Source organism: Leopardus geoffroyi, chromosome B2 (assembly GCF_018350155.1).
Source record: "Leopardus geoffroyi isolate Oge1 chromosome B2, O.geoffroyi_Oge1_pat1.0, whole genome shotgun sequence".
NCBI classification, from domain to species: domain Eukaryota; kingdom Metazoa; phylum Chordata; class Mammalia; order Carnivora; family Felidae; genus Leopardus; species Leopardus geoffroyi.
In genome coordinates, this window is record NC_059332.1 from 52,400,154 (window position 1) to 52,544,332 (window position 144,179).

General features: G+C 37.9%; 1 protein-coding gene, 1 non-coding gene and 1 pseudogene across 3 annotated transcripts; 1 reads left to right on the forward strand and 2 right to left on the reverse strand.

Moving 5' to 3' along the window:
- Nucleotides 1-18,631: 18,631 nt before the first annotated feature.
- On the forward strand, nucleotides 18,632-109,591 carry FAM83B (family with sequence similarity 83 member B). Of its 2 annotated transcripts, none has more exons than XM_045498574.1 (5): nucleotides 18,632-18,717; nucleotides 38,177-38,698; nucleotides 94,867-95,031; nucleotides 95,811-95,935; nucleotides 103,085-109,591. In XM_045498574.1, the coding sequence occupies exons 2-5, from the start codon at nucleotides 38,243-38,245 to the stop codon at nucleotides 105,384-105,386; spliced, it is 3,048 nt and encodes a 1,015-aa protein (XP_045354530.1). In that variant the 5' UTR covers nucleotides 18,632-18,717; nucleotides 38,177-38,242; the 3' UTR covers nucleotides 105,387-109,591. The 2 variants fall into 2 exon arrangements, with proteins under 2 accessions (XP_045354530.1, XP_045354529.1); XM_045498573.1 differs by lacking the exon at nucleotides 18,632-18,717 and adding an exon at nucleotides 18,842-18,902.
- On the reverse strand, nucleotides 92,078-92,192 carry LOC123610069. The gene has a single exon (XR_006718094.1). It is a non-coding gene; the product is annotated as a small nucleolar RNA SNORA51 (small nucleolar RNA).
- A 765-nt stretch (nucleotides 109,592-110,356) lies between the features above and the next one.
- LOC123609740 lies at nucleotides 110,357-110,895 on the reverse strand (annotated as a pseudogene).
- Between the last annotated feature and the right edge of the window lie 33,284 nt (nucleotides 110,896-144,179).

Below are 144,179 nucleotides of genomic sequence, written 5' to 3' on the forward strand. Positions count from 1 at the left end.
TAAGAAATGACCAGAATTAAGAGACAGTGGAATAATAATAAGTGGGGAGATTCATAATATATTTTAAAGAACAATCCAACAATATTTGTTAGTGGATTGAATACAGATTATATTGTAAAAGGAGGAATCAAACATGCATCCATATTTTTATCTGAAATAAAAAGAAATGGAGTTACTATTTACTGACTTCAGGAAGATTACAAGTAGGGCAGAATTTTGTTTTATTTTGCTTTGTTTTTGAAGTCTTAAAATAACCAAGACTTTATTTTGAATATGTTGGTTTTAGATGCTATTATACTCCCAAATTGAAATATGGTGGGGGCATCTGATAAATAATTCCACAGTTCAAGGGAGAAGACTGGGCTGGAGACAAAATTATGGACTCATCAGAGATCACTAGGGAATAAGTATAGATAAAGAAGTGATCAAAGGATGAGCTGAGAAGCATCAGTGTATATGAATCCAAAATATGAGGATGAATCTGCAGAGAAAAATCAGAAGGTACAGCCAAGGAGGTGCCTTAGAGGCCACAAGGCATGGGGTAGGGGATTATGTTCCAAGGAGACTAGAGTGACCAACTATGACAAATGCTGCTGATTGAGCCAGTTAAATGTAAATCAAGAACTGACCATTGGCACTGGCAGCATGTATGAAATGAACATGGATGATTTTGTCAAGAGCTGTTTTTGTTAAGTGGGGTGGGTGGATGGGGGGTCGGGGTGGAGGTCCTCATTGGAATGGATTTCAGAAAGAATAAGATAGGCATTAGAGACTCCTGGTACAGACAACTCTTTTTAGCACCTTTGTTATAAAGGGGAACGGAGAAATGAGGAAGTCACTTTTTAATTTTTTTCATTTTATTTCATATGGTAAATACTATAATGTGTTTATATGTTCAAAAAAATATTTAATAGAGAACATCAGTAGAAATAATGAAGCAGGAGAGAGGAAGCATGTCCTGCCTTTGAGTGGGTGCCAGGGGTTGGAATCCAGTGCCCATGTGGAGGAATTGGCCTTTAGCAGGAGTAAAAATAACTCATGCAAAGGTTAGAGCAGGATTTTATTTTTAAGTTTTTAATATTTGGTTGCTGGAATGTTGGGACACTTTCTTCATGTTTCTTCAGTTCTCTCAGTAAAATAAGAGAAAATGTCATTAGTCAAGATTGGAAAGATATTTGAGGTTCAGGGACAGAGGAGAAAATGGGAACTAGAAAGTACAGTGTGGAGTGAATTATACAAGGGAAGTAGGGGGGTTGCTCTAGGTGTTTCTGGAAGTTAATAATCATAAATATAAACAGGGACCAGTCAGCATGGTGGTGAGCTTTTCTCCAGCTGTAGTCTCTCCATGGGTGTAGGTGTAGAATAGGCGGAGGGTTGTATTCACTCAGGACTGGGCTCTTGACCAGGATAATACCATGGAGGGAAGGAGGGCAAGGGAATTGGGAGTATCCATAAGGAACCACTGTAATGATGGACTGTGGAATCTAAGGCAGGGAGGGGAAAAGTGAGGGATGAAGAGGCAAAGAAGAAGGGAAGGTGTTGGGGCTGATGAAATGAAGGTCTACTAGAGTTAGAGTCTTAGATATCAGAGGTGTAGTGGGAACAAACAGAAAAATGAAGGTGGTGCTTAGAGAGTGTGATGTCTGGCATTGATATTATGGAAGGGGCATCATTGAGGATAATGGCAAAGTGCAAGGTGTGACCAGGAGAGTGGTTACTTGAGATAAATTGAAGGCTAAAATTGTTGAAGAGATTAAAAACCTGGTCACCGACATACACTAGAAAGTTGATCTATGCGGATATTCATTCACCAAAGAATTCGAGAGCAAACCAGGTACCAGAATCTTTGAAGAATTAGAAAGGATAACTAAGTAATCCAGATGGCAGCAATAAAGCAAGGTGATAGGTAGCCAAACAACTCATGTACTTCTCAAACAACTCATGTACTTCTCAAACTGAACAGCCTGAGGTATGTGAATACACTGGAACTCTGAGATAATCTTGTATTTGATATAATATTGATTCATTTTAACTGTTTTTATCAGGTGCTCACAATGTACTAGGCACCATAGAAGGAAAGGCAAATAAGGGTGGCACAGTTTCTGATACTAAGGAAATCATTCTAACAAGGGAGATAAACATGAAAATAAGTGGTGATGCAGTGAAAACGCATTCCAGCAATCTGTGGAACATTAACAAGAAATTGTGATCATAGTGAATTGTTAAAATGAAAGCTTTCTGGACCATATAAAAGTCATCCCTGGGTGCAGTTCAAATTTGCATCTACCTTTCATGGATTTTCTCAAAAATATCTAGTGAGTACTACGTAAAAGTGTACAAAGTGTGGTGGAAGATACAATGATATATTAGATTCAAACCCTGTCGTTATTTTGGGTTATTTTACGATGAGTCATGTCATTGGTAAGATTTCCTATGGTTAACCTTTTTTTCCAGATAATTTTATTTAGGCAGTCACGTGAGCTCCGTTCAGCAAGGGCAAAACTGTTCTTTCATGTTACATCAAATTGTCTGAGTCATGTAAGCGTTTATTTAAAATTTAAAGCCAGAACTTCAGCTAAGAAAAATATCAGGGGAAAACAAAACTGGATACTGCAGACAGAATGCACTAAGTGCTATCTCTCTGAGCATATTCACAAGATTTTTACTGAAAACTTAAAACAGTGGGTTATCATTTTTTGTTTTGTTTGGGGGGACTTTTTTGGGATCTGGTAATAGAGTCTGTCAAATGACTCATAATGCCACCTGATGGCTGATATTTACCTCTTAATAACTATCATACTATGCTAGTGAATAACCAATTCCAACAAAAGAACTTGTTCTCTTCCTGGGATTTATTCCTTACCTTTTCTGTTGGAAGTTTATATCACAGTTTATTTAAAGGAATTCGATAGTTATTGATTCTTTAATTTGTGATAATAACTTACTTGAAGACTTTCTCAATGAGACATGTAACACTATACGTTAACATTCATTTCATCACATTTAAATTGGGGATAATAACGTCTATCTCACGACGTTATAGTGAGGATTAAATGATCAATGTGAAGCTATGAAAAATGCTCAGCAAATTTTAGCTAATGTGGCTATTATCATTACCATCAAATTATTATTATAACACAGTCATTTTATTTTGAAACATCTGGCTACAAGTGAACAGAACCCAACTACTAGTAGGGCAAGAACACAATGAAGCTTAATTGAATGTGAAGAAATCAAAGAACGACATAAGGGTTGGAATGGCATTGAGCCTCAGAAGACAATAGGATTAGGCCCAGGAGAGCCATCAAATTTCTCTTTCCATCTCTTTTGTTTAGCCCTGCACATCTGCATCAATATTTCATCTCTGCATAGTGGCTCTCTCTGCTTTTCTCTGAAAAGGCAGTTTATATGTTACGACAACAGGTTAACTCACAGGCACTGCCACAGCCCCTGTGTTTACCTCGAGGTAAACTCAATGTTGTAGTTCAGGTCACATGCCGGGACTAACTACCTAACTCTCAAAAACGTTTCTAAATAGAAGAGAAAATGTGATGACTCCAACTGGATTCAGGAATCTCCTCCTGACCTTGTTAGGATCAAAGAGTTGATATAATTTAAAAATGACTGTCTTCTTACCCTCATGATGTTTAGGGCAGCTTCTGGACAATGGAGAATTATTGGTAGCACTGCAAAAAAGACCTACTATGTCCTGCTCTTGATTTCTTAGCACACATATGTCTTTCTTTCCATATATCCAAATATATTCTATCCATGCTTCACCTGTTTGATGCATAACAACGCACACTCAACTGCTCCATCACTGGAGGAAACCTGAAACAAAATCTGTCATTTCACCCAGAGGCATGCCACAGGGCACGTATCAGGACTTTTTAGGAGAGAAACAACTCAAATTAATTTAAAGTGGAAACTTATTAAATCATTTAACTGGGAAGTCCAAAGGTATTTCTAGATTTAGGCTCATTTAGATTGCAAAGTTCAAACAATTTTCCAATATGTGTATCTCTACATCCACTGCTTCCCTCTGTATATTGCCTTCATATTCTTTACTTCAGAAGGACTTTATCCATGTGTCCAGGGGTGACAGATCACTATTAGATTCATGGTTTATTATCCCAGTTTTCTCTCCACTATCAAATATACATTACAGAGAAGGACTCTTCTGATTGATCTTGATTTGATCATAGGCCCACTCAGAATCAGTTGTTATATTTAAGAAAAATGGTGTTCTGTCTATGTGCAGGCCTGCATCATCTGTTTACTTCTGAGGCTGGGCATATTTGTTTTTTTTTTAATTTTTTTTTTCAACGTTTATTTATTTTTGGGACAGAGAGAGACAGAGCATGAACGGGGGAGGGGCAGAGAGAGAGGGAGACACAGAATCGGAAACAGGCTCCAGGCTATCAGTCCAGAGCCTGACGCGGGGCTCGAACTCACGGACCGCGAGATCGTGACCTGGCTGAAGTCGGATGCTTAACCGACTGCGCCACCCAGGCGCCCCGAGGCTGGGCATATTTGGGAGCAGTAGGGACGTGCTCTATGATTGACAGCCCCACTGGAACCTCATGATTGGGAAGAACAGATCCACAAAGGTAGAATTGCTGGCAAAATACTTCCCAACTCATTTCTAAATTCCAACCATGGTTTCCCAGCATCAGCATTAAGACCAATTATTAAATGTTTTCACCTAACTTGCTATATTACTTACAAATGTCACCAAATATATACGCAGTCCCTCTCCAAAGGACAACAAATCAATATCACCTTTAGATGGCACAGCCACAGATGGGTACTCCTCCTGGAACAGGTCCAGATGTGGGTCTCTATGATGTACTTAACCACAATGAGGGGGGATGGGATAAGCCTCTTATTTGTGATAAAGGGGAGAAGAAAAAATAGATAGCTGTTACTGAACCTCAGCATAAATCATATTCTGTAGGAAGTGATAGTAAGGAACTTCTCTTTGGCTGTGGAGTAAATTCTAGGTCTGGAGTAAATTCTGATCTGCCTCCCTTTGCTCTCACTGCTAGGAAGATTACAAGGGTCCATTTTTCACAGTGGACATGTCTAAAAGGAATATATAAAGGGCTCCCTCCATAGCACTGTAATTGCTTAATCTACCCATTTTCTTTAGATATGGTCACAATGACTTGAGTGTTGAATTAATGGGTGAGCAATAATAGATCCCTGTTTTCCTGGCTTGAGGGTTCTCTGAAAATTAAATTTTCTAAAATTCCCACTCTTCTACTTGTTAATTTATTTCTGAAATTTCCACAGAATGATTAGCAGTAGAAATCCTGGATCAAGAACACTGAGTCCACTGATTTTCTCCCCATAATTGTTCTAATGCTCTGCTTATCTCTCAAAGTCACTGCTACAGGGCTTCCACTTAGCCCTCAGCTGATGGTAGTAAGGATAAGCCCACCTCTGCCCTGTCCTGCTACATCCCAGAAGATAATGCGTTCATTATTTGCCTCCTGGAGAGAGTATTAACTCTGTCAGTCTGGGTACAAATATTAGGAGATGTTTGGAAGATGAAGTCTATAACTTAAACTATTCCTTGATACCAATATTATTTTCTTATCTCTCTGCTTTCACTTGTTCTCACTTTATGGGGGGGCAAATAATTTGTTCTGTTTTACGATTAACAAGGCACTGGTTCTCTTTCAGCCATCTCAGATTCCTATGTTGTGCTTTATCAACAACTCTAAATGCTGTTCTCCTTCTGCTTGCAGATTTCTGGCTTGGGAATCCAACCTTGTCCCATTCTTGCAAGATCTCACTGGAGGCTGCTAAATTTGCTACTATTCTCGTATATTTGCTAGGGCTCCAAAGGTTCCACCTAAGGAAGGCAGGGGGTCTGAATTCTAGGATACATCAGAGAGTTATCAAATATTTCTGCCTTTCAGTCCAGAGAGAGAGATCATTGCTGCTCACAATGACATCTGGACTCAATTTCCTATTTTAGGGTCCTGTTACCTGCAGAATTCTTTTTCAAGATACTGTGGGGAATCAGCTTAGGAATCCCCTGGGCTTACACCAATGGGTTAACAAGGCATAAAGAAATACAAAGCCATTGAATGCTCACACCTGAATTTGGGTAAACCAGATTGGGACCCCAAGAATAGGGAGGTGCAAAGGCATCCCAGAATATAGAGGGAGGGTCAAAGACCCAAAATAGGAATGGGCACAAAGTATCCCAATACAAAGGTATATGAGGTAAACAAAATTAGGCATGCAGGGAAAAAATGGCCCCCAATTTAGTACTATATCAGAAAAGCTGCTTTCACAGGAGGAAAGGGCCAAGTTAGGTAAACAGGTGAATTGGACTATGGACCACTGCACTGCAGGCAAAGCAGCCTAGAGCAGAGATGGTTAACAAGAGAAAAAGTGCCTTATTAACCCTGAGGTTATTCCCCCTATCTGTCTCATCCCCTAGGCTAGCTAAGATAAATGGACCCAGCACCTCCTGTCTGCCATTAACAACCATCTGCCCATTTGTCCAGCACCAGGATTTTGTTTTATATTGACCCAAACCCCAAATACTGTATTCCTTCAAAACCCCCCTTTTCCCTCACATCCCCAAGTTAATGTTCCCAGTTTCTTTGTCTCTTTGTACACACCTATCATATTTGTAAACCTTCTGATCTTAATAAATATGGGGCAAGGACCCTTATTTGGGGCTCTTGTCTTTTCCCAGACATTAGCAATCTTTCACTTTAATCCTGCATCCCCCCCTCTTGCTAGACAAGAGAGAACATTAGACTTAGAATCTACGACAGACACCGCTTTATATATGAGGATTCTTTGAGGTGCAAGTGTCGAAACACAACTTGGATAAAATATAGCACAGAATGGGTTTGATGCTTTTATACTTGGTTGTATCTAGAACTCAATCATCATATAAAATTCCTCCCTCCCTCACCCTCCTGTTTATGGTTTATTTTTCTTCATAAATTGGTTTAATTTCCTCCTCCATCATTCCTTCATGCAGTTAAGAAAGGAGTCCAGTACTCCCGGCTCCTTCACCTTAGAAGGAGCTTAGTTTGACAATCTCAGCAGAAAGACAGCTTCTAATTCTCTAGTTGCATTGCGATATTTTGTTATAGTTTTAAGCTTTACAACATAATCCTCTATGTCACTTAGGGATGCATACGTATGTGAAGAAAGAAAGTGTCAGGATAGACGTGAGAATGAGAAACAACAAATCGGAGAGCATGATTATCTCTGTGAGACCACGGGAGAATGGGCTATGGTGGGGTACCTAGGAACTTTAGCTGTATTGGTTTACATGGATCTTTGTTGTTTTATTCCTTATACATTTTAGTATGCCCAAGATATTTTATAATTTAAAAAAGAAAAAAAATGATGTTAATGTTGGAAGTTCGATTCCAGAGACAATCTGATTGGCCCTATTTAGGTGATTTAAGCAGCGTGTCCCCCAATTTTTTCTTTTCCAATAAAACGTGGAAGACTAGGTCATACGCTGACATCATGGATGTGGGTGGAATGAAGAGGTGCTGTGATTCCCAACCCATTAGCTACAAAAGGAACAGGGGAAATATGGTTTTCCAAAAAAGGGGGTTATTGGTTGGATAAAAAACGATTGAGGGGCTTTTTAATGGGTTAATTTTCCCCAAATGAAATTCATTCCTTCTTTAGTTCATTTGAAGCCTATCCCGGTATGGATTCTCATCACATTATATCTCATGACCTAAAAGTATAACATTAACCATGGTCAACATACCTGATAAACAATGATGGGGGAAAAAAAAAAAAACAACAACAAGATGAGTCTTTAATGAAGTAAATCTTAATCTTTTCCTTGTGCAGTACACTTCCGGGCCACCCCGGAGAGGAGCATGAGGAAGGCTCCTCCGTGTGTGGGCGTGTGTGTATGCACACACACATTGGCATGCAAACACCCCTTACTTCCTGGTGGTGCTTGGATTTGGGTCTGAGAGTGACCCAAGTGGATAACACTCCCCATGCTATTTGTTATCATGGCTCACTGTTCCTCAGAGTTTCACACTGCCCTGAAACCTCCTGGACTGTCATTTGGCTTCATTTTGGGGAATTCAGTTTGTTTAAAAAACGTTTCCACAAGACACTACCTGTAAGGACGCTCTCCAAAGCCTATTTTACCATCAAAGTTCTCTGCCTGTAATCATGGGCTGTCACCATTTCTCAACCATCCCCATTTCTCTCTGATGTTGGGCCTAAGCCACAGATCATGATGGGTAACAGTGGGATCCTTCCTTACCAGGACCCCATCCTGGTCCTTTCTCATGACAATGTAGTGATGGAATGAGCTTTACACTGAAATGCAGAGATCATTACTATCAGACACAAATGTTTGAAGGCTGCTTTAAAGACGTAAGAGTGGGAGAGGGTGATCAGGTTTGATATACATGCTCTCAGTATTTGGATTCTCTAATTTAAAAAAAAAATTAATGTTTATTTATTTTTAAGAGAGAGACAGAGAGCAAGCTGCAGAGGGGCAGAGAGAGAGGGAAACACAGAATCTGAAGCAGGCTTCAGGCTCCAAGCTGTCAGCACAGAGAGCAACACGGGGTTCGAACCCACGAACCGTGAGATCATGACCTGAGCCGAAGTCGGATGCTTAACTGACAGAGCCACCCAGTCGCCTCTTTTTTTTTTTTTTTAATGTTTATTTTTATTTTTGAGAGACAGAGGGAGACAGAGCATGAGCAGGGGAGGGGCAGAGGGAGAGGGAGACAGAGCATGAGCAGGGGAGGGGCAGAGAGAGAGGGAGACACAGAATCAGAATCAGGCTCCAGGCTCTGAGCTGTCAGCACAGAGCCCGACGTGGGGCTCGAACTCACCAAGTGTGAGATCATGACCTGAGCTGAAGTCAGATGCTTAACTGACACAGCCACCCAGGCCCCTGGATTCTGTAGTTTTTTTAATCCGTGCCTCAGTTTTATCCATAGTACCTGGTAAATCTACCAACTGCAGTTCATGTGATTCATGATTTTTTGATGTTGTTTAAACCTCAAGTATTTTAAATAAGTGACCCAGGTTTTCCTTACATGCTTGCAGCTGAATGAAGGACTGAAGCATATCCTGGACTAAACCTAAAAATTTCAAGGTGCAAACAACACACTCCCACCCATGCCCTTATTTGCTACTATTTCCATGAATGTTCATCATTGGTAGGTGCTCAAAGTCTCAAGAGCCAGCAGATCATAGCTCAATCAAATACTTTATTGTGGTATGGTATGGACTATCAATTTCTTCCTCTGGCATGAGAAACCCCTCCCTGAACCTGACCCTTTACTGACTTAGCCAGTATTCTCTGAAGGTCTATTATTCGCGCCTTTCACCTGATACCAAAGTGAGTCATTAGTTAGAATTTCCTAGATCACAGGCAACAGAAACCAGCTTGTATTTACAAACATAGGAATAGAAAATACATTATGAAACTGGACACATGTCCCATGGTCCCAGGGCAGGATTGCATTCAAGCCCACAACAGAATCTCAATTTAGGAAATGGAAAACAATTAGGACAATTAGTGTCGTCTTTTGTTCCTACTTTGCACTGTCTCTTTGTGTCCCCATCCTCTTTGCAAATCAGGTTTGTTTTTCTGTCTATATGACTAAATACAGTTACTCCACAGACTGATTTGATAGCTCCAGACACACACTGAAGTTGTCTCAAAATTCCAAGAGAAAATCTGATTGGCTTAATTTAAGACAAATGCCTTCCTTCCCTTATTTCATAGGTTGTGCAAAGTGAAAAATTAATTTCTGGGGGGTCATTTTGAAATATCAGATGACCACTTTAGAATATAATCATCCTAAATGAAGCATCAGAATGCAATTCTGAGACATAGATACTAAGACTGTGTTTCTGTTTTAATTCATCATAGAGCTTGCCTTGGCTTTGATGTTTGCAATAGATGCAAAATGTGGTAATGATATCCATAGTAATATCGGATTTTTGTATGGTAATTGCAGGTTTTCTAAGCTACCCAACATCAATTTAAGATCAGTCAGCATTATCATAATTATACCAGATCTAGGGATATGGAAACACAAGAATTTAAGTTGCCATGCTAAGGACTCATGAGTCACCCAGGATTTGAATGAAAATCACGTGGCTCTAAAACATGGGCTCAGTAAATTTAGGTAATGGTATTATAAATCAATCATTGTTCCATCTGAATTTTTATTATCTTCTTACCATTTTTTTATGCCAGATGCTCAGTATCCCAGTAATTGCTTTTTATAAGAGATTTTTAAAAAGTAAAAAACTGTATTCCTTGTATAGTAGCGAATACCATGTAATCTGTTTATGGAAATAGTATTCTATATATTTTTGTAACTTTTTTCCCTTTGGTTAAACATTCTCTCTTAATTCTTTTTTTCCAACTAACAACCATAATGATGGTGGATTTTATTTTGCCTATGTTTGTAAGCAGAATTGGAGCCTTAGGGAACATCTGCTTAAAGTGAAGTTTAGTGTATTTAAATTAAATTCCAGTTTAATCTCCACTAGGGAAATATACTTTTGTCATAAGGGGAGAGTGGGGAAGGCAGAAAAGGGCACTGTTCGAAAGTGTTTCTGCTTGTGTTTATGTATGAATAACTTCTCTCTAGTGGTTATAAAAATGATTAAGAGATAAATTTTGATATTGAAAGTTTGATATTGAAGAATGTAGAAGTCACATTTTTGAAGCTCACAGTCTCTTCCATTTATCCTTTTCACCCTTATATCAATTCTCAATTCTCAGAAGGAAAGAGGAAATGTCAGCTACAGGAGTTGTTAAGAGACAAAAAGGGAGAGCATGCCAGCATTACTTGTAACAATGAAAGACAGGGCATACTCAGGTATAACACTTAATGAATTCATTTACTTCATTCATTCTCTCCTTCATTCTTCATGGATGTATTGAGTTCCTACTATGCACTAGGGGTACAACGATGATGGGAACAGATGGATGCTCCTCTGGGAATTAGTGGGAGTTCTCTGGGAAGAAGAGAAGTCAGGCTTTGCATAAATAAGCCTACAATTATAATTTTGATAGTTTTTTTAAAAAAAAAATTTGATGTTTATTTTTAAAGAAAAGAGAGACAGAGCGTGAGTGGGGGAGGGGCAGAGAGAGGGGGAGACACAGAATCCTAATGGGCTCCAGGCTCTGTGCTATCAGCTCAGAGCCTGATGTGGGGCTTGAACTCACAGACTGCGAGATCATGACCTGAGCTGAAGTCAGTTGCTTAACCGACTGAGCTACCCAGGTGTCCCAATTTTGATAGTTTTTTTTTGTTTGTTTTTTTTTTAATTTTTTTTTCAACGTTTTTATTTATTTTTGGGACAGAGAGAGACAGAGCATGAACGGGTGAGGGGCAGAGAGAGAGGGAGACACAGAATCGGAAACAGGCTCCAGGCTTCAAGCCATCAGCCCAGAGCCCGACGCGGGGCTCGAACTCACGGACCGCGAGATCGTGACCTGGCTGAAGTCGGACGCTTAACCGACTGCGCCACCCAGGCGCCCCCCAATTTTGATAGTTTTTTAAAAAATGTTCTAGTGTTTGTTTATTTTTGAGAGAGGGAGACAGAGTGTGAATGGGGAGGGGCAGAAAGAAAGGGAGACACAGAATCCAAAGCAGGCTCCAGGCTCTGAACTATCAGCACAGAGACTAACACAGGACTGGAACCCACAAGCCGCAAAATCATGACCGAAGTTGAAGTCAGACGCTTAACTGACTGATTTCCCCAAGCGCCCCTAAGTTTGATAGTTTTTAGGAAGAAAAGGCACATGAAATTTTATAAACCTAGAACTCATCTGGCATGAAAAGCCAGGAAGGCATTCCTTGGATGAAAGCATCATTTAACTCTGAAGGAGGAGCTCATAGATTTTTTCTTTTTAATATATAAGAATATTTAGTTCAACATTGTAAAAAATAGAAAAATATCATCAACATAAAATTCTAATAAATGGGGGGGGGGGAATGCCGCATATAGAATAGATATCCTCACAAAAGGATAATTTAAACCCACTAAAAAAACTAATTGGAGTATTACCTTTTGACACAGGGATTTCCATGAAGTGATATTGAGTAAGAAAAATAATATTTTTTAAAACAAACAAATACAGGAATAGTTTTACAGAATAAGTTCCTCAAAGAAAAAGAAGGGGAGCAGGGTTAAGATAGTTTTTCAGGCAAAAGAAAGGTCATTTGCAAATGCCCTGAGGAAGAGAATCTATTGAAAGAAATCAACTGAAAGGGTTGATAGGGCTAGATCTCAGAAAATAGCAAGTGTATGGGGCACCGGGGGTTCAGCTGGTTAAGTGTCCAAGTCTTCCTTGGCTCTGGTCATGATCTCACGGTTCACGAGTTCGAGCCCCACTACTCTGCTTTGACAGTGCAGACCCTGCTTGGGGTTCTCCTGGCTCTCTCCCTCTCTCTGCCCCTCTGCCACTTGCACTGTCTCTCTTTCTCTCTCTCTCTCTCTTTCAAAATAAATAAACTTAAAAAAGGAAAGGAAAGGAAAGGAAAGGAAAGGAAAGGAAAGGAAAGAAAAAAAGAAAAGAAAAAAAGAAAAGAAAAGAAAAGAAAAGAAAAGAAAAGAAAAGAAAAGAAAAGAAAATGGTGGGTAGAGGGGGGGTGGGGGAGGAGGGGAGGAGATGCCCTGTGGAAGCAGAGTAGCAGGCCAGACCATGCATGAATATCCATGTGAAGGACTTAGTTGTTATCATTCAGTAAATGTTTTATATTTTTGAACTATTCATTCTTTTATCACTTAGCAGTTCTATGCCATCACTATGCTGGCCCTGTCAAGTACCAGGTATATATTAGAATCTAGGATACCATGCACGGTACAGAGAAATTCCCGGTAAATCCTAGTTTTCTACTTGGCTTACCCCTCCTTTCTGTCCTGCTTCTCCCATAAAAGGGCATATAATCTGTTTCTGTGGTTCTCACCACTCAGACCCAATGCCCCTCTATGATTCTGAACAAATTAGGTTAACAAGGTAATGTCCCCTTATTATAGTGAAACAGAATGAAATTTCTTGATAAAATAACCTATGTACATATTTTTAAAAAGTGATGTCATGCCTAATTATTATAAGTATAAGCAATTTACAAAACATGCTCTTTGTTTTAGTATATAAATATCCACACACAACTAAGACAGAAAACATGAAGTTGTCAGAGGCTTGAGGTACAGTCTCCTACATCAGGAGACAGATGAGTTTTATTGGTAACTCTGATGCAGTTCCATTAGCACTGTGATTTAAAAAAAGGAAAGAGAAAATGTCTAAATTAAAAAATATAGTGTAATTGGATTCCTAGGATTCAATATATGTTCAAACTGTGCAAAAAAAAAAAAAAAAAAAAAAAAAAAAGTCTTGTATTTGTATGCAAAAAAGAGAAGTCCTAGTCTTAGCTAGTCTTAGGTAATTATTAATGGCATTTTCACCCTCATTATGTCCAGCAGGACAGCTGTTATTTGTACAAGACATGGGGTAATTTTCCATTGTGAAGGACATATTATAGGACATATATTATTCCAGACCTCATCCACCAAGTTCCTGTAGAGCCCTGAATCACTATAGCGTTTTCCAAATGTCCCCTATGGGTTGGTATCTCTTCTACCAAGAACTACTGATCTGTTTGGAAGACAAGACAAGACAGAGGGAAGATTAAATTATACCAGAAGATAACAGCCCAGAAAACAAGACAAAACAAAAAGCAAACAAAGAAAACAAACAAACAAACAAAAAAAACAAAGACAATAGTAGGGATGTTAAAAGGTCACATATCTTTGGTAGCAAAGTAGAAAAGGGATTAAAGCTTAAGCATTTTAAGGAGCCCACACCAGCAAAGCTAAGGTTAGAAACGATGGAATAGAGGTGAGTCTTGAGTGATGGCTATCCTACAAAGAGGCAGAAAGGAGCAAGGGGGCATCACAGGCTGGAGACCCACTGAGCAGGGGTGGACAAAGGCATGAAGTGCAAGTAAACCTGCTATATCTGGGAGACATCAGTGATACAGAGTTGCAGACATCTGCAAATTAGACCTTCCGGAAAAGGCAGATGGAATTGGTGGTTCACTGATTCTCCCTCTCCTGTCTCTCTCTCTCTCATTCTCTTTTTCTTTTAATTACAAAAGTACAATTTATATTGCAGTCCTCAGTTGACCTCTGTGAAATCTAGTGCGGGTAAATATTGCCTCTAAGGACACCTAGAATGATCACTGCTGATGTATTTCTACATAATTTATACAACATAGGATAACAATGGATGCCTGTGATTGTGTTAGTAATTTTGGTGATAATGACTGTTACACATTGCCATGATCAAATAAATACCTCTGAATATGGCATTCCTATTCATCCATAACAATGACAAATAGCTCATGACTTTTTAGGAGAAGTAGTTTAAAACATATTTAAATTGGACAATATTCCTATGTTTTAGCAAATACTGACCAAAAAAAAAAAAAAAAGACTAATAATGAATATTTAAAACGTTGAATAATTACAATAATCAGTTCTTTATATCAAATGTCTTCTATTAGCATTACTTCATATTCTGTCCCTCCACTTAATTGCATGACTATGCATTTTACCAGTAATACTGGCAGTATTTTAAAAACCCCTGTGTGTGTGTTATGGAAAATGCAAACAACCTTATATGTCTTTTCATATATTTGATCTGCTGAAAAGAGAAAGAAAAGAAGGAATGTCTTCATGCGAGGATAGGATCTAATGAGTTTACCTATTAGAGAGGACCATGGTTTTCTCCTGTTTTGTCATTTTATTTCTCTATCGCATTCCCTGAAATAATTTGTTACAATGATCTAACATTTTAGATACTTACAGATTAAAAAAAAAAACAAAACAAAAAAAAACAAAAACAAAAAACAACTACATAGTACTACATAATAATTTTGAAGAGTGGAGAAAGTACAAAGTATAAAAATGTATTTTTCCGGGCACCTGGGTGGCTCAGTTGGTTCAGCATCTGACTTCAGCTCAGGTTGTGATCTCCCAGTTTATCAGTTCAAGCCCCACATCAGGCATTAATCTTTTTATCCTCTGCCTAGTGCCTGGCACAATGACTTTCCTACAGAAAACGCTCTATGGGTTGAACTAGTAAAACTTACATAATACCTTATGTAACAATTTACCTGTGGCAGATATATGAAATGATTATAAAGTCAATAGTTTTCACAGCAGTCTTAACATGAAATGTCTTAAGACTATGAAACTAATGTGATGATTCAGCCAGTAGTAGGTTTTGCCAACACTATTAGTAATTTTACTTCCTAACTTCCCTCAAAGTACATGGGGGAAATGTTGTGTTTCTTCTTAAATGTCTATTTATTTTTGAAAGAGAGAGAGAGCATGAGCAGGGGAGGGGCATAGAGACAGGGAGAAAGACATCTCAAACAGGCTCTGGGCTGCCAGCGCAGAGCCTGACGGGGGAGGAGCTTGAACTCACTAACCATGAGATCATGACCTGAGCCTGAGTCTGACACTCAGCCGACTGAGCCATCCAGGCGCCCAGGAAAAATGTTTTTGATAAACACATCTAGTTTATTACTCTGTGTGTGTTTTTTTGGAAGAGAGAGAGAGAGAGGCAGAGAGACAGAGAGAGACAGATAGAGGGAGAGAATCCCAAGCAAGCCTGCACTGTCTGTGCGGGGCTCAAACTCACACACGGTCATGGGGCTCACACGGGGCTTGCAAGGGCTTCAAACTCACAAACCGTGAGATCACGATCTGGGCCAAAATTGAGAGTCTCATGACTAACCTACTGAGCCACCCAGTTTCCCCTAGTTAGTTATTGTTATAGGTGACATTCTTTCTGTTAGGGGTGGCTTTATCTGCCTTGAAGCCTTGTCTTAAACTGCATTAAAATATGTATATTTTAAAAGTCTTGAAGGGGGGCGCCTGGGTGTCTCAGTTGGTTAAGCGTCCGACTTCAGCTCAGGTCTTGATCTCACAGTTTGTGAGTTCGAGCCCCAAGTCGGGGTCTGTGCTGACAGCTCAGAGCCTGAAGCCTGCTTCGGATTCTGTGTCTCCCTCTCTCTTTCTGCCCCCTCCCCACTCACTCTCTCTCTCTCTCTCTCTCAAAAAGAAATAAACATTAAAAAAAAATTAAAAAGAATAAAAGTCTTGAAGGGACACAAGCTTAGTCTATTGATACTCGCTTTTGTCATTATTCAGTTCAAATTCCAACAGTTCTGTGAAGCCATCAGCAATCCTTAATGATGTAAGCAGTTTATCATTTCTTCCTCTTACCTGTTAAATAAAGACCTACATGCTTTCCACTTCTAGTTCCTCACACTGGCTTGTGCTATTAGCTCCCTTTCCCTGAGCTTGTGTCCCCTCTTCACCTGGCTTAGGCTCCTTAAGGGTCAGGTCAATTTTACATCTTCCATCCCTCTAAGGGCAGAAAGCCTTTAGCATAGTACCTTTAATAGATTCTCCCTCTCCACTTACACTTTCCTCTCTTTCATTAGCTATTTAATAATTAACACTTTAGTAGATATCCTTTTTTGAGATTTCACTTGATTTATGTATGAATGAATATCTTAACAAAATTAGATTTCCTATGGGCCCATTGTAACTTATGTGGTCTAAATAGTCTTGCTATTTTTAAGTAAGTGTATATTTATGAATGCAGTCCCAAATGCTCATAAGAAACATTCAGAATTATTTTTGCACATTGAGAAAGCAAACCAGTAAGTGAAACACCACACAGATAACATGAAGTGAGTGAGTCGGATGATTGTGTATCAGAAATGAAGACCAGGATTGCAAAAATATTGGGGTGCTTGGGTGGCTGAGTCAGTTAAGCATCTGACTTCAGCTCAGGTCATGATCTTGCAGTTTGTGAGTTGGGGCCCAGAGTCGGGCTCTGTGCTGACAGCTCACAGCCTGGAGCCTGCTTCAGATTCTGTGTCTCCCTCTCTCTTCTCCTTCCCTGCTTGCACTCTCTCTCTCTCTCTCTCTCTCTCAAAAATAAGTAGACATTATAAAAATTAAAAAAAATATATTAAAAAGTTAGACATGTAAATTACAGGAACAGAAGACAAAAGTCACATATATAAAAACCAAGATAATTCTCTAGATACTGTGGAAAAAAACAAACTATAAATCACAGAAGCCTATTTTTGTTCTGTCTTGGAACTTGCTTTTACTTTCTGACTTAGTCCTTTGCTCGCTGCTGCTTCAGCATCTAGATTATGTAAATCTCATCCTCCAGTCTAAGTGTACTTACTCATCAATCAAGACCTAACTCAAATCCGAATAGTTTCGCATTTTCCCCAAGTGTTTTATTCAGGGCAAAATATCCATAAAAGTCATTTTTAAGGTCAATTCCATTTTATGATAATTTACATATCATGCCAAAAGCTGAAAATGTGCTTATTATGACCCTAAGTTTCATTTTTCCCGTACTAGGCTGCATTTTTAACGTTTGCTGCAAGTGGCTATACTTTGAAGACTATATGGTTATACAATCATCAGAAACATTCCTAACAGATTTACGGAGCTGTAGACAAATTTTTAAAATAAATTTTATTTAAATTATTAATAATTGCTGTAATTATTTTGTATTGAAACCAAATTATAATGCCTCTATTCCCCTAACCTTGCTCCTAGAGTGACCTGCTTTTCACGCAGGTATTCCTATTTTTTTTTTTTTTAATTTTTTTTTTCAATGTTTATTTATTTTTGGGACAGAGAGAGACAGAGCATGAACGGGGTAGGGGCAGAGAGAGAGGGAGACACAGAATCGGAAGCAGGCTCCAGGCTCTGAGCCATCAGGCCAGAGCCTGACGCGGGGCTCGAACTCCCGGACCGCGAGATCGTGACCTGGCTGAAGTCGGACGCTTAACCGACTGCGCCACCCAGGTATTCCTATTTTAAAGAATACCTTTTCATCTCAAGTCAGCAACCACAACAGTCCAGAGTGGATGCCCAATCTTTGATGATGTTTAAAACTGCTCTTTCACACAAAAAGGTACCTGCACAAGTACGGTTTCTACCGCCTTTCCACCTCCTGGTCTTTTCCAAGCCTGGAAACACTCAGGCGGTTGGGTAGGGGCCCGCATTGCTGGGCTGATTGGAATTATCTACTGCAGGTCCCGTCCGCCCGGCTCTCCCGAGGGCGGTGCAACCCTCCCCTCCCCCCCAACCCTGCGGCCCCTTCAACCTCCCCCCCCCACCCCCCGCATTCCAGAGCCTAGGACGCGAGGGGTGGGGGGGTTGAGAGCTCAACCCGCTCTCCCGAGGCCCACCCTTCCCAGGTAAGCGCGGGGGGTCCTCTGGGGTCTCCAGGTGTCGGGACTCGCCATCTCCCGAGAGCCCGGAGGGCGGAGGGGAAGGAAGACTTTATACTTGGCGGGTGGAGGCTTGGGTTTCTGAGTTCAGACAGGTTCCGAGGCGCTTTCTGGCAGCGCGGGGTTTGGCGTGACACGACTCGGGACTTGTTGCAACTGGTCAGCCCGCCCGCCCGCGCTCACTTAGCTGTGCACCCAGGCCGGGGAGGCGCGGTCGGGGCCGGATCCCGCTTCCCTCCGCCGACCTGACGCGCGGCAGGTAACTCCCCTCCCCTCCCCTCCCCTCCCCTCCCTCCCTCCGCCTCGCAGCTTCCTGGGAGGCAAACGTTCCGCGGCGGGCACGGCTGCGCGCGGCTCGGGGGCGCTCCTGGCCGTAAGTGGGGCTCCGGGCTGCCCTCCGCGGCCCGGGAGGGCGGGGGCGGCGGGGTCCCGAGGCTGCACCCACCGCGGGCCCGCCCGGCAGGGGGAGGGGAGGGGAGGGGAGCTCCCCTGGGGAGCCCGCGCGGATCGGCATTTCGGTCTCCTCTGTTGGGTGTACTTTTTCTCATTCGCGTGTAGGTGAGAGTGCGTCGGGAAGTTTGAAAAGTTGTCTCCGGCGGGGTGTGGGCTCGGGTTTCCCCGGGGACAGGCGCCGCCCACCGTGGACGCGGGGTCTGTTTCCCCCGCTGCTGTCCGAGCTGGCGGCGGACCCCGGGGGGGGAAATAGGTGGCGAGGGTCTGGGAAGCGCCTCGTGGGAGGAAGTAAAGGGGGGAACGTGGTCGGGCCGGGGGCAGGGGTGCGGTGGGATGCGTAGGCTGGAGAAGGGCCAGAGTGTTCTTTGGACCTCCCCTGGGGTTTGCAACTGGAAGGGAAGGTTACTCTTGACCGAATCTCGTTTCTTGTTTGTATCCAATCCGCCTCTTCCCCCGAATTAGTCCAGACCTGTGCTTCCCAACCTCGAGTCGGCCGGCCTGAGTGTGGGTCTGGGTCCTTGGTTCGCTGTCTAGGTGATTCTGGTACATACCGGATTTGAGAACCACTGCTCTAGAGGGAGAGGAGTTTGTTTCTGGAAAGGTACTTGGAAAGGTAGTCTTCTCTGTGACACGTTGGGGGAATTATCACCTATATAATAAGGTGTGTGAGGAGGGAAAGTGCCTGTGTGTTCAAGCTTCTGCGTTCGTGTGTAAAGAGACAGTGGTGCTTTGTAGGGAGGAGGGTGTGGGGACACAGGATACCATGCTGATCATGCATGGAGTGATGAGGTTCTTGGTTCTAGGGTCTCGACCCAGAAGTGGAGATGAGAGCTCAGGAGGCCAGAACACTGAGAAAAAGCCATGCTGGCGACAGGAAGTCAAGGCTGTAGACCAAGATGGCCAGCAACTCATTTCCAGATTCCCACACATTTTGCCAGGTCACTGGCAGACACCTCCCCTCTTTCCCTTTCTCATCCCCAACCAATGCAAGAGCCCCAGGGAAATCCATGACTGAGGCTGAATCAGTCCCGACAAGAGATAGGACAAGGCTACCGCGATGAAAGGGAGGGCCTTAGAAGAGAAAGTTACTTAAAAAAATTTTTTTTTTTAATTTCGTTTTTCAAAATAATTAAATAAGAATGCTGTGAAACAGGACGGAGTCAGGGTTGGGGGTCGGTCTTTGTTATGTTTGTTTTTTTTCCCTGTCTTCCTGCAATTCCCAGAGTGGTGACAGTCCCCACACCTTCCAGTTTCAAATTCCACCCCCTGGCTTTTGGGTTTAGGGCACACGTGGTGGACACGCCTATTAAGGCTGCTGGCTGCACCCTGCACAGCTTGCCTGAGGGGCTGGGTGGATCCTGTCTTTAAAGCTGGCACATTCTAGACCACAGATGCTCAGAATTTATTGTGGGAAGCTGTACCTATTGAATAGTTGCTGAAAGGGATTGCATAGGAGACAAACCACACCTCTGGTGCTGACTCAGTGATGTGTTTTGTGATTACTCTTCGGAGATTATTACTGTAACTATAACTGACTAAACTCTTTTGGGATGGGTTAATTAATTTTATTATTCCTTCTGTTGTATCTCCTCTTGCTACCATATCCCCTGTTTATACATTGAGTGTTTTCTTGACCTTGACTTCCCCTGCACCTACTTTGTTTCTTATTCCATTCCATTATACAATAATAAGTTTCCAAGATGTAACATTGTAGCTTAAGTCTTGAGAATCTGGTGGCGAAAGTATGATCCCAGCAAAGCAGTCCTCTTCTCCATAATCAGGTTGGAGAAGAGCTTTTGAAAAGGCCCCACTTAATCTTAATTTAACTAATTATTTGTCAAATTACAAGTTGTCCTTGTTTAGCTAGTTAGGTAAGTTTGCATATCTGTCCCGCTGTAACTTGTAAAATATGAGTGCTACAAGGATGTTTCACAATTCAGAGTCTGTTCCACACAATGTTACTGCTAATTTTGCAATGCACTTTTGTTTATTTAATTATTTCTAATCTGGAAGTGGCATGTATTTTAGAATTTTGTTGGTGAGTTTATCATTTGAGAGTCAGAATACATTCTCCCCACCACCCCCCAAATAGCATTCTAACTATGGATTTCAAGATATTGTGGGTTAAATTTTATGCAAGTAGCACCTAAGCTCCATCACAAATTAAATCCACTGACATTTCTCTGAGAAAACATGCTGGAGCCTTCAGATGGAGCTTCCTTATTACTGAGGTAGGCCAGTGGGCATTAGCATTGTTTTGTGGTGTCTGTCTCAGCTCACAAGGGGCATGGGTGGAGGTGGAGTGGGAGAAAGTCGGCTCCAGGTTTGGGAAGAAGGGTTTATCAAGGAGTCAGGAGGCTAATGTATATAGGAGGTAGGGGTAAGGTGATCAGGGAGGCAAAAGAAGTTTTCAGCAGCTATGATGCCATGAGGAAGATGAGACTGGATTGGAGAGATGATCCAAATATAAGGGTTATTTACCCATTGGGCACATCTATGTTGGGAAGTGTTTGAATCATGTGATCATGTCTGATATGAGGAACCTTTTCCTCTGGGGACATCTAATTACTACCCAGTTTGTAATTTCGTTTTATTTTCATACTGTCCTTAAGAGTGAGGCTAGATGTCCCCTAAAGGCACATGACTTTTATCTTTTGAGCTGTGTATGAAGTAATTTGTAGACAGCACCCATCTCTGGGAAAGGTAAGTTAGGGACAGTCAGCCTGTTGAGAACTGGCATAGGGTCAGGTGTAATCTCCATGTTCCTGGCAGTGGCCTATTCTAAAGAGTTTACACAAAAGTTATGCAGTCCTGATACCTAAAGGTTACGACTCTGTGCTCTCATACTCTATCCGTTCATTAAACATGCATGTATTGACCATTTTGTGCCTAGCAGTGAGTTCCACTCTGGGTAGGAAGGTAACAGGATACTGTTCCTGGATCTCAGGAAGCTGACATTTAAGGGACTTAATAACAATTATAGTCCATTCACTTAGTGTTTCATTCCTATTCTCTGAAAGTTCCAGCAGGCACTGTGTATGTTCATCAATCCTCTGTGAAACTGAACACTAGCAGACCACTTCGTCATGATTTTGGACAAAGTGCCTAAATTCTCTTGGTGTCTCAGGTTTTCCACTAGCCTGTCCCATCCTGCTCTGAAATTCTCTGTGCTTCTTATTGAGGGTACCATAAAATAATGTTACCTAACATCTCCCCATTGTATCACTGGGAAGCTCATTGTTTTCACTTCTTTTGTCAGATTATCATTTCAAAGGGTTTTAGTTCTCTATCATCAAGTTGCTTCTCTGATTGTATAAGCATTACACATTTGGGGAAGAAGAGGCAGTTTTCAAAGCCCTGAAAAGTGGCCTCTTCCACCTCAATGGCGGTAGTAGAGTCGCTCAGCGGCATGTTCCGCTGTCCTTTATTTCCTGCACAAACAAGCGAAGGCTTCCCTTCTTCACAGGACTTGGCTCTGACTACTTAGCCTCCTTTGGCTCATTCAGCAGCTGTTTACAGATGTTTTAAAAGGATCATCTTTTTTGATAAATGTAACTTCTGAATTGTTAGAGAAGGGTGAAATAAAGCTAAGCTGTTCTTAGATTAAGGAGCTGTTGACCGTGTTCCCCACCCGATTCCTGGCTTCAGGTGCATTTCTTCCATTCCTTTCTCATCTCTTGTTGTCCCTCCAATCTTCTGTCTGCTCTTATGGTTTCTGGCCTCTTTCTTCCTTCTTTGTGCTTCTCTTCCTTTACTTTCTTTTCCTCTGTCTTCTCTTCCCTTCTTTCCTCGTCCCTTCTCATCCTTTGGCTCCTCTTCTTTCTCTGCGCCACATTTCATCTTTTCTTTTTCCATCTCCCCCATTTCTTACTTCTGTTTATTTGTCTAATTCTCCATCTGTTCATCCATTTATTTATTTCTTTATTTCTTGCTGTCTTTATTTCTTGCTGTCACCTTTCAATAGCAGCACAGTTTTTTATTTAGGTACATTTTTTTTTTTTTTAATGTTTATTTTTGAGAGACAGAAAACAGAGCATGAGCAGGGGAGGGGCAGAGAGAGAGGGAGACTCTCTCCCCTCTGAGCTGTAAGCACAGAGCCCAACACGGGGCTGGAACTCACAAACCACGAGATCATGACCTGAGCTGAAGTCACATATTCAGCTGACTGAACCACCCATGCGCCCCAATTTTGGTACATTGTTTATTTCTAAAAGTCTGTAAAATTCAAATAGTATTTAAGTCAAATAACATATTATGGAGGTAATTCTATTCTCTAATAGTTAAAGTATATTCTAAATAAAATTGCCAGTTCTATTTTAAAAATTTGATACCCTTTTCAACAGTCATTTCTGGCACTTTATACATTAAAAAATATTATTTTCCTTCACAATGGAACATGTGTACAATGATCATCTGATTAAAACTAAATATTGGCCTTATTTGCTATGTTCAATAATTTCCATCTTTGCCTTTGTTATACTCAATTTATTAGATAAGCATTTTACGAAAATCGAGACTTTCATTTTTCTGTTTTCCAAAAACTAAAAAAAAAAAACTAAAGTTGCAATAAAGTATTCAAGTATGAGTACAAATAAGACAGTAAAAAAGGATAATGATGTTATTGAAACTGGATATTGGGGGCGCCTGGGTGGCGCAGTCGGTTAAGCGTCCGACTTCAGCCAGGTCACGATCTCGCGGTCCGGGAGTTCGAGCCCCGCGTCAGGCTCTGGGTTGATGGCTCAGAGCCTGGAGCCTGTTTCCGATTCTGTGTCTCCCTCTCTCTCCGACCCTCCCCTCTTCATGCTCTGTCTCTCTCTGTCCCAAAAATAAATAAACATTGAAAAAAAAAAAAAAAAAAAAGAAACTGGATATTGATATGCCCATAGCCTCATTGTGCAATAAGTTGAAATATTTGTTAATTGATGGATTGAAAAGTGGATTTATCACAAGAAAGTTACTTTGAGAGTTATTGTCTAGTGTAGAATGGTTCAAAGATCAAAAGTACTAAGTAGAGGGCTACAATACATATAAATGAACTTTTAAAAAAATCTCAGTAGGAAAATAATACTAACGAAAATTAAAATTACAGCATATGTCTACAACTGGTGTCTACTAACGTCAGGCAAAAAACATCAGTCCATATACAATGAAAGTAACATAAAATGTGCTTTAATGCAAACGTTTATTTGTGCAATACTAAGCCAATTCTTGTATACTCATACCTGAAGGTATTCTCTGATAAGTCATTCATATCTTGTGTATACTCAAAGCCTTGATTCAATACCCTGTTATTAAGATAGGGTCTTCACAGTATGTTAAATTCTGTGTTCTGTTTGTAGACTAGATTTACTTCCATTTATCAGGTTAAATCTTACATGCAGAGGAGTTAAAACATGAAATATTAAAAGAAAAGACCATAAAATCTCTCTAAGGTTTGGATCTAAAATATGGGTCCACAAAAGTTTGGACAGGAGTCCATGAACATCCTAAGTAGATGTGTGCATGTATCACAAATAGAAGTGATTGATAAAAACATTAATTATTGGAGTGAAAGAAACTATTATTTTTGGTTTTAAGATCCTTGGGGCGCCTGGGTGGCGCAGTCGGTTAAGCGTCCGACTTCAGCCAGGTCATGATCTCGCGGTCCGTGAGTTCGAGCCCCGCGTCGGGCTCTGGGCTGATGGCTCGGAGCCTGGACCCTGTTTCCGATTCTGTGTCTCCCTCTCTCTCTGCCCCTCCCCCGTTCATGCTCTGTCTCTCTCTGTCCCAAAAATAAATAAACGTTGAAAAAAAAAAATTAAAAAAAAAAAAAAAGATCCTAACATAGTGGTACCATTATTTGGAGTCTCTTCTCCCTTCTCCCTCACAGTTGCACTGACCTGGGCCTGAAGGACAAGTGGGAATAAAACCGAAGAGCTCCCAGGTGCAGTTTCTGGTCCAGGTCTAGAGCTTTATAAACACCCACCTTCACTCAGTCGTTCTAGTCATCCAGGGTAGAAACACTGTCAGAGGAATCAAGCACAGTTGTCAGGAGAGATTGCAGGGAACGCTGTTCACAAGTAATCCACAGGACCTAGAAATCCATCTATACAAATCGAGCAGCATTTCACACACTTAAAAAAAAAAAAAATAATTATTTATTTATACTTTTTTTGCTTAACTTCCATGTGTGTGAGTGAGAGAAGCCAATGAAGAAGACAGTAAAAGGTCTGAACTAGAGTGGGCTAGTTTTCCAATCTGATTTTTTGGGGGAATTTCTGAGGGAAAATAAAAAAGAAGTACTTCATTTCAACTGTGATATAGCTGTCTAAGCAGGCTTAATTAAAAGGGAATCCTGAAGGAAAAGACTAATAAAGGATTGTTAGACGTTGGGATTGCTTTGCATGTTTTATATATCTATAGGGCTCTTTATACAAATTAAAATCTTTCCAAGCTAGATATATTATGACATTTATTGGCGGGGGGGCATTTTAACTAAATAAACTTGTGTCTACTTGAGCAGTTTCCACAATATTATTTCTGTTTTTAAACCTCTACTTTTTAACAGTCCAAGATTTTTGTTTTTGCTGCTAAATACTTAGAACCCTGACTTTTGATAGCCATTCCCAACATATATAAGGAAAATACATTTTCTTAAGACATTTTGTTTGTGAACTTTCACTTTAGCATAGATGAAGCACACTGTTTTTGTTACACGTAGTTGGAAAGCCACTTCCATAGGAGCACTTTCATTGGAGCACATGTTTCTGATGATTTCCTACAGCACCTGCCCCTCTGTAATGTCAGCGTGCACCAAGATTGGCTTTCTTGTTGTCTCAAGTAGACTCAAAAGGTGGGACAAGAGTGCGTATGACACACATTGAGTATCTCACTCCTTGGGGCCCTTGTAACCTGCATTGTGTGCATGCTCACCTAAATGTATCAAGTCTTTGTTACATATTCTATAGAGGTTCAGAACTGAGGTCAAAAGATCCAAACCCATTTCCTATGGTAATAGGATTTGTGGATAGGTGTAAAGTGGGGAGGGTTATTGAGGCAAACGATGGAGGGAATAGATAGATCCCTGGTAATTTCACCTTTGTGATTGATTACAAGTGAGGGAAGAATGGATCATAGATCCCAGCATACTTAGAATGTAAGACAGTAGGCCTTATCTATGACAGTAGTGATACTCCAAATGAGGAATACCCAATATGACTCAGGCACAGATAAATTAGAATAAACAGCTTGGTGGCCTTCCAGGAACTTCCATTTTGGTGAGGGGGATATGGGCAATGGCAAGTAAACAAACACCTTGATTGTTTTACATGATGGTAAGTGCTAAAAGTTAAATAAAACCAGGTAATAGAATTAAGCATAGCTGAGAGGTAGGTCTTGAAAAAAAAATTTTTTTTTAAGTTTATTTATTTTGAGAGAGAGACAGCGCACAGGCACTCACACAGGCACAGGGCAGAGAGACAGAGAGAGAGACAGAATTCCAAGCAGGCTCCATGTACACCATCAGTGTGGAGCCCAGCATGGGGCTTGAACTCAGGAAGTATGAGATCCTCACAAGAGCTGAAATCAAGAGTTGAATGCTCAACCAACTGAGCCACCCAGGAGCCCTGGTTAGATCCTTTTTTTTTTTTTTAATTAAATTTTTTAATGTTCATTTTTGAGGGAGAGGGAGAGAGATGGAGCATGAGAGGGGTAGGGGCAGAGAGGGAGGGAGACACAGAACCTGAAGCAGGCTCTAGGTTCGAGCTGTCAGCACAGAGCCCATCGCTGGGCTCTCAGAAACTGAGATCATGACCTGAGCTGAAGTCAGACACTTAACTGACTGAGCCGCCTAGCACCCCTCCCCTGCCCACCCCGGGTAGGTCCTTTTTAAAATGGGAAGTCTGGAATGCCTCTCTAAGGAGGTACCACATGAGTAAGACAGGAATGAAAAGAAAGAGAATTCTAGGCTGTTGGAATGACTAGTGCAAAGATCCTGAAATGGGAATTAACTTGGCATGTTTAATGTAAAAAAGTGTGCCTATTAAATAGCAGGGAAGGTGTCCAGAAACGAGTGGCGTATATGAGTCTGGAGCCTAGAAGAGCAGTCCCATCTGGAGATTTTCGAGAGTCATCGAAAATTGATATAGAATATTTCCTGCTGTAAGACTGGATGACATTATCCTGGGGAGAATATCGACAGAGAACAGTGAAGGTACAGATAAGTAAAGTTCTGAAGTCTAAGCCCAGATAGTAGGAACACATTTGAAAGATACTCTTGCTGACATTTGAAAAATACTCTTCGCCTCCTGCCCTAGAACCCAACATTGAGGCTATCTCAGCAATGATTTTCTGATACCTTTGGCAGTGACAGTAGTCGGTATTAAAAACCATTACCCCTGGTACTATATAGCATTGTCAAGGGAGAAACAAACAAAACAAAAGAAAACAAAAACAACAGACACTTACCTGTTGCAAGTTTTGCCTACCTTTAGAGTAGAGAGATGGATAGGCTTCTTGAAATGAGAATCTGGGTTTTCATCTGGATGATGTGTTGGATAAACTTAAGCATCACAGTGTTCTGTTTTACCATGTTGGAAAATACGGTCTTTTAAACTTCTCAGCACTGCTCTGGAATGTATAATTGCATCTTAATGATATACCAAACATCTATAATCATAACCTGTTTAAACACCCAGTGAATCCTTTCTTTCTGCTGAAATAAGTTCATATAATAACAGAACTGATAACAAAAACAGAGGAGAAATGAGTCCCACTTCATAGCTAATTTCTATCATGTTGAAAAACAAGACTTAGAACTTTATTTCATGAAGATTAATTTAAATACATAGAAACTATTTTCATAATGACTTTAACATAATTAAACATCTCAAAATACAGTTTTTAGGGAGAATTCCCAATTGACACTTGATACCATTTCTATCCTTCTGACAAAGTGCTCATTTGAAATTAGTATTTATGTTTATTTTTAATAGAGATCTATGGATTTATCTATTTACTTTTACAGTGCTCATTAGGTTTCTAATTATTCTTTTAAAAGCCCATTTCAACAGGTAATATTTTGTATTATCAAAAAATTAACCTCCATTTAATTGAAACAAATATGTGCTTCAGTGTTAAAAAGTTCTGCATGGATATTATCATTTTTTTTTCTTTTTTACTCTCAAGTTAGTTAACATATAAATGTAGTTTTGGCTTCAGTAGAATCCAGTGATACATTTCTTACATATGATGCCCAGTGTTCAACCCAACCAGTGCCCTCCTTAATGCCTGTCACCCATTTAACCCACTCCCTGCCACTTACTGCCATCAACCTTCAGTTTGCTGTCTGTATTTAAGAGTCTTTTATGGTTTGCCTCCCTCTGTGTTTTTATCTCATTTTTTCTTCCCTTCCCCTATGTTTGTTAGTTTCTCAAATTCCACGTGTGAGTGAACTCATATCTGTCTTTCTCTGACTTATTTCACTTAGCATAATGCTCTCCATTTCTGTCCACATTGTTGCAGATGGCAAGATTTCATTCTTCTTCATCACCGAGTAGTATTACATTGTGTGTATGTACGTATACATACATACACGTGTATACGTACATATACACACACCACATCATTATCCATTCATCAGCTGATGGACATTTAGGCTTTTTCCATACTTTGGCTATTGTTGATAGTGCTGCTATAAACATTGGGGTGCCTGTGTCCCATTCAAATCAGCATTTTTGTATCCCTTGGATAAATTCCTAGTAGTGCAGTTGCTGGGTCATAGGGTAGTTCTATTTTTAATTTTTTGAGGAACCTCTACACTGTTTTCTCACAGTGGCCGAGCCAGTTTGCATTCCCACCAACAGTGCAATAAGGTTCCCCTTTCTCATAAAACAAATAATCCAGTGAAGAGATGGGCAGAAGACATGAATAGACACTTTTCCAAAGAAGACATTCAGATGGCAAACAGACACATGAAAAGATGCTCAACATCGCTCATTATCAGGGAAATACAAATCAAAACTATAGTGAGATACCACCTCACACCTGTCAGAATGGCTAAAATTAACAACTCAGGAAACAACAGATGTTGGCGAGGATGTGGCTATGATCATTGAAAAGAATTTATACTTCAGGATTTTTTTGACGTATCCTGTTTAATCAACTTCTGTAATGCTGAGTTATTAAAGCAGTATATCATTAGCTTGCTATGTGACACTTATGTAGTGAGCATTGATAATTGTGCTCACCACACATAATCTCAGCCATCACAGAGCTTACAGTCTAGTGAAGAGGACAGAATAATGCATTTAAATAATGCATGGAAAGTGATAATATGTGCAGAAATTACTATGGGAGCTCCTTGCCGTAGCTCTGTACCTAGCTGCCAGGAGCTGGGGACAACAGGGCACATCAGTGAGCTACTTACTCAGACCTCATTAAGTGTATGAGTTATTTTTATTTAAGTTTTTTCCTTTCTGATCCCTGAACCCATATGGCTTTAGTTTCTCATATTCTGTACTTGTTCATGTGTTGTGCTGTAAGACTTACTAAACTGTTTTATATGCAGGGTTTTGAATTACATATGACAGTCAACTTAGAAAGTGAATGGAAACAGAGGAGGGTATTCTAAAGTAAAAAATAACTATTGGAGTAATTCCCTTAAAAAATTCCTTTTTTTTCCTGTAGCAAAACTATAGATTGATAGATAGATAAACATTTGATAGGAACAGAAAAGTATAAAGAAGGTTTAAAAAATCCCCCATAAAACCACCAAGGCAGCCATTATCATTTGTATGTATGTGTTTTTATTTTTGCTTTTAGATGAATTTTCTTTAATTATAATTCTGTTCTTATATGGTTTGATAGCCTGCTTATCATCCATATAGCATCATAATATAAGCATTTTTGCTTGCTATCGAAACTGCTATGGCAGCTTTTGACTTTCTTGGCTTTTTGTTTGTTTGACATTTGAAAATGGATATGTAGAATATTCTTCATTTAACTTCGAAAAAATGAAGCTGAACTGTGAAGGCTGACTTAGGAGAAACTGAGGACAGCAGGCAGTTCCTTGTCACACTAGAGTAAGAAACTAACTTACTTTCTTTCTTTCTTTCTTTCTTTCTTTCTTTCTTTCTTTCTTTCTCTCTCTCTCTCTCCCTCTCTCTCTCACTCTTTCTTTCTTTCTTTCTTTCTTTCTTTCTTTCTTTCTTTCTTTCTTTCTTTCTCCCCCCCCCCTCACCCTCTCTTTCTTTCTTTCTTTCTTTCTTTCTTTCTTTCTTTCTTTCTTTCTTCTATTTAGAGAGAAAGTGGAGAGAGAGAGGGAGAGCATGAGTGGGGGAGGGGCAGGGAGAGAGACTCCCAAGCAGGTCTGTGCTATCAGCATAGAGACAGATGCAGGACTCCAACTCAATAATCAGCTGATGCCCAACAAACTGAGCCACCCAGGCACCTCAAGAAACACTTTCTTAACCACCTCCCTCTTCCAAACAACATTAGCAAATTTGCGGGTATATCAGATCTTTTCAGCAGGCAAAATAAGTTATCATCTTAGAATTTTGAAGCCAAAGGTGCCTGGAGCACAACTTGTTAAACATGATAGGACTCTTTAAAAAAAAAAAAAAAATGTCCTCTGCTTGATTACATGCAGAAAGAGGATACTCACTAAGAAAGTAAGAGAAATATAGATCCTTATTATTAAGTACAATTCTTTCCTATATTGCTGTGACCAGGGTGTGGGGGTGCAAGAACACCTGTCTCAGGGTTCGCAAACAGACCAAATTCGGCCACTTGCCACTGACAATGTCCAGAGCAGAGGCCAACACTGGGAAGATAGAGGATTAGCCCGAAGACAGTGGACTGGAATCTTGAAGACTATCTCCAAAGGGCTAAAATTACTTCCTGGTTTATATAAAGCAAATGTGGGACAAAGGTTAGTGGATACTTGCTGGGAGGCATGAAAGTTCAGGCCCCTCCTTGTCTTGGGGTCAGTCACGCGGGTCTTGCTGGCTCGGAGTAGGCCTTACTGTTTGAGAGCATAGTTTCATTTCCCCATCACAGGATGCTTTGCCTGCGGGGTCTTTTGCCTGAGTTAACAGATAAGCTGGAAAGAAGAATTTAGTCAATTAGAAAATGCACACTGAGGTCAAAATGGAAGTATTTGAAGTTGTGTTTCCTTACTATGTAACAATTTATTTTGGCGGATTTTAAGGCTGATACAGAATTGAGGGCCTCTATCTCATTAAACCCGACAGGAACCTTTTGCCTTCAGTACTGTTATTTTAACCATTTTTCTGATAAGGGACATGAGGCTTAGAGCCCTGAAGTCACATGACCAGAGTCTTAAACCTATTTGTGGCAGAGCCAGAGACAAAACTTGGGCCATCTCACCCACTCTGAGTCACTGAGCCAACCAGTGATTTGTCACTCAGTCCTACTTTCCCACTTGACACAATTAAAGACTACTCTTCTGTGTCTCTTTCAGTGTTCTCTGTAGATTAAACACTAATTTTTCAGCTGTTCTTCAAGATGTAATCTGTCTTAAAGTCTGCTCAATCCTGTAGTTGTATGGTACATTTTTCTTGTTTTTAAAGAGAGAACCCTAAGCAGGCTCCATGCCCGGTGTTGAACCTGATGTGGGGCTCGATCTCTAGACCATGAGATCATGACCTGAGTTGAAATCAAGAGTTGGACACTTAACTGAGCTACCCAGGTGCCCCATCTGATTAATTTTTATTTTGTTCAATTTTTAAAAAATTTTTAATGTTTATTTTGAGAGAGAGTGAGAGAGAGCGAGTGGGGGAAAGACAGAGAGATGGAAAATTCCAAGTAGGTTCTGCACTGTCAGTGCAGGACCTGACGCAGGACTGGGGCCTTTAACCCATGAACCATGAAATTATGGCCTGAGCTGAAATCAAGAGGTAGATGCTTGACCAACTGAGCCACCCAGGTGCCCCCTGTATGATTAATTTTTAATGTAAACTATTACTTTTACATTTGTTGTAGTGGATTTAATCTTGTTCATGTTGACTTATTTTACCACTTTAAGGTCATTTTGAATATTAATTGTGGCATCTGATGTTTATGCTATTTATTTCTGCAAAGTGTAGCAATGCTTTTCTATTTATTCATCTGAATGATTGATACATTCATTGATCAGGATCAGGACAAGATGAAACACTTTACAGCACAAGATGCCACCTTATTAGGATTACCTTATCCTGTTCATTGGACCTTCTGGAGTACTAGTAGCATAATATAATGCAATTTAGGAGTAGTTTAGGTGTTGGTAAAACAGTAATTTGCTTTAATTCCACTTGCATTTTAAGCCATGCTTAGAGTATTCCTCTGCAGTTTGACTATCTAGTATATGATCTCTGAGAAAAGGTTTGTTTGTTTGTTTTTTTTCCTCCTGTGGATTTCTCTGCAGGAATCACTCAGTGATTCTAAGTATCAGTGAATGATGATGTTTTAATGTCATTAACATATTTGGGGGCCTTTATATTCTTATATCTGGACTAGAGTTTAAACTGGGGATTGAAAATATATTGAATAATGGGTATTTTTTTTTTTTTTTTAGTCTTTATTTATTTTTGAGAGACAGAGACAGAGAGACAGAGCACAAGTGAGGGAGGAACAGAGAGAAAGGGAAACACAGAATCCAAAGCAGGCTCCAGGCTCCAAGCTGTCAGCACAGAACCCCACACGGGGCTCCAACTCATGAACTGCAAGATCATGACCTGAGCTGAAATTGGACGCTTAACCGACTGAGCCACTCAGGCACCCCTTGAATAATGGGTGTTTTTTGAGTTAATCTGATAAAGCAATATTGTCAGACCATCACCCAATGAAAAGAAATGAATAAATGTTTAGATATTGAGCAGATTGAATTTTTATTTGGGATTTATAAAATGGATTAGCGATATTTAGTTTCCTTTTCATAAGTCTGATAACATAGGTGATTCTGTTTGTGATCTACACCTGGAGATATTTGCATCCAGACCCCTGTGACTGAGTGTGCTATATGTTTGTGTAGTCCTTGGCCTCCTGAAAAGCATACCCTGTGGAAGACTGTAATCTATACTAATGGACCATTTTGTTGTATGATTATAAAGCCAGCTGAGAAATTTTTAATAAGTTAAGATGCCACAATTTGATATCAAATTGCACTTGGCAGCTTGAATATTATAGTAAATTTTTAATTTAATAGTACCTTCTTTAATGTTTTAATTGTCATCTTAAATTTCTGGTAATCAAATTCAAAATCAAAGACAATCTTGACAGGTAAAAATTCAAAGGAAAAAGAGATCTATAGTTTTCAACTATTGTGGACCATGGATTATGATTTTATAAAGCAGAGGTGTTCTGAAATACTCTTTAATGAAGCATTTTGTCATATTCTCTAGGTAGGTATTTTGACATGTAAAGTCAGTTATCCCCTCCCCAAAAAAAGGTTGATCGAGCTTTTTTGTCAATATTTGAAAGACTATCAAATGTTCTTTAATAAATTTGTTCAACCTTAAAGTGTGTCAGAGACCTAGTTTTATATTATCACATAAGCTAGAAAAAAAGTGCTTGAAATCATTTCTGGATGGTAAATTATTTTTTTAAAATTTCTTAAGTATCTCTATTTAAAATTTTAAAGTTTTAAAAATAAAGATGATTTTTATATGCATTTGTATTAGCTTCTTGGTGCCACTATAACAAAATATCACAAATTTTGGCTTAAAACAATGGAATTTATTTTCTCATCGTTCTGGAGGCTAACAGTTCCAAATCAAGGTGTTACTAGGACAGTGTTCTCTCTAAGGTTCTAGGGAAGAATCTGTTCCATGCCTTACTCTCAGCTCTAGTGTTGCCAGTAATCCTCAGCGTTTCAGTCTCTGCTTCTGTAGTCACTTGGAATTCTCCCTGATTATTTGTTTGTGTCACTCTCCTTATAAGGGCACCAGTCATATTGGGTTAGGCCCCACCCTAATTAAATATGATCTCAACTTGATTACATTTGCAAAGAAGACCCTATTTCCAAATTAGATCACATTCCACTGGGACCAGGGGCTTCGACTTCAACATACTTTGTTGGGGGACATATTTAACCCATAAAAGCATTCAGTAGTTGAATAGAAACAGCCTAAGACAGAAGTTGGAAAATGGACCTCAGAGACGACAGCAGCTGTGATCCTTTTTGTAGTTTTTTAAGTTTGTTTATTTTGAGAGAGGGAGAGAGAGCACAGGAGCAAGAGAGGGGCAGAGAGAGAGGGAGAGGAAGAGGGAGAGGGAGAGAAAGAGAATCTCAAGCAGGCTATGCACTCTCAGTGCGTAGCCCAACAGGAGGCATGCATCCACAAACCATGAGATCAAAAGCTGAGCCGAAATCAAGAGTTGGGACACTTAACCAACTGAGCCCCTCAGGCACTCCCCTTTTTGTATGGGTTTCAAAGTCTTGACTTTGGGTCACCTGCTTGCACATTGCTAATCATAACCTTGGACTATTTGTGATCTAAGGAAGTTATAATTTCTCCTTGGAGCATTTTTCCATTGACCTGTTATTTCACAAGTCTTTCCCAATGAATCTTCTCAGATCAGAAACCATAAACAAGTATGCCATTTACATATTTAATTATGTAGTTTATAGTGAAACTACTGAAATGTTTTCCAGAGTAGCCCATGAATTGAAGTCTAGTGTTCACTATCTTGTTTTATGTCCTTTGTATTTACAGATTTAGCATTTGGAATTTATACTTTCCATGAATGATACCAAAGATTCAGTATCAAATGAATTTGTAATGCTTTTGAGGCATGGTTTTGAATCCCATATTTTATAAGCTTGTTTTTTTTTGGAATGAGTCACTTAACTAGCACATGAGCCTACTGATCCGTTTAGCTTTTATATCATGGTGAAATTTTATTTTTCTCTACTCATTAACTCTATTACATATGCTTATATAGTTTCTAGGAGTTTTAATGGTTATTAATAAAATAATACACCTTTGCATGTTTAAAGACATACCCAATTAATTTTGTCCTCAAATTAAACTCTTAAAATGTTCAGTGATTAAACTCCTGAGAGTGCCGTATTAAGTCTATAACTAAATACAAGTGCTATTTTATTGCAGTACCCATTTATGCAAGTGCCATTACCTTACTATCTTCCCTTAAAATTTGTTTATAAATAGTTCCTCACAATTATCTCTTGTATACAGCTTTTGTGATAATTGTGTATCTCTAGACAGTGGTTAGAAAGCATAGCTTCTCTAGCAGGACAACATCAAGCATATTTTTATTTTATTTTAAAAAAAAATTTCATGTTTATTTATTTTGAGAGAGAAAGAGAAAGTGTGCCCATGTGCAAGCAGGAAAGGGGCAGAAAGAGAGAGAGGGAGAGAGAATCCTAAGCAGTCTCCACGTTGTCAGCACAGAGCCAGACATGAGGCTCAATCTCACAAACTGTGAGGTTATGACCTGAGCTGAAATTTAAGAGTCAGATGCTTAACTGACTGAGCCACCCAGGTGCCCCAAGCATATTTATTTTTTTATCTTAATTCCTTTACATAATAACTCAATTTCAGTGCTCAGAGCTGTTGCATTTTTTCTATGATGTCTTTTTCTGCATTGTATCTGGCATTCCTATTTAATTAGTCCCACGTTTTCCTTTTTTTTTTTTTTAATCTTCATTTGTTTTTTTTTCCCCTCATAATTAACTTTTCATCTGTGTCTTTATGGTTTTATTTTGCTTTCATGGTCCTTTTGATCTCTATGATTTCTCAGTTTACCCATAGCTGAAGAATGAATTTTTTATAGTTGTAGAGTATATATTTACGTAGGTAAAGCTCAGAAATCAATACAGTGTTTTCAAGCATTGTTATTCATTTTAACTTCCAAGTAGATAATTATAGTGTTTACCATCACATTACAGGAATTCAAAAGTTAAAAACTTTAGGAAATAAGTGCTAAGGAAATTTAAAATTGTTACAAACCAGTAGTTAACTACTATCTTAAACAATTACAAATAATAGATGTAATTTTCATGTGATCACTGGATGCCTGTCCCTTCATGGACTGGAATTGTCAAATGAAAACCACAACTCACTAAACCTTAGGGAAATACACTTTAATCAAATGGATTGATTCTATGAAGAAAATAAAAGCCTATTTTTTTTTTTTTTTTTTGTTAAAAATGAGTCTAGTATCATGTACAGAAAGGAACCTTAATGAACATCAGAAAGGTCATAAATTTGTAGTGTGATAACCAGGCACATTAAGCGAGCAGCTTGATGAAGATTTCTCAACCTTGGCACCATTGACATTTTGGGCCACATAATCTTTTAATGCAGGTGGCCGTCCTGTGTATCCAAGAAGTATGTTTAACATTATCCCTGGCCTCTATGTACCACATGCCAGTAGCGTAAACATGTTCTTTTTTTTTTTTTTTTTTTTTTTTTTTCTTGTATCAGATTTAACCTTTAGGTTTTCTATCCTTTTAGGCTTTGTTGGTAAAAATTTTGAGCCTAGGGGACAGGATTGTCTCCACTAAAAGAGCCAAGTGGACCCTATAATCTTCTTTCTTCTTTAGTTCTGCCTTTGTGTTGATTATTTTCTGATCCCTCCACCCTTTAAGCAAAACTTGTGGCACTATTTTCCATTCCTTCACAACTGTCTCTCTGACTAGTGACTTGTTATATCTTTTGAGCTAAGGAGTTGTTAAATGGTTATGGCTTTATGGGTTATCCTCCCAAATCAGATTTGAGTTTCGGTAGTCCTGAGTCTGAAAAGGCTGGGTTAAGTGGAGAATTTTAAATTAAGACAGGGCCCTTAACAAAGATGTTTTTGGTCAAATTAGCCCTTTAGTGCTTGTAGCACATCATAGAACTTTATTTTGTTTGAATCTGCACAATGGAGAGCATAGCTTCAAAAGATTAGAAAGGCCCTTATGTGAGATAAAGTCTAGTTAGGTATCTTATGCAGTGAATGAATGACAGTTTGTGAGCATTGAGAGGGCTGGGGTATGAGCTTGGTTAGGCAGATTTGGATTCCTAAGAGAAATCCCTGAATTATCTTTGATATCTTAAATTTCTTTATCACCTAAATGCTGTCAAAGCATCTAATCTCAGGAGTTCTTACTTTGAATCAGCTCAGAAATATTGTCACTTCTTCACTGGGTGTTTGAACACTGAAAGACCTAGCTAGTTGTCTCTCAAGTCCCTAATACTGCCAGACTAATTGTTTTAAACACTGGTTTTATTGAATCACAGGAATCTGTGTCCCTCCACCTGGCTGCATCGTGTCTATTCAAATTTATCTCCTACTTCTAGTGAAAGGAGCATACTTTCCAGCAGACCAACCTTTTTTTTTTTTTTTTTTTTTAGCTAGCTCATGAATATACCAAGCTCATGCCTGTTCTGTGCTTTTGTTACGTTTTTCACTCATGTGTGGGATTAAAATGCTCCTTGCCGCCTGATCATATTCTTACTCATCACCCCAGGTTCACCTGAAGCCTGCGTCCTGCACAAGGCTATCCATAGCTTGTTTATTCCACATTGATATCTACTTGCTTTTATGTGAAAGCATTGACTACAAGCAGTATTCATTTTGGTCCTTAGCAATATATGGCTTTGTTCAAAGTGATAATAGATTTGTGTGTATGTTTCATTTTGCCTCTTCAGCTGATTCATACATTTCTGAAAGGCAAGTGTTTCATGCTTTTTATATTTTTAGTATGGGATTGTATGCATAACAAGTACTTAGTAAAAGCTTCTGTTAATGGATGGACAGATACTGATTGTATTCTATTAAAAAAAATTGTAAAACCAAAAGCAAGAAAATTTATAGAAACAAACGACCATATGTAGTCCCAGATTAAAGTTAAGAAGGGTGATCTTTCTGGATGTCATTGAAAAGAAGGTGTATTTCCTTAGGTAAGAAATTGAAAGTAAAGGTACCTTGGAAAAGAGTAATCAACTAGTGGCCTATAAAAGGAAATCTGGGGACGCCTGGGTGGCTCAGTTGGTTAAGCGTCCAACTTCAGATCAGGTCATGATCTTGCAGTTCATGGGTTCAAGCCCTGCGTTGGGCTCTATGCTGACAGCTCAGAGCCTGGAACCTGCTTCTGATTCTGTGTCTTCCACTCTTCTCTGCTTCTCCCCCACTCACACTCTGTCTCTCTCACTCTCAAAAATGAATAAATGTTAATAAATAAATAAATAAATAAATAAATGGAAATCTGTTTAGCTCATTTGTAATACATCTGTGAATTATGGTGCAATTAATGCCACTTTGGTCGTGACATGTATGTCCTATTGAGCTACTGGTAGTGGAAATGAGTAAATGTAAAAATAATGATTGATGTGGGTCATAAAACATTTCGTTACAGAATTCTAACTGATCTTCATTTCTTTCTTTTTAAGCACCCACATACCTCTCGTCACTGCACAAATGGACATTTGAAAGTGTTTGAAAGTGCTGGTTGTCAAATGCTCGCGAGCATGGAAACCTCGTCAATGTTGTCCTCACTGAATGATGAGTGTAAATCAGACAATTACATTGAGCCTCACTACAAGGAATGGTATCGAGTAGCCATTGATGCACTGATCGAACATGGGTTAGAAGCATACCAAGAATTTCTTGCCAAGGAACGAGTATCAGACTTTCTAGCTGAAGAAGAAATTAATTATATTTTGAAAAATGTCCAGAAAGTTGCACAAAGTACAGCATATGGTACTGATAACTCCTATGATGATACCTCATCTTCAGGGACTTACTGGCCCATTGAGTCTGACGTGGAAGCTCCAAATCTTGACTTAGGCTGGCCGTATGTGATGCCCGGACTCTTAGGCAGTACCCATATAGACCTCCTCTTTCATCCACCAAGAGCACACTTACTTACAATTAAGGAAACTATTCGGAAGATGATAAAAGAAGCAAGAAAGGTAATCTTTTCCGTTTCTAAATGAAATTGTTTTGCAGTGAAACTTTTTTAAATTGAAGTATAGTTGACATACAATGTTACATTGTTTCAGGTGTGCAACATAGTGATTCACCAAGTCTATACCTTATGTGGTGATCACCACTAGTGCAGTTACCATCTGTCACCATACAACACTATTAAAATACCATTGACTGTTTTCCTATGTTGTACCTTTCATCCCTGTGACTTACTCATTCCACTCTAAATGAAAAATATGAAACGTGGAAAAGCATCAAAGTAGTATAACAAATATGTATGTTAAAGGAATCTCTATACGTCTGGACCATGCCTGTTATTCTCAGGAAATATACCTGTGAATACAAGTACATGGGAGGTTTGTACTTCCCATATCTTGTGTATATTTAACAGAGTGGTGTTGGGATCCTGTTTTAGGTGCAGATTTCCTTCTCTTCCTACTATACATCCACGTTCTTCTGCCCGCGTGGACTGGGAATGGGATGGGACACATTGAGTTCAAGGCACTTCGATTTTCCTTAATGTGTTTTTCGTAAATCAGTTGAAATTTGTTTTGTACTCAAAAGGACTGAGCCCAATTCTTGCTGTAGATATAGTTTATACTCTTAAATAAACCATAGATGTACTTATTTATTACCTCACTTTTGTGGAAACAGTATGAAGTCAGGCATGATAATGTAAAATTCTGAAGTTAGATCCTGAGGTGCTTAGCATTTTAGGGCCTCTGTGCTCTTTATTAAATATTTATATTGGCTTATAAATCTTAGAAATTCTATTTTAGAGCTTGAATTAAACTGTAGACATTCTCTTTTAATCAATCAAATAAAAGTTATTGAGTATTTTCTAGGTACTCAGTACAATCAGAGACAATTTTGAGATTATAACAAAATTTCCTAAGCTGTTCATTTAACTCAGCCTAGAGTTTTGAAATGAATGGATAAAGAATTAATATTTTTTGCTATAAAGTGTCTATTTCTTATTTACTGATACCATGTAACATAGAAATGTGACCTAAAAGGAACCCGAGGATCCACACATACATGGCATGGCTTTATTTCATGTCAACAAGACCCAGAAATGCTTCAAAAGCTTGCTTTTATGAAGTACAGAAATAGAAGACCCTTGAAATCCACAATGACATTGTAGTTTGCAAGACAGGCAACTAAAAGCCTCGCAATCATGTCAGGGAGACATGATGTTCTGAGGCTAATGTCAAATGTAGGCTTTGCAAAAGTAAGGGGATTTTTTCACCCCCAAACCTTTTGAATTCAAACAATCTTTTAGCCATGAACTTAGCAGTATTACATTAAAGAAAGTACTAATCTATCCCATTTGCTGAAAATTAGCTACAAAATCAGGTATGTGGTAGGGGTCCAAATTTATTGAATGAATTGGACTGTGAGTTCAATTTACTATGGGTGAGTATTTTTAAAACTGTACTATCCTATGCTCTGTGGACGCATTATACAGTCGTGTTTTGTAAAACAGCAGAAGGAAAGTCAAGAATATAGATGAATCCTTATAAAGGTAAAATAACAAATATCTTGTACTATACCATTTGCTAATTTCTGTTTAGGGAGACAGTGTATTTTTGAACTATAATAATAATTGAAAATTGATACATCAGTGAAGATTAATATTATTACGGTAAACTTAGTAGTTATGAATTCATCAGCCTACACCACAGCTGGTTTCCTTTGGAGCATTGCATTTCTGTGATGCAAAATGAGTCAGGAGATACCGTGAGTTTTTTGCTTAGCATTCATTGGAAACTGAACGTAGTCATGACTGTTGTATTTTTCTTTCTAATGTGACAGCTATTTATTTAGTGAGCCTCTAAAAGTAATATCCTCTGCTTGCTCATTGTCTGCTGGGAATTCCCACTTGCAATGGCAAGATGAGGATCTTGAAGTCCATACTGTAAAACAGTGATCTAATGTTCTGCTTCTCTTCCACAAAGTCAAAATGTCATGATATAAGAAAGAATTGTGCCTGTATTTGATTTTGTGCATACATATCCAAGCTAAATTCAAAGAGAATTATTTAAACCTTGTAAATTGAGTATAGAGCAATTGAATATAAATCATACCAGATAAGTTAGAGTTTTGTTTTGTGTTATTTTTTTTTCCAAAAGCATTGGAGAACATTTTAATTTCAACTCAGATGCATTAAATATCGAGGTCAAGTGGTCTATGTATGTATGTAATGTATATTTCTCCAGTCTTTTGGAAATATCTTCATGTGCCACAATGTCTATTTAAGGATTTTTGAAGTACTCCAGAAAAGAGTTATTGACCCCATTTTTACAAAACGTTACACTGTTTAGCCCATACCAGACAAGGTCTTGTGAAAAAATTGTTAAATAAGAACAAATATTATTTTAAAGTGAAAGCTTATCAGAACACATTGCTTTGTAGATTAATTGTGGTTTTTATGGCTTTTATGGCTATCATTTACTCAGCAGATATAAGTTAGTTTCTTATAATTTCAGAATGAATGGGAGCTCTTTAGATTTCAGGATCAACTTCCTGTTTTCAAACTGTTTTCAGAAGATATATTCTCTTTATTCGATAACTCTCAGTGAATTGTCATGGCATTATGAAGAGGATGTTTTTTTTTTTTTTTTTTCTTTCATTAAATGTTTGAGTAATGTATATTTTGATGAATAGAACAAATTTTCTTGCCTTCACATTTCTCAGGCAAATTCTTTAGGTAATCAACATTATACAACTGTTGAGATATGAGGCCAAACAAGTAGGGTTAGGAACCAGCAAAGCAGAACTGACGAAGTGATCTCAGAGAAGAATTTCAGTCCATTTTCATTGTTCTGTTTGCAGTTGACATAAGGTATTATGAAAATAAAGGTCATATTATGGGACAATCTTAAAATAATGGAAAGAATCCAAAAGCATTTTTCTTAGAGGTCCAAGCATTAGAAGTCTGACCACCAAATTAACTTTCTAGTCCCTTGAGAATGGAAATAAAAATGATACCATATCATATCCATTTTTACTGGAAGTATCTTGTTTTTAAACTTCACTAATTTATGTGTTCTTGTTTCTATCTAAAGTAACACAGACTCTGAATCATTCTACTTTGATAAGCAGAATATACTCTTTATACTATTTTAAAAATCCATAGATTTGTTTTTATTCATTTTATTTTTGCCAGTTGTCACTTAGAAGTTGTAAAGAGGTTTTTTTGTTTTGTTTTCTTGTTTTTTTTTTTTTTTTTTTTCCTTTTGTTTGTTTTTTTCTTTGTATGTCTGCTTATTTTCTTATTAGAGAATCTTCCTCTGGGAAAATCTAGTTATAGGTAACTTCTTACTTGTGCCCTAAGGGGGCCATATTTTCATTTACTGGCTCTTTTCTCTAACTCCTTCTTAGTTTTCCCTGTGCGCTTGCCATAATTACATTTGGGTCGACTTTATAAAGTCTGATAGCATCTAGCAAGACTTTTCCCAGGTAATTACTTGTCTCTCAAGAGGTGTTCCCAAGATGATATATGTATGTATTCCTAATTACTGTGAACACCTCTTATGAAAGCATCCTCTCTAATTACTTTAAAAAGCTATCTTTCATTAAAGTCATTTTTATTCTAGCCAACCCAGTGGTGGATATTCATAAAGTTATAATTCCTGATATGTGAATGCTTAACCAGAATGCTGTTTGCATCTGTTTTCTTATTCTAGGCTAGCTTCTTCTGTGACGTGTGAATCTTACTTTTGTGAAATAGGGACTCAGGAAGACACGTAAGCAAGAGTCTAGTGAGAATTAGGGCAGAGTAGTACCTGAGGTGTTCTGTACTGCCTCTCTTAAGTCTTGGTTCCTTCCTGACTCACTGTTGTTGGGTGTGGCTGTTATGGCCTGGGGAGCTATTAGTAATGCCTAGAAACTTTAACCACCTATTGGCCCATGGCCACAAATGGAAACGTGAACAGAGGATGGGGCTTTTCCTGGGATTTGCTTGGCATTATAAAAGCAGTACTAGACTAGAGGCTCTTTTATCAGGGGTCTACCACTAACTAGTTAGAGATGGAACAAGTCATTGCACCTCCTCAGGTAACTTCATTTATTTAGTGAAAGACATGAAGCGAAGCCTTTTAGTGTTTTGTCGTTGTTTATTTAAATTCAAGTTAGTTAGCATACAGTGTAGTACTGGTTTCAGGAATAGAATTGCGTGATTCATCACTTACATATAACATCCAGTGCTCATCCCAACAAGTGCCCTTGTTAATGCCCATCACCCATTTAGCCCATCCCCGTACCTCCCCTCCTACAACCCTCCCTCTGTTCTCTGTATTCAACAGTCTCTTATGGTTTGCCACCCCTCTGTTTTTATCTTATTTTACTTTTCTTTAACTTCCCCTATGTTCATATGTTTTGTTTCTTAAATTCCACATATGAGTGAAATCACATATTTGTCTTTTTCTGACTTATTTCACTTAGCATAAAACACTAGTTCCATCCACAATTTTGCAAATGGCAAGATTTCATTCTAATATTCTTGTCCACATCTCTGATAGCGCTTACCAATTCAAGATTATTTCAATATGTTATACTCCTTGCTGAATTAGTTCATTATATGAATAATTTTAATTGTGTCATAGTGTGTCACTTCCATCTGTATGACTTTGTGATCATATCCTGCCCAGCTGAGTGATATGGATCTATTTATCAATGCCTTTACTAGGCTAGGATCATCACTGTCCTAATGTTCCCAATTTTTTTTTAAGACTTTCCTCTTTGCCTTTCTTATTACAACTCTTACTGTGAATACTTTCATGCTTTGAATTTGAGTCAAAACTATTTCCAGGAAATGTATTTTGCTTAGATTTAATGACATGTTTCGATCCTGTGACATTAATTTGAATACCTCTTCTCTAAATAAAATGCATTACATGTTTATATATGAATGATATATAATATATAATATAATATAACAATATAACATTGTATGTGTATATATATGTGTATGTATGTGTGGGAGAGAGAGATATCTTGTTAAAATTGCACAGACCTTGCTATACTAACCATTGCTATCTCTGAATGTGAATACTCTTTAAGGAGCTATACAGGAAGAAAACAAACTCCCCATTCTTCTCATTTCATTCACTCACTCCCTTCTCTTACTATTAGTAATAGCTCTGATGATATTAAGTATACAATTTTTAAGACGGTTACTTATTTTTTTTTAAGTTTTTTTTTTTTTGTTTTTTTGTTTTTTTAATTTTTGAGAGAGAGAGACAGAGCACAAGCAGGGGAGGGGCAGAGAGAGGGAGACACAGAATCTGAAGCAGGCTCCAGGCTCCACACTGTTAGCACAGAGCCTGATGCAGGGCTGGAACTCATGAGCCATGAGGTCATGGCCTGGGCCCAAGTCAGACGCTTAATCTACTGAGTGACCCAGGTGCTCCTTAACACAGTTACTTAAGGGAGAGGAGAGAGGAAAGAAGACACTATATAGGGACTCTGACCTTATTGTAAGATCAAGTTTCGGGCTTCCTCAGTTGACTTGAAAACTTTTATAGACATAAAGCTGCAGCTTCTCTCTCTCATTCTCTCTCTCTCTCTCTCTCTCTCTGTTTCATTCCCCCTCTTACTCTCTTTAAATTACCCAAATTCAAATAATTCTTTTTTTTTAATTAAATTAAACTAAGTTGATTTTAATAAATTTATTGTCAAGTTGGCTAACATACAGTGTATACAGTGTGCTCTTGGTTTTGAGGGTAGATTCCCATGTCTCATTGCTTACATACAACATGCAGTGGCTCATCCCAACAGGTGCCCTCCTCAATGCCCATCACCCATTTTCCCCCCGCCCCACCCCATCAACCCTCAGTTTGTTCTGTGTATTTAAGAGTCTTTTATGGTTTGCCTCCTTCCCTCTCTATAATTTTTTTTTCCCCTTCCTTCCCCCATGGTCTTCTGTTAAGTTTCTCAAGTTCCACATATGAGTGAAAACATATGATGTCTTTCTCTGATTGACTTATTTCACTTAGCATAATACTCTCCAGTTCCATCCATGTTGCTAAAAATGGCAGGATTTCATTCTTTCACATTGCCAAGTAGTATTCCATTGTATATATAAGCCACATCTTCTTTATCCACTCATCAGATGGACATTTAGACTCTTTCCATAATTTGGCTGTTGTTGAAAGTGCTGCTGTAAACAGTGGGGGTACATGTGCCCCTATATATCAGCACTCCTGTATCCTTCAGATAAATTCGTAGTAGTGCTATTTCTGGGTCATAGGGTAGTTCTATTTTTAATTTTTTGAGAAGTCTCCACACTGTTTTCCAGAGCGGCTGCACTAGTTTGCATTCCCACCAACAGTGCAAGAGGGTCCCCGTTTCTCCACATCCTCGCCAGCATCTGTTGTTTCCTGAGTTGTTAATTTTAGCCCTTCTGACGGGGGTGAGGTGGTGTCTCAGTATGGTTTTGATTTGTATTTCCCTGATGATGAGTGATGTTGAGCAATTTTTCTTGTGTTGGTTGGCCATCTTGATATCTTCTTTGGAAAAGTGTCTATTCATGTCTTCTGCCCATTTCTTCACTGGATTATTTGATTTTGGGTGTTGGGTTTGGTCAGTTCTTTATAGATTTTGGGTACTAACCCTTTATCTGATGTCATTTGCAAATATCTTCTCCCATTCCATCAGTTGCCTTTTAGTTTTATTGATTGTTTCCTTTAAATAATGCTCTTCTTTAAGAGGTTCATGGAATGGTATGAAGACCGAATCTTGGAGTCAGTTAGGGCTGGTTTGAATCTCAACTCAAACAGCTGTTTGTATTAGGTATTATACTATAACCTCTCTAAATTTTATTTTTCCCATCTGTGAAAGGGAGATGCTTATATTACCTAGGATCCTTGTGAGGATGGAATGAAGTAGTTGACATGTCTAACATGACACATACCACGCATGTAATACAGTATGTGTGCTGTTGATTCCTCCTCGTTTTTCCATCACCTCCTCCTCCTCTTACTACATTATTCCAGGCCTTTATGTAAAAAAAAATATATTTTATATACATATATATAATATATAATATATATAATATATATATTTTATATATTATATATATTATATATTATGATATATTTATATATGTAATATATATGTAATATATATTTTATGTATAATATATATTATAATATATTTTATATATGTAATATATATTTTATATATTATATAATATATTTACATATATTTTATTTATATTTATTTATTTTCTTTATATATTTATATATTATATATTATGCATATCATATATGTATAATATTTTTATAATTTTTAAATATACATATATAATATATTTTATATATTTATATATTTTACATATATATTTTACATATATTATACGTATATAGTATATTTTATATATATATATTATACGTATAATATATATAATCAGTTTGTATTTTTGTATCATTGTGATTTGGCATTTGTTCTTTAAAAGTGAGAGCAACATTTGACCAAGTTTGATATCCAATGAGATAGTGTGTTACTAGGAATGCCAGCTAGGATTATTAACTCTTCATGAAAAGGTTATTCCTAAAAAGACTTAAACCCATCTCTGAGGTATTAAAATGATTATAATGATTATAATGATTATAATGATTATGCATACCACATCAGCTGTAGAGCAATACAACATTTTCCCAATGTTTGCTTAATATTGATTAAGAGGTAATATTGACTCGGGGCGCCTGGGTGGCGCAGTCGGTTAAGCGTCCGACTTCAGCCAGGTCACGATCTCGCGGTCTGTGAGTTCGAGCCCCGCGTCAGGCTCTGGACTGATGGCTCAGAGCCTGGAGCCTGTTTCCGATTCTGTGTCTCCCTCTCTCTTCTCTGCCCCTCCCCCGTTCATGCTCTGTCTCTCTCTGTCCCAAAAATAAATAAACGTTGAAAAAAAAAAAAAATTTAAAAAAGAGGTAATATTGACTCAATGTAAATATATTTGAAAATAAGACGTATACGAAGCCAGCTTCAGAATGTGCAAAGAAGGTATCCTATTTTATAGAAAGTTGTTGAAGAAAAAATTCTAAATTATCCTTTCTCACCTAAAATCTGAAACCTTGAAAAGAGATAGCACTCTGGTGAAAACCTAAGGAGGGGGGGTGAGAGGGGGGACATATTACTATAGATCAAGGGGAAAAAAATCATTCCATTTTCGTCTAGAATTTTAAAGTGATAATTTTATTAGATTTTTTTTTTTTTTTTTTTAAGAGAGAGAGTGGGAGCGAGGGGGGAGGGGAAGAGAGAGAATCTTCAGCAGGCTCTACTCCCAACACCTAGCTGGGTGCAGGGCTCCATGCAAGGCTCAATCTCACGACCATTAGATTATGACCTGGCTGAAATTGAGTCAGATGCTTAGCTGACTGAGCCATTCAGGTACCCCAATTTTATTAGATTTTTAAAGAAAGGCATTATACAAGGGTTTCATATTTATGAACAAGAACAAGATTTTGTAACTTTTAAAGTTTATATTTATTATAGAACTGTCATTTGATGTCAAAGTTGGTTTAAGTAACTGAGTTCATGAGATAGTATCACTTGCTGAATATTTCTGATATAATTCAAAATTGATAAGGAATATTATTTAAGGCTTACCATAATTAGTCTTTTTAGATGTTTTATCAGACACTGTGTTATCAGGTGAAATCTAAAGATCACCATGATTTTTTAACAGATTTTCATTTGAAAATTGGCAACTTAAGAAAGAACTTAGCTTTTAATAAGAATAATTAGAAAAACTTAACAGGGGGTAATAAATTTATCAGAAACTCTGTCTTGATATATTAACATATTATCTCCATTAATATTTGGAAGGGAACAATATAAAATTTGACTTATTTCAAAGTGCATTTGACTTCTCCGATTAGGGGAAAAAAATAAGTTTATATTTTAGAGAGAGAGTGAGAGTGAGGGTGAGCATGAGCAGGGGGAGAGCAGAGAGAGAGAGGGAGATAGAGAATCCCAAGCAGGCTCTGCACTGTCACCATAGAGCCCAATGAAGGGCCTGAACTCAGGAACCCTGAGATCGTGACCTGAGCTGAAACCAAGAGTCCGATGCTTAACCAACTGAGCCACCCAGGTGCCCCATGGGGAAATATTTTTAAGACTGTTTTCTCTACTCAATTATTGCCCTTTGGTGCTCTGTTTTTGTTTGTTTGTTTGGGGTTTTTTTTGTTTGTTTGCTGGTTGTTTTCCCCTTCAAAGTAATCCATGAGAAAGTTCCTGTACGGATTGCATGTGGTATGTACAATCTGTATTGAACTTTGAAGTACAATTATTAACATTTGGTTCTGTGTATTCTGGGATCTCTGAAGTAGATGCTTATTTTTTATGATCATTTCTGTTTAGTCATTTTCCTTCCTATCACAGGATTAAAATAAAAACCAAATACTTATGTAGTTACTGAAACGTGTAATATTTTCCTGACAACACACTTTTAGTAGTTTGTTGGAGTGGCTAAGCTAATGGTCACCATAACACATTATGTCCCTAAGATACCAGTTTTCCTAATGTTTAAATAACACCTAAATTCCAAAAGGATAGAATTGTAGAATCTTACAAACTCAGATCCCTTTAGAACCAAGCTAGAAATGTAATGAGTGAAGTGTTGCTCATGGCTAAATGAGATAAACCTGGGACCTGAAGTGCACATTGAGGCATCTTATCAAAAGTTAACTTTCATAAGAATAAGAGGATATAACTGTCCTTTACTTATCTGTCCTTCTAATGAAATGTAAAATGTAATGGGGGTTTCCTGCAGGAGCCTTTGAGATGGGGAGGGCTGTAACACCAGATTAACATTTTGTACGTAAAGGATTCTGCCTGCTTTTTTATAGTTGCCACAGATTCATCATATAGTGTATACCTTTATATTAATTATTCTTTTTTTAAATTAGTTACTCTTCAAATTATCTCAAAAGAAATTGTTGGCTTTTATCATCAGGACCGAAACAAGGATCTGATTTTGAGTAATGGATTTATGTTATGTAATCTAGTAACAGTAATAGCTATTATTTATTGAGCACTTACGTGTCAGGCACTGTGTTAAGCACTTTACATGCATTACTTTAAATTGATCTTCACAACCACCCTGTGAATTATGTACTTTTTATCGTCTATATTTTACCGATGGATAATCTGCTTTTTTGTGAGAGGTATCACTCTAGAGAGTGGTAATGATCCAAAGTGATCATAATTGGAAAGTAGTGGTGACAGGCCATTTCTAAATGGAGGTATCAGAAGATATGATTGAGAGGGTCTAGGATTAAGACCAATTGGTGGAGATGTGGAAGCACTGGTTTCTAAATGAACCACATACAAAAGCCTTTCTGGGATTGCTATTAGAAGTCAAAATAACGTACCTGCCATTGACAGAAGGTTATGATAGCTTGATGAGATGTAGCACCTAGAATGCAGACTCCATCAGGAGGCACGAAAAAGAAACGGGTTCTCTTGAGTTCAAATGCAGGGGAAATCTGAAGAAGTGAGAGAAGGGCAGTATGATAATGAAGTTGTCCTTTGGCCCCTTCAGGCTTCAACTATAAGGGGTCAGTCTTTGGCCAACCTTATAGGTAAAAAATATGGCAGGATGTTCATTCATTCAAGCAAACATTTAATGCCTACTGCATGTCAGGTACTGTTCTAAATTCTATGGGTACATACATACGAGTGTAAAGTACATAAGAAATCCTGCCTTTGAATGGAGCTTACATACAAATGAGGTAGATAATAAGCATAAGAAATGAGGAGTGCTATGAAGAAAAAGAAAACAAAACACAAATATGGTTGGGTAAGAAGGATTTAGATTGGTGGTGGCTGTTATTCTGCATTTTAAATAGGGTGTTCAGAGTAGGCCTCATCAAAAAGTGACTTTTGAGGAAAGAGGAAACGATCCATCCATGTATTTAGGGCAGAGCAGGCTAGATACAGGGTAAGCTATAGGCCAGGAACATGGCTTCCTATTTGTTAGAGGATGCCAGTAAAGATGCCAACTGCTGGACCCAAGAAAACAAAGGGGAGATGAGTAGGTGAGTAGGTGAGTTTAGAGAAGTAACATGGAGGTACTCATGAGACATTATGAGGATCTTGGTTTATGCTTTATGTAAAATGGGGAACCACTGGAGAATTTTGAGCAAAAGAGACACAGTCGTTTTCAAAAATGCTCTATTTTAAAGAATACATCTGATTGCATTAGTGAAAGTTGACTATAGGGCTTAAGAATAAGTATATCAGAGGCTTTTAAAATAATTCAACTGTGAGATGATACCTTAGTTGGTCAGATGGCAGCCGTGATGGTTAGATTTTTGGATATATTTTAAAGACAGGGGTGTGAAGTAAGTTAAAGAATACAAAACTACTCCAGAGTTTTTGGCCTGAGCAATTAGAATGATGGCATTGTCATTTGAAGTTGGTGTAACTCATCAGAGAGTTGAAATCAGGAAGCACAGAGACCAAGTTACAGAGGCCTCAAAGTTACTGTTTTCACCACTTTCCCAGGATGGTTGACAAGTAACCTCACCACCAAGACCTACAGACATCTCTGAGTGGAGATTCGCGTTCACATTTGAATCTAAACACAGAGAGACTGGACTTGGAGATCAGTCCTGATCCAGAGGGCACAGTTGAGGGATGGAAAGTAACTTAGATAAGATTAGGATACAAAGAAGTAGATAAATAAGGAGCAAGAGATAAACCTGGCTGGCTCCTGACCCTGACCTGGGAAAGCAGGAGCTTATATAACCTGCTGAGAAGTGGAACCTCCCAAAGGCAATGGTTTAGCCACTCTCTTATACTGGGTCAGGTGAGCGAAAGGGAGAGTTGCTGGGAAGATGTCCCTTGGGAAGTCACTTTTTTCATTGGTTGTTTAGGTGAATAAATTTGGCATTTTCAGACAGTAGGGAGTGTGGGGCCAGTAGAGTAGGTTTGAAAAAAGGAAGTCGGGGGTTGGTGGGAGAGGTCCATTGACCTCAAATTGTGGAGATCTTTCAAACCAGTTCAGTGGATTTGCTGGTAGGAAGTCATGAAATGTTTTTGAGTCAGTCAGTGATGCCAGGAAACCTGGTTTCGGACATCATAACATTTAGTTGGTTAGTTAAAACAAAGGGGAAAATATAAAACAGCTTATAATATATGCTGGGATAATGCTCACCAACAGGCTAACAATAACTTGAGGCAGACTAAAATTCAACATAAAACAAGATGTCTTTCTGAAGTGAAAATATATGTACTGTTCTCTTCTAGAATAGAAAAATAGAACTACTTAATTCTGTATCTATAGGAAGGTGATTTTGAAGTGTCTTTTTAAAAAAAATTTTTTTAATGTTTTATTTATTTTTGAGACTGAGAGAGGCAGAGCATGAGCAGGGGAGGGGCAGAGAAAGAGGGAGGCACAAAATCCGAAGCAGGCTTCAGGCTCTGAGCTGTCAGCACAGAGCCTGATGCGGGGCTCGAACTCATGAATCGCGAGATCATGGCCTGAGCCGAAGTCGGACGCTTAGCCGACTGAGCCACCCAGGTGCCCCAAAGTGTCTTAAAGCTACTATTTAAATGTCTTAATTACAGATTTTAAGTCAAAATGTATTTTTGACAAAAACGTTACCTGAGGGTGCCTGGGGGCTCAGACAGTTAAGTGTCAGACTTCAGCTCAGCTCATGATCTTGTGGTTTGTAGTTTGAGCCCCAAGTTCTATGCTGCCAGATTGAAGCCTGGAGCCTGTTTTGGATTCTGTGTGTCTCCCTCCCTCTCTGCCCCTCCCCCGCTCACACTCTGTCTCTCTCTCAGAAATAAAACGTTAATTTTTTTTTTAATTCAAAAAGTTTACTGTATATGCATAATTTAAATCTGTACGTACCTATTGAATCCCTGCTATATGTAAGACACTGTTATGTCATATAAATGGAAAAGGAAACACTTCAAGTGGTTTATAGTGTTGATATTTGGAAGCTGTGCTAACAGATTCATAGAGATATATTGATAAAATGCTGTAGGTGTATGAACATTATGTGAGTGACCTATGTATTATAAAGGATCTGGATTTTTTCCCCCACCTTTTTACTTTTAGGTATTAGCAGATTATGGAGGCATTTCCTAAAGTTTCAAAGCAGAAAAATTTTGAAATAAATAAAATACCTTCAAAATATTCATTGGCAAACACAGCTTACTAGATCAACAAATGTATTTAAAAATGGTATATTTTTTCTTATTATCAGAGTACAGGTATTCCTTATAGAAAACATAGAAGAATACAGGAAATAGTTAAGGAAATAAAATTTAGAAATTTTCTTCTCTGTAAGGTAAATAGATGGATAGAGAAATCCATGGGCACACAGGTGTGTGTGTGTGTGTGTGTGTGTGTGCGCGCGCGTGCACATGTGTGTGCATTTTAATGCTTATATAGATCTCTGAAATAGAATGTTTATAGGTAACATACTTGAAATCATGCTTGAAATTATGTATAAAAATTTGCCTCCTATTTTTTTCACTTAGGATTTTTCCCCTAATAAAATAATTGATTCCTGTACTGATAAGCAATGGCTTAAGAAAACAGCAACAGTGGGAGTTGCCTGCCCTGGATGCAGGTAATAAGGAAGTTCATTATCTCCAGGGAATTTAAAAACAGGATTCACTGAAAGACAGTCTGCTTTTTATTACATGCTGGCAATTGTAAACAATGCCAGTGGTAACATACTGCTCCTCATCAGAGCAGACCTTGCTGCAGGGAGACCAGATCCCCGCTACCCCCACCCACCCTCACCCCTTCTACCACTCCTTGATACACCAGTCCTGACATGATGAGAGTCTCATGGTAATATTCCTTTAGGAAAGAACAAAGCTTCATAACTGTTTCTGTCTAATCATTAGACACTCAATAATTAGTGGATTCGTGAAGCTTTAAAAGCAGAAAACATCAGTAACTATACATTTTCTTTCACAAACCCAAACTTTCCTTTGGTCTGTATTAATTTCTTACTAATAGTCACCTTTCAATTTACCCCTTAAGAATTCAAACAACTATTTTAAACAAGTGAATAAATGTGAAAAGCAAATGTGATATTTAGCCATTTGGTTAAATATCAATCCAGGAAGGGCTACCGGAAAATCCATAATCATGGGGGAAAAAAAAGCATTGTCTGTGTCGTAGTAGTCATATTGAAGCCTGCTGAAATTCTGGAACAGTTGTTGAAAAAAAAAATAAAAAGAGAACTGGGGTTTGTGGCTATGTACTCTTTTTGACAAATGGGCAGTTGGAAATTAAGAAAGTCTTAAAGTCCACAGTCACCCAACTGATGGGTAACTATTTGGGTAGATGGTATTCAGCTTCTAGATTTCCATTACCAGACTTTTATTTTGTTGCTTCTCTGCTGGGGAGGAGAACTAAATTTCTTCACCACATTAATGACATCTAATGTTTATTGAGTAGTATATGCCAGGCAGTGTTCTAGGCTCTTTGTATGTATTAACATATTTCCAACAGCTCCTTTCAGGGGTGAGGAACAAAGAGGTTAAATAATTTACACTAGGATTTAGAAGTAGGAAATGGCAATGCTGATATTTGAGCCCAGGCAGGGGGCCCAGGCAGGGCTCAAATTACCTCTAATAGACTCATCAGTATTACCTCTAGAAGACTATTTCATGTTGCTATCATGCAAACCAACTGAATATGCAACCACCCTTGTGCAGGTACTGTTACAGTTGATTCCTGATGATCTACCAGATAGAGTCCAACTCAATAAGCATGGCATAATGAGACTCTTTATATATGAAAGAGGCTCTTCATGAATCCTTTGTGCTTTATCTCCTTCCTCCTTCCATTAGTCACGTTAAACTCTGGTGTTATTAAAAAAAATATTTATTTTTATTTATTTTTTTACATTTTATTTATTTTTGATAGACAGAGCACTAGTGGGGGAAGGGCAGAGAGAGACAACAGAGACACAGAATCTGAAGCAGGCACCAGGCTCCAAGCTGTCAGCACAGAGCCCGATGCGGGGCTCGAACTCACAAACCGCGAGATCATGACCTGAGCCGAAGTCCGATGCTCAACCGACTGAGCCACCCGGGCGCCCCTAAAAAAATTTTTTTTAATGTTTATTTATTTTGAGAGAGAGAGTGAGTGAGCAGGGAAGGGGCAGAGAAAGAGGGAGACATTATCCCAAGCAGTCTCTGCACCATCAAGCCCGATGAGGGGCTCGAACCCATGAACTATGAGATCATGACCTGGGCTGAAATCAAGAGTTGGGCACTTAACTGACTGAACCACCCAGGTGCCACAAACTCTGGTGTTATTGAATTGCCATTTTCTGGTCGTTCCATGGTAGCTTATTCCTTCTTAATTTTGTAATGATTATTCCCCTATTTGGAGCCCCCTTTTCTGTAGTTTTTTTTTTTTTTTCTCTTTGCCTCCTATTCAATTTTTAAAAATCCATGTTAAATTTTACTTATTTGAACCCTGATCATTTCTCTTGCCAGACTTTGATTAGTCACCTCCTATGATAGTGTCACCTTTGTAATTGTCCTTTGATTTTAGATGAGATATAGTCTCCATTCTGTCATAGGGCTTGGGATGCTCATTCTTTTCTTTCTCCCTTTTTTAAACTAGTTTTCTTTTTAAGATTAGATTCATTTTTTAATTGAAATTTAATTAGCATACAGTGTTATATTTCGAGTGTATAGCATATTGGTTCAGTAGTTCTATGTTGCACAATACTCAGCATAAGTGTAGTCACCATCTGTCACAATACAGCATTACTTTTTTTTAATTGATTTGTAATATTTTTTTTTTCTTTTTTGGATGTGAATTCTTGTTAGATACATGTATTGCAAATATCTTCTGTGGTTTACTTTTTTACCCTGGTAATGGTATTTTTTTGATAAACGAAAGTTCTTAATTTTAATGTAGCCTAATTTGTTAATCTTTTAAGATTAGCTATTTTGGTGTTTCTTGGGGGAAATATTTGCCTACCCTAAGATTTGTTGGCTGTTAGAAGTTTTATCTTTTATATTTGGGTGTACAGATCCTTCTAGCGTTGATTTATGTGTATGATATGAGGTTGGAGTCCAAGTTAATGTTTGTATGAAGATCTAGTTGACCCTGCAACTTTAATTGACAAATCATCCCTTCCATGTTTTACTGCAATGCCATTATTGCTATAAATCAAGTAACCACTTATACACTGGTATATTTCTGGGCTCTGCTCTGTTGATCTGTTTTCTCTCCTTGTGCCAAGACCACAGTATTTTAGTTATTACCATACCTTTATAGCAAACACCTCTGTGTAGCAGTGTAAGTCCTCTGGTTTTGTTTTTCTTTATTATTGCCCTTGCTATTCTAAATCCTCTGTTCTTCTGTAGGAATTTAAAAACCATCTTGTCAATTAAAAAAAATCTAAGATTTGCATTGACATTACATAGAACAGTTTGAACAGATTTGGGCTTTACAATATTGAATCTTCCTATCCATGAACGAGGTATGTTCTTCCATTTTTTTATTTATTAGTTTCTCTCAGTGAGATTCTGTAGTTTTCTGTATATAACTCCCATGCATCATTTGTTTGTTTGTTTTTTGTGGGTTATTTAGTATTTTTCATCCTATTGGAAATGATACCTTAAATTTTTTTTGTTCTGGGGCACGTGGGTGACTCTGTTGGTTGAGTGTCTGACTCTTGTTTTTAGCTTAGGTCATGATCCCAGGGTTGTGGGATCGAGACCCGCATCAGGTTCCACACTCAACATGGATTCTCTCTCTCTCTCTCTCTCCCTCCCTCTGCACCTTTCCCTCATTCATGCACTCATGCTCTGTTTCTCTCTAAAAATAATTGCTTTTGTTTTAATTTTTTATCTTCTTTGCTAATATATAGAAATACATTTTTTTTTTTGTATTTTGACTTGAGTCCATTTATTTGATAAATTCACATAGTCATCTAGTAGATTGGAAATTTTGTAGATATGACATCATATCTGTAAATAATGTTAGTTTTATTTTCTCATATAATTTTCATAGTTTTTGATTATCTTATTTTATTGCTATGTCTTCCATTACAATGTTAAATATAACATGAAATATGAATAGTACTTACTGTGGATTTTTTTTTAAGTTTTATTTGAGGGAGGGAGGGAGAGAGAGAGAGGAGGGGCAGAAAGAGAGAGAGAGGGAGAGAGAGAATCTCAAGCATGCTCTGTACTGTCAGTGCAGAGCCCGTTGAGGGGCTTGATCTCATGAACCATGAGATCATGACGTGAGCTGAAATCAAGAGTCTGGATGATTAACCAACTGAGGCACCCTAGGTGCCTCTTAACAGACTCATTTCAATTATAAAGTCAACTGACCTTTAATGTTATTTATTTAAAGATAATGTATTTTTTTTCTGTGTCTGATTTTAAGATTTTCTTTTCCTCTCATTTTCAGTAGCTTTCATATGATGTAACTATATGAGTACTTATTTTTCAATTTTTTTCCCTCTTGGACATAGTAAAGATTCTTTTTTTTTTTTAATGCTTTTATTTATTTTTGAGAGAGAGAGAGAGAGAGTACAAGCAGGGGAGGCACAGAGAGAGAAGGGACAGAGGATCTGAAGCGGGGTCTATGCAGAGACCCTATGGCAGAGAGCCCGATGCAGGGCTTGAACTCACAAACCATGAGATCATGACCTGAGCCAAAGTCAGACACTTAATTGACTGAGCCACCCAGGTGCCCCTGGACATATTAAAGCTTCTTAAGTCTTTATCTTAAAATATTCCTGCTCTTTTGGAAATATCTCAGCTAGCATCTCTTCAAATATTGCTACTGTCTTACTCTATTTCTCCTCTTCTCTTAGGAATTCTAATTAGAAGTATAATATACATCTTTGTTTCTTTATTTAAAACATCCCATATAAATTTCATATTCATTTTTGTAATTTCTATAATTTTCTCTGCTTCATTCTGGATAATTTCTGTATAGCTAGCTTTAAGTCACTAATCCTACATTTAAGTATAATTTACTCTTAAACTTGTCTGTTGAGTTCTTAATTTTGGAATTGGTATTTTTCAGTCATATGATTCTTGAATGCCTAAATAAGTTTTTTTAAGGTATGTTTATGATAATACTAATATCTGGATCACCTGCAGGTCTACTTCTACGTTTATTTTTCTCTTGGTGTTTGGTCATTTGGTTCTGTCCTCTCACATGCTTGGGAATTTTTGATTGAATGCTGGATATTTAGTATAAAAAATTGTAGAGATCATCTCCTTTAGAGAGGATTTAGTTTTCTTTGGATTGATAGCTAGAGCAAGGTTAGATTCCCTTCTTCCAGCTAGGGCTTGAAATATGATGAGGCTGAGATCTAGTCTTGTAGAATAGTGATCTATCTTCAGTTTTCACTTACCGCTAGGATAATACTTCTGGGAGCCTCTTGCCTAGAAGAATCCAAACTGCAATGTGATGTTCATAAAGTTTTTTAAGACTTCTCCCCCTCTTATCAGTTTCCCTTTGGTTTCTCATCCTTTTATTCAGTGAAAAATTTAAGATGTGGCAAATGTCTTAAGGGCAGTACCGTAAGGAATTTTGAGTTCAGTTTATTGTGATTCCCTTTGCTCCGTGATTAGAGGTTTGTCAAGTCCTTTTTACCTTTGTGGTACTGGACTCCAGTTTTGTTTGTTTGTGTGTTTTCTCTGTCCCCATGAGATTGCTGAAAGGTCTTCACCATAAATTACTGTCTGGCATCAGTGGCTTGCTCTGAATTGGCAAATGTGAAAAAGTGTTAGATGAAAAACTGGAAGAAGAAATTTGTCTTACCTTGTTATTTCTCTTCCATCTATGATCTTGGCCCCACAAATCCTGGCTCCCTTATTATTTTTTCCCAGAGCTTATTATATCCAGTAGGAGAGTTGGTCCCATAAAACTACCATTGTCTTGTATTAGAGAAGTCCCTTTTATTATATTTTGAATGCATTAGTATGGTTAAGTATCACAAAATCTGTATGTGAATATAAGAAAAAAATACACATAAAAAATATTAAAGGAGCTTAAAATAAAAACAAATGATAAGCTATCACTATTTGAATGTTTAGAAAAATATTTAAAATTTATATCTAGTACTAAACTACAGGTATTACTCATTCAGTTAAAGGCTAGTTTTATTTTACTCTTATTTTGAGGATTTCCAACATTTTTATAAAAGGAAACCATCCTGTATCTTATTTTTCCTTCTCATGCCTTACTTTTTCAACATTTTGCTGTGCAGAAGTCATGAAACTCATTATTTTAAGCATCTTCCCAATGAAATTCTGTCTGTATAACCTACAAATGATAAATTATTTTGTTTAAAATATTACTCAAAAACAGGGTGCCTGAGTGGCTCAGTCAGTTAAGTGTTCGACTTCGGCTCAGGTCATGATCTTGTGGTTTGTGAGTTTGAGCTCCACATCCGGCTCTGTGCTGACGGCTCAGAGCCTAGAGCCTGCTTTGGATTCTGTCTCCCTCTCTCTCTGCCCCTGCCCCACTCCCACACTCACTCTGTCTCTCAAAAAATGAATAAACGTTAGAAAAAATAAAAAATAAAATAAAATACTATTGAAAAATAATATACATGTGAGAATGTGTGCACATATATGCTATCTATATAAGAATAGACATTCATGTGTACTTATGAAGGTATATGTACAGACTTCCAGTTTCCCATGTTTCAAATATTAGAGACCTGCAAGTCCTTGAAACACACTTACAAATGTTTAACTGTTGGGGAAGTTTCATAGGGTTTAAGTTCTCCTAGGTTTAAAGTCTTAAAAAAAAAAACTCCATGTATCATAAATGTCATATACATATATAATTTAGTAATAAAGTTTATATATGTATAACTTTATATATGTTTATATATAACTTTATATATGTTTATATATAACTTTATATATATATCATATAAGTTTATATAAGTGTTTGTATATATATATGTATATATATATATACACACACACATATATACATGTTTTATATATATATAAAACTTCTTTATTTTATATATATATATGTATATAATATAATATATTATATATATTATGTTCTTCCCAGTTGTATTCTAGGAAACATGAGTTTGGGAAAGTGCGATATTAATTTTTTTTCAAGTGTATGTTTATTTCCTCTTTTTTTTTCAAAAACATTTGCCACATTCAAACAGTAAATGTATTCATTGAGCCAAGTATACTAACCTTTTCTCTTTGGAAGTTATATTCCCAATAGTTTATTTCAGTTAACAATCCAATTTAAAAAAACATGCGGCTCATTACTAAAATAAAAGATTGCCCTGTCAGCTGCCATTTCATGTTTTTGTACAAGTAGACCCATTCTGATTGAATCAGTGTAGCTTTTAGGATTTATTTACATAGTTTCACAGTAGCAAAATCCCTAGAGTTCAAATTCACAGATTTCCCAGAACTTAGTTTCACATAAATGTGTACATACACACTGTTTTATTTTTAAAGGTAAGATCAAAGAAATTGAGAGGCCAAACAATTATTTAAAAATAATATTTCAGGAAATGTGCCCCAAAGAATGCACTCATGTGTTAACTCACGTGAAATTCTCCCAACATCAGAAGTAAAAAAAGGTCCATTTTTCTCCTGGTTACTACTGAAGAAACTGCTACAGGTTGTTGTAATCTATGTAACAATATATTCAACTCATGTAGTCCTATTACTGAGAAGAAACTGTGATAGAACAACTTTTAAAAGCTACACGTTTATCCTGGGGCTTAACATTTAAAACTGGCCTGAACAACTTTGTTCTCCTCGAATGCCAAGGGCTGCTTTGATAAAATCCCCACAGCTTCCTTCCCAATTGGGCGTTTTCCAGGTGAATTCCTTTGCATTTTCAGCTTTTTCGCCTCAAATGCTACCCTCTCTTCTGATCTGTTTTCTTCAGAGGAAGAAGAAAAATCTGTGATCTTGACCCCCACCCCTGCAATTCTATTACTTTGATTTTTTGTTTGTTTGTTTGTTACTCTAGTTGATGTTAGATTAGTTTCAGGTGTACAACTTGGTGATTCAACGACTTTATATGTTTTGCTATGCTCGCCCCAAGTGTAGTTCCCATCTGACACCATACGACACTGTTGTGGTATCATTGACTACATTCCCTATGCTGTGCCTTTTATTCCCGTGACTTATTCATTCCATAACCGGAAATTGTATCTCACACCTGTTATACCCATTTTGCCAATTCCCCCACCCCAACCATCAGTTTGTTCTCTGTAGGTCTGATATAAGTCTGATTCTGCTTTGTGTCTATTTGTTTTGTTGCTTAGATTCCACATAAAGGTAACTTCATATGGTATTTGTCTTTCTCTAATTTATTTCACTGGACATAATATCCTCTAGGTGCATCACAAATGGCAACATCTCAATTTTTTCTATGGGTCAGTAATTCCCCCCCCTTCTGTCTCTCTCTCTCTCTATAGATAGATATAGATATTATATATATAATATCTATAATTATAGATATTATATACAATTATTATATAACGTATAATTTATATATTCTATATATTCTATATAGTAATATATAGAATATATATCTAATATATATAGAATAACAGAATATATATAATATATATTTTATATATATAATTATTATACATATAATATATAATTATACATATATAATTATATAACATATATTATATATATATATGTATTATATCTCACATTTTCTTTATCCATTCACCTAATACGTGGCTATTGTAAATAATGCTGCCAAAAATATAGGGGTGCATATATCTTTTCAAATTAGTGTTGCCATTTTCTTTGGATAAATACCCAGTATTGGAATGATTGGATCTTTTGGTATTTCTATTTTTATTTTTTTGAGGAACCTCCATACTGTTTTCCACAGTGATAATACCAATTTACATTTCCACCAAGAGTACACGAAGGTTCCTTTTTCTCCACATCCTTGCCAACACTTGTTATTTCTTGTCTTTTTGATTCTAGCCATTCTAACAGATGTGAGGTGGTATCTCATTGTGGTTTCGGTTTGCATTTCCTTGATGATGAGTGATATCGAACATCTTTTCATGTGTCACTTGGCTGTCTGTTTTTTTTTTTTTTTAATTTTTTAAAATATTTTTATTTATTTTTGAGAAGAGAGAGACAGAGCATGAGTGGGAGAGGGGTAGAGAGAGAAGGAGACACAGAATCCTAAGCAGGCTCCAGGCTCTGAGCTGTCAGCACAGAGCCCAACGCGGGGCTCAATCTCTCAAAGCCGTAAGATCATCACTTGAGCTGAAGTCGGATGCTCAACCGACTGAGCCACCTAGGCGCCCATTTTTTGGGTGTTTTTTTTTTTTTTTTTTTTGAAAAAAAAAAACCAAAAACAAAATAAAACTTGCCTCCATCCTGCTATCTTCTACCATTTTTTATCTCTTACTTTTTAACCATTATACTTCCTTAAGAAATAGTTTCCATCAAGTGTATTTCCTTATTTTTCTTTCCTCCCATTTCTGCAGTCTGGATTTCTGTTTCATTCTTCTCCAAACCTGGTGCCTTATATGTCCCTGTTGTCCCCCTGGTTGAGACACACTGGCAACCTTTTAATAACCCTCAGTTTCTTCTGTTTTACTGTCAGTAGTGTCCACTTTTAATTCTCTTGCCACCAGTTTCTGAGATAATTCTCTCTTCATTCTTTTCCGGTACTTCTAACCATTGCTTCTTAATGTTTCCTGGAAGTGAATGTTGAAGAGGTTTTTGTGCTCGGGTCTGTCCTCTCTCTGCATTTTATTCCTTAGTGCTGCTTTCCACTTCCACACCTTCAGCCACCAGTGCTATTTACAAGTCTGATGTGGCCTGTCTTCTGAACGCTGGCCTTTCATTCTAGCTGACAGTTCAGCATCTTTACCTCCTTGGGCCCACAGAACTTTCACACTCAATGTGTCCAAAATAGCAGCTAGAAGCTTCTGAGCGTCACTGTACTCTCCCTGCTATCTTCTCTCTGGGAAAGGTGTCATCGTGTTCTGACATCGAGGCCAAAATACTTTGGCATCACATTTCATTCATCTCTCTCTCATCTTACACCTCCAGTTCTGTGTAGACTGGACTTAGTGACTCCCTTGTGATGAAAAGAGCATAGCAGAAGTGATGGTTTGACCAGATTATAAGAGACATAATGCTTATTCCTTACTCTCTTTTAATTACTTTCTCTGGGGAAGCCAGCTTCTGTGACTTGAGGACACCATGGGGAAGCCCATGGGTGAGGAAATAAGACCTCATACCAACAGGCCTGTTTGTAAATAAAGCCTCTTGGGAGCAAGATACTACTTCCCAGCCAATTCCAGATGACCACAACCTCAACTCTGAGTCAGAACTATCCAGTTACGCTTCTCTCAAATTTTTCTCTCACATAAAACTGCGATAATAAATGTTTGTTATTTTAAGCCACTGTATTTGGGGGGCAATTTGCTATGCAGGGATAGGTAACTAATACAGGAAGCCTAATCTCTACTGGTGAGATGAGATTACTCCTTAGAATTCTCTTCATTTATACCACTGACATGTTCCTTGCCACTGTCTATTTGTATTGTAATTATTTGTCAATAAACTTTATACTTTGGTGTGTTAGGGCAAATTGCTTTACAAGTGTGAGCTGTCTAATAACTATGTGAATATAGGAGCCAAATTTCTTTATCACTTCAGTAACTTAACACTTTACGTCCTGGGATTCTAGATGTGAATGTTTACCATCACCTGGAAGTTCTTAAAAGATGGTCTCAACATCTTAAGTTTTATATTTCCAGTTATGTTGTATGTCAACACCCATGAACCAATTAAAATGTTGTGATTCTAGTAAACCAAGTTACAAGTTACATAAAGAGCCAATTTCTAAATTAAATCTAAGATCGAATACTTGAACAAAGTGATATAGATGGGAAGTGATTCTTTTTTATAAAAAACCTTCAAAAGTTTAGCACCCAAAATTCTCCTTTGATAACATTTATAAGCAGAGAAATATAAAAAGGAATCTCAAAGAGTACTTTATAATGGACATTTTTATGTGTGACGCCTCAATATTTTATGACTATAGTCTTCCTACTTCTCCATTTTAGAAGTGATTTGACAATCTAATCACTTGAAGTGTTACAAGTGCTAGAGTATAATTGGTTTTTTGTCATCTTATTTTAACCTGAATCAGTATGTTTTATGGTGGTCAGAGAACAGTACTCTTTAATTATTTCATGAAGAAAACTCTTCTTTTCAATTTGGACATTTATATTTGTAGAGGGTTAGTTTAAGGGTGAGGGAGAAGAGTTCTTTCTAGGCTCATATTTAACAGTGTGTCTTTTGCTCCCTAATCACATTAATTCTGTAGTACATGCAGCCAGTGGCTTTCCATGACTGTGGTGTCGATTGCTTTAAATGGTTGTCCCGAACATTCCATATCTAAACTCAGGAAGCAATGGATCTACCAACAGCTTGCAAACTCCCAAGTCCTAGCACCATTTTTTTTTTTTTTTCCTCATAGAATAGTGGTCAGATGGTACACATAGTCTATTGGTTTCTGATGATTCTCTTGATTTTGTTTAGGATGACAGTCTCCTAGGTAAATTGGGGAAATACAAGCTACTTTGTGCAACTTAACATATGTGTGTGATGTCTGCCAATAAAAAACACATATCTCAAGGAAATGGACAGATATAATCTGGTTTATGCAGGTGTCTTATATTTGAGAGAACATACTTGAAGTGATTTTAATTAAGAATATGTGTCATCTTAGGGAACCTAACACACAGAACTCTACAGGGGTTTGTCCTCAACCATCTGTTATTAGAATTAACATTTTTGTTTTTGACTGGAATATAACACAAAGCTTCTTCCTGAAGTTTTAGTAGATGACATATTGGCAAGGATACAGCCCTTGGAATTTAGGATTCTAGTGGAGAGTGGCTTTGTTTGGCCAGAAAAGGCTTAGAAATCAGCAGGGACAAATCTGGTATTATACCTTTCAGAGAAAAGCTTCCAAATATACAAGTATATGTGGCAGCTCAAGGCAATGGTTTTGAGCATGGGCTCTGGATCCAGGCTGCCTGACTTTGAATCTACCAACTTAACTTTTACTATGTGCTAGGTATGGTGCTACGTGCCTAAAAGAGTATTTCATTTAATCCTTGAAAACACTGTAGGGGTGTTTTATGTTCCCATTTTTCAGAAAAAGAAACAGATTTCAGGAAGTTAAGTAATTTGCCCAGGATTAATAGCTGATAGACCTAGGAGATCGAAGACTGGAACCTGTCTCTGACGTATTGCCAGAGGGTTTACAAATACTGTATGGTTGTAGACTTTGTAACTCAGAAGGGGTGTGGGAAAAACATAACGACAATAATATCCAAGTACTGGAGCAATGAGAACGAGCATTACAAGGAGCTATTGAAGAAAGGACCACTCTTGAGCTGGAGAGAACAAGTTTTGGTTTGACTGGAACAAGCGTATTATTGGGACGGTAAAGAGATGTCAAGGCCCCTTCAGTCCTTCTCATTTTAGCCTTGCATAAAATTCTATTATACGTCTTTGTACTTCTTTTAGACTTGCATGTTTCTTTTTATATTTGTGTATCTTTTCTATCCTCAGGTACATCTGCCAGTTTGCGGTTCTGGCTTTTACTTTCACAAGCAGTATGTGTTCGAACATAGTTGTTTCACCTGAGAGTTTTAATACATATATACCAAGGCAACACATATTCTGAAAGTAAGCATGTAAGGTTCATGTTCACAGTTTTTACTTTGTGTGGGTTGTATGGATTGTGTATAAAGGTTGTTTCTATTGAGAGACACTTTAACTAAATTAGGAAAACGTGTTTGTTTGTTTTTTTTAATGTTTCTTTATTTTGAGAGAGAGAGAGCCCCTGCATGAGCAGGGGAGGGGCAGAGAGAGAGAGGGAGAGAGAGAATTCCAAGCAGACTCTGTGTTGTCAGCGCAGAGCCTAACACAAGGGCGGAGTCTCATGAACTGTGAGATCGTGACCTGAGCTGAAATCAAGAGTTCGATACCTAACTGACTGAGGCACCCAGATGCCCCAGGAAAAATGGGTTTTAAAACCCATATAACCAATAATATGGCACAGATTTTTAAAAATCATTGGTGAAAACACTTTATCGATTGCCTAAACCGAAAGTATACACCTAATTGCTACCTTTCCAGACTTGGAAACAGACTGCCTGTTTATGCTAGAACGATGCAAGGAAGCAAGAAATCAGTGTCAGTCCTGAAACAGCCAATATAGGACAAAAAACAACGTTTTGGTGCAGCATGCCTCTGGGTCCTCCTCCAGACCTATTTACCTTTATTTTCCACACAAACTCCCTAATCTTTCCCAGCCTCAATCAGATTACAACTATTAAATTAGAATACAAGGAGCCATACTAATAAGAAAAGGAAAGGTTAGTTTGACACCTTGATAGCAAGAGAAAAACTGTTCAAAGCATACAAAAGATGACCAGGGGCATAGCAGTTAAGGCTCTAGAATACAGTGATTGGCACCATCAACAAGTTTTTAAACTGTCATTGTCTTAGGGTACCTTTAAATAATTCCGGATTTGAACTAATTTCAGTCTACTACACTTGACAAGTCAGGGAAGATTATTCTATATATAAGAATGTTTTTCACTTAAAAACAACAAAATTCTTTTGGTACTTAGAGTCACATTTCTACAACTATCAGGAAAACGTACCTGGTTTGAGTGTATATATGTTAACCAAAATCCTTAGAAGGAAGTCCTTTGATAAAAATCAATCATATTTGTTAAAAATTAAACATAATGGAATATTATGGTCAAGCCTAGATTCTTAGATGTCAGATGGAAAAAATAGGAATGCAAAATAATATAAAAATACATTTGACACCGTTCTAGTATTTAAGTAAAAGTTGTGGATTTTTTTCACGTGAGTCTTCTGTGTTGTTGTTAATACTTCATATATTTTTCTACTTAACACTGCATCCATTCCTTCCCATGTCCTCTCCCTGAGACCCTTTAGACTACTTACTTCCTTCCAACAGACCTGGAACAGCCTTACCTGCTAATTCTCCTGCTGCACTGGTGTGGCAATAACCCGCCATGAGGCCCAGCGGAAAACAACAATGACATCTGGAAAGTAGGGAAACCACAGATGGGATACAGCTCTGGGTACCATGGTTAATCTAAAATAATAATTATAATCTTGCTAATAGTGAAAGTCTTGATTACATCACTGTGTATTCTCCGTAGTTTAGATATTATAAATAGAAAGCTGCTTAAATAAAGTTAAAATTTTTGACATTTACTTACATAATATTGTATTCTCCCTGAATAGAATATAGGGGCAGAGGGTTAAGGAAATTTTCTTAGAACTTTTGGCAGAAATCCTAATAATTTCCATCTGAAATGTTCTGCAGATGTCTGGAAAAATGCAAAAGAACACAAAACCTAACTGCTAAGTTAGGTGTCAAATTCAGGTCAGAGTGTTTAAGCTTCTGTGTGGTAGATTTATATTCTGGAACTTCTTAGCAACTCTTTTTTTCTGGACTAGGAAGATAATGTGAGAATAAAGACATGGAAGTAACATGAAGCTATCTAACAGAAGAATTGAACAGCTCCCTTCACAGTCAGCAATGCTTTTGGCCAGCGGATAGGGGTTAGGCATGTATAAAATAGAAATAATGCCTGTATTATTTTCCAAATCAGCCAACCTTAAAGTTTCAGGGATTTTAGTGTTACAGCACAGTCAAGTTAAACAATCAACTATTTGTACCAAAGAGAAGACCTGAATAAGAAAAATTACTTTCTGAATTACTGTATATTTTTACCGAGTATTAAGAGACATTTCCAAAATCAGGATATCACCTACATACTTTTCCTTATTCTACTCAGGTTGGCCTTTCTTAGAGTGGCTAAAGTTACCATCTTCCTACCCCTTTGGATGTTCAGCTACATTTGTTTTTTTCTTAAGTAGCATTTCCAAGGAACCAACATAACTTTCTCTGTATATCCCCTGGGAGTTAATGCCTGAGATGATCAAGAAGCTTCTGGAACATTCAAACTGGCCTCTTGGTGCCCTCAGTTGCTCTTCTCCTCCCACAACGCCTCTAGCTCAGAAAAGAATTCTCTGCCAACTCCCAAGACTGTGTGGGAATAATAGGAATCCTCTGGAGACTCATCACTAGCTGTGTTCAGGTGTGAAGCAGGTTTGGGTTCTCATTATACTTTGTGGAAACTCAGACATGGAGATGGCTGGCCTTGTAGGTCATTTGTTACTTGTTGAGAATTGGGACCAAAGCAGAAAGAACAAATTGCTGCCGATCACTAGTTCACAATCACTGTCTTCTGGACATCTCTTCCTGAGTGCCTCATGTACCCCAGACTTATTACTTCCTCAACTCTTTATCTTTACTCTTCTTTCAAATCAGATACTGTATTTATATGTTCTGAGTAGGGTAATGGTATCGCGATCTTACTGTGCATTCAAAATAGTAAACTTGCAATCAGTTTTTAACTCCGTATCCCATATACCTTCCTTTCCTCCCATTTAAAATCTTTATCAAGACCTGTGGATTCTCTCACCAACACATGCCAAATTGGTTTTATCTGCTCTGTCCCCAGTGCCGTCTGCTCTACTTTGGGCTTGCGTGGTCTCTTGCCTACATCGTTTTGGGAACCTCTTATCTGTTCTCCTGCAGTGTTCCTTCCTGCTGATTTCTCCTTAACCTTCAAGTTTTAATTAATATGTCTTCTCTACTAAGCATTTCCTGAACTTCCCACCTTAGTCCAGTATTATCTTCCATGCTCCCATGCACATCTTACTCATGCTGTGATTCACATCTTTGTTTATGCCTCTGTTTCTCCAACTAGACTTGGAAGTCCTTGAGAAAGGACCTTTGTCTTGTATACTTTAAAATTCCTAGCCCATGGTAAATACCTAGCATGTTTCTTAAATAAAATTGATAGAAAAAGTTGTGATTTGTTATGAAATCCAAAATTAGTGGTATAAGTTGAGAAAGCAGCAGTTAGGAAGGCCTTATTATTAGATTTTAAGCAGACATCATTATGTACATCATTTATGTTAGTGGAAGAAGAAGTGGAGGTTTTCCCTGACATCTCTCTTTTAGGTATTTTAAAAATCACAAGCAAAGAGGGGCACCTGGGTGGCACAGTAGGTTGAGTGTCCGACTTCAGCTCAGGTCATGATCTCACGGTTTGTGGGTTCAAACCCTGTGTCAGGCTCTGTCCTGACAGCTCAGAGCCTGCAGTCTACTTCAGATTCTGCGTCCCTCTCTCTCTCTGCCCCTCCCCTACTCATGCTCTGTCTCTCTCTCTCAAAAGTAAACATTAAAAAAAAAAATCACAAGCAAAGATTATTTTACACTGTGATTTTAGGATATAGTAGTAAATGCAGCAACTCTGTGCCTGAATCAAAATACACATTTTGTCTTTTGTCATACCTAATACTTCAGCACTCTACTTAGTTCTGTCAGTGTCCACTTAGTTTCACAGCTAAGGGAAATTGTTCAACTGAATGCTTTTCAAGTGTTCATTCTCAGATATTGGTGACTGAAGATAAGTTGAGCTCCAGGGACCAAGTGACCCAGAGCACACTTTTTAATCCTAATAAAATGAAATCATTCAGGTAAAAAATAAGCAAAAATAAAATATATGAAACAGGCTTTTTTATTTTATACCGTGATGTCATTTATTCCATGATCAATAGTTTACAGATGATTATACAATGCAGTTTCACATTTAAAATTGGCTAAAATTTTGTGAACAGTTACATTTATGTGCACAATGTAATTATGTACATAAAGTTATTAATGCAATAATTATTACAGCATACTTCAGCTTAATGGGCTTTGCAGCTTTTAGTATCCTCATGCAAATTATTACAAGGCATGACTTGAAAGCAATAGCATAGAATTTATCTTTTTTTTAAAGTTTATTTGAGAGAGACTGAGAAAGCACAAGTGGGGGTGGGGGGCACAGAGGGGCATAGAGAGGGAGAGAGAAAATCCCAATCCCAGGCATACTCTGCATTGTCAGCACAGAGCCCATGAGAGGCTCAAACTCACACAACTGTGAGATCACGACCTGAGCCAAAACCAAGAGCTGGAAGGTCAACCTACTGAACCACCCAGGTGCCCCGAATTTCTCTGTCTTTAAATCATTGCCTTTCAGTGGGGTGGAGGGATTGGAAGACAATGAGGCATTTCCAGCCTCATCCCACCGTGACAGCATATCAGAATCTGTGGGGGCCTCTTCAAACTGCTCATTCTTCCTGTACCCAGTAGGAATCGCCATGTGTGATGTCAGCTTTTACTTGACAGAAGTGTAGTATTCATAAAATAATTTCAGTGCCACAGATTCTTTTCTCTTACTCAAGTAAATGTTGGTGACTGAGGGGAGCAAAAGGGACATATCAGTGATATGTAACATATCACTCTAACATATACATAGCAAATAAATTGCTTGACAAATTAAGGCTTTCTCTGTGCTTGTAGCTAAATGGTGGCATGCCTCAAATATGTTCCTTTAATAAGGAAGTGAAGGGGCACCTGGGTGGCTCAGTCAGTTAAGCTTCCAACTTAGGCTCAGGTCATGATCTCATAGTTCATGAGTTCAAGCCTCACATCGGGCTGGCTGCTGTCAGCACAGAGCCCACTTCAGATACTCTGTCCCCCTCCCCTCTGCCCCTCCCTCGCTCACACATGCTCTCTCTTTCTCAAAAAGTGAATGAATAAATAAATAAATACATACATACATACATAATAAATAAAAATAAATATTAGTAAAGAAGTGAGAGATACCAAAACTGAAGGGCATGATAGACTACCCATTCTACTGAGTAGGAATGGCTGGGAAATGTGGGTGCAAGACCATAAGAACTCTGTCTACATGTGTAACTGCTAAGTAATGTCACGTACTGGTATACTCAACATTCAAAACAACATTAATTGTGTATGCAGACATTAAAGGGCAGTCATAGGTCAGAATTTAAATTTTTTCAATAGAAGATGATTGTTCTGTGACACTAGTCAATTTTGCCGAGTTGCTGGCAACAAAAGCTATCATTGACACGTGTAGAAAAAACTGGGAATCTGTCTATATATCTAGCCAAACCAGGAACTTGAATGGTCTGAAAACAAAAAGCCTGAAGGTTAAAGGTGATAAATGTCTCAGAATATGATCTATATTGCTCCTGCTTTTATTTTGAGGCTATTATCCTTGAAATCTGTTGCCCTCCTCTTAGTACGTTTACCCCATTTTCCTAGATTGGAAACACCAACCGGGACTAGGGGATTTGGTAAACACCTAGCTGAATATAGTATGTCAATAGCAAAATGTATCAGGTTTACAGGGTTGCTCACCTTTATGAGAAATTTTGTATTCTTCTCCTCTTGAAGCAAATGTGGTAAAAGCCTGTTATGATAAGGCAAAGAGGTGATGGTTTTATTTCCTGAAACTATTATGTTAAAGAATTTCCTGTCCTATGAAGGAATATGTAACACATCACATACCCACTGAAAGAAGCTTTTAAAAATATTTTGGTGACACAGCATTGCCATGATAAAGGTAGTTAATAAAATAACCTGTAGGTTCTTATTAAAAATATAGCATTGCTTCCTTTATCGGTTCCTTCAGATTGAAACAGAGAAAAGGCAACATTTGCTGGCTGAAGTCATGCTGTTGAGGTAGTTCCAAGTTCTACCTTGGAATGACTTTGAAGAGAAGTCAGTATTTTACATTCACATCATTTTTATGAACCAGTTTTATAAAGAAATAATTTGAGGTAATTAAGCACTTTGACAGGTCGATGTTGTTTAGTGACAGGTGTGCTATTTGTATGGCAAGTCGCTAATATGACAGACTGCATTTTCTTTCAGGAGTCCCTCTCCTGCTTCCTTTCCAAATCTGTAGAGGTCAGCTCTCTTCCCATCCTTGGGTCTTTCTTATTTAGGGAGGATAAGACTGACTTTATTTGCATTCAGAATATGTGAATGTTGCCACCATTTGCTTGAACCACTTTCAGGATAGTTGTTTATTTCATCTAATTTCATGGCAAAGGGATTGCCTTTTTGGGTCAAACATTGTTTCCCGTATCTCTCTGTTTTGTTTCTGACACTGAAATCAAACTGCATGTTGTGAGATAGCAGAGTAATTGTGTTTCATGATGTTGACTCCAAAATTGGAAGACAGTGTCCCCAAATGCCCCTAGATATCTATTTCAGAGGCATATGCGGATCTAAAAATCCTGAATTCACTTTCAGTAATTTTGGGCCATATTTCCATTGTTTTTGACTGTACTGACTTCCAGAAGTAGAAATTTTATAAGTCTAATCCCCATATGGATTCCCAATATGGAATTTCATATTATCTAAGGACACATTAGTAGTAATTGTCCAGGTCTCTCATGAGATTCTTTAACCATGCTGTGATAATATCTTTCTGAGAATTCTAACCAGTTTGTCTTAATTATAGTTCTCTTGTTTTTGACAATTTTTAGTACTTTCAGGTTTGTCCTAAGATAAAAGGACTGCAGAATTCCAGGCAGAACTCCCTTACTTTGTGTAAGAGTAAGATTGTTCTCTTCATTTTATTTCTACTACTCCACTAGTGATGTCCAAAATCTTTTATACATGTCACCCATGGTTCACTCAGGCAGAAATAAGTCTCATTAAGACAGATTTTTTCTAGGGCCCCTGGGTGCCTGAGTCAGTTGAGCATCTGACTCTTAATTTCGCTCAGGTCAGGATCTCACAGTCCATGGGATCTGGTTGAGCCCTGCATCAGGCTCTGTGCCTGCTTGGGATTTTTGCTTGCACTCTTTCTCTCTCTCTCCCCCCCACCTCTGCCCCTCCCCTGCTCATGCATGTGTGCCCCTCTGTCTCAAAATAAATAAAGATAAACTTAAAAAAATTAAAAAAAAAACAATTTTCAAGAGTGTTTTTTCAAACATTCAAGTACATAAATCTCTCCATCTGAGTTATGTGTCCCCTTAGGCTAAGCCCAGAGAGTTGGTCAGGTGTGGTAAAAGGGTATAGTTTGTTCACCTACTAACTGTAAAGAGTATTGTCAGATTGTCATCTAGGAAAATTGTTCCAGTTTGTACTCCTGCTGAGATTTCCATGTGAGTACCAAATTTTTTTTTCTCATTACCTGCCAACATTGAGTGTTGTCAATCATTTCAGTTTTTTGACATGGTGATAGGTAAAACACGACAACTAGTTTAATTTGCACTCCTGTCTGTTTTTGAGGTCTTGTACATCTGCTATGTTTATTGGCCATGTATATTGGCTTTAATTATTAGAAGTAGTAGTCTTTGTTTTCTTGTTTCCTAGCTCTATTAATGTAATACATCATTCTTTTTCAACTGTTCTGTAATCGTCTTTATCAAAAAGCACCTCGAATGGGTTTTTTACTCATTCTTCTTTCCTGTATTTTTGCTCCATTCCTTTCTACTATTTTTATATTGTTAATATCATACTGTTTAATTTTAGTGAAATATTATATATCACAGTTACTCAGATTTCTGTGAATTTTTCTATATATTCCAATCTTATTTTCTAGGCAGATATTAGAATCGTGATCCACATATTTATAGATCAGATACATATAGAGTAGGTTCTAACAGCACTACCCACTTCTTCCTCCCTAAGGAATTAGTGCCAACTCTTATTCACCATGACTAGGGGAAGACTTCTTTGTTATACTGAAAATTACCTCATGCACCCTAGATTGTTATTGTCCCACCCCATTTAGCCAAGATATTTGCTTTTTATTTTAAGGCTCCTGTGACTAATCACAAATAGCTTAAAGTCTTTGTTTACATATTGTTTGTTCAATGTTCAGTTATTAAGTAATGAGTCAATTTTTTTTTTAAGTTCAATTATTTTGAGAGAGAGGGACTGAGCACAAGCAGGGGAGGGGAGGGGAGGGAGAGAGGGAGAGACACTCTCAAGCAGGCTCTGCTCTGTCAGCGCAGAACGTGACATAACACTCTGTCTCACACACAGTGAGATCATGACCCTAGTGCAATTCAAGAGTCAGATGTTTAACTGACTGAGCCACCCAGGTGCCCCAAATGAGTCAATGTTTTTAAAAATTATAATTGAAAGACTCTTTTTCTTATAAAAGGCTCTAAAAAGTAGTTGTTCTTCTCAGATATTTAATCATGTTAAGGAGTAATGATCAGTAAATATGTTGATAGGAAGGCACATAACAACAACTTCACCGGAACAAACAAAATTTGTTCAAAAGCGGTGAGTAGCATTATCTTCCAAAAGTCCTAAGGCACCCTGTCAAGTGAATTTACAGATATTACCTTTCCATCTAGAAGTAGTATTGCCCCAAAATTAAGTATTGTTGTTATCTAGGTTATTGCCTCCCCACTCTTAAGTAATTTAAGATAAACAGTCATCCACAGAACCCTGCCCACCTTCCTGCACCAATAATACCTCTCACAGTGTCTGACAGAGAATGAAAGCTCAGTGCACAGTTTTTTCTTTTTTCTTTTAGAGAGCAAGAGAGAAAGAGAGAGAGTGTGTGTGTGTGAATGGGAGAGGGGGCAGAGGGAGGGAGAGGGAGAGAAAAAAAAGGGAAGGAGGTAGAGAGAGAGAGAGAGGGAGAGGGAGAGAGAGGGAGAGAGAGAGGGAGAGGGAGAGAGAGAGAGAGAGAGAGAGAGAGAGAGAGAGAGAGAGAGAATCCCAACCAGACTCCATACCTAGTACAGAGCCCGACATGGGGCTAGATTGTAGGACCCTGGGATCATGACCCCAGCCAAAATCAAGACCCAGATGCTCAACTGACTGGCTACCCAGACACCCCCACAAGTTTTTTTAAATAAAAAATAAACAGATGGACATAACCCACCTCTGCCTATTTCAGTTGTATTACTGTTTGTTTCATGGATGGGCTTAAGAGATTCTGACTGCTAAGACATTACGAGATTCAGAGACTGAACCTATAGACGACATTTGCACTAGAGCTGTGAAGCCATGAATACTAACACTCCAAGTCTAGCTTGGGCTACATGAACCTGACACAAGCCAGAGTTGCCAAGTGGCAGTGGGAGGCAAAAACTAACTTTGTGGAGAAGCCAATGGGGTCAAGAGAAGCAAAGAAAAAAATATATCCCGAGGGACAGAGAAAAAGGGGAAAAGAGAAACAAAATGAGAGAGGAGGAAGAGACAAGAGGAGAAGGGAGGGGACAGGAGGGAAGACTGACACCTGTAAGGAAAAGGAAGGATGTTCTGGCAAGGCCTGGGGATGGTCCCCAGAGGTAGGAGCCAATGTAGAAGGCAGGGATAGAGTAGGTGGAAATCTGGAGGAGCTGCACCTGCCCACGTCTTGCTGCTTCCTCATTGTGAAGTCTCTTCTGTTTCCCCTGAGGGTAAGAGGGAGAGGGTAGGAAAGGACTCAGGGTAAGCAGAGAAGATTGAAGGCTTTGGAGCAGTTTGAGGTCACTGTGGGCTTCAGCTATGCCTCTCAGAGCTGCTCTCATCATGACCACGTGCCAGGGATCAATCTACTCCTCGGGAAACAGGTCCCCCCGTTGTTCCAATATGAAGCCATCCATGTACGTGTGATTGTGCTGACAGAACTCAAGGAAGAATCTGAATCTTGCTTCAACTAACCATCCTCTTCCATCACTACAGAGAATATAAATTCCACTTAAGTGGAACTTTAAAAGGACCACAACTTACAGAATGTCTAGTTAAGTTTAGAAATAAACTAGGTCACTTATACTATTAACAGATAAAAGCACCAGAGCCTGTGACAATGATCCTATGTAGGTAATACATGGGCCTAACTGAGCTGCCACTTTATCTGTTTTATCTGATTATATCATCTAAATTTAAAGTTAAAAAATCAGTGTTTCCTACACTTACAACTCAATCTAACTCTGTACTATAGACTGTATGGTCGAAACCAGTTATTAACTATTCCCACAGTTGCTATAGATTTTTTTTAATGGAAATTTGATATAACGTTGTTAAGAATTATCTTTAATTTTTGGTAAACTATTATGACTAAATAACAACGTGGCAAAATATCCATCCACAGGTACAGCAGGGATTACACAATCTCTTTCATCCTAAATATATTCATGAATGCTTTCAGTTAGACGTCCTTTTCTGATTATATTAAAATTCATTCTGTTTTATGAAGTACCCATTTCCATTTTATTTTATTATTGCTATGTATTTAGAGTAAACAGTACCATCACATATTAGCCTCATTACAGTTATGTGGAAAAAGCCTACTTTTTTTTTTTTTTTAATGTTTATTTATTTTTGAGACAGAGACAGAGCATGAGCAGGGGAGGGTCAGAGAGAGAGGGAGACACAGAATCTGAAACGGGCTCCAGGCTCTGAGCTGTCAGCACAGAGCCTGACGCGGGGCTCGAACTCACGGACCGTGATATCATGACCTGAGCCGAAGTCAGCCGCTTAACCGACTGAGCCACTCAGGCGCCCCATGCCTACTTTTTAATATGTGCCTTGCATCCATTTTTAGCCTGTGCCTTTTCTTGAATGCTGGTTAAACATAAAAAACACAAATGTTGGAAACATATTCCGGCCTCTTTTGTTTTTGTTTCTTTAGTGCTGTATAGTCATTATCTAAAGAAGTCATTATACTTTTAATTAGACTAAAGAAGATTATTCCTATCATTGTTTTATTCAGTGAAATAATATTTACGAATGTGTTATTTTTCTTAGTGTAATTGTATTTACTGATCTCAATTGTTTGGAAATGTTACCATGGAGAACAATCAAACTCCAAAGCATTGTTAAAATGTTGCTAAAATATAGAAGTGAAAAGTTTCATTCACTGTGGCTAACATTTTTGAGTAATGTTAGCCATTCTCATAAAGGGAATGCTGTATCTCTTCAGTTCCTTACTCTCTTTGCTCTCATTTGATCTTTATGTTCAGCTTCTGTACCTAACATCTCATTAGCTTGTAACATAAGGAGCCTACTGATAGCATGAGACCAAGGAAATAGAAGTCTTGGTGATACTTTCATGGGGAGTGTGTTTTATAAAGTTGTTTTTTGTTTTGTTTTGTTTGGGTTTTGTGTGTGTGTGTGTGTGTGTGTGTGTGTGTGTGTGTTTAATAGAAGCATGGAGTCTCAGAGTTTGAAAGAATTTCAGAGGTCAGAATTGACCTAATTTATGCCTTTGATCAATGAATGAATTTCTTCTATTCTATGGAGGGCTCCAGTTAAACATTGTAGAGTGACCAAATTTCAGAGAATGTATTAAAATTTGAAGGACTCTCACCCAAAACCAAGTTTTACTATATATATTAACTAGCTAGAATTTAAATAAACACTTGAAATAAAAATTTTAAAGGAATCTCAATTTCTAAAGCTAACATTTCTGTATAATGACTTGGAAAGAGACCAAATATCATAAATGTTATGATAATATATTTTATTTGAGTCACCATATGATTTTTTAGGTTTATTTATTTACTTTGAGAGAGACAGAGATAGCACGAGTGGGGGAGGGACAGAGAGAGTGAGACACACACACACACACACACACACACACACACACACAGAATCCCAAGCAGGTTCCACACTACTGGTGCAGAGCCCACCTTGGGGGCCCAAACTCATGAAACCACAAGATCTCGACCTGAGCCAATGTCAAGAATTGGGCACTTAACTGACTGAGCCGCTCAGGCTCCCCAGAGTCACGTGTTCGTTTGTTTGTCAAAAGAATGGCATTAAACAGATGTGATACTGAACCTATTATGAAACAAAATCCACTACAGGGGTTAAAAAAATTACTATTACTTATTTAAGGTTCTCCTTTACCAAAATTTAGAGGAAGAAAAAAATAAGTGGACTTGACACTTGCTACCTCGTTTGTTGACCAAATAGAGATCTTTGCCTTCTTGGGATTTCATGGGAAAAAAAAAAAAAAAAAAAAATGCCTAGCAAATGCTGGCAAAGATGTTGGGAAAAGATATTCTACTAATAGAAGTTGTAGTCAGTGATTTCATTCACTTTCATATTCTTTATTCCCTCGTTCCGTTTTTCCCCCTCCATTTCTTTATTAGAAATGAAGCAGTTTCTTTCATGTGCCATTCTATTTATACTTTTGCAGTACTGACTCTTTAAATAGGTGAGGTTCTTCCATTTTTAGAAATATTTATAACATATGGTCCTACCACCAAAGAGAAGAGGTCCTTTAAGCATTCCGAAACCTGTCTTATTAAAATATCCTGTGAATTTTAGCATGGACCAGCATATCATTCGTTCTGATTCCTTGACTTTTTTTTAAAAAATTTTTTTTTTTTACATTTATTTATTTTTGAGAAACAGAGTGAGACAAAGCATGAGCGGGGCGGTGGGGGGCAAAGAGAGAAGGAGACACAGAATCTGAAGCAGGCTCCAGGCTCTGAGCAAGCGGTCAGCACAGAGCCTGATGCGGGGCTCGAACCCACGAAACCGTGAGATCATGACCTGAGCCGAAGTCAGACGCTCAACTGACTGAGCCACCCAGGCGCCCCCTGATTCCTTGACTTTTAATTTTTAAATTAATGAGATAGATTTTTCAAATAACGACTTTTCAAGCTATACTTTTTAAGAAAAAAAAATGTAGCCATAATTTTCATATCTCATGTAACTTAGGCATATATGGGAAATCATTCATAATGGGTTTATATACATCTGGAATGGAGCCTCTCAGACTAGGCTTCTGCCCCATGGTGACTTTAGATATGGCTCTACATAAACTGTAGAGATAAAGTAGAATTAAATAGTAGTTAATTCTGTGATAATAACATGGAGATTGTCAGAAGTTTTTAAACAAAATTCAGAACATACAGTACAGTTTTATTTCAAGAATGCAACTCTGCATCAAATTATACTTTCCCTCTTATTATCCATGAAGCATTTAATCACACAATTGGGATCAAGTTGGATTCTACCAAAAGAGATGGCCATGATGTCCTGGAGCCCCCTCAAGGATGCACACTTGCCCCTGATTCAGTCAGGACTGGGGTCATATGGCATAATATTAGAGTGCTGAACTAGAAGAAAATTAGTTCTTGTCATAACTTCATCACTGTGTGATATTAAGTAAATATCTTAGTTTCTGTGGTCTTTACCTTTATGTCACGGGTGTCATTGGTGTGTGATACTACTTGTCCAGCCCAACTCATAGGGTTGTTTTGAGAAATATGATTCTTATTAACACCTTCCACAGTGCAAATGTTATTATTCCCAATTTACTAAGACCCACATTTTTTTACATGCTTACCTGTGGCAATTACAATATACTTCAGGACATACTGTATTTGCAAAGCAGGCAGATAACCTTTAGAAAGCTTCTAGCTTTTTCATACAGGTGCACATACATAAAATATTGCCTACAGACCAAAGAGCAGTAAACATAGTAACAACAGCAGTCAACAGGCTCCACCCATATCCTTCCCAGAACTCCCTCAGTTTTAAATGAAAAGCACCATGAGTTGTTTCTGAGACAGTGCTTTATTTGGAAAATCACAAGAATTTTGAGGAGTTCAAAAGAAGAAACATAAATATTCATTTAAAATATTTGCTTGTTTACTATTTCAAAATAACTAGACGCTTTGGAGAAATGGTCGAAATTTAATAAATTTTATTGAGTTCTATTGGTAAATTGATGGGGACACAAAAATGATTGAAGTTTACCTCCCACCCTCTGGTAGCTTATTACTTCCTTGAAAGTAATAAGTAATCGACAGGGCTGAATGCAATAAATGCTATGCTAAAAGTATAAATAGCTTGTAGATGGAATATATGGAATTAGGATGTGGTTAATTTAGGCTCAGGGAATTGGCCAAGGCTTTGTGAAAGGGGCCTGCAAGTAGACTAAAGTTTGAAAGATAGGATTTTCATAGAGAAAAGGGGAGATGGGGATTTTAGACAAGAGAAAATGTACAAGTGTAATATGAAAGATGGGGTGAGAAAATGGTCACAGAGGGGCACCTGGATGGCTCAGTTGGTTAAGCATCTGACTTCGGCTCAGGTCATGATCTCCTAGTTTGTAAGTTCAAGCCCCACGTTGGGCTCTGTGCTGACAGCTCAGAGCTTGGAACCTGCGTCGGTTTCTGTGTCTCCCTCCCCCCCCCCCCACTTGTGCTCTGTCTCTCTTTGTCTCTCAAAAATGAATAAACATTAAAAAAAAAAAAGAACGTGTTCATCAGAGGGGGATGCATGGAATACGCAGTGACGTATGAAACTAAGAAGAAAAGTTAGATGGTGAATGCCATTGTAAAGAATTCACATTTGATTCTGTAAGTTATTTTCAAATAGTCTGAAATGCAGAATGGAATCTATGAAATTGGAAGCTTTCTCCTGAATCCCAGACCCCAAAAACCAGTAGCCTATAAGGGTTTGCACCTACTGTGTCATAGATTGCTGAAACTTGACGGACCTGAAACCAAGCTCATTCTTTTCCAGCCTCCCATCTGCCTGTGTCTGACATTGACAATAACAACTACTCAGTCACCCAATCCAGAAATCTGGAAGTTTTCCACAAGTATTGTCTCCTCATGTACCCTGCCATCCAGTTGACTGTCATATGTTGTTTTTGTCACCTACTTCCTTAATATCTCTGAAATCTGGCTTGTGTTCTACATCTGCGAGCCTGTTTGCCTCTTGCTCCATGCTTGTCAGATCTCTTTTCCACCTTTCTCTGCCCTTTGGTTTTCAAAGGCTGTTGGAGTAGGCCACATCACCTGGGTCCTTGCTGCCTGCCTTCCTCTTGGGGGTTGGGTGCCCACTGGGAGATGCCAGCAGGAGAGTAAACACAGGACAGAGAAAAGTTCATTTTCTGTTTTGTTTTGTTTTGTTTTGTTTTTTGCCTGGCACACTCCCTGCTTGGGTGCCAGGCTTCCGTCTCCCTTCTCGGTACCCTTAATTATGCCCACATTTCTGTAAATAGTCTTTTTATAACTTTTTCAACATTAAAACTCTGAAGGAAATCTATTTTTCTGCCAGAACTCTGAAGATACAATCCTCTTTGCCAATTACTTTTCTGGACTTTTGCAGTGAAATTCTAACTGGTCCTTCTGTGTCCAGACTACATTCTTCACACTGCTTTGGAGAACTATCTTTTCTGAACATGTGATGTTATGACAGTTTGTATAATAGGAGAATATTCTATAATGACCAATATACAGCATATGGCATTATGTGAATAACACGATCTCAATTTTGTAAAAAATGTGCATACTCCAGTATGAAAGGGAAATGCCATTGTCCCTGGAATAATTGCGAAAATATTGCTATTTTTCTTTATTTATTCTGTTTTTGACTCATTTTGTTTTGTTTTGTAATTTTTACTCTGTGGATAGAATTAGACAAACTGTATTTGTATAATAGGCAAATATTGTATAACTTTTTTGATATTATAAAAATGTCGCTAACTGGTGGTATGTTTACTTTCTGATCCAGGTGCTAGAATTGAAAGAGATGCCCCTAAATTTTACTTAGAAGGCTTGAGTTCAATTAAAAAAGGGCAAATCTAACATTAAGTCTAAAAAAACTGTGAGATGATCTTTTAACTGGATATATGAAGTAAAGTTGGGAGTCTTTTCTAGATCCTCATGAATTGTACTTTAACTCAAAACTAAATATGTTACTTAAAATGAAGGGAAAACCAAAGGGAGAGATCTCGAGATTGGGAAGCAAACCATAAGATACTTTTAATGATCCAGAACAAACTGAGGGTTGCAGGAAGGTAGGCGGGGAGATAGGCTAAATGGGTGATGGGTATTAAGGAGGGCAATTGTTGTGATGAGCACTGGGTGTATGTGATAATTCACTAAATTCTACTTCTGGAAACAATATTACACTATATATTTACTAAATAGAATTTAATTAAAGATTTGAAATTAATGAATAAATGAATGAATTAATTAATTAAATGATGAATTCTTTCGGATATTTAAATCCCCAAGAGTATTTTGTATAACCCTTTTCTACACTCTTCTCAGAGGACAAAGTACTTTGGGTCCCTTATCAGTTGGCAGTCTTACTGCTGCATTTCATTAGCTTAACGATAAAAGCTTCAGGTTGGATTTCTTATTGAATTGCTCTACATTTTAATGATTTGGATAATTTTTTTCTTCTCCTCTGATTATCTGAATGTTTTAATGCCTATCTGGTGTAAGTTTCTTTTGCCGTTTGATCTGTTTCCAACAGTGAAGCCTCTCAAGAAACCTAAATTGCAGGCATATTTAAATTAAAAAAAAAAAATTATTTGCCCAAATTGAAACTCCAGTCTGATTTTTGTTAGAATGGAAGTACAAATTTGATGTATTATTCCAAGAGCTATTTTGTATAGTTTCTCTGTTTTTTGTCCTTATCTCATTTTGTTCCTCTTTAATCATTGACTTTCCTTTTTCCTCTGTTTACAGCTTGACTGACTGCTTGAGGATGTATTATATGGAACACATTTTATTTTTTAAATGACATTTATATAGAATATCAATCAAAGGTGATATATAAAGGCATGGAACTTTCTTAATTTTACAGATGAAAAACATTTGGGCTTAATGTAATGAAAATGGTTGGAATAAGTGTGATTATTTCTGCTTCTGATGGCAATCTCATTTTGATAAAACCTCAACTTTCAGATGCAAAATAATAAAACAGAAATAGATTTTATGTAGATATGTGACCAGTCTCTTCTAATGAACTACTTTAGGAAAACAAACAGATTATAATTTTCTTAGCAGAGAAAGTGAAGATATTCACAATGGGATTTTAATAATATTGTTGAAAACTTAAAAATAAAATAGCTGCTAATAAAATACAAAATCTGTGTCTTCTTACTAGAGCCCAACTAAAAAACATTTGCTGTTTTGGTCTCTGTATCATTTGTTTGTATAGAATGACTGCCATTAGGTGTTCAAAATGCTTAAGAAACGTGAAGTTTGTGGGAGAGGGATTACACAAGAAATGGTCCAAGTGATGTGGCTGAAGTTTTTCAAATTAGCTTGATGGTCTCCTGAAAATTATTGTCCATATCTGCTAGCTTTTAGAAACCCTGTTACCTATACCGTAGGTATGCTATCTTGTAACTTTCAAGCTCCGTGAAAAATATTACACAACTCACAGAAGTCAGTATTGTGAAAATTACCCAATAGAGAAAAGAGGAGTAGTCGAATTAAATTATCAGGGGATGAAATATAATTTGACTGTAGGGTAGAGACACTGGAATGATGAATTGTATTAAATACAAAAGCCATCACAATTATTTCATGCCTTTAATGGAACTCCTTGATATTTAAGTTCTTATTCAAATAGAAATTACTAGAATATATAGGGTTTGTGGTATTTTTGCCATGAAGTAGGTTTGATTTTTTGTGTCCTGTTAATTAGTTGTTTGTAGTTGACATTAAAGGGAAATAGTTATTGCCCAAATAAAGAATGTAGCCTTTTAAAGCAGGAATAGAAAGTTTTGTGGTAGTTGTTTTAATTTTTCAGGAATAATTTGGTTAAGGCCAGTATTATTAATTAAGAGAACAATGAATTGAGAAATGTGAAACACTCTACTCATCTTCTTGTTAAATTAGGAGCTATGAAGTTCTGCTCAAATACAATAAAAATGTCTATTCTTCAAGCTGTGTTATCACCAACATTTTTTCTTAATAATAGAACTATTTAATGATCCTTTGTCAAGTGCATATGATGCTTACCATCCTTTATCATGGGCCACTGACCAACAACTTGATATACATCATCTTAATTTCCCCAACAATCCCTACAGGATAGGAGTTATTTATTTGATTTGACAGATGAGAAATTTGAGGCTTACATTAACTTTTCTCTCTGGAGTTTACCCCGCTAGAGAGTGGCTAATCCCAGATTCAAATAGATATGTAGGGACAGACATTTGTAGAAGAAAAGGAAAACTCTAAAAGTGACTTAGGAAGAATGAGTACAAAAGTAAATGGAAAATTTAGCATGGATGACATGAGCTAAGAAGATAAACATAGAAAAAAAGAAGAGAGAGAGGTGATAAGATGGATCCAGTCAAAGTCTAGATAGTTTCATGATTGCTTATCTTGTTAGGGAAGTTTTCAAACATACATGAAAGAGAAAACAATATAATGTAACTTCTTGTGCCCACCACTCTGTTTCAGTAATTATCAACTTGCTGTCAATTTTGCCTCTTCCATATTTGCCACTGCTGCTGAATTAAGTTAAAAATAAATTCACATACAATGTCTATAATTGTTTCAGTTTCATTCTCTAAAACATAAGGGCTTTTTAAAAAACTACATTATCAAACCTAAAAAAATCATTAATTTTATTAAATTTCCATTGTGTATTGGGACGCCTGGGTGGCTCAGTTGGTTAAGCATCCGACTTCAGCTCATGTCATGATCTCACGGTCTGTGGGTTTGAGCCCCACATCAGGCTCTATGCTGATTGTGCAGAGCCTGGAGCCTGCTTCGGATTCTGTGTCTCCCTCTCTGTCTCTGCCCCTCCCCCACTTTCTCTCCCTCTCTCTCTCTCTCTCAAAAAGTAAATAGACATTAAGAAGTTTTTTTTAAATATCCAGTCAATATTAAAATTTCCCTGTTCATTACATAAATGTCTTTGATAGTTGTTGAAAATTGCTGGGAAATTTCTCAAACACTTGGTAAAATGTCAATGAGAAGTGAATTTTTTTTATTTTAATTTTTTTATCACAGTTGGTCTCTCACTTTACACTGCGGACTCTTCATGTCCCTTTAACTTCTTATGGGATTCCTGACACCAGCTCTTTTTCATTCCTGCGCAAGCCCATGGTCTAAGCTCTTCCTGGCCACACCTAAAGGAACACTTTACCTGCAACCGAGAAGTATTTGTTGTTTCTTTCAGTTACCACCCGTTTTCTGTTCCCTGTGGTCTTAGCACTTTCGTATAACCTAATTCAAAGGCAGACTTTTCCTCCTGTGCTGACCTCATGCCATTCTAACACCACTGAGATCTTACACCGACAGCCAAGTCACCTCTTTCCTATTTTATTCTTTTGGTGTCCACCCAGCTTTTCAAGTTTGCCTAATGCTGAAGTTTCAATGGTTAAAAAAAATAAATAAATAAAAAAAGAACAAAGCATGGATGAGTGGGTGGGTGGATGGATGGATAGACTGACAGATTGGTGAATGGATCTATAGGTAGGTAGAGAAGTCAAAGAATACAACTTTTTAGCACATTGTCACATCGTATGGGCTTTCCTTACATACAAAAATGAAACACTACTTTTGAATTTTAAGTTTTCTTATAATGGTGCAAAAATTATGCATTTAATTTAGGTCTCTTATCCCTAGTGATCCCTGGCTAGCTGCTCTGTGTTGTGTTCCTGAAGCCCTCAGCCACTGAGTCTGAGTCTTGTCAAAACATCCTTTGCAAATTTACTTCCACCCCTAATTTTTATTCCTGCTTCACCATCCACATTGGGATCCTATACGTTTATGCTGCATTAGGATTGAAATCCCCCTAACTCCACTGCCTGCAGGTGGGTGTTCCAGTTTCTAACTCGTCCCATATATACCAACATATTAATCTTCTCAAGTATTGTTTTGATCACATCATTCTTTGGCTATAAAGCTTTAACTGTTAACCCTTTGTGCCTTATGGAATCTGTGATTGGATGGGCTTTCAAGGACTTCCCCTGCATTCTGGGCCAAATTGGCCATTCTAGTCTTGCTAGCCTTATGGCTAACTCCTCAGCAGATTTCCATGTCTCAGCAGAATTGGATCACTAGCTGTTCCCACTCTAGTGCTGCCTTGCCTCTGAGCCTCCCTTATGATTCAGCTCCCATTACCGAAACCCTTCCTCCTCTTTAAAGTTCCTAACACACCTTGATTTTTACTGTTCCTTCCCTCTTTCTCTTTCTGACTGCAGTGCCCTTCACTCCTTTCTTCATAACAGACCCCCCTTTATATTGCAGAAATTCACATACACACCATTTCAAGCACATGGATGATTCTGTTTCAGAATAAAAAAGACCTCCCAGGAGTCTCAGGAAAGAAGTTAACTTTAGTCAACTTAACAAGACCTAAATTCTGAACCTTGGACTTAAGAGCCTCATCCATTTCTTTAAAGCGACATTCTTTTGTGGGGGAGGGGGCCTGGCTGGCTCAGTCGGTTGAGCATCTGACTCTTGAGTTCTGCTCAGGTCATGATCTCCGGTTCATGGAATCAAGTCCCACACCAGGCTCCACACTGAGCATGGAGCCTGCTTAAGATTCTCTGTCCTTCTGCCCCTCTCCCCTGCTCATGCACTCTCTCCCTATAATAAAATGAAATAAATAAATTTATTTTAACTAAGTTTTGAATAATGATGTCTGACATCAGATTGCCATTTTAACAATACCAGTTCTAAGGGCTCACTGTCCTAACAGATTTTAGTTACCTAGTTGTCTCATTCTCCCCCTGTGGCATTATGCATAGTAAGCCCTCATATACTTGAAGGTCACAAAATTGGAATAAGAGGAACTTGTCACATGACATTTAAAATGCATCTGGCTCAGATGCCATTATTAAACTAACTCTACTTGGCCAATAGTACAGAAAGGTCAAGTTCATGCCTTCAGTCATTCCCCTGTCCTTCTGGACAATACTTAAATGAACGTGGGCAGTATTTATCTCTGTGACTCTGATTCCACAATTTACCAACCAACTGCCATTTTCTTCTGTTGAAGCATCTACTCTTGTTTATGTTACTGTCATTTATCTAGATTCATTTGGCTGTAGTCATATTGTTCAGACCTCAGTCTCTCTGCTAACAGATGCTGGAGTGGTGCTTTGATCCACTCTTTAATGACATTTAATTCTTAGAAGGTAGTCTCATTCCCTTATTTAACAAGATCTAAGGAGGCACCTCCCTCATCTAGGCTCCAGGTACCGATGACATACAATTCTTAGAAGGAATTTTTCCCTTATAGTAGTTTGGTCATAATTTTATTACGGCAGATAACACATTGATAGTTCTACAAATGTTATAAATCTTATAAAATGGTGCCCTTCTTGAGAGAAGACACCATGTAGCTACTTCATCCCCACAAAAATTAATTAAACACTTGATCTGTTTAGTTATACCTACCTTGGGAGCTAGTTAACAAAGTAAATATACTCAAGTTTTTGGAGTTAATTACAAGACCTAACTAACCCAATAATTATAGAATACTTAGAATAATTAAATATGTTTTAGTCTAAATAGAGGTTTTACTTAAAATTACAGTTTTTATAAGACTATAAGTTAAGTTTTTAAGAATTTTCCACTCCTGGGGCACCTGGGTGGCTCAGTTGGTTCGGCGTTTGACTTTTGGTTTCGGCTCAGGTCATGATCTCATGGCTTCGTGGGTTCAAGCCCTGCATTGGGCTCTGCGCTGACAGGGTGGAACCTGCTTGGGATTCTGTCTTCCTCTCTCTCTGCCTCCGTCTGTCTGTCTGTCTGTCTGTCTCTCTCTCTCTGCCCATACCTGACTCATTCTCTCTTTCTTTCTCTCTCTCAAAAATAAACATTAAAAAAAATCCTTTTGACAGATGGAGTTGGGTTTTGCACCAAGTCGGGGGGATTATAACTTGCTGGTTGAATGGAACCAGCTTTGGGGCTATCTCCCCCTTGTCTCAGCTCCCAGTGTCATTACTAGGGGGAGCTTCTGCTTAGGCTTTGTCAAGCGGACTGTTACTGTGGTCATATAGGCTTGGAAGGCTTGGGCTCTTTTTTCCCCACCATCACCAACTCTCCAACACCTCAGCTCTGGGAGCTCATGCGAGGAGACCCTTGCCAGGCCAGATTTCAGGAAGAATCACTTTAGGGAAAGTACTAGGGAAATGAGAACATGTAAGAGGACTTAACTGAAATCAGAGAAAGGAGTATGGCTCTTCTTCGTACTTGCTTTCAGGCTGGTTAGGCCTGCTTCTAATTCTTTTTTTCCTTTCTGATTTCTTGAGGTATTAGGGTAAAAGCTATTTTAAAAAGCAAAGATGCCTATGGAGCGCCTGGGTGGCTCAGTCAGTTAAACATCCGACTTTGGCTCAGGTCATGATCTCACCGTTTGTGCGTTCGAGCCCCACATTGGGCACTGTGCTGACAGCTCAGAGCCTGGAGCCTACTTTGGATTCTGTGTTCCCTCTCTCTGCCCTTCCCCCACTCATGCTCTCTCTCTCTCTCTCAAAAATAAACATTAAAAAAAAAAAAGCAAAGATGCCTACTTGCACAGAGTTGATAGAAGGCTTTGCTAAAATTATTCATTTCTGTAGCTGTCTCAATGCATCCTGACTACATAAAAATACCCCAGACCGCGTAGGTTAAGTAGCAGATGTGTATTTCTCAGAGTTCTGGAGTCCAAGATCGAAATGCTGGCCAATTCAGTGTCTGCTGGGGTCTCCCTTCTTGGTTTATAGCATCTGTCTTCCCACTGTCCTGACATGGTTGTAGGTACAAGGAGCTCTCTGGGGTCTTTGTGATAAAGTCACCCTACCCATTCACAAGGGCTCTGCCCTCGTGACCCAATTACCTCCCAATGTCTCTATCTCCAAATGCCATCACACAGGGAATTAGGATTTCAACAAACGAATTTTGGGAGAACACAGACACATTCTTTAACGGTATAAGAAGTATTTTCAATCGTATAATACGACATAAAAAATGTAGGAAATAATTTTTGCAATGTCTGTTTGGAGTTGTCACACATGTATACTAGTTCTATAAATTTATGTTGCAGCCATAATATGACCCAAACATTCCCCCAGGTGTTGAGTAATTGGGAGTAAATCAACAGTTGTTGAAATATAGAATTTTAGAACTTAGTAAAATGCAAGATCTTCTCTGCTGTATTTAATGTATGATAGACATCAGTGAGATTCAGAATCATTTCAGTGACTTCCCTAAGGTAATTTAAGATAGACCAAGCAAATGATATATTAATAACAGTTATTAGTATAGATACTTAAATACCTGCATTCATAACGTAGGCATTCATAATGTAAAGCTGTAACTTACTAAACAATAGTATACTGTGCACCATATATGAAATTTTACACAAAATGAACATTTTTACTTAGGCTGCAGAGGATAAGGGCCAAAAGCACTTATTCTTAATATCAGCCTCTCTTTCCTCTGAAATCCACTTAGCTCATTGCTTTTGATATTACAGACTCAAAAAATATATATTCCCTAAGTGATCATTACTCTTGATTTCTATTACTCAATTCAAAGTTTTCTAATTGTGTTGAATTTTATTAAAAATATAGCTATTATAGAACTCCATTAATTTATTATTATTTTTTTTTAATTTGAACTCCTTATTAGCTTTTCTTCCGTTAGAAAAAATAAATCCTCCTGTATCTATGCAGGCAATTACCAAGGAAGTCCAAACCCTTTCAAATGGTGCTTAGTATTTTGAAGCATAAAAGGCATGATATTCAATTTTTCAATTTTGAGGATGATAATGACAGTTCTGTGACTACAGAACATTAACTCAAGGTATACTTACATTTCATGAAGTATCTAGGTCATATTAGAACATATTGCTAATAGCTTTCTTTCGTAATGGTTTACAATGAAAAAAATAAGATGGGGCTCAAAATTAACATTTAAAGATTGTGAAACACGTTTCTAGGGAAGAGCAAGTATTGAACATTTACATTGTGATAAACATTCTCTATCAAATCTGTCTAGAATTTTCAGTTCTTTTCATCCTATCGCTAAGTTCTGCCTTACCTTTATTTTTTGGCATTTTAGTGCACTTATAGATATGAGCATTACACTAAGAATAATGACTTCATAATCTCCAGTCAATATCACTCAGTAGAATTTAGATATTTTCAATATGAATATTGCTATCAGACTCATTTTCTCAAGACGTTATTTTGGCCAGATATTTAATTTTTCAGGATTTAAATTGCACTCCATATCAAATCTAAACAGTGTCAGATTTACAAGACCTTTCATAACCTATATAAATCCTAACTAAATTTATTCCATATCCATAAATAATGACCTTTGTGTTTAACTTTAGGCTAATTCAATAAACATTTAAAAAAATATTAGTATCATTTTCATTCTAATCTTTGCCTCTTTGTCTTTGCAATGCTGGTCTTCCAGGTTGGATGGCTAAAAATAATCTTTACCTTTTTTAAATTGATTGAGACTTGGGGAGGGGTAGAGGGACTGGGAGAGAGAATCTTAAGCAGGCTCCACACTCAGCAAAGACCCCAAGGCAGGCCTTGATCTCACGGTGGAACTGTGGGATTACTACCTGAGCTGAAATCGGGTCAAACGCTCAACCGACAAAGCCACCTAGGCGCCCCTTTACTCATATGTAAGGCTTATCCATGAAGCTCTGTTAGTCTGTTTCCTTCTGCCCTGTACCCACCCCTAACAACCATGTACATATGGAGCATTTGTTTTTCTTCCTCTGAATTACTTTTACAGTGTATTACTTAATTGATTATATAATCTCCTGAGTGGCCTTAAATTGTGTCGTGATTATGAACTTATGAGAAATTTAGTGTCAGTGTTTATGTTAAGTTCATTCAGTGTGACCTCCAGTGTCTGGGTCACTTTGAGAAAATCTGCTACTGTGAGAAAAGTTAAGTGCAAACCAACATTCTTGAGTCAGGTTCTCAAGCTACTAAAAGATGTGAAGTTTCACTCATATTTTTTTTTTTTAACTTTTATCATTTTTGAGAGACAGAGACAGAGTGCATGCGGGGGAGGGGCAGAGAAAGAGGGAGACACAGAATCTGAAGCAGGCTCCAGGTTCCAAACTGTCAGTACAGACCCGAATGCATGGCTCTAACCCATGAACTGCAATGCGAGATCATGACCTGAGCTGAATGAAGTCAGACGCTTAACCAGCTGAGCCACCCAGGTGCCCCTTCACTCAAATCTTAACAATGACCCAGGATTTCTTTCTAAAAATGTTCTAAGTCTCATGTGGCTGATGAATGCATTTATTTGTTTACTTTTTCAGTAAGAATAAAACAGGAAATAGTGAAGAAGCAAAAGGAGAATTTAAATAGTATATAATATCACAGTGGTTTAATAAATACCATTAATGTGACTAACTGGTTTCTTTATTGACTTAAAAAGTCAATTGATGTACCTTTTGAAAAGCCTTATACTAATCAGGTATATAATATTTCTTTCATTGTATATAGTCATTTCTACAGCATGATGTGATTTAGGTAACTAACTGGGAATTTAATACTTTCAGATCAGGTTTGGCATACTTCCTTTGTAATTATTATCCCTTTCCAGGAATATACCCACCATAAAAAAAAAAAATGAGCTACATTTTATTTTGCCTTTCTTGGCACAGCTGAAATTTTCTGTAGACTTTTTATAATTTTCCATCTAGTGAGGGTGCAGGAAACCAGAAGTCCTGATAAGCTACCTGACTCAGTTGACATCAGATAAGCTTGTCAAAAATGTGTAATCTAGTTTCTTGGATCCTGATTCAGTGTAATATCTGTCACACAAGAGAGACTATAATTTGTTCTACATTTAGTATGCTAGAATCATCCACTGGCTGACTGACTTCAATTACTTTTTGCAAACAGAAACCTTTATTTATTGTGGTAATGTGTTTTGTTCATTTCCAAAGTCTTAATTAATTTGTTACATGAGACTCTATCAAATAAAAGATAAATTCTTTAGATGTGCTGATTAATTTCTTAAACAATACCATGTTGCATAATAGTATTTCCTTATTTAAGAAAAATTCCTCTCTTTAAAAAAAGACTGTTCTATACATACATTTTTAGAATTTATTATGTAAAATAAGTTTATAATATGGACATTTTATTTTCCTTATGTCAATGTTCTACATCATCATACCACTTGTTATTGCATAATAAATGCATTAATTAATTTGATGTGACTTAAAGGTTTTTCACATACTTAATTTTATAAAGAATATGCACAAGACATGAATGAGGTTGTTATCACTATCTGTTTCCTTCTTCTGGCACCTCCTACCATTCATAAATAAGAAAGGGGATCATGTGAGGCTACTTAAATGATTGAAATTGTTCTTCCTAGAAAAATATCTGATTGAAGTATGTTTCACAGGTAGTTTGAAGAATATCACCAACTTGTGTTATTTGGGTGAGGGCCAGTATTTTGTTATAACACTGTATTAGAGTAAATAAAAACAAGTTTACATATTATCCGTGGCTTTCTTCATCTTCTAACATATTCACAGTGGTCCATGACATTATTCCGACTCTTGTTGCCATGTGTGTCTTCCATTCCTTCTCATTTCTTGACATGTTTTGTTCCTTGGTCTCCATCACTCTTTTCAATACTATTCCTGTCTCAACTGTATATTAAGAGATCCTTGTAAAGACCAGTTCCTTGCCTCCCATGATCTTGTCCTACCTATACATCAGCCATTGACTCCCAGCCATATCCTTGATAATAGCATAGCCTTAATTGAAGCTCCTTCATAACCTAATTCAGGTATCCCCATCTGACTATCACTTCTACATATATTTCTGCCTTATTCCCTCTGGTACCTACTAGTATCTAATATTCCTTTATTTATTTCTTTTTCTAAACTGTATGCTGTGGAAGCTTCCAAAAATAGAAAGTTGTATATAGAACCCTCATGTACTATCAGCCACTTTCAACAATTATCAATTCATTGCCAATTTTGTCTCATCTACTGTAATGTGAAGTAAATAAAGGTAACATTTCATGTTTATATTAATAACTATATTTTAGATAATACATGTTTATCTTTTTTGTTATATTACTATCAACATGAAAAAATAATTTTTTAATAGTTAACTGGTCTTTTTTTAATTTAAAAAAATTTTTTTTACATTTATTTATTATTCAGAGACAGAGTAAGACACAGCATGAGCATGGGAGGGGCAGAGAGAGGACGAGACACAGAATTTGAAGGAGGCTTCAGGCTCTGAGCTGTCAGCACAGAGCCCGGCGCAGGTCTTGAACCCACCAACTGCAAGATCATGAGCTGAGCTGAAGTCGGACATCCAACCGACTGAGCCACCCAGGCGCCCCAATAGTTTTTAACCCCAGCCAGACTTCATATTCATTGATCCCACCGCCATTTTACTGCCTGTCACATCCATGACATCCTTTTTCCTCTGTCTAGTTTATTTATTTTTTTTATTTTTATTTTGAGAGAGAACAAGCAGGGGCAGAGAGAGAGGGAGAGGGAGAGTCCCATTATAATCTAATCTCCTTATACTCTCATGGCCACAACTACATCCAAGGTTACATCAAACTTTTAGCCTGCTCCATGTTTGTATCCCTGCAGCTGACTAAAGTTGGAGAGTAACTGACAACTACATTGACTGTTCTCATTTTATTTACTTATTCTTCCATGCCCTCCCATTCGTAGTACAGACCAGGCAAAGGGCCTGGGCTGTGGTGTAGATGGGTGGATTTACTCCTTTCTGTGCAGTCAGTATAAGAATACAGCCTGGGGTAAGCACCGTGAGGCTGACTGTTCTCGTTTTAAATTTATGGTGAGTCCTTATTACTGCCCTGTAATTAAACTGTATTTCTGTGGTCTACTCTCTTTCCTACCATCCTATTTAATACCCCTTTCTTGATCTTTTAACATGTCTTCCATAATCTAGGGTGTTCTTAGTTGCAGATCTTGCTTCCCAGTTCGCGGGAAAAATTGAAGCATTCACAAGAGATCTTTCATAGCACCATTACCACACCTGCCTTTCCACCAGCATCTGCACCCTCATAGTTGGTTTTCTGTCTTGATGTTATGGATGATCTTTTACTGGTCTTTATTCTCTGTGCTCTGATTACTTTATGTTTACATTAGATTCTTTTATTACTTACTCAAAGACATTGTTCCAGCAATTCTTTCCTTCCCCACCCACCTCCCACCATCTCTTGCATCATGAATGTTCACTCTTCACTGGAGCATTTCATTAGCATACAGACATGCTATTATTTCTCTCACCCTAAAACAAAACGAAAAATTACAACTCCTCTTGACCCAGCTTTACCCATGGCTACCTCTTCATTTCTATGCTTCTTATTACAGCCAAACTACTCAAAAAGAGTTGCCCATACCTGCTATTTCCAGTATCTGTCTTCCCATTCCCTCTTAAACCCCTTACAGTGAGGCTTTTGCTCTTACCACTCCACAAAAACTGAAGTGACCGTTGTTGGTTCCTTCACTTGTCTTAGGACTCAGTCCTTGGTCTCCCTTTCTATTTATCCAGTCTCCCTTGGTGACTTGGATTTAATTGTCATCTCTACACAACTGACACCCCATTGACATGTCTGGCCTAGACTTCTCCAATTAGCATTCCACTTGGCCTGTCAAACTTAGCTAAAATTTAGTGTAGCTGGATTCTTCCTTCTCTCAGTTGATGACAACTTGGTCCTTTAGGTGGATGAGGCTAAACATTTTAGAGTCTCCCCCTTTCCCCCCTTTCCTCTCCCATCCTATGCTCAATCCATTCAGAAATCCTGTGGCTCAAAGGCCAGCATTAGGCCATTTGATGGTGATGTCACTGATGGTGACTAGGACAAGGACCATCCTTCTCCTAGCTAACATCACCCCTCACTTAAATTGCTCCTTTAGTTCTAGCTGGTCTGCCTGTTTCCACCCTAGTTCCTACCCTTAGGATCAACACAATAGCCAGAAGAATCCTTTCAAACATAAACCAGATATATTACTACCTCAATTTAAAAGCTTCTAATAGCTTACAGTCTTATTCAGGACAGCATGCTGAAGGCTTTATAATACCTTCAAGGCATTGTGATTACTCTCCATTTTTCATTCCATTTCTGCTGTCTACTTGCTGTTTCTTGAATATGCCAGGCAAGCTCCTGATGTTGGGCCTTTGCACTGCTGGTACCCTCTGTCTGGAACACTGTTTCTCAAGATATCCACGTTGATAACTAACTCAGTTCCTTTTTATGTCTCTGCTCAAAGGACACTTTCTCAAAGAGACTTACCCAGAAAGGCACAAACCCAACCTTCTCAATTTCCAGGGGCTCATGATCTCCCTTATTCTGTTTTTTTTCCCCAATAAACTTATCATATGATAGCATATTACTGAATTTATCTATGTATTATATTTATTGCTCCTGATTTCTTCCCCCACCTAAAATGTAATCTTCACCAAGGGCAGGGATTTTGTGTTCTTCTCTAGCGCGTAGAAGGTGGTTAGTCGAATGAGTCCCCTTTTTTTCAGCATTATTTCACTCCCACTGCTTCTCAGAGTCAATAATGGTTCTCTTGCCAATAGTTAACTTGGACTGTCTCCATTTTAGGGGCCTGTTTTTAAAGAAATTTCTCTCTTTGTTCATCTTCTTAATCATACTGCCTTTGTGACCTTTTTTTTTTTTTTTTCACTTATTCTGTCTGTTAAGCTTATTTTAGGCAAATGTATTTAATTTTCTAGTCTTCAAATCCTATACCTTTTCTCAGCTTTGTCCCCTTCCTACCTAGTTTCCATTTCTGTAAGATTTTTTTTTTTTATGTTTATTTATTTTGAGAGAGAGCGCAAGCAGACAAAGGGCAGAGAGAGAGGGAGAAAGAGAATCCTAAGTAAGCTCTGTGCTGTCAGTGCAAAGCCCAGTGCAGGGTTTAATCACATGAACTATGAGATCATGACCTGAGCCAAAATCAAGAGTAGGATGCTCAACTAACTGACCGAACCACCCAGGAGCCCCTGTAAGATTTTTTTTTTCTCTGTCCCAGTACTGCCAAGACATTTATTATTGACAGCTAGTTTCAGAGAGCTTGCTTTTCCCTAGAAATGCTTCCCACAAAAACATGTAACACTTGTTTCCACCTTCCATCTACCTGTCCCATCCCGCTACCCTACTTGCACCCTTGCAATCTGTAATTTGGATTCACCCTTTGCTCAGCATCTTACTAAACTGCAGATTTCCTTTTATTTAAAGCCGGTATGAAATTATTTTGTGCTACAAATCTGTATGCAGTCACTTGTTTACTTTCAATATATTTTTGTATCTTCTATTTTAGGAAGCTGCATACACATTTGTGTATACATTTATTAGTAATATGTGTTTCATTATTTTCTGGTTCATCTTATTGCTGGAAGCAAGCAATTTATAAACATTTCCCTATTGGGTATCTAAAATTGTTTTACCTTTTTATCTTTAATAGGTCATTGCTTTAGTGATGGATATATTCACAGATGTGGACATTTTCAAAGAAATAGTGGAGGCATCAACTCGAGGGATATCTGTATATATTCTTCTTGATGAGTCCAACTTTAGTCATTTCCTAAATATGACTGAAAAACAGGGCTGTCAAGTTCAGCGACTCAGGGTAAGAATTCCATGTTTGTTTTTTCTTCAATAATTGTGTGTACCATTTTTATCTCAGTTGAATTTAAGGCAAGTTTAAGCTATATTATTCCAAATATATCTGTATATAATATGTATCTATGTCTACATATATGTAACACACACAGAAATATATTTAAGATAGCATAATGATTAATCACAGAAGGGTATGCTTGTACTTTTTGAAATGTGACTGAAACCACACATTCTCATGATGGTCTATAAGATGCTTTTCTTGATGATGGCGCACTTAAGTTTCTGAGTTAACTTTGCTCAGTCATAATGAGTGCTTCAGTTTCTCCATGCATATAACCTTGAAACCACTGACTCAAGTGATTCTTTCATTCAGATGTTACTTATCACAATCATTAGGCATAGTGTTTTCAGTTACATTTGGCTTCTTAAAAAAAAGTGTGGATTTTCATTGTAGTTATTGTGGAATCATGCCTCTATAACCTGAAAGGCTGTCTTACAATAGGATCCTAGGTGGTTTATAACACCCTTCTGTATAAATGTAACATAATGCCTCCTGTTTATGTTATGCTAAGATACATCTATATTTTTTAGTGACTTTTTCTTAGGTGTTTTTTGGGGGGGTGATGTTTTAAAATTTGCTTTTACTATTTTTTGTTGTTATGTGTTTTTTACAAAAAAGATTATTTCAAGTATACTTTTTTGGTACTAAGATTTTATATTGACATATATTTCACATTCAAAATATCTCTTTTCTAGTTATAACTTTATATTTACATGTAATTCTAGAATATTCGAGTGCGGACAGTAAAAGGCCAAGATTATCTTTCAAAAACAGGAGCAAAATTTCATGGAAAATTAGAACAGAAGTTTTTGTTAATTGACTGCCAGAAAGTTATGTATGGTTCTTACAGGTAAGATCATTGTGTTTACCTCCAGCATCATTAATCATTTATAGAATTTATTAGTTTCAAATATTAATGTAATCTGTTTAGATATTTCTTAGAAATAAAAAAGAACCTTTGCATGGAAGCTTGGAGACTTGGGTTTCAGTTCTGGCTGTACCTCTAAAGAACATTAAGACATTGGGGAAGTCATACAACTTCCTCATGCTCCAAGTTCTTCATCCCCAAATTGAGATGGGTAACAAACATTTCAGGTTCCCTATAGTTCTCTAATGCCAAAAGTTTTTGTTCCTTATGAAAATCGTTGCAGTATGAGCTTAATAATAACATTTGTTCATAAAAATAGAAGCTCTTTATTGCTTTAAAGAACCTGTCAGACAGATTATTTTTATTTTAGTATTATTAAGAATCTGATAGTCAGTCATGTAGTCACTATGTATAGTACTACCCAAAACGCATTTCAGAGTCTGGCTGTTAAAAATGCCATAATAGACACTAGACAAGGTTACACAGGTTACTATTATCGGCATCATTCAAGGTCCCCATTAGGAGAATACCTCCTTCATTCCTCTGTTCCAGCTTGTCTCTTCTACATATGTCATCCCCAGTCCTTACCACTTATCTACAAAGCAGTTGTTTGCATCTACATTTATCAGTGATGAAACTGAAGTTCCAGAAGGTTAAGTGACTTGTCAAAACCCCACAGCTAAAGGCCAACAGCAGTCCAGGGCTGGCAGCCCAGTCCAGGCTCTGCTTGTTCCAGAGTAAAAGTGCTGCCCTAATACTCTCACAAATTCCGGGCATCAGTCCTGAATGGGATGTACAATCAGATTGTATCAACAGGCAGATTAAAATACCAACAAGCACATGTGAACTTCTAGGTCACCAGGGCAGCACAGACTCCCAAGGAGCCAGGAGAACTGTGGGGGTAAACAGGGCAGTGCGAGGGGAAACTTTTGCTTCTCCCCTTAATAATTTAAAAAGTCCACAAGAAGGAGCCAGTATGTTGATGTGATTGGCCATGGGCAAGTTGTTTAACTTGGTTCCACTTAGGTTTGCTCCGCCGTAAAGGATAATCCTCGAGCCTATCTCACCTTCTTGTCGTGAGAATTAAATGAGTTAATGCATCCGTAACCCCTAAAGTCAGCTATTATTTTAGGTATATTTTAGCCACTACTACCTGGTAACTTTCCCTTTAAGCTCAGAGACCTTTTTTTGAAAGTGCTGTTTGTAGTTCTAAAGGAAAACTTGTTAAGAGCAGAAATTACAACCAGTGCTTGAAATTAATGAGTCCCTTTAAAGACTCATTATATGTGTATGTATTTGTTCAGACCCACTTGGTTTTACAGGGTTTTTAATTGAAATTTTAATTAAAATTAGGAGTTCGCTTGACTTCTAGAACGGTATTTATTAATCTCACCATAATGAATGCTTTCTGTCTTTATTATTTAACTTGACTTTTAAGATTACCTTGAACAATAAATTCACCTTAACTTTGTTTTGCTACCACTAGGCATTAATAGGTGCTGTATATTGAGATGACAATGGCTAAACTACTTTCGAATTGATATTGGGAAAAGCAAACAAACCACAGGAACAAAAACCCTTTATCTTTCTATGTACATCATAAGCCAGAGGCAGAATTTAAGTTACTATTTATGGAAGTGAGGATCGAATGCCTAGTACTGCAGATGATAAAAATTCACCCAAACTCTTATCTAGCAACTCTACTTTCCTTATTAGTCCATGTTAATTTTAAATACACTAATTGAAAAAAATATGGTTGTCAGCCCTTTTTTTTTTTTTCTTCTTTTCTTCTTTCTACTAATTATCTTGGACCTTTCCTGTTAACAGTATTCTAACAGGATCTGGTGGAATAATTATGAACCAGTCTTCATAGAAACTGGTTAAAAATTTAATTATTTTTGGTGAAAACCAGTCTTTGTCTCATATTCCAACATCACCATCATTTTCCTTATAGCCCGAATCAAAATGCCACTGTCTTTAGTTCAAAATTCTTTGCCATAAAACGTCTTCCTATTCTAAACTGCAAGCATTTATTTCCAGAGAGGCCTGATGTCAGCACTAACCGCAGTCACACATTGTGTGACGGTTCCATCATTGTGATGACAGTTTTATCGCAAAAACAGGACAAGTGTTTTGGTCTCTCATGATACTAACATTGATGAGATAAAACACATATACTTTTTATCAACGTGTGCAAATTGAATTGTGAATTGGATGCCCTTGTTTGAAATTGCGTATGAAATCTGGAACATGTTTAGTAAAGTAATGTCTACAAATTTGACTGGGAGAGAATTTTATAAGCATTTTTTTAAATCTTGCTGTCTCTATAAAAGCTACTTTCACAAGACAAGTTTCACCGAAGTTGTTAGCTTCCAGGTGCCATCTCTGGTCAGACTTGAAGATTGTCACGTTGAGAGATCCGTGCTACAGCCAGCAGCATGTCACTGCTTTCACTCCGTAGACTTCCCCGTGTGATCCCCAGCCAGGAACTCAGTTTTTGAGCCTCTTTTTAATAAGTACATTCATAATCACATTGCCAACTGCAGGAGTGTGACAGTGGGTCTGGGGGGAATGGGAGTAGTAAGTTCATTTTATTTTTTATCCAGGTAAATATGTGCACACTTTTTTAAAAAATCAAATATTACTAAAAGATATGTAATACAAAAGTTTTTGTTCTCCATGTCTCTCCATTGCTGGATCCTGATCTCCAGGTGCAATTGTTTAATTCTTTGAGCTGGTTCTTCCCATACTTACTCCATTCTCTTACATAATGTGATGATACTGTGAATGCTCAATCTATCACTTTTAGGTATTATGTCTTGACTCTATAGTATGATGACTGAAGGGTTATATTTCTATTCACTCATATCCACTTTCCCTCCTGCTTGCCATTCACCCCGTACAGTTTTATCAAAATTGTTTGCTAAGTAAGAAGTCTCAATTTACATTACTAAAGTTGTGTCAGAATTGATCGCTGATGAGCCATAGAGTCATTTGTGATATGCTTCCTTTTTTATAACAAAGTTAATAATGACCATTTGGTTTTGGTTTTATTCATTGTCTTTGCTTTCTGTTTATCTATTGCTGTGTTTTTTCCAGTTGATTCTGAAGATTTCTTAGCACATGAACAACTTTTCCAAATGCTCAGTTACTGCCAACAGTTTGTCATGTCCAATCTGGACTGGCAGATCTTTAACCTGAAACACTGCTGGGGTTCTGCAATTTCCCGTCTTCCTGGGCAGTTTGAGCCACAATTTCTTGTATCCCAACTTAATCCTATTTTTCCTTCTTTTTTGTTTCTAAGTCATAGTTTTTTCTCTCATTTGCTCAAGAATACTTTCCGTCAACATGGAATTTTTTTTTTTAAGTCCAGAAATTTATAATTTTAGGTGGTTAATGACTTTAACTAGAGATGGAACTCTAAGCTGAATCATTTCTCCTTCAAATTTGAAAGACATTGACTGGCAATCAAACATGCTGTTGAGAAGTCTCAAACAGTTATTATTCTTTTTATGTAACTTTTTTTTTTCTCCTTTCTAGAAACGTCTAAGGTTTCTCTTCTATTCCCTGCTATTCTCAAATTTGTTATGTTTCTAGATCTAGGTCTTTTTTATTTATTGTTCTAAGCAATCCAAGTACTCATGTCTTTCAATTCTGAAACAATTTCTCATATATTCTTTGCTCATTTCTTCTCCTCAGTTGTCTCTATTGTCTCTCTCTCTGGAATTCTTATTAACTGGATATCTGCTCCCATTGTTTTTTTTATTTTTTTCCCCTATGATTTTCTATCTGGGAGTGGATAGAATTGTAATGTCTGGGGGATTTTCTCGATTGTTCATTCTAACACATCTATTATAATTTAATTTTTTTTTTTTTTTTTTTTTTTTTTTTTTGCTATAGGGGCACTTGGGTGGCTCAGTCGGTTAAGTGTCCAACTTCGGCTCAGGTCATGATCTCATGGTTTATGGGTTCCAGCCCTGAATCAGGCTCCATGCTGACAGCTCAGAGCCTGGAGCCTGGTTTGGATTCTGTGTCTCCTCTCTCGGCTCCTCCCCTGCTTGTGCTCTCTTTCTCTCTCTCTCTCTCTCTCTCAAAAATAAATAAACATTAAAAAAAAATTTTGCTATCAAATATTTTGAATATCTGCAAATTGCACCATTTTCAAAGTATCCTTTGTGTGTTTTTTTTTTTTATAGATGCATGATCTTCTCTATTGCTTTGAAGACACTGATTATAGTTTTTATGTGTCTATGTTTTTATACATATTCTTATTTGTGCATTTTCTGTTTTCTCCATTTGTCTTTCTCCGGTTTGTTTTGGTCTCTGTTTTGCATCTAAGTTTTTAAGCTTTATAAGGAATCTTCTAAACTTTCATTAAATGTCTGCTGATCTTTTGCTACGTATTGATAAGGGACTCAAATGCTTATTGGAAATCGCATGGGAAATCCTTATCAACTGTTGGGTTTACAGGAGGGTGATTGGCTGGGGTTCTCACATTGTATAGGAAGTTCCCTGAAGGTCAGTAAAACAGTTCTTTTATTTGGGGCTGTTCAGTGTTTCCAGAGAATAATCTTCAAATTGAATATATACCCTTGAGTGTCTTCCTTTTACATGCAGTGATATCACAATATTGTTTTCTGATTTACCAAACTTGGAAAACTTTTCCAGTTGTAACATATTCCCCAGTACCATTACCTTGTCAGTTTCCTAAGCTCAACACGTGGAGGTTATTTTTATTTCACAAACTATACACATCCTTTAGGACATGCAGATATTCTGGTTCTCTCTTGTTACTGGTTCAACATTTTTACTCTTTATTCCAATTTCTGTACTGGCTTAGGCTCTTATCACCTTATGTCAATTCTTTTACTCATCACAGTAAATGCAGTCCCTCATCCTTCACATCTGTGTTGCAAAGAGCTACCGGGAAAAAAATCAGTCCTCAAACATCTTTTTATTTTAATTGATCTGAATTTGGAAATAAATCCTGCACAAACTCTCTGCTTTGCTTTCCAGATTTTCCCCCTTTGTTCATCAGTCTGTAATATAACTTCTTTACTTCAGCTAAGCAGAATTTGTTTTCTCTGTTCAACCAAAATAGGGCCATTCTTGCTTCCTTTCTTTTCCTGTATGTTTCTTCTTCCACACAAACTGTTCCATGCCTTTCGTGCTTGGACTTCGGGGTTATCTGGCCTCTTTCAGAATACAGCCAAAACCCTGCTTGTCTCTGGGGCTTTTCTCATAGGTGATAGCTGACTATTCATTCCTTTACTTGCTCTTTCCCACAAATTTTGTATTCATATCTGCAGTGGAGTTGAAAATTCCTTTAATCATTCACATTGTGTCAGTTATTTTAAGTCAGCCTGGTGGCCCGCACAACTGCACAAAAAGAGCACCCGGTAAATGATTCTTCTCATACCATGCTTTCAGTAAGCATACTAGATAAAACTGAGTATATCAGAATAGTAAGATTCTTAAGTTGTACACTCTTTATGATATTTTGTATACTTTAAATTCTTACTCTACACATTCTCTTAGTATTTTCATCTGCCTTTGCTATTCTGTCCCCTCTATAAACAGTAAGCTCGTTCATTGTAGAGAATGTCTCTGTCTCCTTTTTCCTTTATTAACCCCTATTATATCATGTACAATATTTGATATATAGCATATTAGAGATTCCTTTTTTAGCTCAGTGACTCTGTGTTACATTACCTAAATTTTTACATGTCAGATTTATATTTTTATATGAAATTCCAACTGTCATTTTTAAATTGTAGAAATTCCACAAAATACTATAAAGTAATTACAAACATTAACTTCCTAGAAATTGTATTTTATATTAAAAGATCTCTGGGGCGCCTGGGTGGCTCAGTCGGTTGAGCGTCCGACTTCGGCTCAGGTCATGATCTCGCGGTCCATGAGTTTGAGCCCCGCGTCAGGCTCTGTGCTGACCGCTCACAGCCTGGAGCCTGTTTCAGATTCTGTGTCTCCCTCTCTCTCTGACCCTCCCCCGTTCATGCTCTGTCTGTCTCTGTCTGAAAAATAAATAAACAGTAAAAAAAAAAAATTAAAAGAAAAAAAAGAAAAAAAAAAGATCTCACTTGGCATCCCAAAGCCCTGGCTTCCCAAAGTATACTTACTAAGTAGGCCACAGAGATAAAATGCATGTATTAGCAAAGGCCTGTCTTGCATTTTAACATGCTAGAACTACAAGGAATGGTAGGATTATGCTAGCAATTTGGACATGAGGAAACTGAGGCCCAAGCTCATGTGGGTGGATAGCTCAGCAGAAGCCAGGTCTCTCAACTTTCCTGCTGATACTGGCTTGCCTGCATTCTGCCAGGATGCTCTATATAAAATACAATGTTTTTTATTCCATAACATCTTAGTAGGCAATGATGCAAAATGTACAGCAGGCTTTTCTTTGGACTTCTAGAAAGTAATGTCAAAAATTATGGTTAGTTTCAAAGCCAGGACTTGAATTGCTTTGTTATTTAAAATATGAATGGGGGCTGGCACCTGGGTGGCTCATTTCGCACCTGACTTTGGCTCAGGTCATGATCTTGCAGTTTATGAGTTCGAGCCCCACATCGGGCTCTGTGCTGACAGCTCAAAGCCTGGAGCCTGCTTCGGATTCTGTGTCTCCCTCTCTCTTTGCCCTTCCCCTGCTCACACTCTGTCTCACTCTCTCAAAAATATACATTTAAAAATGTTTAGGGGCACCTGGGTGGCTCAGTTGGTTGGGCGTCTAACTTTGGCTCAGGTCATGATCTCATGGTTTGTGAGTTCAGGCCCTGCGTTGGGCTCTGTGCTGACAGAGCCTGCTTTGGCTTCTGTGTCTTCTTCTCTCTCTGCTCCTCCCCACTCATGCACTGTATCTCTCTCCTTCAGATATAAATAAACATTAAGAACATTTTTAAAAAATGTTAATTATGAAATGGGGGAATAGGGAGTTCCAGGGACTGCAAGCAAGTAACGTTTGAAGATGTTCTAAATTGTGGTAGCTGAGGAAAACAAGCAAAAAAATACTCTTGTTGACATTAAATGACAAATTTTGCTTAGTGGATTTATATATTGTCCTTAATCTTTTAACAGCATAATTAAAAATTTCCCATTTTGATTCTTTTTCAGCTACATGTGGTCATTTGAGAAAGCTCACCTCAGCATGGTTCAGATAATCACAGGACAACTTGTTGAGTCCTTTGATGAAGAATTTAGAACTCTCTATGCCAGATCCTGTGTCCCCAGTCCCTTCGCCCAGGAAGAATCAGCAAGGGTGAAGCATGGCAAATCACTCTGGGAGAATGGCACCTACCAGCGTTCAGTTTCTTCACTAGCTTCTGTTTCCAGCCAAAGAAACCTTTTTGGCAGACAGGACAAAATTCACAAGCTAGACTCTAGTTACTTCAAAAACAGAGGGATATACACTCTAAATGAACATGACAAATATAGCATAAGAAATCATGGCTACAAGCCTCATTTTATTCCAAATTTTAATGGTCCAAATACAGTCCGTCAGTATCAATCCAGTCAAATAAATGAAAATTGGAAGAGGCATAGTTATGCTGGGGAACAGCCGGAAACAACACCATACCTGCTGCTTAACAGGGCTCTGAATCGAAACATCAATCCTCCAGGTAATTGGAAAAAGCCTTCGGATAGTCTGAGTGTGGCGTCCTCATCACGAGGCGGCTATGCAGGTCACCGTAATACACCTGCCCAGAGTTTTGCTGATCGGCTTGCCCAGAGAAAAACAACAAATCTCGCAGAAAGGAACTCAAATGTGCGGCGGTCTTTTAACGGGACAGATAATCATATTCGCTTTTTACAACAACGAATGCCAACCCTTGAACATACCACAAAGTCGTTCCTGCGTAACTGGAGAATCGAATCCTACTTAAATGATCATTCAGAAGCTGCGCCTGATTCAAATGGATCGGCTCTAGGTGACCGGTTTGAGGGCTACGAAAGTTCTGAAAATTTGAAAGCCAACGCCCTTTATACTCATTCTCGGCTTCGTTCCTCTTTTGTGTTTAAACCCACTTTACCTGAGCAGCAGGAAGTTAACAGTTGTACAACCGGCTCCTCAAATTCAACTGTCGTCGGTTCCCAGGGAAGTGACACACCTAAGGAGGTCCTGGACACCCCTACGAGTGTACAGCATGTGACAGACAAGCCTTTGCCGGAATCAACCCCGAAGCTCCCATTGCAGTCGGAGGCACCCAAAATGCACACCTTGCAGGTTCCCGAAAACCACTCAGCTGTCTTACATCAAACTACAAATGGCCATCCAGAGTCAAACAACTATTTATATACATCCTTGTGTGTAAATAAGCAGACAGAAAATCCAAAGAATCAACAAAATGAGAATCTGCTCAAAAGGCGAAGTTTTCCATTCTTTGACCACTCAAAAGCCAATTTAGATCACGGACACAGTAAGCATTATGTATATAGTACACTCACCAGGAGTCGAGTTAGACAACCAGAAAAACCCAAAGAGGATTTGCTGAAAAGTTCTAAGAGCATGCACAATGTGACTCAGAGCGCGGAAGAGGACAGGGAGGTCATCAAGAGAGACCCTCCGAGTGGCACTACCACCAAGTCAATTTCCATTGCTGCTTTGCTTGAAATGAATAAAGATGAACCTAGCAAAGAACTGACTTCAAAAAAGGAAGTTAAAGGTTCGCCAAGTTTTTTGAAAAAGGGGTCTCAGAAGTTAAGGTCATTACTTAGCCTTACCCCAGAAAAGAAAGAAAATCTATCCAAAAATAAAGCACCTGCCTTTTATAGAATGTGTAGCAGTTCTGACACGTTAGTTTCTGAGGCTGAAGAGAATCAAAAACCAAAGAAGTCAGAACGAAAAATTGATTCATCTCCCAGAAGAAAGCGTTCTTCCTCATCAAACTCTCAAGGCAGTATTCACAAGAGTAAGGAAGATGTAACAGTTAGCCCATCCCAGGGGATCAGTTCTCCATCCGAGGAAGGTAGTAAAACAATACCTTCTTCAGGTCCAGTTGAGAACAAGTTCTTGGAAAGGGCAGGTGATGCTTCTGCCCCTAGATTTAACACCGAACAGATCCAATACCGAGATTCAAAGGAGATTAATACAGTTCTTGCTCCTGAAAGAAAACCAGCTTCTTCTCCAAGACCAAAGCCCAATGAGCTTCTAAGATCTCACTCAACTGACAGGCGCGTTTACAGTCGTTTTGAGCCATTTTATAAGATTGAAAGCTCTATTCAGCCTGCAAGCAACCTGCCAAATACTGGTGTGCATCGCCCAGAAATAAAATCCACAACTGTGGGCAATAGTTATGGCAGGTCCAGCCCACTGCTTAATTACAATACTGGTGTATATCACTCCTATCAGCCAAATGAAAACAAGTTCCGAGGATTTATGCAGAAGTTTGGAAACTTCATACACAAAAATAAATGAAATACTGTAACTTCAAATAGTTTTAAAAATACAAATGACTGTAACTATAAATATTTGTCCAAAGAACCCTGTGGATGGTTTTTGTAACATGTCAATAGATTTCTATAGGGACAGAGTTTGGGGTTATGATGTAAATGTTTACCAGTGTACTAATGTATACAGTAAAGTTCTGTGTGATAAAGTTAGTTGTACTTAATTGCAGTGTAGATGGAATGTCTCTATACACATGACTTTTAAATGGTAGTGGTAAAAAAAAAAATGTAATTGTTTTCTTCGGACTGAAGATCTTCTTAGGTCTCAAAATAGAAACTTTAGTGGAGAGATGGTGTATGGATTTTAAGCATTCATTCTAAAGCCTTTCCCTTGAAAAAAGGATCATTATACTCTCAATGGCCCTTTATAATATATCTTTATGGGTTCTCATATCTTCACATTATGAGAAAATAGGACAAAGCCTTTTTGGGTTTTAATTATCTTTAAGTTCTACAGGGTAACTTGTTATATTTTATTAATGTTTTATTAATTTTCCTGTGGAACATATGCAACTGGTTGGGCAGCAACAGTACAATTTAAGTTATATAGCTCAGCACATCTTTCATTTTAACTGAGGTGTTTGCAGACTCTCAGCCTCATATAGTACATGGTAGGAATTTCTTTTCCTAATTTTTTGAAAACCATCCAGGTTGTGTTTCTTTCCACTCTGGACCAAGGGAGCCTATATTCCACTCACCAGTCAGCTGCTGAACTTTTACAACCATTCCTTCTTTGAAACTTAGAGCAAGCAATAGATATTTGGGAAACTTGAATTGTAAACTTCTGCCTAAATTTTTATCTTGGATTAGTATGGCAATGCTTAGTGTTTTGCTTACAAAAATCCTTGATCTTTTTTACACTGTGCCAAATACAATATGACTGTGTACTGTTTTCATAAAAGTTCTGTGATGAAACTGAGAATTGGTATCTGGCGCATTTCTTCCATGACAGTCGAGCCTGGTTGAAAGTTTTAAATCCTTCGATATCTTAATCTGATGATGATATTTACATCAGAAGATACCCTTTGCCTTTCTTAGAGTAATGAAATTAAAGGCCCACATCCATTAAAGAGATTTAACTTGACTTTACTTCATCCACAAAGTACAGAATTCAAGAAACAATGCATCATTTGAGAAGTGTGAAGTGTTTCTATAAGACTTTAAATATATTATTTAACAGCTTCTGAGCTGCAGTGTGGCCAGTATGTTGTTTAAAAATTCAAGACTAAGTTAAATAATGTCTATGTCATTAAATTAAAAGAACAGCCTTAAAATGTCAGTCATTAAAATAATTGTCCATAGTATTAAAATACCATGATAAGAACATGACAGGAGAAAACATGACAGTAGGGAAAATAAAACCTAACATTTATTGAGCACTTTTATAGAACCTATAGTTCCCACAACAATTATTTTGCGGTACCTTTGTCCTCATTATTTGTAGGTGATGATTGAGGTGATAAATGAGAGGTAAGGCCCCTAACTCACGCAGTTAAAAGGTAATGGTGCTAAAGTGTCTAACATGCAGTCATATTCCTCCCAAGTGTGTTCAATATTGGCCTCACCTGAACTATTGAGAATTAAATGAGAGAATGTTTATATTTTTTGATTCAACAGTAATCTGCTAAGAAAGGTTTAGTTGAATTCCACTGGACAACAAGGACACGCAGGGGCTTAAAATAATCATAGTAGGTGAGATAGGGAATGGAATTGACATTAATTTCCGATTGTAACTTAGCAGGCCAGGTTTAATTGCTAGGCCACCATTTTGATCTTGTGCTGGTTAATCTATGACAACAAAAAGAAGGAAAAGGAACTATAAGTGAATTTAACCTGTGTTTGTGCTAGGGAAAGCAGTCCATTGGGTTAGGAAGCTGGGCAGGGAATGGAACTCAATGTTAAATATATGATCCCCTTAACTCTTGACAATGGCCCTGTGAAGTACGTACATCCTTTTTTGCAAATGAGAAAACTAGTCCTCAGAGAAGTTACAAAATCTTCCAAGAGTTGCATGGCTCTGAATTGGTATAACTGGGTTTAAACACAAAAGCCTGTAGTTTTAATACCTTTTTTTTTTTTTCTTTTTGAGAGAGAGAGTGTGACCAGGGGTGGGGTACAAGGGGGGGTTGGCCAGAGGACTGAAGCTGGGTCTATGCTGACAGCAGCAAGCCCGATGTGGGGCTCGAACTCATGAACCGCGAGATCATGAACTGAGCCGAAGTCAGACGCTCAACCAACTGAGCCACCTAGGTGCCCCCTGTAGGTTTGGTACTATACCTTACCATACCTTGTTGGCTTCTACTCCACCATGATTGAGGAACCTTTCCTGAAAGTTGTCTCTCTCCTTTGCTCTATCTTTACAAATTGTAGAAATATACCAGTAACTGTACAGCAATAGCATTTTAGAAGCACAAATCCAGAATATAAACTCAGTTTAACATTATTCATAAAAGTGGGTTTTAAGACTCATAATCTTATTGTTATAAGAGTCCCATTGTTTTTGGAAAGCTGTGTAATAGATTGGAAATTTGGCACAGTTCCTAATAAATTAATATCATAAAAATAAAATTGAGAAGGAAAGTTATTTTTCTTTCTTGAAAAATAATAACAGGAAAAGTAGCCAGTTGTATTTACAAAAATTTTGCATTTTTTAAATGACCTTTGGAATGTGCATTTCCTTATAATCAGATAAATTCAGTTTCAATGAAAAAAACCTAATTGCTAGTGGGTTAGTTTTCAGAATCCTCTGGCAATTGTATAATCTTCATATATTAGTATAAAATTATTAAAAATCATTAGAATTGGAGACCAGTGAATGAAAGAGATTTTTCATTTTGCTCTTAGAAAAAGTCACTTTTGTAATTATGAACCATGGTCCTTTACCCACTCACCAAAGGCAGAACCCATAGCTAACCAAACCAAATTGACTTTAATATTACCCATTCTTTGTCTCTTAGATGGGGCAAGGGGATAATGGGCTAAGGGGATAATGGGCTAATTGTCTTTAGGCAGCTCTGAAATTGGAGGCCCTAAAATGTAGAGCAAGATAACTTTGAAGCTGAAATTACATAGACTAGTTTTAATCATGTTTAATTACAAGCAAAAGCTTGTTGCTTTTTTGTACAGCCACTGCCATCATTTCTGGAAGCATAGATAGCTTTTAAATAGTCCCTGAATCCCTCCTCTCCCTAGTGGAATTGAGAAGTGCAGGGTGCTTTATTTCATCTACCTGTGACAAGTAGCTTGGGCTTTTGCACAGATTTATATTCTTCTACCTTTTTTTCCCCTTTTATTTATTTATTTTTTCCTCCAGAAACATCTGTATTTCAGAATCTGTACTTTCCAAAGTTTCTGTGGCTGAGAAATTCCTCAGAGTTAAGACTGAGTAAGCACGTAATACTTCAGATAATTTACTCAAGAGTTTAAGTTTTAAACAGACACTATCCAACTTTATGGATATAATCATTTCGAGCAAAACACTTTTTCTCCCCATGTCAATATTGGTGGAAAGACAATGGCACTTAGATGTATTTTCATATTACGGTTTGGCAAGGCAGTTTTTACTCTCTACATCGTACATTAGTTTGTACGCAGAAACTCAAAAAGATAGGTACAATTTCAAGGTAGTTTTGGGCAGATGTCTTCAGAATAGTTGAAGTGCCTACATCCTGAACATGCTGGTATCTCTCTACTATTATGATTGGGATTAGCCACATTTCTAATGTGGCGTGTTGAGTGATGGGTATATTGGCAGTCTACTTTTTATGGAAGCAAATGACCTTGTTTAACCAAGACGACATCTAGTGTGATCCAGACAAGCAAGGAAGAAGTTGAACTCTGGCTACATTCAACTTTAACTTTACTCCAGATTATCCAGTTATTCAGCTCTTATTCCACAGATACTTGTCTTTCGTGAATATCTGTTGACTCAATATGATTTTGGCCAAGGGGTGTAAAGAAGAGTCTTTGTTTCACATTAACTACATGTGATACTGTTTGAAAAAAAGTTTGTCTTAATAGTTTGGTTCTAGAATACTTAAAATTAGAAGGATGAAATTATAAACCAAAGAGTCAATTTTTGTATACATAAATGTTATCAAAGAAGTATTCTTCCAAATTGGCCTGGTTTTAGATCTAATAAATAAATATTAACTAATTTTGTACAAACATCAATATACTGTATGTTGTTTGTTTTTTATCTTCAGATATATATGCGTTTCTCCATTTAACACCATGTTTTCACTTAGCTTTATATCATGAATTTAAATTTGTGCACATTTTAATGTTTATGAATTTTGAAATAATATCTTAAACACTTTAAGTTTTATTTTTGATTAGCAATTATATTTCATACAATAATTTATCCATATTTGATATCCAGTGACAATACTCTCCCTTAAGCACAATATCATATACATTCATTCTCTATTTCTATTTCTACTGGAGTATATAGTTATTTTAAATAACTTGGCACTTTGAAAAATAGAGGAAATTTTGTTAAAAAATTGATAGCTGACCTTTGTATAATGTTACAGCATTTAGCTTGTGTAAAATATTCTTAAGGTGCATTTGTACTAGATCAATTAGTGACATTAAATAATCTAGAGTCTGAAAGTTATTTAAAACTCAAAATCCATTTTTTTCTAGAAAAAAAAATGCCCTTTATATCACAGATTAAGATACAGTCAAATACTGTGTATTGGGAATTAAATAGTGTTGTTTTAAAGGCAAATGTAAGTAAGTATAATTTAAGTAGGTAAGTATAATTTTAAGGAAAAATCTTGAATTTTTCTCCATTTACCATAAATATAGATGTTTAACCAAAACCTAGTTCAATGGAATAAGGAAAATAGATAAGGTTTTACTTTTGTGACCATACTAAGACCAACCTGAGGTAATTGGACTAAAGTTGAAAGGGGACTGAAAGGAGTAAGCGTGTGCCCTGCCTGTGAGAAAGAATTACATGAGGTGAAATTACCTGAGCTGAAAGCAGTGAGAGGCTGAAGCAAGAGATATAGAGATGAAAACTCCTGAGTTAACAAAATGCAACATGCCAAATGGGACATTTCTCCCATAGTAATCTATTTCAACAATCTGCCTGCCTTTTTTTTTGTTTGTTTGTTTTTTGATGGTCACACATATGCTTTTATTCTGAACAGCAAATAGGACACTTCCAGCAGTAGTAAAAAAATAATTTACAAAAGTGAAAATTTGGTGAAGTCTTCTGGTTGGAACCCTTGGGAGCTCATATGTAGATGACAACCCAGAGCAGCAAGAAGCAGGACTCCAAAGCCCATGAAGAGCGAGGCAACCTAGGAGATGAGGAGATCTTTGCTGATACCCCGACTGTACTTGGTACCTCATAAACAAAGAACTAAGCACGAAGAAATGCAAATGGCCAACAGCACCACAGTCAGATGGGGGAAGACAGCCAGCTCCACTGGGCTGGTTTATCTACTCACAGCCTCAAGATCCATTTTGCTAGGCACAGGGTAATCCACTCCTCTGCCACTGGAATCCAATCTGGCTCATTTTAACACGCATACTGGGAACCTACTTTGTTCCAAGTATGCAGGTTGTAGTAGAACATTGATGTAAGGGAAAAGAAGAGAATGTCTGGATAATCGGATGCTGCTGCAAGTTTTCATGAGTGTTTTAAGACTGGCCCACACTAACAGCAAAAATGTGTATCTTACCCGAAGTCTGTCCTAATTTGTGCCTTGATGTACTCCTAGTGTCTAGCAAAGTACACAGAAGAGTTGCCTGATAAATAGTCTGTGTATGCATTCTATCATTTCCTTAACTGTAGTTAGATAAATCCATACATTAAAATGTACATATTATAGGTATCTAAATAGCCATTTGTACTAAAAAATATGGATGGATAAATGCAGCAGGAGTCCTAGCTTAAATTTCAGCCACATTTACCCTACAATCTGGACATCTTTACAGGTCCAACAGATCCGTTTTCTGAGGATACATATATTGGAAGAGAAGGAAACCCCTGATGAAGAATTCATTCTGAAGGAAAATGGAGTAGAGCTGCTCAAATTCAGCTCATAGAAACTTGGTGCACAAGGGAAGGAAGTGGTGACCATATATAAAGTCATTCAGATTGTCCAGCAATGTCAGTCATCTTTGTGGGACTGCAACAGAAGAGTGACTTCCCTAGAATTTCCACGGATGGTACATGGAGAGTCCAGTGTCAGGGTTGCCACCATGGGTGCCTTCACCATGACCCTCAGCACACAGCCTCCCATTTTCAACAGCAGCGTCTCTGCTAATGTTAAGTTATAGCTACAACTGCAGACTCTACGCTGAACAACAATGAGGTACATCTACCAGTTTTGGTGTGAGCAGCGATTGGCCACGTTACCACAGGGGGCCAGAGCAGAAAAGAATAGGTACCATGAGGAAGCCAAGATAGTAAAACCTTCTAGGGAGTCCTAGAACATATACAGTGGGGAATTAGGAGGGGTGGAAGTTCCACCAGAACAGATTTAGATGGGAACTTACCATTCCCTTATTACTGAACTAGAATGGCTTGGCCAATACAAGTCATGTCTGTCACATATCCACAACAAACAAAGTGTTTATGACAAAATTCACAAAATGATTTTGATAGAATGGTCTCCGCTGTTTTAATTAGAAAGAGGTAAATGGGGGGGGGGGAGCCAATCCCACCCCCCAAACAAAATAAAAACAAGAACCTTTTATCAGGGACTTAATTTAGAGAACAACTTTCAGGGTACATCCTGATATCAACACATTTTACATTTACACTTTTTTTTTAGCTGTAGGAATAAAAATTTTTAACAATCTTTATGTGTCTCGATTACCAGGGACACTCAACTAGATTTAATAGACCGTTTTTTTTTTTTTTTAATTTTTACTCTTATTTATTTATTCTTTGAGAGAGAGCATGAGCATGTACTCCAGCTAGGGAGAGAGGCAGAGAGAGAGAGGGAGAAAGAGAATCCTAAGCAGGCTGCACACCCAACATGGAGCCCAGTGCAGGGCTTGACCTCATGAAGTGTGAGATCATTACCTGAGCCCAAATCAAGAGTCTGTCACTTAACTGACTGAATCAGCCAGGCTCCCCTAGTAGACCACATTTTTTAAAGAAAGTTCTTTTGGTGTGTGTGTGTGTGTGTGTGTGTGTGTGCAGCTTTACAAACTACCAAAATTTTATTTTGGTTCACTACTAAGACTAAATAAATTAGATACTCATTACATTAAAATAAGTGTTCTAGTTAATAAGGGTCTACGATAAAGCTCAGAACTGGATGTGTTTTATAAATGGGATGTCAACGGAAAGAAAGCCAACCTCAAAATAGGTTAGTAAATGCTTTATTTGTTGTCTTACTGAGAACCAAAGCCCAGCAAACAGTTTTTTTTCAAATTGCTTTGAGGAACTTCTCCCAAGCTTGTTAGCTTCAGGGGATGATATTTACAAAAAGGGGAAAGGGGTGTACATGCTTGCAAGCAGTTCTCCAAGTATGTGTGTGTCACAAGGTATATAACTGGTTACATTTACAAGAATTAGGGTTTTCTGATTTCCACACAGACAGGAAAGCAAGACCCTTAGGTCCTCTTAATACATTGTTTTTTTTGTTTTTTTTTTTTTGTTTTTTTGTTTTTTGTTTTTTTAATCGTATCTGATTGTCCAAAAGTACTGCCTGTTTACCTCTACTTAACTAGTTTTCTGGTTCTTCCCGTTTTTGATATCTCATTGAGGTCACTTGACACATTCACAGAAGTGGACATCAGTTACCTACGGCAGTTTTCGTGCACATTTCCCCTCTTAGTCAAAATGCAGCTTATGGCAGACAATGGTGACCAAGTATCTCTTTGTCCCAGGGCACTAGGAAGGTTCATGCCTAGTCGGATAAATGGGGCAAACATGTCTTAAAAAGGATAACCATCTGCAAACTTCTAAATTTGCTAAAGTTTAGGAATTTTATAGCCTGAGGTATTTCATTGTGTCTAGATATAAACTGCCAAACCTTATACAGAACGGTATATATTATTTATAGTATCCGGACGTTTGACCATCATTAGCTCAGTGCAAGTCTGAGTAGAGCCGTGCACACAACAAGAAGTTAATTTGTATAGTAAATATGTTAACAGTAAAAAGGCTAATGTCTTAGCTAGAAACATTAAAATAAGTTTAAATCAAGAATATCAGAACTAAACCAGTTAGCTAACATTTCCCCAAGACTGGGTGTTGGGTCACTTAAAACTGATATTTGGTATGATTAGCTTATTCTGGCATGGTAGAGCCCCCTGACTTAATCTACCCTCATGGGGAGTCAGCCACATATGTCCCATATCTAGAATCAGTTTTCACCAAAAGTCCTTGTGGTGTGGTTACAAATTAACATTCTCCCCCCTTTTGATGATTTTTTTTTTTTCCTTAGAATAACATCACAGATCAACACTGTTCCCTCTTAGCTGGAGTTTAACTGTACTGTTCTGGACCTGGTAAGAAGTCTGTTTCAAAGCTCATGAACCAGTCTTAGTCTTGGGAACAGGTCAGCTCACACAGTTGTCTCATTTCAAGAGGTGGTCCTACAGATGGGTTCTCAAAGTTAGCCCACTGTGCAAGCAGTTAGATTTACTAAGAACAGAAAATAAAGAAAAGAAAAGCACAGGTTAATGGAGCAAATTATAAATCCAGTGTCTGAGTCCTGAGTGCTATCAGTGAGATGATTTCTATGTTGGCTCGAAGCATCTTCAGATGCAGTGAGGGCGGGCAGTGGAGTCTGATAGATTTTCCTGATTCAGTTTGAATGTCTCTGGTGATCTTTCTGTGTGGCCCATACAGCAACAGGCATGAAGATTATCTAAAAATGGCCATTGTGAAAACTAAAGTACTAAGCAATTGTGAACTGTTTGTTATACCAGTATTTCTTAGATGAACGAATTTATGAATACATTTAATACGTTTTAGAAAGATGCCTTCTTGTAGCAAATTTATCAGCATGGTACAAAATATGTTTCTTAATAGACCCAAGTATCTTTAGTTTCTCTATATTAGGAAGTCAAAGGTAGATAACTAACCTATGTTAGTAATTAATGTTTTAGTATCTTATCTTATTTGAAAATGATGTAGGTATTTAGTGGCTATCCTTCATATAATTTAACTTAGCAAACTCGAAAGTTTTAAATTACCAAAACAAACAAGCAAACAAACAAAATCAGGGGACATACTTTAAGCAGACACAAATATTGCTGAAAAATTTACAAACTTTTCTATCTACTTGTTATTAATAAAAAAATTGAGATGTTTATCAGGTTTATCAGCTATCATTTTTTATTTTTTATTTATTTATTTATTTTTTTAAATTTTTTTTTTTCAACGTTTATTCATTTTTGGGACAGAGAGAGACAGAGCATGAACGGGGGAGGGGCAGACAGAGAGGGAGACACAGAATCGGAAACAGGCTCCAGGCTCTGAGCCATCAGCCCAGAGCCCGATGCGGGACTCGAACTCCCGGACCGCGAGATCGTGACCTGGCTGAAGTCGGACGCCCAACAGACTGCGCCACCCAGGCGCCCCTCAGCTATCATTTTTTAAATTATCTTTCTTGCTGATAAATTCTGTAACAGAGGTAAGATGAGCTTATTTGAGTTTTAGTAAACCTAGGTAGAATATAAGTATTGTATTCAATGTTGACAACTAAAAAAATCCTATTTTAATTAAACCAACAAACCTCAATTAGCGTTTTTTTTAAGTTTTTTTATTTATTATTTTTTTTTTTCTAATGTTTATTTTTGAGAGAGAGAGAAACAGCACAAAGCAGGGAAGGGGCAGAGAGAGAGGGAGACACAGAATCCAAGCAGGCTCCAGAAAGCTTGCAGGGGTGGGGGTTGGGCGGAGGTTGGGATCAAACTCACAAACCTGGAAATCATGACCTGAGCTGAATCAGCTACTTAACCAACCAAGCGACCCAGGCACCCATTTTGTTTTGTTTTGTTTTTTTTAAGAGAGAGAACCCGCCCACCCCTGTGAGAACAGGAGAGGGACAGAGAGAGAGAGGGAGAGAGAGAATCTCAAGCAGAGATGGTATTTGTGTCCCAGTTTCCTCTCCAATTAGCCTGGTGAAATCGGAAGTGCTCCGAATGCTGAGCAAGCAACTCTCTCGTGCATCCCTCGGCAGAGCAGCTAAATTATCTGTATTGTGAGCGGGAATCCCCACCAGACCACTGCAGGGCATACGCTTAATGTCTGCACTCTCCAATGAGACGAGCTCCTGTCCCTTGAGTCTGGATTTCAGAATCTCATGTATGTCATTGTAGCATCGAGTATTCAAATTGCCAAAATTATGAAGAATCTTTGATTTCTGGGATGAAGATTTGTCTCTCCCACAGAACTGCAACCTGTGCTCCACACACAACAGCGCCCCCTTCTGAATGATGCAGGAGGAACGAGACAACGTGTGGGTCCAGGAACCTGTGTTAGGAACAAAATGGCACACTTTCCTGACTGTAGGAGAAAGAAAGAACCGTTAAGACCCGAAACCTGTGTCACACACGGAATGGCATCTTTTCCTGACTTTGCAGAAGAAAGAAAAGAAACAACAGTGAATAAGCTCTGGACCATCTACCAAGTTGGGAGGTCCAGATCCCAGGAAGAACTTAGTCTATTTATTATACTCCATCTAAGGAGACTGTTGGGCACAGGAGTCCATGCCAGTACCAAAGCTCCATTTCCTGGTGGAGTGCAGCTGAGAAAGTGGTTGTCTCTTCTGGGATCTTTGTGGTTGCCAAATTGTCAACGGAAAGAAAGCCAAGCTCAAAATAGGTTAGTAAATGCTTTATTTATTGTCTTACTGAGGACCATAGCCCAGGAAACAGTCTTTGAGATTGCTTTGAGGAACTCTTCCAAAGCTTGTTAGCTACAGGAGGTTATATATACAAATCCCTAGAGAGAGGATTCATGCTTGCAAGCAATTCTCCAAATACTTGTGTCACAGGTAAAACAGGTTACAGTTGTAAAACTTAAGGTTTTCTGATTTCCACATAGGAGAAAGACCTTTAGGTCCTCTTCATACATTATGTTTTTGTCATATCTGGTTATTCAAAAATATTGCCTGCATGCCTCCACTTAACTGGTTTTCTGGTTCTTCCTGTTTTTGATATCTTGTTGAGATCACTTGCGACATTCACAGAAGGCTGACATCAGTCACCTACTACAGTTTTAGTCCACGGGGAGTCCACACTTGGTTCGAGTTTTGTGTTCTCCCCCAAGCAGAATATAATACTGCTTTTTTAAAGACAAAAGAAAATTCCGTTGTTTGTTTTGCTAACTTAAGTATAACATAATGTGCATTGAGCTTTGCAAAGCATTTCTTAAAATGTGTTTTATGTGAATCAGAGTTAAACAACCTTTGTTCTATCAAGTGTTTTCACAGTGCTTGGCACAGGGAAGGGACTGACTGTAAGTGCTAATCTCATTTGATTTCCAGAGGAAAAACTAGAGAATATTTTGCATTCTAATCATGATAAGATGAAAGGCCTTGCTTTAAAATAAAATTAGATAAACATAAAAGGAAGAGCAGAGGGAAGGTGAAAACCCGAATGTACTTCTATCTTCTGGCAAACACTTTTTGACACTGAACTTCTTTGTACTTGATTTCCTTTATAATACATGAAAATAATTATTTGATACTTTGTAGAAGTAGTTGAATATTAAAGATGTTTACTTTGTAATTTGGGTTCCCTCGAAAAAAGGGCACAAGATAAATATTAACACAGCAGGACCAGCATTTTTTAAGTGAGGTTATGTAGTTTTCTCCAGTAAACTCAAAGTTTGAGAAAGAGGTTGATTTCCAGATGTTGCAAATTAAAACTTGAAACATGTGAAGATAAAATATATGTTTAAATATCATCTAGCTTAAAATGTTTTTGAGTGGGTTCCAAAAAATCAAAAACCAGAGGTTTGGGGCACCTGGGTGGCTCAGCCAGTTATGTGTCCAACTTCAGCTCAGGTCATGATCTCATGGTTCCTGAGTTCGAGCCTCACGTTGGGCTCTGTGCTGACAGCTCAGAGCCTGGAGCCTGCATCGGATTCTGTGTCTCCCTCTCTCTCTGCCCCTCCTCCGCTGATGCTCTATCTCTCTCTTTCTCAAAATAATAAACATTTAGAAAAAGAAAAAAAAAAAGAAAACCAGAGATTACCAGTTGGCTAGAATGGAATGATGGCGTGGGGGGGGGGGGGTGTGCAGGGCAGGCCCATGGGCAGCAGGTGCTGCTCTAGCTCCTCTCGCTGCCCAGGTTCTGCTCGGGCTTTCTGTCATTTGCAGGGAGTTATAGCTCTTCCATTTGTAAAAAGGACAGCATCCCATTTCCTCTTATTGGAGTCCTAAATGCAATGGTTTTAGCGACTGTGAGATTTCTCAATGTATAATGAACGTGAGAGGCCAGTTTTAAGTTACCTTTATCTCAGACCATGGAATCCTAAAAACGTTTGGGATTCTGACTGACTACTACCATAGCAGTACACCTCAGTTTGGCTAGTGGCAAAACATGTGTTTAAAGTGTGGCAACCAGGAGTGATCCTTATCCACACTAAATTGTGGATTTTAGACTAGTTGCATACTTTTCTACATCTGCCTCCATATTGACTTCTCCAAACTCAAGTCAGTCTTTCTTTCTTTCTTTCTTTCTTTCTTTCTTTCTTTCTCTCTCTTTCTTTCTTTCTCCCTTTCTTTCTTTTTCTTTCTTCTTTCTTCTTTCTGTCTCTCTCTCCCTTTCTTTCTCTCTCCCTTTCTTTCTTCTTTCTTTCTTTTTCAAATCATTTTAGTAACCTGGCAGTGGTTCAAAATGTGGAAAGAAGATTCAAACTGGTTCCCTTAAAGGGGATGCTACCATGATTGCCTCATACAAACATGACCAAAGGCAACAATGAAACTGGATTCCAAAGAACATAGGTGGTAAGAAGGCTTGGTTGCTGGGTCGAGAGCATCTTGAAATGTTTCTTGACGGTGATTTGGTGTTGAGAGTATTACTCATTTGAAGATAACCAAGCAGGATGAGCCGAACAGCTTTGTTGTCCCAAAGGGTCAAGCCTCTTCAGTGTTGAGGTAATCCTGGAGAAAAATGATCACACCGAAGCCAGAGTTGTAATTTCACCTTCTCATGAAAAGTAACTTCTTTTTTTAATTAATTTTTTTTTATTTTTTTATATTTTATTTATTTATTTATTTATTTTGAGAGAGAGAGAGAGAGCAGAGGAGGGGCAGAGAAAGAGGGAGAAAGAGAATCCCAAGTAGGCTCCACACTGTCAGCATAGAGCTCAGTGTGGGGCTCGAACTCACAAACTGTGAGATCATGACTTGAGCTGAAATCAAGAGTTGGATGCTTAAACAAGTGAGTCACTGGGCACCCCTTGTCAGCAGCAACTTCTAACTCAAGTTTTCTTACTTCTTTCCGTTTTTTTTTCTAAATATTAGTCAATATATAATCACCAAAAACCATTTGTAGGTGCATTTTTTTTTTTCAACGTTTATTTATTTTTGGGACAGAGAGAGACAGAGCATGAACGGGGGAGGGGCAGAGAGAGAGGGAGACACAGAATCGGAAACAGGCTCCAGGCTCTGAGCCATCAGCCCAGAGCCTGACGCGGGGCTCGAACTCACAGACCGCAAGATCATGACCTGGCTGAAGTCGGACATTTAACCGACTGCGCCACCCAGGCGCCCCTGTAGGTGCATTTTTTAAAGTACTTAACAAATTATTTTTTCTGTGCCTGGAAGTTATTTGTCTTTATATCTTCCTATGTCAGAATACTAAAGAAATAAGATGAGTTGGATTTTAATTCATTATGCATAGTATTAAACTACATCATCATACATCAAATACCATCTTTCACATTAGGGATAACAGGCCTCAAGGATTATAACATATATTTGTGGAAATTATGTGAACACGTAAGAACAATTATAGAAGGTGAGACAATAACATAATGTGTAAGCTTATTTATTAATTTTTACCAAGGCTTATGGTTCTTAAATATAGTACTGTAGATGAATGCCTATTAGGTCTTCCCCAAACTGTTACATTTGTCACTTTTTAGATAATCTATATGGTTTACTCTCAAGAACTTAGTTGTACTCAGCTGCTCATTATTTATTACATTTATTTGATCAGTTGAAATAGGTTTGAGGCTTGAAATAAAGTGTCACTATGTTGAGGAGACAGTAAAAAAGGTGGTTCAGTGGGACCACATAGTATTCAACTTTATCATCCTGTGGAATTCTGCCACGTAAAAAGTATGTATATTTTTGTAGATGGCACCATCCCAGGAGGCCTAGCTTGTGCCGTAGAAAAGATTGAAAGTGACCTTGGTAAATGGAAAAGTATTTAAAACTACAGAATGACATTCAGTTTTTAAAAATCTGAAAAACAGGCCATCTAAACATAAGTCAGGGAACAACTTGGATGCCTGGAGAGTCTATGAATCTGGACACTTATTTATGGTTGTAGAGCTAAGGAATAATCAGAACATAAGGCTGGAAAAACCAAGAAAACAAGGAGAGTGCAGATGCTGGCACACAGGGTGGAATGTAGGGAAGGGTGGGTGTTCAGGACTCTCCTTTTACACCAGGGTCAAGTCTGAATAAAGGACAGAGTTTCTTCGCCTGGAACAACACTGTTTTGGTCCAAGTAATGTTTCTGTTCAAAGATATAGTCAGGGACATAATTTTAAGATGTCACTTTTTTTTTTTTAAGATGCCATATTTTGCCATGTGACAAAATTAGAGTGACATCAGGGAGATGAGATACTTCAAAGTCTGGAGCCTTAGCAGAAGGTTGATATTTAATAAGAGAAAACTAAAGTGAGCACTGGAAGGGGGGAGATGAACACATGAAGAACTATTCCACTATACAAAACAGTGTTTTCCATTACCCAGTAGCAAAAACAAATAAATTTAGTGGGTCAGTATTATGCATTTTTTTAATTTTTCACGTTTATTTATTTTTGAGAGAGAGAGAGAGAGAATGCAAGCAGGGAAGAGCAGAGAGAGAGGGAGACACAGAGTCTGAATCTTTGTATCAGCACAGAACCCGACACAGGGCTTGAACCCACGAACTGCGAGATCACGACCTGAGCCAAAGTCGGATACTTCACCAACTGAGCCACCTAGACTCCCCACATTATGTTTTTTTTTTTTAAATCATTGGTTTTTTTTTTAATAGAATAAGGGAGAATAAAAATAGAAAGTTCCAGAGTGCATCACAAGTAGCAATAACAAGTATTTAATGTCACTTTAATTGTTCACAATTGGGTAGGCATTGATCATGATGGAAAATCATTTTTAAATACATTGAGAGCATTTCAAACACATACAAAAGTGGACAGATATTTTAATAAATGCTCATTATCCATCATCTGTCCTAAACACGCATCCACACCAGCTAAAGCTACCATAAGCACACTCTTAACTACCTCACCATTTCATATTATTTGGGAAGCAGTCTTTGTTATCACACCTGTGTTTTCACTCTGTATCACTAAAATTTAAGGATTCTTTTCTAATGTAAATACAATACCATTATCAGTTATTCCTTAATATCATCAGAGACCCAAACATGTGTTTCTGTGTGGCATTCATGGTCACCATCTATCTCTCACTTAGGAGAAGAAGTATGGGGCGCTTGGGTGGCTCAATCGGTTGAGCGTCCAACTTCAGCTCAGGTTATGATCTCGCGATCTGTGTGTTCGAGCCCCACATCGGGCTCCGTGCTGACAGCTCAGAGCCTGAAGCCTGCTTCGGATTCTGTGTCTCCCTCTCTCTCTGCCCCTCATCCACTCATGCTCTGTCTCTCTCTTTGTCTAAAATTAATAAACATTAAAAAAAATTAAAAAAAAAAAGTGTGCCTGACATTACTCATGGGAGATTGAGTAGGTGTTATATGTGGGAAATCTATGACATAATTTCTTTGATAGGAATGTGAAGTAGCATTCTCTGGGCTGCTTTCCATGTGGAATCAAGATTGTCCTCATTCTGCAAGGAAAAAAGGAGTAAAAATGGTATCTTTCCAGATTTTTCATCCTTTCTTAAATGTATGCATCTCTTGAACAATTTACTACTCACTGATTTATCAACTTTATTCTAAAATCACAAAAACCTTTATTTATAGATGTAATTACTTCGCATTTGCCTTGGATTCATTTATGTAGTCAGTGAAATTAAATGTCTATTGTTTGCTAGATGCCTATAGTTTACTTATATTCCCTTCCCTCCGGGAACACATTTTTAGTGAGCAAAGAGTCACAAAAAACAGAATCGCATGTGAGAAGCCATTCTCACATTCAGAAAATACTGAATGTCAGTAAAATGAAGTAGAGGATATACTCTAGACACAAGAGAAAGCATATACCAAGAAACGTATAAAAGGCATGCCATTTTTCTAAAACAATGAAGAGGTTTGTGGAGTTTGATCTGAGTGTTTATGGGGGTGCAAGGAAGGAAGAGTAAATGTCAGAAAAGAAAGTTTAGAGTCAAATTATATATCCTGTGTGTCAAACTAAAGCTTAGACTTCATCTTGGAAGCAGTGAGCAATCTTTGAAGTCTCTGAAGTATGGGGGACCTGCCTTTACTATGGTTGTGACTGATTGGTGGTGATGATTTTGCAAAAAAGAAGTCCAGGAAGTGATGCTGAGAATTGGTTGGGAGGAAGAGTGGAGACTGGGGTTCAACGAGGTGGCTATTGCAGTAAATCCAAGGAACTGTTAGTGGGGGAAGAATTAATGCAGAGGCACTCAAGGATGAATAAGAGGGAACCAAATGGCTAAATAATTTGGAAGCAGAAAAAAAACATGGTAACCAAATATATGATTCGTATTGAAAGAAAGGGGTGAGTGTTGGATATGTCTGAGGTTTTAGCTTGGAAGACCAAATGGTCTTCTTACCTGAGATAAGGCATAAAGAAGGAGTAGCGGGCTTGGTGTATGTTGCACTTGGGGTGACAAGGATGAGTCATGTGCAGTTGTTTTATGTTTCAGATGCCCATGAGATGCTCAGCTGTATGTAGCCATTAATGGTGCGTATGTGGAGGTCAGGAGGAGACAATGAGACAGATATGAAAGTAATCCCCATTGTGGTTGCCTGGGTGGTTCAGTCGGTTGTGCATCCGACTTCGGCTCAGGTCGTGATCTCACGGTTTGTGAGTTTGAGCTGACAGCTCAGAGCCTGGAGCTTGCTTGGGGTTCTGCATCTCGCTCTCTCTCTCTGCCCCTCCCCCACTCATGCGCGCGCGCTCTCTCTCTCAGAGATAAATAAACATTAAAAAAATTAAAAAAAAAAAGAAAGTAATCTCCATTGAACTGGATAATTACACTGGGTACGATTGCCCAGGGAGAGAGGGAAAAGAAATAAAAAGAAAGAGAGAAGAGAAAATGCAGTTTTTATCCTTATTTTTTTTTGCACTAGTGACCACAAAATAAATGAGTCTCCCCTGCTGAAAATATATTTATTTTTCTATTTGCTGTATATTTTATTTTTTAAATTAATTTTTTAATTATTTATTTTTTGAAAGAGATAGAGGGACAGAGCGTGAGTGGGGGAGAGGCAGAGAGAGAGGGAGACACAGAATCCAAAGCCAGCTCCAGGCTCTGAGCTGTCAGCACAGAGCCTAACACCAGGCTCAAACTCTTGGACCATGAGATCATGACCTGAGCTGAAGTTGGACGCTTAAATGACTGAGCTTGACAGGCACCCCTTTACTGTATATTTTAAATAGCTGATGAGACTTTTCCTGAGATCTTTCTTTGAATACCTCTGATTCAAATCCAAGATGCTGGCTATGTTTTCTTTTCTTTCTTTTCTTTTCTTTTCTTTTCTTTTCTTTTCTTTTCTTTTCTTTTCTTTCTTTCTTTCTTTTTTTAATATTTTATTTTTTGGGACACCTGGGTGGCTCATTCAGTTAAGTGTCCCACCGGCTCGGGTCATGATCTCACAGTTTATGCGTTCAAGCCCTGTGTTGGGCTCTGAGCTGACAGGTCAGACCCTGGAGCCTGCTTTGTATTCTGTATCTCCCTCTCTCTGCCCCTTCCCCACTCACACTCTGTCTCCCTCTCTCAAAAATAAATAAACATTAAACACTTTTTTAAAAAATTAAAAATAAAGACTTTATTTTTTAAGTTATGTCCACATCCAACATGGGGCTCAAACTCACAACCCTGAGATCAAGACTTGTGTGCTCCATTGACTGAGCCAATCAGGCGCCCCACTGAGGGATGCTGGCTGTGTTTCTTAAATACTTCTTCACATTCATGATGTGGATAAAAATGTGTATAATACCTACCAAAATTTCTCAAGATGGTAGCAACTGCAAAACTGCGTTAGGCTAAATGCAACAACCAAAGACACTTTTGATAGTCTTTAAGTGTTTGATCTGTGGAGCTCTTCTTATCCAGATGGACTTTCATGATAGAAACACAAACTCAAAGATGAGGCATTCTCACAAAGTCATTTGCCAAGTAAAGTTACCGTATTTCAAAATAAGATCGGACATGGACCAAATAACTACAGCACAATTGTAAAGAGAGATCTAAGGCCTAGAGCTAGAACTATAATCACTTCTAATGACTCATGGGGAGAGTTTGACTACTCTAGTTGGAAAGATGAGAGGTGTGAAAAACTTAGAACATTGGAATTATAACAAGAGACCACAGTAGATAGTCTAAAACATAATCCAACATTTGGAAGTACTAACAAGGAGTAAGATGTCCCAAAGGCAGGTAAGTAGAGCTTTTATACTGCTAATTTATCTGAGAGTGGTTGGCGTAGAAGGTTATGGTTGACCACAGGGACCTGCTCCTGACAGGGTTTCTAGCACATATTCTAGTTAATCTGGGTGTTTATCAGAGCAGAAGCAGTCCTTCAAGACTGGACATATTTGGTTATCCAGGATGAAATCTGGATTCAGAGAACAAAACAGGGACTAGATCTGCAAATTAGGGTTCCAGGGAGTGCAATTTAGTGTTTGAATTCTGTGCTTTATTCCTCTGCCTTCTCTGATAAGGAAGCACCTGATACCATGGCAGCCATTCCTCACCACATTCAGGGTTTGGCTGAAAAGTAGTGCTAAAGCTTAGATGTAGGTATCTATTGGGTGTTTCCTGCAGTACCTCTGTTCCTCTCCACCCACCTTTCCTGCCCACCCCCATTATTCATCCTCTTACCAATACACACAGTATTTTTGCATGGTAGTGAAAAGTGGCCATTCAATGACTTCCTTTCTGATTAATCTTACTAATCAATACATTCTCTCAGAGTAGCTAATAAGTTGAGTGGTCAGAGGCACATGCTTGGCTAGACATTCTGTCCTCAGTGGGAAGGGGTGGGAATATGAAAAGAGGGGCATTTATGTTTTACTTTTTTCTAGAAATAGGAACTCAATTTGCTAACTACACAAAGTAGAACTAGCCCGTTTGGTGGGTCAGATTGTCAATGAGCGTCATGACACTGAACTTCAAATTACTGATCTAGAGTTTACTTGAATATCCTGGACTATGATCAAGATCCATCTTAAAGACCAAAATGAGGTTGGGCTTAAGGTTGTTAACCCAGAGAAAGGAACAGGTATGGAGAAAGGAGCAGGCATTGTTCTCTAATTAGGCAAAGTAGTAAAATAGCTAGACAGGACCTGAAAGGATCTGGAAAAAGCATCAATGACATACACACCACTTAAATTAATGATTTGTGTTTGGTCCTATACTTTTTGGCAAGTCCTATACTTCTCCCAAGGAATTGGATGAGACCAGAGGTCCTCAAACTTTAGTGTTCATCTAAATCTCTTGGAGAGCTCATGAAAACACAAATTTCTGGATTTTACCCCTACAGTTTCTGAGTCAGTAGTTCTGGGGTGGGGCCTAAAAGCGTGCATTTCTACTAAGTCCCCAGGTAATGTGCATGCTGCTGGCTTAGGGATCACATTTTGAGAACCACTGAATGCTAAATTTCTCAGTACTTCTAAGAAAATTCCTAAACCTTAACAATTTCAGGAAAGATGACACTACCAAAATTTAATGTTGAAATCACAATGTATAACCATCATATATTATACCAAAATAAAATATTAAAATTTGTTTCTTTAGGAATGATTTACCTCCTTCATTATCTCCTACAAAACCTTCACCCCCCCCCCCCCCACAGACGTCATGTACTTCCTAGGATCAGTATTTTCAAAATGACATATTTATTAGTGAGAAATCATGCTTCTTCCATCTCTAAGCTTAGAATAGTTTTGCACTAGAAGGTTCCCTCTTCAACTTACGCAAAGGTAGTTAATTTACCTACCCAATCCAAACTTGTAGATTTGCTTACTCAGCTGTGAAAGCTGTGTATATCAGAAGTGGAGAGGGGTTGCATGTATACTAGTTTGCCATATTGGGACAAATGTTATTTGCCTCTAGGCTAATGTAGTTTATTTTTAAATAAATGATATCTGAGGGGCGCCTGGGTGGCTCAGTTGGTTAAGCTTCAGACTTTGGCTCAGGTCATGATCTTGTGGTCTGTGGGTTCGAGCCCCAAGTCAGGCTCTGTGCTGACAGCTCGGAGCCTGGAGCCTGCTCTGGGTTCTTTGTCTCTCTCTCTCTCTCTCTGCCCTTCCCCAACTCATGCTCTATCTCTCTCTGTCTCAAAAATTAATAAACATTAAAAAAATTAGATAAATGATATTTGAAATTAGATACTCTATATCATTTATAGATCATAAAAATATAATTTAATTTGCCATCTGAGAATGGAATTTCTCTCTTTTTTTTCCTAAATGTTTTGCTATATTCACTGACAAGGGAGCTCCTTCGCTTTTGCTCCAGAGTCCTGTGGTTGCAATCATTTTCATCTAGCTACCCGTGCGGCAGGAAAGACATCATTAAATAACCTGGACATCAAATGTGAATTCTGAACTTCTTTTTAGCTATTCCTAACATCAATGATAATTTTAATAAGCTTGAGTAGAAGCCAATAAGGTGCTCCTCACAGAAACCTCATTTTTAGAAATAATAGTAAGATTAACCATTTTAGCTGATTAAACTAGCCTATCCCTCACTTCTTCAATCAGTATCATATGTTCACAGTGAAGAGATTGTGAGTAACTCTGTTGACATACTTAGAAGAATTAACATTCCAGAATTACATTTTAAAAACACTCTTTTGGTTTATATATTGTATTCAGATTAAATACCTAATGAACTGTAAGATATACTTGAACACATCATATTATTTATAGCTGACTTAAAAATGAAGATAAAGATTGAAAGATCATCAAGATTAGGGATTCTGTGATCTGTTAAGTATGGAGAGAAAAGACCAAGGACTCACAGGCCTGGGACAGTTCTATTTATATAAAGCATTCTGAATGGACAAATAACAGCTTATTAAAGTGCAGTTAATAAATTCAAATCGTATCAGCATTAACTATCCACTCAAAAATGTCTGCCCCAGAGGTCAAGGGATCCATAATAGGAACAACTGTAGAATAGATCAACACTAATTACACTAGTATTAATTGTATTTATTGAGTACAAATAATATGCAGGGTATTTTAAATGCATTATTTCCATTGATCCTCACAGAAATGTTATTGGCTAAGTTCTGCTAGTATCCCTGTGTACCCAACAAGGAAACTGAAGCTTATAGAACTTCCTTAATGATCTCAAAGTACAAGCAGCTAATACATGGAAGAATCGAATTTGAACTAAGACAATTAGCTTTCAAAGCCTGTAAAAGAACAAAATATTATGTTTTACAATTGGCTTATCTTTCATTGGATTGCCTATAGGTCAAAACACATGGCATGGCCACTAGTCTTAACCACAAAGTCTGTTCAGATCAGATTCATTATCATGAATTAGAATAAACAATCATTTATCTATCCATCTCAGCAAAATTAACTTAAGGTGCTTAGAATACAAAATATGATGGATCCTAATACACAGTGTTCTGCATATACTAAATGTTTAATAAGTATTAGAGACAGGGTAAAAGAGAAGCATGCTTGGATGCTGTGACTGTACCTGGAAGGAAGATCATGCTGTAAACTATGTTCAGATTGGTCACTCTGATGCTTCCAATATGACATCTTGTGCATTTCTCGCCTTGGGGATGGCAAGTTCTTTTCAGGTAATCTAACCTCTTTCTGAAGTTCCCCTCCCCTTTTCTACTTTCTCCTAAAAAAACAAATTCTGCTCTCTACTTCACATTTTTTCTAATTTTTCTCTTTGCAAAAGATCAAAGCAAATCAGACATTAAAAGTGGACAGGCGTCTATTAGTTTAACACAAGAAACTGTGGCGCACAATAGTTTCCCTTTGTCTATCGAACAAAAGCACAGATCTTTTCTCATAATGTACATTTCCACAATTAAATGTTTCATCCAATTTAAGCCAATGATTTTTCATTAAACCCCTATAGGAGAAAATAAATGTTACTTTTTTAAGCTTAAGTACCTGCCCTCAAAGAGTTAACACTAAATATATGGAGCCTGGGAGAATGAGTCAAGTAAATAAACAGCAATAGTAAGAAACAAAAGCACAAGAAGAGCCATTCAGACAAAATCCTAAGTGGACCAGGAAGAAGGAAGAAACATAACCAGGCAGATTCCTAGCGCTTATTTACTATATGAAAGTAAATTAATTTTGAAGCAAGTTTCGTCCAGAAAATGAGCCAAAGACGCTAAAAATAAGAAGACAGTTTAGGGATATCTTATTGGTTTTAACGTTTCTTATTTAAAAACTTTAAGAGCAGTTGTAGGTTTAACAAGGTTGGGAGGTGAGTACAGAGTATAGAATAGTACAGAGATTTCTCATATGCTCCCTGCCCCCCCCTCCCCTGCACATACTTATCCCCCCCTGTTAGCAACAACATTGATCAGGGAAGTGTGGTGAGTCTACGTTGACACATCACAATCACCCAAAATCCACAGTTTACCTTAGGATTGACTCTCGGTGTCTTACGCTCCATGAGTTTAGCAAAAGTATAATGATGTATATTGATCCTTATAATAGCAGATGGAGTATTTCCTCACCTTAAATATCCTCTGTGCCTTGCCTATTCATCTCAACTCTCCTACCCTCACCCTCTATAACCACTGATCTTTTTATTGTCTCCATAGTTTTGCCTTTTCCAAAATGGCATATAGTTGGAATTGTACAGTATGCAGGATTTTTCAGACTGGCTTCTTTCACTTAATAATATGCATTTAAGTTTCCTCTGTGTCTTTCAATGGCTTGATAGCTCATTTGTTTTTAGTGCTAAATAATATTCTGTTGTCTGGATGTACCACAGCTTATTTATCCACTCACCTCCTGAAGGACATCTTGGTTGCCTCCAAGTTTTGGCAGTTAAGAATAAAGCTGCTATAAGCATTCATGTGCAAGTTTTTGTATGAACATAACTTTTCAGCTCCTTTTGGTAAATACCAAGAAGTGCAAAGGGTGGATTGTATGGAAATAATGTGTTTAGTTTTGTAAGAAATGTAAACTGTCTTCCAAGTGACTACCGTTTTTGCATTCTGGTCAATGAGGAATGAGAGTTCCTGTTGCCCCACATCTTCACCTGTATTTGGTTTATCCATCGTTTTTGATTTTGGCCATTTTAATAGAGTGTAGTGGTATTTCATTGCTCTTTTACTATGCTTATCAATTTACTGATCTTTTCAAAAAAACAGCTCTTGCTTTTATTGAGTTTCTCTGTTGATTTCCTATTTTCACTTTCATTAATTTCTGCTCTAATCCTCATTATTTCTTGTCTTCTGCTTACTTGGAGTTTATTTTTTCTTCTTTTTCTAGTTTTCTAAAGTAGAAAATTAGATGATTAATTTTGGATCTTTTTTTCTTTTCTAATATATACATTTCAATGCTCTAACCTTCCTTCTAAGCACTGCTTTTATTGAATCTTAGGAATTTGGGTAAGTTGTGATTTCATTTTCATTTAGTTCAAAATATTTGTAAGTTTCTCTTGAGATTTCCTCTCTGACCCGTGTGTTACTTAGAAGTGTCCTTTTTAATGTTGAAATATTGGAATTTTCCAGTTATCTTTCTGTTAATGACTTCTAGTTTAGTTCCATTGTGGTCTGGGAGAGTAGACATTGTATAATTTCTATTCCTTAAATTTGTAAACGTGTGTATTATGGACCAGAATGTGGTTTCTCTTGGTGAATGTTCCATGTGGGCTTCCGAAAAAAAAAATGCATATTGTGCCTGGATTAAATGATCTATAGATGTTCATTACATCCAGTCGATAGATAATGTTGTTGAGTTTATTTATATCCTTAGTGATTTTCTGCTTTCTGGATCTATCCATTTCTGAGAGAGGGATTGTAAAGTCTCAAACTATGGTAGTGGATTCATCTATTTTTCCTTGAAATTCCATCAGGTTTTGCCTCACGGAACATGATGCTCTCTTGTCAGGCACATTAAGACAATGTATTTTTGGAGAATTAATCCCTTTATCATTTTGTACTGTCCTTCTTTCTCTCTGATGACTTTCCTTAATTGACAGCTGTTCTGTCCGAAATTAATTTGGCTACTCCTGCTATCTTTGGATGAATGCTAGCATGGTATTTTTTTCCCCATACATTTATGTTTAATCTATATGTGTCTTTTTATTTAAAGGAGATTTCCTGTAGGTAACACATAATGGTGTCACGTTTTTTGGTTCACTCTGATAATGTTTTTAATTGGTTCATTTAGACCATTAACATTCCTAGTGGTTATTGATATAATTGGATTAAGGTCTACTATGTTACTATTTTCTGCTTGTTCCCCTTATTCTTTGTTTCTGTTTTGGTCTTTCACTCCTTTTCTCACGTTTGTGGTTTTAATTTAGCATTTTATATGATTTTATATGCTTCCATTTTCCTCTCATTTCTTATCAGTTATACTTTTTGTGGTTGTCCTAGAGTTTGTAAAATACATTTACAAGTAGTCCAAATCCACTTTCAAATAACACTATACCACTGCATGTGTAGTGCGAACACCTTTTAATAAAATAATTCTAATACCTCTCCCATTCTTTGTATCATTGCTATAATTCATTTAACTTATATATTGAAATATATATACATATGTATTAAATACATAATTTTTATTATTTTGAACAAACTGTTATCTGTTAGAACAATTGAGAAAACAAATAAAAATGTTTATTGTATCTTTACGCTTCTTTTCTGATCTTCCTTTATTGATATAAATTTGAGTTTTTGACTATAATATTTTCTTTCTCTCTAAAGAATTTCTTTTAACATTTGTTTAAAGACAGAGAATAGATCTACTGGCAACAATTTCACTATTAGCAACTATTTCCCTCCAGTTTTCTTTGTCTGATAAAGTCTTTATTTCTCCTTCATTTTCGAGGGATAATTTCATAGGGTACAGAATTCTGGGTTTGTGGGGGGTTTTCTCTCAACACTAAATATTTCCCTCCATTCTCTTCCTATTTGCATGATTTCTGAGTTGAAGTCAGATATAATTCTTATCTCTGTTCCTCTGTAGATAAGGTCTGTTTTTCTTTACTGTACTTTTTTTTTTTTTTTCCTCCTGGCTCTTCCCCACCACCCCCCCCCCCCAGGATTTTTTTTTTTTTTTTTTTATCTGAGTTTCTCTAATTGGAAACTGTTATTCTGTGGTATAGTTTTATTGATGTTTATCCTGCTTGGTGTTTTTCTGAGCTTCCCACTGATTATTGTTTCAGATCTTTTTTCTCTTCTTTCTCTCATTCTTCTTCTGGTATTCCCATTATGCATATTTTAAACCTTTGTAATTGTCCCACAGTCTTTGGATATTCTGTTCTGGTAATTTTCTGTCGTGTGTGTGTGTGTGTGTGTGTATTCTTTACAGTTTTTTTTTTTTAGGATTCTATTGATATACCTTCTAGCGCACCGATTCCTGCCTCAGGTGTATCTAGTCTCCTAATAAGCCCATCCACCAAAGGTATTCTTCATTTCTGTTACAGTGGTTTGTACCACAGCATTTCTTTTTGGTTCTTTCTTAGGATTTCCATCTCCTGTTTATATCACCCATCTGTTCTTGTATGTTGCATACTTTATCCATTAAAGTCCTTAGCATATTAATCCTAGTTGTTTTAAAGACTCACTGATAATTCCAACACCCCTGCCATGTCTGGTTATGAGGTTTGCTCAATCTTTTCAAACTGTGTTCTTTGCCATTTGGTGTACCTTGCAAATTTTTCTTGATAGAGGGAGTGATGTGCTGGGTAAAAGGAACTGCTCTCAATAGGTTTTTTTAGCAAGGTGGTACTGAAGTTGGGGGGGGCACAAAGCATTCGTTGTCCTATGATGAGGTGTCAGTCTTTTAGTGAGCCTACATCTCTGGACTGTGAACTACACAAGTATGTGTTAGTTTTTTCCTCCCCTCTCAGGTTGGACAGGAAGGCTAGAATGAGCTAAATTTGGTAGTTTCTCTTACCAAAGTTTTTTAGGTTCCAGTTAATTAGTTTTACATGAGGGCAGGTTAGGCTGGAGTTAACTCGTTTCACATGAGGGCAGGTTAGGCTGCAGTTAAATCGTTTCACATGAGGGCAGGCCCTGTTAAGAACAGAGTGTTGTGGAGTATTTCAAAATGGGTCCTTTCCCACTCACCCCCTAAGAACCTGACTGACTTCCTCTAGGTAAATCTCCTGATTCTATGGGGGCCCTCTCATTCCTGTGCCCCCCTGGAGTTTTCGACTCTCAGAGATGTTCACACTGAAACTCCAGCAATTCTTCTTTTCTGTTCAGGCTTCCACACTCTGGCCCTGGATTCCACGGTGATTTCTGCTCGTGAGTCTCTGCTCTGGTGAGTCATGACCTGTGTGTCTTTTCGGTCTTTGGGGGCAGCCATTTTCCCAGTGCCTTTCACTCTCTTATGGATTCAAAAGAGTTGCTATTTTCTGTCTGTATGCCTTTTTACGTGTTGTTAGGATTCAATGGCAACTTCTAAGCACCTTACAAATGGACCTGGAAATACTAAGTCCAGCTTTAATTTTTAGCAAGTTACTTTACCCTTTACAATGTTCTGATACGTATGTTCTTTCTTCTTACCTAGAAGTTGTTTTTTATTTTTTGTTTTTAATTAAAAAACACAAAAGCTTTATCTCTTTTACTTCTTTACTAGTGTAACAAAAGCAGGGCTCCTCTGAGATGTGCCATTTTCCTTTACTACCAAGTCACAAAGGCAAATATCCTGAGATCCAACATAGCAATGGTTGAAGGATGAAGCTTTTCAGAATGGGCAGCCATGACACAAAATAAGTAGATTGTTTTTCAGTCCACAGGTCTTAATACCATTGGCAGTGAGGATAGCATGTGATACCAATTGCAAATTGGTTAATTGTAAGTCAGTGTATCACCACGATGCTAATTATTAGTTTGTCACTGTCCTCCGGTCTATGCAGGGATGCAGTCTACAGTTGTCCCTTAATCCTTCGTGGCTCTCGTTTTATGCTCTAACGTGTGCAGATAGAATTCTTGAAAATCAGCATTATGTGCCACTGTGGTGAAAAAGAACAAAAACAGACCGTACAATTATTTTCAATCATTGTCTCTAAAACTTAACAGCTGTTAAGGTGCAAATAAAATAATATAATAAATGTATTTAAAAGTTAATCTTAGAATGAATATTGGATATTAAAATGTCACTCTGAGATAATGACTATGATGATGTAATTTTTTTCCAGTTATTTAATGGATTGAATCCTTTGCTGCTATTTCTGGCTCCTGAAATGAGGAAGGGATTACATTTTTTCTCTTTACTGGCAATTAGCTGAATGTATAATTTTGAATAATCATTTGTAATTATTTCTTGGGAATGGTCCCATACCTTTCATCCAATTCCAAAAGCCTAACATATGTGCTGAGCTTTTGAAGTTAGCTTAGAAGTGGAAGGGTTATAATATGGGGGTTGGCAATCATTTTACTCGAAGTAGGACCAAAACTGCACTGTGCCATGCAGATGTCAGCAAAGCAAAATGCTGTCCTTAATAAATTCAGCACACCATTTTACAGAAGTGGTAGCGGTCCCCTTGTGCCAAACTTATCTGCTATGGTCAGGATAGAAAATATGACCACAGAGTAATTCACTGTGATTGACATTTTGTGGGTGAGATTCACTGAATTTCATAACAACCAGAACTACAGTAAGAGTGTCCAGTTGTTAAGGGATGATCTTTTCGATTGATCAGACCCAGATTTTATTTTTTGGGGGGTGGCCTTTGGTAAGATACTGAATTCTCTGATCTTTAGTGTCATTGTCTGTAAATGGGGCCAGCAAAGGTGTCTACAAGGGACCAGGTAGATGTGTTATGCCTTGCCAGCTATAGGGTTTTTGTTGCAACTATTCTACTCTCCCTGGTAGAGCAAAAGCACCCATAGACAAGGGTAAACAAATGGATGGGACTGTCTTGTATTCTGATAGAACTTTATTTATAGATATAGAATTTGAAGTTCAAATAATTTTCACGTCACAAAATATTCTTCCTTTGATTATGTTTCAACCACTCAAAAATTTAAAAATCATCCTTAGTTCATTGGGTCACACAAAAACAGCGGGCCAGACCCCAAGGCCGTACAAATTTTGCCAAATTCCCATCTATAAAATGGGCATAATTTTAGTAGCTCCCTTAAAGAGTTCTGATGAAGAGTAAGAGAGATAATGAAGGCAAAGTTCTTAGGATTATTTTGGCCTTCACAATTTTTATTCAAGTAAGTGTGGTTTTTATAGACTAGTCATCCTAGGAGTTAATATATATTTTTCAACCATGTTATTTGGAATGGTTTTGTGTACCTCTTTGGGAAGTGGCTTAAAAGACTGCATTAGACCATCCTACTTGCTGAGTACTTGGAGGCATAAGCCAGCAGGGAAGAGAAGCATGAATGCACCAGATGAAATAAAATGAAAGCTTTGTAGCCAGCTCCTCAGTGCCACAGGGCTTGAATAATTCCAAGTTCTAAACAGGCCAGCAACGATGCTGAAGGCAATGCAGTTTAGCGGGTTGAACAAGGTAGCGGGGGTCTCTCATATCAAGAAGTGTTGAAAGTCCATAAACCAGTAAGCCATTTATGCAAAGGATCCTCATTAAGAATACAATCAGAATTCGTTCAGTGAGCAGAGATTTCCGGCAAGGTTGGGGACATGGCATGTTAAACTCACAAATGTGGTAGTAGGCAAAAAGTGCAGAGATGGACATCAACTGTGACTTGATGCATATTGGAGTTTCCAGTGTGCAGCAAGGTTCCATGCCTGCCAAGTTTACAGCAGTAAAACTTCTATCACTGGTGGAGCATATTGGTCTTGATGGGTTCAGGGGAGATGGTTGGGATTTAACAGAAAACACATATAAGCCAAGCAGGGTGCTCTCCTTTGTATATATAATATCTCATTTAATCTCTACCCAACAGTCCAGAGTATGTATTGCTTTCATTTAATAGAAATACTAAGTGGTAGAACCAGACATAATCTATCTGGATCCAAAGCCCATTATCTTTTATAGCCTTGAGGAGAGTTTACTTTTTCTCCTAAATGCTCCTGTTGGCTCTCTTTCTCTCTCTCTCTTAAAGTTTTGATAAAGAATGTTGGCTAGCAGGACAGAGCTTGCTTAATGGAAGAACCCAAGTCCTCTAGGCTAAAGACAGTGCTAATATTCAGACTCACCTGGATTTTCTTTTTCTAACAAGTGCTTTCCCTAGTTAGGAAACTTCCACTGTTGCATAATCTGCAGGGTGTTATTTGCCGCCTCCTACTTCTCTATAAATATGTAAATTATTGTAATCAGATAGAGCTTTATCAATAAGCTAATAAAGCATCTATGGGGGATGTGAAGAGGTGCTGGGAATGGTATGCTGCCCAGCTTGGGTACCACCCTCTATCCCATGATGGTGGTTTCCCAAAGAGGTACACATTTATCCCATGATGGTGGCTTGGGGCTGAGGACAAACCAATAGACTACAACTTTTACCTTGAATAGTTAGATCTGTGCCTGGGAGATTATCTAGATTATCTATCTGGATCCCATCTTTGACTTAAAAAAGATTTCATTCAGAATCTGCTCCACTGCTTCCTACACAGAGGTTACCATGACCAGGCTTCACGGCTGCATCACACACTGTGCATCAATGGCCTGGTGAAGGCTGGCATGGGAAGAGGCGATGGTACAGGGAGGACGTAGCCGATTTGGACCGGCAGCTTTCATTGCAGCCCTCTGATGACGTGCCTCCACACAGGGAGCCCTTTCTGAGCAGACATGGCATTATCAGTAAAGAAATGTGACACATAAAGAAACTTTTGAGTCAACGTTTTTTAAAAATGCAGCCAGCTTTCCATCAGTCATGCCAGAGGAGCAATGGAATATTACCATTCTATTTTCTTTTTAGAAAATTGCACCATAAAATTATTGTCACGTGGAGAGGCAAAGAATATGCACTGAAAATTGTTGGAAGTAAAGTATTAGACAGTGTATCCGTTTGTTAATAGTTCCGATATGTTCTTTTCCTGCCTTGTGTGATATTTGTGGCGTTTGGCGGTTTTCTTTCTTTATTTTTATTTGTCGGGACTTCTTATTCCCAATAAATATACACCTTCATCCCTTACTTTTATTCATACTTTTATAATCTTTTCTTAAAGAGAGGGTCATACGATTGAGTATGTTTCAGGCACTGCAAAATCTGAATCAGCCCAAGTCCACGGGTAAAGTCTCTCTTTTGGCATGCAATGGTACCAGTTCAAGACTGCGTCTCGGGTAGAGATCTTGTCTCCTCTGTTGCAAATTCTTTACACCACAAATCCTTCTTTCTCACTTTGTGTATTGTGAGTAGTGTGTTTGTCAGTTGCCTGGTATTCTTTGCCTTGGTCATAAATGACTTGGAAATGGACAATGTTGAACTTGCATATGGGAAGGGTTTTACTAGCTATGGCCTTAGCCAACTTATGTGATCTCTCAATATCTCATTAAAAAAATCATTTATATGAGTTGTGTTCAGCGTTAAATGAAATGATGCAGATAAAGGGCCGAGAATAGTTTCTGGCTCTCAGGAAATTTTCAGTCATTGTTGGCTAATAGTATGTTTATCAACATCATTTTTATCGTACATATCTATGAAAGACAAGGACTAGTTGTGTCATTCTTTGGATATTTACACTGGTTACAAAATCTTCATTATGGGGGGGGGTAATTTGGTAGATACAAACAGTAAGAAAAATAATATAAATTGGAGCTGCGTTTGGTGAAAATGAATGTGTTCATACAGTAATGTGGGGCACAAAAGTGATCCACCAACTGGCTCTGGAGGCAACACCACCCTTTACCCAGAGAGTACTAAATATATTTGATACAGTAGCAAATTCGTGGAATGTTTATCCTTCTGCTGTGACTACTCTGATAGGGTTCCCACAAACAATCCCATATATAGATGTATGAGGTCTCATGTCTAAAAGTAAATCAGACTCACAGCCCATATAGATCTGCTTAGTTCTGCTCAACTCCCTTGATTAGAAGGTAGGAGGAGTTGGTATTTGTTCTGCCAGAGACATCTTAGCACATACTAGAACACAATAAAGACTGGCAAACTGACAAGCGTCTTGTAAGAATAATGCAAGTAATTTTGAGTTCCTGGGAAGAAAACTATTTTATAAATTCAAGGCAGCCTTATATCTAGCTTCCTTCCTGATGCTTTGTTAAAATTGAGCTTGAAATATAAAAGAACAAGAAGGCCAGCCCTGTACTATATACAGAGGAAGTCATATTCAATTATGTGTTCTCTTAATTACAGGTCTCAAGTCATAGTTAATGAAAAAAAAGTCTTTTTCAAATTGTTGAATTAAACTCCCACATTTGTATTTATACAAAACAAACAAATATCTTAGTACTAGTGATGATATACATACCATTGTTCCAATGCTTTTTTCTGCAGTGGATAACTAGTTGTTAAAAATATACTTCAGGGGGCGCCTGGGTGGCGCAGTCGGTTAAGCATCCGACTTCAGCCAGGTCACGATCTCGCGGTCCGTGAGTTCGAGCCCCGCGTCGGGCTCTGGGCTGATGGCTCAGAGCCTGGAGCCTGTTTCCGATTCTGTGTCTCCCTCTCTCTCTGCCCCTCCCCCGTTCATGCTCTGTCTCTCTCTGTCCCAAAAATAAATAAATGTTGAAAAAAAAATTTAAAAAATATACTTCAGGAGATCAAATTAATGTATCCATCTCTTTTAGAAACTACGTATCTTCTAGCAGTTAAACATTTTGCCACGTATTTTCTCCAGTAAATTAAGAAATGTATAGAGAAATGGTTTTCATATTTTTAATAATATTTCAGTATTCCATTACTGATGAACACTAAAAATATTTGACTCGTTGGATATTTTCACACTTTTTTTTTAATGTTTTTTTAATTTTTTTTTAATTTTTGAGAGAGAATGTGACTGGGGGAGGGGAAGAGAGAGAAGGGGCAGAGCATTGGAAGCTGGCTCCGTGCTGACAACAGACAGCCCAATGCAGGGCTAGAACTAAGGAATCAGGAGATCTTGACCTGAGCTGAAGCCGGATGCTTAACTGATGAACCATCCAAGAGCCTCTCACATTCATTTAAAAAAAAAAAAAGTCAGTTTGCAGACAGACATCATTGTTTCTTTGAAATATGGAATAATTAAAATTATAATACATCATTTAAAATAATCTTTATACTTTTTTTCTGCCTGTACATAGTTTACATTTAACGTTCATAATTAGGTCTCTAAGAATCAATCGGGGAAACTATTCACCTAAGGTAATTTTAATAACGCTGTAATTCACAAACTGTAGGATGACTCAAAAGGGAGAGATCTCTAGGTGAGTCTCCCACAAACATTTGTTCTAAACTATGGTAACTGCCAGATTTGAGCAGCTGCTCACCATGATTTCTTCTTTTCTCACTTTTTTTTTTCAACTTTATTGAGGTATAATTGGCAAATGAAATTGTAAGATGAAGTATACAGCATAATGACTTCATACACATACATGTTGTAAGGATTCCTCCCATTGAGTTAATTCACACACCCAGCACTTCAGATATTTACCGTTGTGTGGGTGTTGTGTGTGTGTGTGTGTGTGTGTGTGTGTGTGTGTGTGAGAGAGAGAGAGAACACATTTAAGTTTTGTTGTCTTAGCAAATTTCAGCCATACAATATGGTGTTATCAACTATAGTCACCATGTTGTACATTAGATCTTCAGACATTACTTATTTTATACCTGAATGTTTGTACCCTTTTACTAACTTCTTATTGTCTCTCTCACCCGTCAGCCCCTGGAAGCCACTTTTCTATTCGTTTCTATTCTCTGTTTCTTTGAGTTTGACTTTTTTTTTTTATTTTTCCAGATTCCACATATAAGTTAACCATGTGGTATTTGACTTTTTTCTGTCTGGCTTATTTCACTTAGCATAATGTTCTCCAGTTTGATTCATGCTGTTGCAAATGACAAGAGCTCCTTTTTTTCTTTTTTAATGCTGAATAACAGTTCATCATTCATAGGTATATATGTATATGTACATAAATCATTCATACATATATATGTACATATACATATATATGTACATATACATATATATGTACCTATACATATGTACATATATATGTACATATACACATGTACATATACATATATATACATACATATATGTACATATACATATATATGTATATGTACATATATATGTATGATGAATTGTTATTCAGCATTAAAAAAGGAATATATATATGTATATGTACACACACATATACATATACATAGGGCACATTTTCCTTATCCATTCATCTGTAGGACAATTAGATTGTTTCCATACCTTTGGCTATTATGATTAAGGCTGCTAAGAACATGGGAATACAGATACCTCTTCAAGATATTGATTTAATTTCTTTTGATATATCTTGAAGTGGTATTGCTAGATCATATAGTAGTCCTACTTACAATTTTTTGAGAACCCTTCATACTGTTTTCCATAATAGCTATACCACTTTACATTCCCACCAAGAGTATATAGGTGTTCCCTTTTCTCCATATCCTCACTAGCATTTTCTCTTACCTTCTTTGTAATAGTTATCCTAACAGATGTGAGTTGATATTTCAGTGTGGTTTTGATTTGCATTTTCCTGATGATTAGTGATCTTGGGCACCTTTTCATATATGCATTGGCCATTTGATTGCTTTCTTTGGAAGCCTATCTCTTAGGATCTTTTGCCCCTTTTTATTGACTTATTTATGTTTTTGATATTGAATGATATGAGTTCTTTGTATATTTTGGATATTAATACTTCATCTGGGATGTGGGGGTTTGCACATATTTTTCTTCCATTCTGTCCGACTTTTCGTTTTGTCGATTGCTTCCTTTGCTGTGCAGAAGCTTTTTAGTTTGATGTAGCCCCACCTATTTACTTCTGTTTTTGTTGCCTTTGCTTTTGGTATAAAATCCCAAAACGAATTCCTTAGACCAATATCAAGGAGCTTATCCCTATGTTTTCTTCTAGCAGCTTAAGGCTTCAGGTCTCACCTTGAAGTCTTTAATCTGTTTTGAGTTAATTTTTGTTAGTGGTATAATAAAGGGATCCAGTTTGGCCCTTTTGTCTGTGGATATCTAGTCTCGCCAACACCATTTCTTAAGACTTTTCTTAAGACTTAAGAGACTTTTCTTCTCTCGTTGTGTGTTCTTGACACCCTTGTCAAGTTCACCTTATGTTGTGTGGATTTATCTGTGGGCTCTTCATTCTGTCTCCTGTGTCTACATTTCTGCTTTTATGTCAGTACCATACTAGATTGATTAGTGTAGCTTTATAGTACAGTCTGAAATCAGGAAGTGTAATGCCTTTAGTCTTTTTTTTTTTTTCCTTTCTCAATATTGCTTTGGCTATTTGGGGTCTTTAGTTGTTTTATACCAATATTAGGGTTTTTTTTTTCTATTTTTGTGAAAAATGCCATTAGAATTTTGGTAGGAATTGCATTAAATCTGTAGATTGCTTGGGTGGTACGGACGTTTTAGCAATATTAATTCCTTCAATACTTGAACACAAAATGTCTTTCCATTGATTTGTGTCTTTAATTTTTTTCATAAATGCCCTATAGATTTCAGTGTACGGATCTTTAACTTTCTTGGTCAAATTTACTCCAAAAAAAATAATGAAATTTTAAAAAGTAAAAAACAAACAAACAAAATTATTCCAAAGTATTTAATTATTTCTGATGCCACTGTAAATGAATTTTGCTCCTTTCTTGGACAGTTTATTGTTGCTGTACACAAACACAACTGACACTTATATATTGATTGCAGATTAGAAATTGGATTGTCAGGCAGCACCTGGGAAAGAAAGCATGTGGTAAGCCCCTTCCACGGACAAAGCAGGAGCTGGGTGTTTTTGACTGTTCCTCTGTTCTGGGCCCAGGTGTATGGGGTGAGTGGGTGGATGTATGGGCAGGAAGTCTGGAGTCCCATCTTTCAGGTGGCAGCCACAAAAGACGGGGTGCCAGATGTGTGCACAAGTTTCTTCCAGGGAGATACTGGTGACTTAGTTTTATTATTAGAGCACGCTGGAGGGAGAAGGCAGGAGAGGTGTCTTTCCTTTAGTTCCTGGGAAGGCTGGTGGCCAGCACCTTGATGGCTGCTAAATTAGAAACATGGCTCTCAGGCAGCAGATTTTAAAGTCTGCAGATAAACCCCTTTCAGGGAAAGACTGGAAGGTGGGCGTTTTAACTTGCTCCCTGTGCGATGAGCCATAGGAGGTTGGCTGTGGAGAGCTTTCTGTGTACCTGGTAAGTACTACTTCTTTGTGTGCTATAGTCGTGGGATTTAAGAATAAAGCCCTGCTGGCCGACAGCCAGGTGATCTGGGGACCTGTCCTTCAGGCCAAAAAAGCTGGAGTCAAGTTTATGTGTATAAGTTCCTTCCAGGGAGATGTTGGTGACTTGGGAGCTTGCTGGAAGGAGAGAAAGTGGGAGAGCTATCTACTGGCTTCTCAGGTCTCTGAGCGGGGGAATCACAGCCAGCCCCATATGCCTGCTAAATAAGAAGCCTGGGCTCAGAAGCTGTTTATTTAAAATATGTAGATAAAACTCTTTCCAGAGAGAACTGGCAGGTTGATGAATTTGCCTGTTCCCTGAGTTCTGACCCCCAAAGAGGTAGCTGTTGCAAATGCTTGTGTACCCATTAAGAATGACTTCTTGGGGCGCCTGGGTGGCTTGGTCGGTTAAGCGTCCGACTTCAGCTCAGGTCATGATCTCGCAGTCTGTGAGTTCGAGCCCCGCATCGGGCTCTGTGCTGACAGCTCAGAGCCAGGAGCCTGTTTCAAATTCTGTGTCTCCCTCTCTCTCTGCTCCTCCCCTGTTCATGCTCTGTCTCTCTCTGTCTCAAAAATAAATAAACGTTGAAAAAAATTATAAAAAAAAAAAAAAGAATGACTTCTTTACTGGGGCACCTGGGTGGCTCAGTAAGTTGAGCGTATGACTCCAGCTCAGGTCATGATCTCAAGGCTCGTGAGATCGAGCCCCGTTTCAGGATTGCTACTGTCAGCACAGAGCCTGCTTCGGATCTTCTGTCTCCTTCTCTCTGCCCCTTCCCTGCTTGTGCTCTCTCTCAAAAATACATTAAAAAAAAATTGCTTCTTTATTAATGTAGTCTTATGGGCCTCATGGACACAAGCCTCACTGGCTTTCAAAGCTAAGTGTTTGGGGAGCCCTCCCCTCCAGTGTGAGTCCTGAAAGTCGGGGCATTAGACATGGAATCCAAACCCTTTGCTCTTCAGGGAGAATCTGGGAGTTGAAGGTTCCCTGTCAACTGTGCGGTGTTGGAGGGTGGGGCGGGGAACAGTTATGGTAGGAGAATGCTCAGCCTTTCCTACCCATTTCATTATGGGTATTTTCTCATTTGTCTCATGTGTAGGAATTGTTTGGCTAATTTCCGAATTTCTTTCAGAGGAAATTGTTCTGTGTGTAGCTATACATTCAGTGTGTCCATGGGAGAAGGGGAGCTCGGGAACCTTCTCTGTCACCTTCCTGGTTCACTCCCTTCTCTCCTATTTTATTTGATAATAAAGTATATCTACTTTTCCCATGGAGAGTAACATCCACATTGCCATCACTTAGTTTATTGGCGTTGTTCCAACAGTGCTGGAAACGAATTACAAAGTAGACACAATCTTCTAAGAAACAGATACATGAAAGTTATTTCAACAAATATGCTAAAAGCTCTTTCACATAAAATGTGTTCCATGACACTTGGCAATTTCTCATATTGGATCTGTTGACTGTCAACTGCTCTCTTTGAAACCATACTTATGAACGAATAAGAAATCAAAGTGATTTTGGTTTGGGTAGTTATATACAGGCACGAGTAGGAGATGTTGTACTGAGCAACATGAACTAGGTAAGCGTAATGTTTGTTTGAACCGATTCCTCTCCCATACGTAAGAGTGAAGATCCTGTCAAAACAGTCATGCCAAGGTTAGGTCTGTGAGGGTTGCATTCTATGGTCAGCTCAGAAAAGCATATATTCTCTCCATGTTGCCAACATGCTGCACTCAGAGCATTCAGACTGACCTCTGGAACCCAAGGTAGGATACCCAACCCTGAACCTGGCTTGCGGGAGGCACGGGACTAGCGGGAGATAAGGGGAACTGTGCTGAACTGGTCTTGGGGACGGGGTCTTTAGTGTAACCAGGATTTGGTGTGCTAAGCTCATGAAACTGCAAACGTGTCCTACTCTACCTTGCCAGGCTTTCCCAGTTTCTGTGATTCCCTTTTAATCTCAATTTCTACTTCACAACCTGTTTGCCTGTCAGGCTCAGCCTAACTGACCCTTAATGCTACCCAAACACCATGGCCTGTCTCCTACATAAAAACAACAACAACAAAACAGATCAACTAGATGCCCAGTGATGTCATGTGCGTAGACTTAAGTAATTTTCTGCATTGGGGTTTGACTTGCTAGGCTGTAGTTGCCAATCAGGCCCCTGGAGAGCAGTCCCCTTTGCCCCGTGCATACTGCAATTGTATTCTTAAGCCCCAACTAAGCCAGAATCAGCTGCGGGCCTTATATTAGAGCTTGTAAAGCTCTTGGGCTTTGCTTCCTACTGATTCTAGCAAGCCTGAACCAGAGCCACCTGAGTTAAACACGTGGCCCACACTGAACAAAAGATTATCAGTGATTATGGCTAATACCTGGCCCTCCCACAGATTGATCTGAAAACTCTTGGGGAGCCTGATAGAGCCTTAGAGCTCTTCTTAACTACCACCAATACATCAGAAGAGGAAAAAATCTTAAATCTCAATCTATTTTCCACGTGAAGAACATTTTTGTCCAAAGAACTCTTTAAGGAGCCTTCTTTTCTGGTCTTGAAAAATGCCATAGGAATTAGAGAAGATGGGCAAAGACAGAGACACATACTTCTAATAAAGGTGATGTAATATAAGTCAATTCAGTGCTTAAAAGGCCCTCAGTATGAACCAGAATATTAATTCTCTTTTAAGATCTGCCAAAATTAAGGGTGATTCCATTCTCTGAGCCTGAGCTTTATCTAATTGTTTTAAGAGCTCAATGAAGGAGAAATGTCTGGAAAATCAGAGGTTGGGCAAAAGGGGTAGACTTCCCTTTTAAGTTCCTATTAAAGGTGGTGCTAAGCAATATGATTCTATCGTAGCATTGCTTTCAGCTTTAGCTTGACTTGGGACTTGTTATCTATTCAGTTGTTTCTGAACCAGAGGCTCATGGCACTCCTTCAGTACAATAATTGGGGACAGA

What these genes read in the sequence shown, in the direction of transcription:
- FAM83B (XM_045498574.1), top strand. Translation starts at nt 38,243, where the DNA reads ATGCTCGCGAGCATGGAAACCTCGTCAATGTTGTCCTCACTGAATGAT. An exon ending in TGATAAAAGAAGCAAGAAAG is followed by an intron (nt 38,699 to 94,866) that starts GTAATCTTTTCC and finishes TATCTTTAATAG; the next exon opens with GTCATTGCTTTAGTGATGGA. An exon ending in GTTATGTATGGTTCTTACAG is followed by an intron (nt 95,936 to 103,084) that starts GTAAGATCATTG and finishes ATTCTTTTTCAG; the next exon opens with CTACATGTGGTCATTTGAGA.